At 41.3% G+C, this 129,408-nt stretch overlaps 1 protein-coding gene across 1 annotated transcript; it reads left to right on the top strand.

Annotated features, from left to right (window-relative positions):
- Positions 1-14,322: 14,322 nt before the first annotated feature.
- On the top strand, positions 14,323-112,018 carry LOC134611598 (PML-RARA-regulated adapter molecule 1-like). Its single transcript, XM_063455643.1, has 16 exons — positions 14,323-14,404; positions 35,753-36,320; positions 49,199-49,271; positions 73,000-73,103; positions 81,773-81,833; positions 84,857-84,956; positions 90,858-91,020; positions 92,041-92,074; positions 96,726-96,760; positions 100,990-101,053; positions 101,230-101,283; positions 103,165-103,258; positions 104,664-104,826; positions 108,285-108,318; positions 109,879-109,913; positions 111,646-112,018. Exons 1-16 carry the CDS (start codon positions 14,402-14,404, stop codon positions 111,648-111,650), a joined length of 1,590 nt encoding a protein of 529 aa, XP_063311713.1. The 5' UTR covers positions 14,323-14,401; the 3' UTR covers positions 111,651-112,018.
- The last annotated feature ends 17,390 nt before the right edge of the window (positions 112,019-129,408 follow it).

Raw genomic sequence — 129,408 nt, 5'->3', positions numbered from 1 at the left:
GGGGAGCTAGAGGGGAGGGGGGAGTGAGGGGGGGGAAGTAAGAAGAGGGGAGGGGGAGTAAGAAGAGGGGAGGGGGAGTAAGAAGAAGGGGGGAGTAAGAAGAGGGGAGGGGAAGTAAGAAGAGGGGAGGGGGAGTAAGAGGGGAGGGGGAGTAAGAAGAGGGGAGGGGGGAGTAAGAGGGGAGGGGGGAGTAAGAAGAGGGGAGGGGGAGTAAGAGGGGAGGGGGGAGTAAGAAGAGGGGAGGGGGAGTAAGAAGAGGGGGGAGTAAGAAAAGGGGAGGGGGAGTAAGAAGAAGGGAGGGAGAGTAAGAAGAGGGGAGGGGGGAGTAAGAGGGGAGGGGGAGTAAGAGGGGAGGGGGGAGTAAGAGGGGAGGGGGAGTAAGAGGGGAGGGGGGAGTAAGAGGAGGGGAGGGGGAGTAAGAAGAGGGGAGGAGGAAGTAAGAGGGGAGGGGGAATAAGAAGATGGGGTGGGGAGTAAGAAGAGGGGAGGGGGAGTAAGAAGAGGGGAGGGGGAGTTAGAGGGGAGGGGGAGAGTGAGGGGGAAGTAAGAAGAGGGGAGGGGAGTAAGAGGAGGTGGGGAGTAAGAAGAGGGGGAGGGGAGTAAGAAGAAGGGGGGGAGTAAGAAGAGGGGAGGGGAAGTAAGAAGAAGGGGGGGAGTAAGAAAAGGGGAGGGGGAGTAAGAAGAAGGGGGGAGTAAGAAGAGGGGAGGGGGGAGTAAGAGCGGAGGGGGAGTAAGAAGAGGGGAGGGGGAGTAAGAGGGGAGGGGGAGTAAGAACAGGGGAGGGGGAGTAAGAAGAGGGGGAGGAGGAAGTAAGAGGGGAGGGGGGGAATAAGAAGATGGGGTGGGGAGTAAGAAGAGGGGAGGGGGAGTAAGAAGAGGGGAGGGGGAGAGTAAGAGTGGAGGTGGAGAGTAAGAGGGGAGGGGGGAGTTTGTGTGCAACCCTTACACACAAAGACAATGCATTCTTTGCACACATACACAGAAACAGACAATGCAAACACACACACACTGCTTTTCTTACATACACAAAGAAACACAATGCATCTCTTACACTCAATGCACACACATACAGACACACACCTTGCATCCCTTATGCATACAAACACAGATTCACACAATGCATCCCTTACACACAACCAGAAACACATAATACAGTATGTTGTGTTTCTGTGTGTGTAGGGATGCATTGTGTGTTTCTGTGTATGTAGAGGGATGCATTGTGTGTGTGTGTGTGCACGTAGTGTGAAAGAGCTCCCTGTCTTGCCCCCTGTCCTATAGAGCCGTCCCTACTGTCCCTTAGAGCTCTCCCCTGCCCCTTAGTGGTCTCTCCTCTCCCCCACCCTCCCCTAGCGGTCTCTTCTCACTCTCACCCACCCTCCATGTGTTCTTCTCACCTCCCCCTCCCTGTGTTCTCCTCACCTCCCCCCTCCCTGTGTTCTCCTCACCTTTCCCCTCCCTGTGTTCTCCTCACCTTCCCCCTCCCCCTGTGTCCTCCTCACCTCCTCCCTCCCTGTGTTCTCCTCAACACCCACCCTCCCTGTGTTCTTCTTACTCCCCCCTTGTTCTTCTTACTCCCCCCTTGTTCTTCTTACCCCCTTCTTCTTCTTACTCCCCCTCCTCCTCTTACTCCCCCCTCCTTCACTTACTCTCCCCCCTTCACCTACTCTCCCCCCTTCACTTACTCTCTCCCCCTTCACTTACTCTCTCCCCCCTCCACTTACTCTCTCCCCCTCCACTTACTCTCTCCCCCTTCACTTACTCCCCCATCATCACTTACTCCCCCTCCTTCACTTACTCTCTCCCCCTCCCCTCCTTCACTTACTCTCTCCCCCTCCTTCATTTACTCTCCCCCTCCCCCTCCACTTACTCTCCCCCCTCCTTCACTTACTCTCCCCCCTTCACTTACTCTCCCCCCTCCTTCACTTACTCTCCCCCCTTCACTTACTCTCCCCTTCACTTACTCTCTCCCCCTCCTTCACTTGCTCTCTCCCCCTTCACTTACTTTCCCCCTCCACCTCCTTCACTTACTCTCCCCCCTCCCCCTCCTTCACTTACTCTCCCCCTTCACTTACTCTCTCCCCTCTCCTTCACTTACTCTCTCCCCATCTTCACTTACTCTCCCCCTCCTTCACTTACTCTCCCCCTCCCCCTCCTTCACTTAGTCTCCCCCCCTCCTTCACTTAGTCTCCCCCCTCCTTCACTTAGTCTCCCCCCTCCTTCACTTAGTCTCCCCCCTCCCTCACTTAGTCTCCCCCCCTCCTTCACTTAGTCCCCCCTCCTTCACTTAGTCCTCCCCCCTCCTTCACTTAGTCCTCCCCCCTCCTTCACTTGGTAGTCCCCCTCCTTCACTTAGTCCTCCCCCCTCCTTCACTTAGTCCTCCCCCCCTCATTCACTTAGTCCTCCCCCCTCCTTCACTTAGTCCTCCCCCCTCCTTCACTTAGTCCTCCCCCTCCATCACTTAGTCCTCCCCCCTTCACTTAGTCCTCCCCCCCCCTCATTTACTCTCCTCCCCTCCACTGTAGAGTGCCCGAGCTGCTCTCCGGTCCGCGGTGCCCGGCCGGAGTGAAAGGAAGGTGCACGCTCACTGTGCACTTCCTGTCAGTCCAGCCGGTTACAGGAAAAAGAAACTCCTGCGGAACAGGAGTTTCTGTTTCCTGTACCCGGCCGGACTGACAGGAAGTGCACACTGAGTGTGCACCTTCCTATCACTCCGGCCGCGCACCGCGCACCGGAGAGCAGCTCGGCCACGCTACAGTGCAGGGGAGGGAAGAAGCTGTGCTGCAGCCGCCTGAGGCTCTTTACAGAGCGCTCAGGCCGCTGCAGCATTTAAAGGGCCAGCCCTGCAGCGGCCGGTCTTAAAATTATTTAGGGCGGCCTGGGGGGCAATTGCCTCCCTGCCCCCCAGCCCAGCCCGCCCCTGAGGTACTGTAAGGGTTACACCCGCTTCACAGTGACAGACCAAACTCCCCGTTTAACGCACCGCAAACAACCGCAAACAGTCCATTTGCACAACCGCAAACTCCCCATTTGCACAAGGTTGGATACCAAGCTAGCCATGTCCCGTTCCTTGTCCTCACTGATGTCATTGAAGGTCTCTTCCTCCACCCAGCCACGTACAACACCAAGGGTCCCCGAAAGGTGACAACAAGCCCCCAGGGACGCCTGCTGTGTTTGGTCTTCCACCTCCTCAAAGCCACCTTCCTCCTCTGACTTCTCTTCTTCAGACTCCTTTCTCTGCGTTGCCTCTCTCTGCATTATTATAAGGTGTGTTAAGTAGTACTATTCCTATCAGTTTAATCCCCGGTTACGTCCCCTATCAGGGGACATGTACATAAGGCATCGATTTTAGGAAGCGGGAGATGGAAAAACATGCTTGGTCGGTCCTCCTACTTCAAATTTGGGGCACTGCACGTGCAATCTAATGTGCCACCAGATAGGAGTGGTGTGTTAAGTAGTACTATTCCTATCAGTTTAATCCCTGTTACGTCCCCTATCAGGGGACGTGTATATAAGGCATCGATTTTAGGAAGCGGGAGATGGAAAAACATGCTTGGTCGATCCTCCTACTTCAAATTTGGGGCACTGCGCGTGCAATCTAATGTGCCACCAGATAGGAGTGGTGTGTTAAGTAGTACTATTCTTATCAGTTTAATCCCTGTTACGTCCCCCATCAGGGGACGTGTATATAAGGCATCGATTTTAGGAAGCGGGAGATGGAAAAACATGCTTGGTCTGGCCTCCTACTTCAAATTTGGGGCACTGCGCGTGCAATCTAATGTGCCACCAGATAGGAGTGGTGTGTTAAGTAGTCCCCCTCATCAGGCCTTTTTTAGTCGAATGTATCGCCCACTGTCAGTCCCTTCGGGATCCATCCCTCATTCATCTTAATAAAGGTGAGGTAATCTAGACCTTTTTGACCTAGGCGACTTCTCTTCTCAGTGACAATACCTCCTGCTGCACTGAAGGTCCTTTCTGACAGGACACTTGAAGCGGGGCAGGCCAGAAGTTCTATCGCAAATTGGGATAGCTCAGGCCACAGGTCAAGCCTGCACACCCAGTAGTCAAGGGGTTCATCGCTCCTCAGAGTGTCGATATCTGCAGTTAAGGCAAGGTAGTCTGCTACCTGTCGGTCGAGTCGTTCTCTGAGGGTGGACCCCAAAGGGCTGTGGTGATGCGTAGGACTTAAAAAGCTCTGCATGTCCTCCATCAACAACACGTCTGTAAAGCGTCCTGTCCTTGCCGGCGTGGTCGTGGGAGGAGGAGGATTACGTTCACCTCTTCCCCTGTTAGATTCCCGTTGTGCTGTGACATCACCCTTATACGCTGTGTAAAGCATACTTTTTAATTGATTTTGGAACTGCTGCATCCTTTCCGACTTGCCGTAATTCGGTAACATTTCAGGCACTTTCTGCTTATACCAGGGGTCTAGTAGCGTGGACACCCAGTGCAGGTGGTTCTCCTTCAGCCTTTTTATACAAGGATCCCTCAACAGGCACGACAGCATGAAAGACCCCATTTGCACAAGGTTGGATGCCGAGCTACTTATGTCCTGTTCCTCATCCTCAGTGATCTTTCTGAAGGTATGTTCTTCCCCCCAGCCACGTACAACACCACGGGTACCAGATAGGTGACAACGAGCACCCTGGGATGCCTGTTGTGGTTGGTCTTCCTCCTCCTCCTCAAAGCCACATTCCTCCTCTGACTCCTCTTCCTCACAATCCTCTTCCAGCGTTGCCGCAGGTCCAGCAAGCGATGCTGATAAGGCTGTTTCTGGTGGTGATGGTGACCACAACTCTTCCTCTTCATGCTCATCTACGGCCTGATCCAGCACTCTTCGCAGGGCACGCTCCAGGAAGAAAACAAATGGTATGATGTCGCTGATGGTGCCTTCGGTGCGACTGACTAGGTTTGTCACCTCCTCAAAAGGACGCATGAGCCTACAGGCATTGCGCATGAGCGTCCAGTAACGTGGCAAAAAAATTCCCAGCTCCGCAGAGGCTGTCCTAGCACCGCGGTCATACAAATACTCGTTAACGGCTTTTTCTTGTTGGAGCAGGCGGTCGAACATTAGGAGTGTTGAATTCCAACATGTCGGGCTGTCGCAAATCAAGCGCCTCACTGGCATGTTGTTTTGCCGCTGGATATCGGAAAAGTGCGCCATGGCCGTGTAGGAACGCCTGAAATGGCCACACACCTTCCTGGCCTGCTTCAGGACGTCCTGTAAGCCTGGGTACTTATGCACAAAGCGTTGTACGATCAGATTACACACATGTGCCATGCACGGCACATGTGTCAACTTGACCAAATGCAATGCCGCCAACAAATTTCTTCCGTTGTCACAAACCACTTTGCCGATCTCCAGTTGGTGCGGAGTCAGCCACTGATCCACCTGTGCGTTCAGGGCGGATAGGAGTGCTGGTCCGGTGTGACTCTCTTTCAGGCAAGTCAATCCCAAGACGGCGTGACACTGCCGTATCCGGGATGTGGAACAGTACCTGGGAGCTGGGGGGGTGCCGTTGATGTGGAGCAAGACGCAGCAGCAGAAGAGGACTCAGCCGAGGAGGTTATGGAAGAGGATGGAGTAGGAGGAGTAGAGGAGGTGGCAGCAGGCCTGCCTGCAAGTCGTGGCGGTGTCACCAACTCCTCTGCAGAGCCATGCATTCCATGCTTGGCAGCCGTCAGCAGGTTTACCCAATGCGCAGTGTAGGTGATATACCTGCCCTGACCATGCTTTGCAGACCAGGTATCAGTGGTCAGATGGACCTTTGCCCCAACACTGTGTGCCAGACATGCCATTACTTCCTTTTGCACAATCCAGTACAGGTTGGGGATTGCCTTTTGTGCAAAGAAATTTCGTCCGGGTACCTTCCACTGCGGTGTCCCAATAGCTACACATTTTTTGAACGCCTCAGACTCCACCAGCTTGTATGGTAAAAGCTGGCGGGCTAAGAGTTCAGTCAAGCCAGCTGTCAGACGCCGGGCAAGGGGGTGACTTTCTGACATTGGCTTCTTACGCTCAAACATGTCCTTGACAGACACCTGACTGTGGGCAGATGAGCAGGAACTGCTCAAGTCGAGAGACGGAGGGGTGGGTGGTTGAGAGGGGGCAAGGAAGACAGCAGTGGTTAACGTGGCTGAAAATGCTTGACCAGGAGGAGGATGGCGGCTTTGAGTTTGTGTGCTGCTTGTACTCATGTGTTAATCCCATAGGCGTTTGTGATGTGCGATCATGTGCCTTCGCAAAGCAGTTGTACCTAGGTGGGTGTTGGACTTCCCACGACTCAGTTTCTTTTAGCACAGGTTGCAAATGGCATCGCTGTTGTCAGAGGCAGACACACAAAAAAAATGCCACACTGCTAAGCTCTGCAATGACGGCATTCTGGTGGTGGCAACAGCAGGCGTTGATTGGCGTGCTGTCTGGATGACCCTGGGTGCCGATGCATGCTGTCTGACTGTGCCAGTAGCTCCTTGCGACGATCTCCCCCTGCTTCCAACTCGTCTCCTCTTCCTCCTTTCTGTCTCCCAATCTGAACTTTCCCCCTGTTCTTCTTCTCTTCTAGCAGGCACCCACGTGACATCCACGGACGCATCGTCATCATCAACCGTTTCACTTGTATCTGACAACTCAGCAAAGGAAGCAGCAGTGGGTACAACATCATCATCATCACACCGTACGTGTGTAATGCTGCCTGACTGAGACATATCCCTGTTATCTACATCCTCTGGCAATAATGATTGCGCATCACTCATTTCTTCCAACTGATGTGTGAATAACTCCTCTGACATACCAAGTGAAGCGGCTGTGGTGCTAGTGTTGGTGGTGGCGGCAGGCGGGCGAGTGGTAACTTGAGAGGTGCCCGAAGCTAAGCTGGAGGAGGATGGTGTGTCGAGGTTACGAGCGGAAGCTGTAGAAGATTGGATGTCCTGTGTTAGCCAGTCAACTATGTCCTCAGAACTTTTCAAGTTCAGGGTACGTGGCCTCTGAACACTGGGCATTATTCTAGGACCAAAGGGAATCACAGAACCACGACCACGACGGCCCCTGCGGGGTGGCCTGCCTCTGCCTGTCATTTTTTTTTCGATTAGTGGTACTATGCGTGCAAGCTACTGTGACAACAGATATGAGTGGCACTGGTGTGACACTGTGCCCTGGCAGGCCCTGAAACGCACACTCGTGAAGGAAACTGACTGCTATTATATTACAGTCCAAAAAGTTTAGTTTTTTTTAAATGCAAGCTATTGGGACACCAGTGAGTGAGTGGTGGCACTGGGCAAGTGGGCACAGTATACGCTGTGAGCCTGACACACACGCTGGCAGACAACTAACTGCTATTCAATCTATTACAGTCAAAATTGTATATTTTTTTTTAAAAATGTACACTACTGTTACACCAGATATGAGTTGCACTGGTGTGACACTGTGCCCTGGCAGGCCCTGAAACGCACACTAGTGAAGGAAACTGACTGCTATTATATTACAGTCCAAAAAGTTATTTTTTGTTAAATGCAAGCTATTGTGACACCAGTGAGTGAGTGGTGGCACTGGGCAAGTGGGCACAGTATATGTTGTGAGCCTGACACACAGGCTGGCTGGCAGGCAGGCAACTGCAATTACATTACACAGAAAAAAAAAAAAAAGCAGACTTATGTTCTAGCCGTAAAAAGGGCTTTTTGGGGTGCTGTCCTTACAGCAGAGATCAGATGAGTCCTTCAGGACTGTAGTGGACACTGAATACACTAGTCTAGCTATCAATTTCCCTATCAAATCAGCAGCAGCTACACTGTCCCTACTCTCATTAAGAATGCAGCTTCACAATGAATGTAAAATTGATGCTGTCCAGGAGGTGGGAGGGTCTGGGAGGGAGGGTCTGCTGCTGAATGGCTGGAATGTGTCTGCTGACTGTGAGGTACAAGCCAGGGTCAAAGTTTACTCAATGATGACGAATAGGGGGCGGACCGAACAGCGTATGTGTTCGCCATCCGTAGCGAACGCGAACAAGCGATGTTCGCCAGGAACTATTCGCCATCACTATTCCTGATATTTGTTACAAATTGAGCTCTGGTGGGTAAGGGTGAAGGCTTTTTTTTCTATTGGGAGGCAATAGCATTAGTTTAAGATCAGTCTCCCATTTAGTTAAAAAGGCAATTTTGTTGTAATTAAAGCTATAATTAGAGATTAGGTGTGGCATTGTACATGAATTGGCGCATACATGTTCGTAATAAGGGAGATTTTTTGGCTGGTGGTGTATGTGATTAATGGATAATTTAGATATCACAGAGAGAACTTGGGATTATGTATCAGTGGGTTTAAAAGAAACTCCAGGCACCATAACATCTTAATCAGAATTATGTTTTCATTGTGCCAAGAGGTCCATGGACTGGTTACCATTAGGTTAAATCATTCATGAACTGTTTAACCCCAAAGTCTTGAATCCAGCGCTGTTTAGCTATTCCCCTGTCCTTCTGCTCCTTTTCAATTCTTTAAAAAGGAAGCCTCGGACAGGGGTCAGCTTACGCTCTAGTCTAAGGCATTCAGTTGCTCCCTATTCACAAAACTGCACGAGAAAAGTGCATATTTTTCTCAAGCCAGTTTTATGAAAAAAAAAAAAGATATATATTTATATTTATTTATTTTTTAATACATTTATATATATAGCCAGTGGTAAAAGAAAAATTGTTGAAAAAGGGTTAACTTTTAAATTTCCATTATAAATAGTAAACATACACCATACCGAAGAGCAGCTCTACAATTAAAGTATCCCTTTCCTACACTACAGCACAACCTAACTCACTGATAATGAATGATGGCTGTCTGGGTAAGCTGTTGAGCATAGCTGAGCATGTGTAGCACTTAGGTTGTTTATGAAATTTGTCCAGTCTAAGAGCACCTCAGATATGCTCACTATGCCCCTATAGGTGATTTTTGAAATGCATTTATTCTGCAGTAGAAGACCTGAAGTGGACTTATTTCAAAAGTGTTACAATCTCTCATTCTAAGCTGCTACTTAGAAAGTAATGTAGTGTTAGAGAACTGATAATTGTAAGGCAAAGGTTCAATTAGTGAATAATTACGTTTTTTTTATCTTTCTCATTCTGGGCACATCAGATTCAGGAAATTCTGATTTCAATCCCTGCATTGTGATTTTTTGTTTTTTATTTCTGCACACTCTATAATTTCCCACAAGTGTTATGTAATTATCATATTTATATTCTATTGACATATAATGTATGTGACATCTCTAATCAAGTTATTATGATTTAGCAGTAAAACAAATACATGTTTTATGTCCATACGTGATTTGAACCCCTGGCAGCAAGAGTAAAAACAAAGATCGTAACTGTTAGGAATCGGATACAGGGGGAACACAGAAATGTAAGAAGTTTTAATTAATATAAGCTCTGTGTGTGCCTGCTCGGGAAGGGGTGGGGGCACGGGGGGGGGCAATTGGTCCACCCTTTAGTTTAAAAGCGCGGGTGGGGGCTCGGGAAGGGGGACCTTTTTTTTTTTTAACAGTGAGCAGCCGCAGGTATAGCGGTATAACGAGTAGGGGCATAATTTACTAAAAATAAGAGTTATCTACTTATTCATTCCTGTCATTACATTGACTGGCCAAGTAACTTACATTTTATATGAATGTAAGTTACTTGATTGTTGTAAGTGTTGCAAATGCTTACAGGTGAATCCTGGCTATGTTTGTGTACTTTTTATTTAAAATTGTATACAATGTAACATTCTTCTTCTTTCACTGGGTAAGTATATTAGTACTTAGGCAATACTGTGCTTCGGAACTTCGGCACTTTAACACTTCAGAACTTCGGCACTTCAGCACTTCGGAAATTCGGTAATTTCGGGACCTTGGCAATTCGGCACTTCGGCAATTCGGACATTTGGAAGTACCCGAATGTCCGAATTGCCCGAAATCCGTCCGAATTCATATTCGGACCGAAACGAATTGCACGTATTTATTTAATTTTAACCTGGCTTGGTTTACCGGGATTCTTGCTTGTCATTAAACCTTAACTGTGAGTATGTATTTAGCAGTGTATGTGTATGTCTGTGTGTGTGTATGTGAATTGGTGGATGTATTGGTCAGTTTATGTTTTTGTTTATGTATTAGGCAGTGTGTATGTATCTGTTAGGTAGGATGTGTGTGTATGTATTAGGCAGTGTGTAAGTGAGTGAATGTATGCATGTATTAGGCAGTTTGTGTGCATGTGTGTTTTTATATAGTAAGTAGTTTCTGTGTGTATGTGTGTGTTAGGCAGTGTGTGTGCGTATTTGTATTAGGCAGTTTGTTTGTGTGTAAGCAAAGGCAAAAAGAAGAGTGTACAGAGGGGAAGGTGTACCAGCAGCACCTTGTGGCAACTGTCTACTCTGCCAATATGCAGAGCACACACTGAAGGATCACTTCTCACTGCTTGTCCAGCTTCCTCACACACCATGTACTGATGCAAGGAGGTGGGATGTGATGTCACCCCGGCATCAGCATTGAGATGCAGGAAGATGTACAGATGTGCATCTAGCATTTAGTACACAACAAAATCCCAGTTGTTAATGCACATAACAAACCCCTTGAACTTTCTACAGTTGGGTTATACTGTTGCAACAGCGACAAACTTTGGCGTTTCACAAAAGGGAAATCCAGACAGCCGAAGAAGAAGCTTCACCTGCCATCGTTTGAATTTCTCTTTTTGAAACGCAGAAGTTTGTTGCTGTTGCAACAGTGGAGATTTCCTCCGTTGTTTGCAACTAGAGCAAGCACCAGTGCTCTTTGATTAACTCCCACAATGCTGTTTTTACTCTGATTTGTAAACTATAGATATGGCAGTTGTCGCCTCTGAATATGTTTGTGAGTATATTTATATATATTTACTTTTTTTAAGTGGCATGATTTAGGTCTGGAAGTTATTAGTATCTCCCTCCCCTTCTCCCTAGTATTAAATGTGGTCTCTTATTTGCCCTCGCTATATATTATTTCATAGAGTTGCCACTGCAAATACCCCATGATTAATGACCAAGAGGCCAACTTCAGAACTTGCTGTGCATAGTCAATTAGTGATGTAGTGCAACCATGTTTTCCTTTGTCCTCTGTATACCCACCATACCTTGGTCCTTGCGATGTGCAGTGGCAGAGTATTTTTACCAAATTTCCACTGGATTTATTGCCAGTCGAAATCTTAGTAACAAAACTTCAATGCTCGATAACTATCGTCTGATAAATTTGCTTTGAAAGCAAATGTATCTGCCTTTTTTAGATGGTTACTCAAACCACCATCATCACTTCAGTGATTTGAAGTGGTCATGGTGGTAGGAGATAGTATGTGAAGTGTTTCTGCTTGAAACACTGCACATACAGAGTCCATACACACACACACACACACACACAGACTGCTGAGTCCATACACACACACACACACATACACACTGCTGAGTCCATACACACACTGCTGAGTCCATACACACACATACACAGACTGCTGAGTCCGTACACACACACACACACACACACAGACTGCTGAGTCCATACACACACAGACTGCTGAGTCCATACACACACACACACACACACACAAACTGCTGAGTCCATACACACACACACACACACACACAGACTGCTGAGTCCATACACACACCGCTGAGTCCACACACACACACACACACACACACAGACTGCTGAGTCCATACACACACACACACAGACTGCTGAGTCCATACACACACACACACAGACTGCTGAGTTCATACACACACTGCTGAGTCCATACACACACATACAGACTGCTGAGTCCATACACACACAGACTGCTGAGTCCATACACACACACACACACACAGACTGCTGAGTCCATACACACACATACAGACTGCTGAGTCCATACACACACTGCTGAGTCCATACACACACACTGCTGAGTCCATACACACATACAGACTGCTGAGTCCATACCCACACACTGCTGAGTCCATACACACATACAGACTGCTGAGTCCACACACACACTGCTGAGTCCATACACACACACAGACTGCTGAGTCAATACACACACACACATACTGCTGAGTCCATACACAAACACACACTGCTGAGTCCATACACACTGCTGAGTCCATGCACACACTGCTGAGTCCATACACACACACACACAGACTGCTGAGTCCATACACACACACACACACACACACACACAGACTGCTGAGTCCATACACACACTGCTGAGTCCATACACACACAGACTGCTGAGTCAATACACACACACACATACTGCTGAGTCCATACACAAACACACACTGCTGAGTCCATACACACTGCTGAGTCCATACACACACACACACACACACAGACTGCTGAGTCCATACACACACACACACAGACTGCTGAGTCCATACACACACTGCTGAGTCCATACACAAACACACACGGCTGAGTCCATACACACTGCTGAGTCCATACACACACACACACAGACTGCTGAGTCCATACACACACACACACAGACTGCTGAGTCCATACACACACTGCTGAGTCCATACACACACACAGACTGCTGAGTCAATACACACACACACATACTGCTGAGTCCATACACAAACACACACTGCTGAGTCCATACACACTGCTGAGTCCATGCACACACACACACACACACACAGACTGCTGAGTCCATACACACACACACACACACATACACACTGCTGAGTCCATACACACAGTGCTGCGTCCATACACACACACACACACACACAAACTGCTGAGTCCATACACACACACACACACACACACAGACTGCAGAGTCCATACACACACACACACACAGACTGCTGAGTCCATACACACACTGCTGAGTCCATACACACACACACACAGACTGCTGAGTCCATACACACACTGCTGAGTCCATACACAGACTGCTGAATCAATACACACACACAAGCTTTCTCACTAGCAGACAGACAGACACACACACACACACACACACTCACACACACACACACACACAAGCAAATTAAGCCTACCTGTCACTGGAGTCTGTTGCTGGTGGTCAGGCAGCCATCTTCCATCCTTTCCAGCCGCATGGGATGCTGCTTAACGGCAGACGCGGGGCTTATGTACGGGAGGCGGGCTTCGTTTAGGGGCGGGGCCTGTTCCGGTAAAGCTGCTGGGTACTGAAAACACCCAGCACTGTTCCAGCTGCTCTGTCCTGCACTCCCTTGGGCTGTGACACACTGTTACAGCCCAAGGGAATATAATTTAAACACATAGCCAGCAAGTTGCTGGCATTTGGGGGGCCCAAGGGGGGGCACAACATGATGAAGGGGGGGCTATGGCCCCCTCTGACCACCCCTAGCGACGCCACTGATATAGCCCCACCCTCTGATAAAACTGATAAAAGGCATATCTGGAGCCGATAAATGTATCTAAATTATAATTGATGCCTTAGTATCAGAGGTGGCACAGGTAAGTTGTAAAAATGTTTTTAAACAATTTGACTACTTACTCTGGAAGAGCACCAGGGGATTCTTGACACATTAACCACTATAGCAGACACACAAACAACAAACACAGTGTTACCCCACACACACAGCTTTTTAAAGGAACACTCAATAACTGTATTTCACAGGTGAGGGATATGGACCAATAAGCAAAAAAAGGCAGTGTCAACAAAAGACTGTTGTCATTTTTAACACTCACCTGCTATTCAAGTGTGAGGGATATAGATGGACCATTCGTCTATTTTTAAATACTTGTCCCCCATTCCTACTAGTATCAATAAAAACAAAACCGGAAGATGTCAGAACAAAATTAAAACCAGTTTTTCTTGTTCTCTGAATTGACTTACCATTGCATTCCGACTACAATGTAATCTACGTAGAAATCCATGCTTTATATCTACAGTTATCATATGTTTAAATGTCATCACCAAAGAAAGACGAAAAAAATAAATAAAACATTATTATTAAACCTTATAATAAACAGTGCTACTGATCAGAATATTAAAACTATGTAACATTTCTACAGTCAATTCTCTCACATCTTAATTAATTTGGGGGGAAAAAACAAAACAAAAAATTATTTGTTCTCAGTCAATTTTTAAATTCAGGTCATAAAAGCAGAGACTATATATTAACCGCTCATACTTCCTGATATTGCATGCTGTTTTGAAATAGAGACACAATTTCCTTAAACTTCTTGAGTGCCAGGGAGGTGATTAACACATTGCTCAATAATGGGTTTCAAACTCATCATGCGCAGTTAGGGTTAACTTTGCAGCAACAGACCAGCCCACAAGTTAAATAAATATATTACAAAATGCCAGTTGCTTGCAGGGAGTCATTTCGTATTCCTCTTTTTCTACGGACGTTTGGCTCTCACAGGTTGCAAAGTGAATAGATTTCTTATTATGGTAAGTTTCCTCGATGATCACGAGTGTATTTAAAAATAATAAATGTATGGATTACTGCCAGATAATGTACTTGCTGCTGTTAAAACATGTATCGAAGTTGTTAAAACGTTTTTAAATCTGCTAGTTTCTTTAGCGTTTGTGGTTCACAATATTTCAGGCTATTATTTCCACGTTACACATTTTAACCCCTTAAGGACCAAACTTCTGGAATAAAAGGGAATCATGACATGTCACACATGTCATGTGTCCTTAAGGGTTTAAAGGGACATTAAAAATGATTTAAGAGCTTGCCTATAAACATAATATTAGCGCTTTCTGGGATACACCTGTATGATACTATTGAAGTTAACAGTATGACATGTGAGACACCTAAACACAAAAACATGACACATATATACATAAGCAATGCTTCTTCAACATATTTAGTTTTACTTTTAGAGATACAGAAATCCAGAGACGCAAAACGTGACTTTTTAATACAGAATGAAAGAAGCATATACATTTAAGACACCTATTTGTATATATATATATTTATTGACCGTGTATTATTCCCACACAGTGTTAATAATCTGATTTGTATGGTATTGTGATCAAATCTCTTGTTTGAACTTAGCATTCAGTTCCTTTTTTAAGATGTCTATTGTTTGTAGAGGCTTCAAATGGGAAGTGGAAGCTTGTAGATATTGATTCAGGCACAGAAATTAACATTAATATAATAACAGTTAATTAATGGTTTAGTTATATGATACCTTGTGTGACATCTACTAGTGACATGGATTGTGTGAAGTTGGTGGTTACCATTTGGAGTAAATATCTCTTTCTGTGTTGTGTGTAATTTTGCTGCACTGTACAGAGTTGTTATGTTTAAAAAAAATAAATTGTAAATGTACTGTAATAAGTGACTGAAATCTATACACATTAAAAAAATTACGAATGCACAAGTGTAATATATAACATAATGTATAATGATGGATATATGATCTACTAATTGTGTATGTATATATATATATACACACACACACACACACACACATATATATGCCTGGCAGAATTGTTAGAAAAATGATATAGCACTTATTTAAATAAAAAAAAAAGAAACACTATATGCCCCTAATTTAATAAATAAACAAATCAATGTATTTAGACTGTAGGGCCTCTCTATTTAATACATAAAAAAAAAAATAATACAATTAAATGGACACTATTGTCACCAGAACAACTACAGCTTATTGAATTTGTTCTGGTGAGTAGAATCATTACCGTCAGGCTTTTTGCTGTAAGCACTGTCTTTTCAGAGAAAATGCAGTGTTTACATTACAGCCTAGTGATAACTTCACTGGCCACTCCTCAGATAGCTGTTAAAGAGCCTTCCTGGGTCATGGCTGCCTAAAATGTACCCAAACATTCAGTATCTCCTCCCTCTGCATGCAGACACTGAGCTTTCCTCATAGAGATTCATTGATTCAGTTCAACTCTATGAGGATATGCTGATTGGCCAGGGCTGTTTTTGAATCATGCTGGCTCTGCCTCTTTGTCAGTCTCAGCCAATCCTATGGAGAAGCACTGTGATTGGTTCAGGCTACCACTTCTGATGATGTCAGCAGACTGCTTGTTTTTTTTTTTTTTTAGCAAACAGCATGCAGAGTTACAGCTTCTGGCTTGAATACAGTAAGATTTTCCTATATTTGTGGAGGTATGAGGGGCCCAGGGGGGCTAGATGGTGGTTTTAACCCTATGGGGTCAGGAATACATGTTTGTGTTCCTGACCCTAAAGTGATCCTTTAAATAAAAAAACATTTAAAATAACGCCTTACTTTCCTGGAATCCAGCGTTGAGGCAGCATACAATAATATGGCTCTGCTCGCACACAAATAATCTCAAAGCTCTTTTTAAACAGCGGACTTATTTTGAAAATATGGGGATTTAGTTACACCATATGGCCAAACCGTGTTTAAGTCCCCATTTCTTTACAGAGTACCCCAATATTGTTTAGTCCTAACCTACAATTGAAAATTGGGAGAAATATATGCTGCAAGCTGCTACACTTACTTGCATCACTACATAGCTACTCCAAGCAACTCTACTACAATTCAAACATGTATAACTAACACTATAATCATGGAGTACCGTTTTAGGTCCCCCCCCCCCCCCCCCCTTCCACTCAGAATGGAGTTAAAATGAGCTCTGCTCTCAGTCCTGATGATCTCAGTCAATACAATGCTTTCCCATAGGAAAGCTTTGGAAGGCTATTGCGCATGCGCTGTAAAACGCAGCACAGCTCCAACTAGCATTTCCAGTCAATGCATCTCTATGGGGATCATTTAGCATCTCAATGCAGCAGTGCGTGGAGACACTAAACGTAAGTGCTACACACAGTGCAGCACTGAAATAAGAAGCATCTTGTCTGAATGACTGCCACTAGAAAGCAACCTTTGTATTGCTCTGCCTGCAGGGACATGCTGTACACACCAGAACCGGTACATTGAGCTGTCCCTTTAAGTCCTTTTCATGACACTTAACATGGAGCACTGGTGTGGATGCTAGGGTTATCCTCAAAACCTGGTTGGAGTTTGCATACTCACCAAAACATTGTTTTGGGGGCAATCACCGCACTCAGCCAATCATTAAATCCAATGCTTTTCTATGAGAAGCATCAGAAGACATTCAACAATAAAGATCTTAGTCTGACTTGGTTGTGGATCCTGAAGCACCATCCAGTGGCTGTTCAGGGAGACAGTCACTATAGGTGTTTTCAATGCTACAATATAAACATTGAGGTATCTCTGAAAAGACAATGTTTTGCACTGTGGCAGGCATAGGCAACTCTGTCAATTTAACCCCTTAGTGACAGACCGTTTTTCAATTTTCTTACCGTTAAGGACCAGGGCTGTTTTACATTTCTGCCGTGTTTGTGTTTAGCTGTAATTTTCCTCTTACTCATTTAATGTATACCGTTTTTCTCGCCAATAAATGGTCTTTCTAAAGATACCATTAATTTCATCATATCATATAATTTAATAAAATATGATGAAACAATTTCAAAAAACACACCTTTTCTAACTTTGACCCCCAAAATCCGTTACGCATCTACAGCCGCCAAAAAACACCCATACTAAATAGTTTATAAATTTTGTCCTAGGTTAACATGTTCTTAGCTTTTTTTGCAAGTTATAGGACTATAAGTACAAGTAGGACAAAAATATATATTTTTAAAATGTATCAATAGTGACATTGTAACACTGTTATCTGTCATACATCTCTGAATCACACCTCACATGTACATATTTTTTTAAAGTAGATAACCCAGGGTATTCAATATGGGGTATGTCCAGTCTTTTTTAGTAGCCACTTACTCACAAACACTGGCCAAAGTTAGCATTTATATTTGTTTGTGTGCTAAAAATGCAAAAAACTATTATGAACACTAACTTTGGCCAGTGTTTGGCTACTAAAAAAGACTGAACATACCCCATTTGCAATAACTTGGGTTGTCTTCTTTTGCAAATGGTATGCCATCATGGGGGTAATTCTCATTCCTGGACTACCACACGCTCTCAAAGGCAACATAACCAATCTGTCAAATTTCAATCTGAAAAACAGAATATCAAGCCTTATATTTGACCCTGTAACTTTCAAAAACACTATAAAACCTGTGTATGGGGGTACTATTATACTCAGGAGACTTCGCTGAACACATATATTAGTGTTTCAAAACAGTAAAACGTATCACAACAATGATATCATCAGTGAAAGTGGCGTTTGTGTGTGGAAAAATTCAAAAAATTTCACTTTCACTGACAATGTCATTGCTGTGATATGTTTTACTGTTTTGAAACACTAATATTTGTGTTCAGCGAAGTCTCCCGAGTAAAACAGTACCCACCATGTACAAGTTTTAGGTTGTCTTGGAAAGTTACAGGGTTAAATATAGTGGTAGCAAATTAAATTCTCTGGACTTTCGGCCTGGGTTGTCAGGCGGGTCCACCAAATTGCAATTAATAAAATTAATTATCTAAAAATATTACATAAATATGCACATAGAATTAAAATATAGATATATCTTTATATATTATATAAGTCTACATGTATATTTATGAAATTATTTAGATAATTATGTATATTTCGTATTATTTTTATTTATTTATTTTTCTACGTGTGTTTTGATATAAATATATATATTAATATCAAACTACAGTTAGAATAAAATTACATTTATATTTAATTTTTTTAAGATTTTTTTATTATTTTTAAATTTTTCATTTAATTTTTAATAAATTATTATTTATTTTGTATAATATATATATATATATATATATATATATATATAGTTATTATATATAATGCATATATATATATAATTTTACTCTAAGTGTATTTTTATATTAATATATGTATATATTAATAAAAAATACACTTAGTATGACATTATATATAATATATATATCTATATATATATATATATATATATATATATATACATATTATATATAGATATAATATATAAACATATATATATAATAATTTTTTTAAATTTAATAACTTGGATTTTTTTATTTTACAACTTTTTAAAAAAAAAATTCACCAGCAGGGGGACTGCCTATCAGTTCAGACAGTCCCCATGCAGGCAACACTATGGACGCCTGTTGCGGCCATGTGACCGCTCTTTCAGAGAGATCACATGGCCCTTGGGGTCCTATTTTGCAGAGGGGAGACTGTCTAGGCTGTCAGTGGAGAAGAAAACTGATCGCCGGCAGGGGAACGGCGGCAATCGGGTAAGTGAATGGGAATGGAGAGAGAGGGAGGGAGGGAAGGGGGGGGGTTAATATTTGTTTTTTAAAATTAATTTATTTACATTTTTTTATTTTATTTTATTCTTCACTGGGTGCCTCGACCCAGTGAAGAATAATGATGTAATGAGAAAAATGACTGGGGTATAGCAATACAAGGGTATTCTTTATATAGAAAAGACAAGGAAGGCAAGAAAGGGGGAGGGTGGCCCTGTATGTGAAGGATAGCATACAATCTAGCCTAATAAAAGTTAGTGAGGGGAACATAGAGTCCGTTTGGGTTACGCTAGAATTTGGTAATCACACAGTAACTCGTTTAGGTGTGATTTATAGGCCCCCAGGACAAATAGTAGAGTTAGATAATCTACTAGTTGAGGAAATAGCTAAAATGTCAATGAAGGGGGAAGTTATCATCATCGGTGACTTTAATCTTCCTGATGTGAACTGGAAAACCAAAATAGCTGCTTGTGCCAGGAGCACACATATTCTAAACTCCCTAATGGGATTGTCTCTAAAACAAGTAATTGAGGAGCCAACATGTAAAGAGGCCATGCTAGATTTAGTGCTAACAAATGGGAATTTGGTATCAGATATTACTGTAGGTGAAAGTTTAGGATCCAGTGATCATCAGTCAAAAGTGGTTTAATATAAGAACAGTGACTGAGTCACACCACAGAAAAACAAAAGTTTTAGACTTTTGAAAAAGAGATTTTTCTAAAATTAGAATATGTGTAAAGGAGTCATTATCAGACTGGAGCAATTTAAATTAAGTCCAAGAAAAATGGGATTATTTACAAGTTTCACTGCTGAAGGCAACAGAATATTGCATTAGGCTTGTCAGTAAAAGCAAAAAAGTTAAGAAACCATTGTGGTACTGCACAGATGTGGCCAAAATAGTAAAAAAAAAAAAACAGTTAGCATTTAGTAATTATAAATAACCCAGAGTGAGGAAGATAGACAGATCTATAAGATTAGGCAGAAAGAGGCTAAGAAAGTTATAAGAGCTTTCAAATCACACACAAAAGAGAAAATAGCACAGTCAGTAAAAAAGGGGACAAAAATGCAAAATTAGAAAAAAAAAGTAAAACAAGGATTAATTAGATTAAAAACAAAAGAAGGAAGGTATGTAGATAAAGGTCTAGCTGACTGCCTCAATTCATATTTTTGTTCATTATTTACAGATGAAAATAAAGGAAAAGAGCCTCAGTTAGGAAAAAGGACAAATTAGTCATTTGTTACATGTGAGTTTACAGAGGAAGAGGTTCTATTTCAACTGTCAAAAGTAAAGACAAATAAGTCAATGGGACCTGATGGAATACACCCACAGTTATTAAAAGAGCTTAGTGGTGTACTAGCAAAACCATTAACAGATTTATTTAACCAATCAGTGATAACAGGAGTAGTCCCAGAAGATTGGAAGTTAGCGAATGTTGTGCCCATTCATAAGAAAGGTAATAGGGAGTAGTCGGGTAACTATTGGCCAGTAAGCCTTACTTCAGTAGTGGGGAAAGTAATGGAAACCATGTTAAAGGATAGTATTGTTGAACATCTAAAATCACATGGATTTCAAGATCAGAGACAACATGGGTTTACTTCAGGGAGATCATGCTAAACTAATCTTTTTGATTTTTTTGATTGGGTAACTAAAATAATAGATTAGGGTGGTGCAGTAGACATTGCTTACCTAGATTTCAGTAAGGCTTTTGACACTGTTGCACAGAGAAGGCTTATCAATAAACTGCAATCTTTAAGTTTGGATTCCAATATTGCTGAATGGGTAAGGCAGTGGCTGAGTGACAGGCAACAGAGGGTTGTAGTCAATGGAGTATATTCGAAGCATGATCTTGTCACCAGTGGGGTACCTCAGGGATCTGTACTTGGACCCATTATCTTTAATATTTTTATTAATGATATTGCAGAAGGTCTTGATGGTAAGGTATGTTTTTTTTGCTGATGATACCAAGATATGTAAATAGGTAAACTAGAGAAATGAGTTGCATCTTGCTCGTAAGGGCAGAGTACAGAATAGTTGATTGAGTCCTAACCTCAACATCTGAGGAAAAGGCTCTCAATCATATAGCTGGTGGGACTGGGGTAAGGAGTGAGCATGACAGCTTGAGTAACACCCACACATCCTGCTGCATGGCAATCACAATAGCTCTTTAGAAATAACACACAGGGAGATTGTCTCAATTCAGTGGTATTGGGAAACCTTTGATGAAAATGGCTTAAAAACTGAAGCAACTGGACCCATTGCCTCTTCGCACCAATAACCTGTAGTTTAGAAATGGAAATTAGATCATTTCCTGTGAATGTGAATGTGATTTTAAAAATACATTTACAGAAACATTGTTACATTCTTATCCATAATAGAAAGTTTATTTTAACTTTTTAAACCAAGTATATATTACTGTAAGATAAAAATAATCATAATAATCTTAGAAAAAATCTTACCAAAAATAATACTTTTCATTCTCAGGAGTTTTCACTTAAGATCTGAAGCTAGAGACGCGTTAATCATTACAAATATGTCAAGTATGTTTAAAGCAAATAGTGACTGCTATTATTTTAAACTCTTCATTGCCAAGTACTTTTCATTTAAAATAAAATATTTGACACAAGTAATGTGTAGCTAGCGCGTCCATATGGAGTAAAATATTTGTTTTGTGGATAAATTGCTAATGTGTAAATTTACTACATTTTAATTATTCACTGGTTTATTTATCTTTTACAGAAATAATAGGGAAAATAAAAAGTTTTATCTTCCAATATTTCAAAAGGTCATGGTCTGTGATCTATATAATAGTAGAAATACCATTGTCACACCAGACGAGACAAAAAGAGATGAATAAAATGGTCATGTCATGCTTTAGGCATTTGCCTAGAGCCTGGTGGCATTTCCTGAAGTCAAACTTGCTTAAAAAAATGACACTAGATATAAACTGGTGAAAAAAATGTTTTATATAAAAACACGAGGATTGTCTCCTTTTTAAAAAATAACAGTTACGATTACTTGGGATGGATGTCATTATTTTTTAATTCTTTATTTTGGTACAATCACAAATCACGTGAAATAACATGCATAACCAGTCACGGGTAAAGGTAAATCACCTCCAACAATAGGAATAGAGAAAAAATAAAGAAGAGAGACGGGAGAGACTAGAAGAGAATGGGGAGAAAAAAGGGCGGGGGGGAGGAGTCCGTGAGGTATATGCAGGGCTGGCCCGTCTATTAATGGGACCAGGGTTCCAGGCGGCACTATCACGTTTTGCCGCACCCATCCACTTCATACAACACACAATCACACACTCTGCATCCACTGATACACACATACAATACACACACACACACACATAAGGCTTTCACTGCACAAATTGCATACAATACACACACTGAATCCACTTCACAAACACACACTTTGCATCCACTATACAGTCACTGCATTCACCACACACACTGCATAACATAATGAATGTGGGCGTGGTTTGATGGCCGTAGTTTAGGATTTGGTGAGGGGGGGCAGCATTTCACCCTTGGGTCCAGGCAGCACAATGTCTTGGGCCGGCCCTAGGGATATGCAATCGGATCTGCTCTATTGCATGCAAACATACAGTCTGTTAGATCTCACCCAGGACAATTCCATGTGCCTCATAATATAGTAATGCCAGAGGATGTCCATGCCCTCCAACCCTTCTAATAATATTATAAAACTAAAAGGTACTTAATCCACCTGACCCCTATGATAAAAACAGGATGTGGAAAGGCTTCTCCACTGTTATAGCTCCACACCAAGTAACTAACCACACCCAAGTCATAATAATAACCTTCCTATGACCTCTCTCTCAGGTAACTAGTTAGGAGGGTGGTATATGCTAAAATAATGTAAGTCAAAGACTTCTTACTTACCTGTCAAAGTCAACCTTGAAGATATTTATTCTTGAGTCTTATTTCTTCTGTCTTCTTTATTCGGTCATAAAAAAAAGTCTCCCGCAGGGTGGCGGAGCCTGACCACGGAGGTGAACGGACGCAAAAGCCTGTAGCTCCGTGCTCACAGCAGCCAAAACGCCTAAAACTTGAAACCCTTACCTCCAAAAACTGACCATAAGAACTCCCCGGGTAGACCTGGACAACATGGGATGCAAATCTAAGCGTCCAACGACTGACAAACCCACACCCGGACTCACTATTGGGGACATGTGGAGGCAGGCGCATGGCGCCGGCGGGCCCAAAATGGCCACGCTTTCCAGTGGCTGCTCAAACTTCTCGGATGGGCTGTCTGACGACGCTGATGAAGATTACCTACCTATGCCTGCACCGGCTCCCTCACAAGCACCGAAACACACCAAAGCAGGGTCTGACTCCTCACCTGTGACCACAGAGGTCCTCAAGACACTGCTGGCAGACCTACAAAGAAACATCTTGGCGGACATAGCGGCGGTACGCACCGACCTGCAGGGGCTGACGGGCCGCATAGGGGCCCTTGAGGGAACTTCCCAAACCAGCGCCCAACAAATGGCCGAACTCCACCTAACCGTACAAGACCTGCAGCAGCAGACCCTGTTACAAGAATGCCGCCTTGCGGCCCTAGAGGACTCACGGAGACAAAACAACCTCAAACTCAGAGGGGTCTCCGACGACATCTCTGTGCAAGAAATGCCACACTTCTTAAGGCGCATGCTGGCAGCCCTGCTGCCACAGAGGCAGGGGAAAGCCATCATACTGGACAGATTCTTCCGACTCCCTAAATCCAACAAAGCGCCAGCCACAGCCCCCAGGGATTTAATAATTACCTTTCAAACCGGGAATGACAAAACAGCGGTCCTCACAGCACTGCGGGACAAGTCCCCCCTCCGCTTTGAAAATATGGCGATATCATTTTACGCCGACCTGTCGAGTGGCACACTAGCATGGAGGCGATCGCTCCGACCGCTCACCTCCCTACTCCAACAACGGGGGACTCAATACCGCTGGCAACAATCCCACAAGCTAATGGTCACGCAAGGAAGCGAAACGTACTACATCCAAGACCTCCAGAGCTCAGCGACGCTACTGCGGGAGATGGGCCTGTCCATGGACTCGCTGACACAACAGGGAGTGCGCAACACCCCCCCCTCGACCCACACCTGGGATCCGGCAAGAACCACCATTTTTATCCCCCAAGGAAGAACAACCGACTCATATGCAGCTGTCACCACGTGAAGAGCGACACAAACGGCCCACAGGCCGAGACTGTATGTTTAATGTTTGAGGGACACTATCCATGGTTTTAATGATCCCTGTTATTGACGGATATGATGACCTCAGTCTACTGTTACAAAGGTTGTACCCCGTTCTTTCCCCCTACGATACCCTACCTAGCAAGCGAACACACCACAGACACGTCAGTCGACACATGGCAAAACATACCACCAGACATAGTAACACTTACACACACACGCAGGAGGACCGACATACACTACACTCATTCCACTGTCACCTTACCGCCCCTGCAATCACTCACACACCATATACTCAGTAACAACACTTTCCACATCCACATTTTATATGCACTGCTAAGTTGTTCGATGATCCACGGAAGGCGACCTTATTCTGCAGCATTAAAAGGGGCAAATGCAGCAACCACGCACCTCACTCCAGTGCTCCGGTAGTTTGTGGCAACGACCTCCGAGAGGGATACTTAACTTGATTATATCGCAGCTGCAGCAAGGCTATGGCCTCCCTCAGAGGGGCATAGGATGAGGATGGACAGAACCTCCAGATGCTGGTCGTACCCCAGTCCAGACACTTTCATATTCGTAGTTATTAAGTTTTTTACCTGAATGACTGTTTTTTTTTTTTCGCAATATCGGTTCTAGTCTTTTACCCAAGCTGTCTGGGGTCCCTGCTCGCCTATAGTTAGGGCTTCACGAGTGCACTCGCACTCTTAGAGAAAACTTATAATGGTAATTTTGCACTATCGTTAACTATGTCAGCATCCAGTGCAAACACTACTGTTTTATTTAGTTAAAACTAGCATGTTTATTTACGCTGCCACTGAAAGGCATAGGCTGACAATGTTCAAATTGCACCTGGATAGCCGGGACCCCCCTAAGGGGATTAACCTATTGTCTCACCTTACCGTAATCAGACTGTAATGGTTACTCACTTGAGTATAATGAATACCATAGCTAGACTGCGTACCCACACTACGTTCCTGTTACATAGGATTTCACAGTTGATCCTGTACAACTAAGCGACCTGATCCCCTAAGCTGAGCGCACTCATACATGTTTGAATGTCTACTCATACGTATACAAGACTAACCATAGGCTTGATGTCTCCTAACGTGACCTACCACATTAGACGTAACCTTCTAGCTTGTATTCAGCTTGCAATATAACTACTAAAAAACTGTGCCTAGTTCACGAATGCCATGCAAATGTTTAACTATGTTTATATTCAATTGCCTGTAACTGCCGTGGTGGCACTGCAAGCATACTTGTTACTTCTTGCACAGCAAAAAATAAAGAATTAAAAAAAATAAATAAAAATCTCCCGCAAATCCTGCCTGGTAATGTTCAAAATGGAGATGGGGCATTTGTCTATATTACATATGCATCTTTGTATATGTGACAAAGCTCAGGGAATTGTATGTAATGGAATCTATTTCCCCCAAAAATTCTGGAATGTTTCTGGGTATTTTAAAAAAGTTTATTATGAGCCAGTAATTCACTCTACCCTTTAAGTGTGGCAGACAGTGATGTCCACAGACACAATTTAAATCAAAAGAATTACAATAATTAGAGGAGTGGCAATTGCCCCTTATTGCCCTACGCAGCAGACACACATAGTAACAGAGATTATGATGGGAAGAATCAGTGTAAGGATTCCCATCAGTCTATACCTGCAGCCCAAACTCACAGATGTGAAATTATTTGGTTAGTGTTTGTCAAAGGACTACTATTCTCTATTTGTTTCCTTTCAAAACTTGATGAAAGGTTTATTATAGTAAACAAACCGTTTTCAGTGCTGGGTTAGAGTCATGTTAAAGGTAAGCTGTCTATAAATTGTAGATGAATTATTGCTAAGTTCATTTAGTGTTTTAGGTAAATTATGCTATTTCTCTTTGAGTTAGCAGTAGGTAAGTAGGCCAACCATCCAAATTATGTAACCTCTGCTTAATATACTTATAATATACTTAGTAAGCAACGTGGAGCAAGGTTTTGTTTTGATGTCTTCATATTTATTGCTGCCCATTATTTAAAAAAATAAACAAGCCAAGGAATCTGAATCGGCATGTGACGTACATTTCTGATGTGTGTTTTATGTGGATCCCAGGACAAGTTGCCAATGCAAAGAGTATTTTGTTAAAAAAAACAACAGGTAAAAAAAAAAATGACCACAATGACCAGATGAGTTTCATCCTTGACAGACAGTTATTCGAAAACACCAAAAGGGTGCTGAACTTGGGGTGGAGGTAAGGCCTCCTTGTTTCTTTTGCTAGATACAGAGAAGGCATTTGACTGAGTGGAGTGGCCATTTATGTTTAGCCTCTTAATGCACTGGGGATTATCTCCTACCTTTACTGGAGCTGTACAAGCCCTATATAGTGTAACGGCTTACCTTGGTTGGGAGTCTCTAGCGCAGATATATGCTCACCCTTGCAATTAAACACAGGCCACGGTGGTCAGGGAAGAACTCACCTGGCCTGTGAGTCTGTGCACAGGGGCTGTGCAGGATGATGCTCCAAGTCGCAGTACAGATACGGACATAAACAGGAGAATCGTCATGGGTAAGCCAAAGGTCAGTGGGTCCAGAAATCAGCATAAGCGAGTAGAGAGCCGAGGTCAGAGGATGCCAGAAGTCAGGATACACGAAATAACAAGCCAAGGTCAGGAATCAACAGAAGAACACTGGAACACGAAACAGAAATACAGGAATCAGAGTCAATGAACTGACCCTGCCCTCAGGGAGAGGCAGTGTCTTATACCTGTCTAATCAGTGATCAGCCATAGGTGAACCATGAGTGACAGGAGTAGTCTCAGGTAAATTCCAACCCCCAGTGCTGGATACAAGGCAAGATCCAAACTTCAGGCTATTACTTGAGCTGTATGGTGGCTCAGAGGAGAAACAGCAGGCCCAGAACCGCAAAGTACACAGCTTCAAATCCCTTATTGGGCACTTCTGGGGCGACCTCGTCTGGCAGTCTGGATGTCACGGTGAGAACCGTGACATATAGATCTCAGAGCCCAGCTCCTAGTACCTGGTGTGATGAGACAGGGTTGCCCCCTCTCTCCCAAGCTATTTGTGCTTTTCCTAGAACGGTTGTTTCATCTCATCTGCACTAGCCCTGCAATACAAGAAATTGAGGTAACTGGTGACAGCCATAAACTTGTATCATATGCTAATGATGTGATTTTGACTGTACCCCATCCGCTAACCTCCCTACCTATCTGTTCACGTTACCTGAAGAATACGGAGTGATAGCTGGGTTTATAACTAAATATAAAAAACCTAGTTGCCCACAGACTCAGGGCTGGTGCTGTCTTGCTGTCTTGCTATGTATTGAAGATGGTATCATTTTGATATCTAGGTGTACAGGTCACTTCATCTCATGATACTCTGTTTAGAGCCAACAACTCCTCTATGTTTAATACCTAAGAGGAACATCAAAAATTAGGCGGGGAAACCTCAAATCTCATGGATTTGGAGACTGCATTGTGTAAAAATTAACATTTGGCAAGGATCCTGTTCTATTGCAGGCACCTATTCTCCTGCTGTCTAGAAGAGACCTCTACAGAGAGCTATCGACTCTTATATGGCAAAATAAGAGACATTGTTTAGCCAAAAATATGCTATATAGACATAAAACAGATGGAGGATGGGGCATTCCCAATTTCTTGATTTATTATTACGCGGCCCAGTTGACCCAAAGAGATATGTGGCATGCGCCACAGAAGGAGAGGAGGTTGGTTTACCTGGAGTGCAGCCTAATGAGATCAGAAATGCCTCCCTTTTAGATGTGGGTAGAGAAGGCTCATAGAATCCTTCCACGACCACTGTGCCCTTCTGTGGCCATCTCGTTGCACCTATGGGATAAACGTAGAACATGGTTTGCTTTGGCCTTTTACACCTGTTAGATTGATTATTGCCACCAGGACTGATGTCTTGGGACTCTGGGGGACTGGAGAAGGTGGGGATCTAACTAAACTTGCATTTGTGGATGAAGGGAAGAATACCCATATTGCAAGAATTAAAGTCTGAGTTGCCTCTTACTACTATCTACTATCTACAAGTTCGTAACTTTGACCAATCTGAAGGGATTGAGAAAGTAGCAGAAAATTAACTCACGTTCTTTGAGGGGCTGTGCTTACTAGAATAACATTAGGGCCTATTTACAATTCTATATAACCATATCTGTTCCTACTCCAAATAATTGGGGTGTCTAAGATATCTTATCCCGTCGGAGGTGGATCTGGAGGAGGAATTGGAGGGCACTGCATGGGAAGATATGTGGGAGGCAGTTGCTAAGGTTTCAGTATGCATAGTGTCTCAAGAACAACTGTATAAAATCTTATTTTGCTTGTACACAACCCCAACAGACCATTCAAACAAAATCCACGGTTAATGTTGCTCTTGCGCTCGGTGGAGGGAATTTTTGTCTCACTTGCAAAGATATATATAAAATATATAATTGGATAACGTTGGCAGTTCAAAGATTATTAGCAGCTAAATGTATGGGTAATTGGAGGGAGATTGGATTTAAAGTCAAAGTCAAAGAAAACAATGTTATGGATCAGATAATGGCCATAGTTCAGAATACTCTCCCTTTCTTCCATAAGACCTGGGACACGTGATTGAAATATGAACCAAATTAACCAACGTGCACTTTAATTTTTTAAAGGCTTAACCTTAGCATCCATAGTAGGTAACAATTTCTACTTTCTTTTTTCCCCTACTTTTTTCAGGTTATGTTGAATTCTGAATAATGTCACAATATAAGGGGGAGGAGTAAGCTACATGTATGACTTGACTCAATGTCTACTGCTGCTCTCTGCACCAGTACCTTTGATGATCTGAAATCTTTTTTCATATTTATGTTTTTAATAAATAGTAGAGAACCAAAGTTGTCACTTGAAAAGAAAGTGACCACAAGGTTACATTTCCAATCCACTCCACTAAGATTCTAAAGGAGAAAATAATAATAAATAACAAAATAACTTTATTAGCAACTCTAAAAAGTACTAAGACAAATTAAACTGTGTAACCGGATAGGAGGGGGAACAGCCCTGAGTGAGATCCTCAATAATAGATAGTCAATAATAAAGCATACCACACTAGTTCCAAACGGGTATGGATTGGCAGAACGAGAACTAACTGAAGAGGTAGCAATCTCCCCCTTTATGTGTTTAAGCCTTCATGGAAGTATATACAGCACTGGTTACGACAGAGCCTAGTGTGATCTTCCAGAAGCAAAAACTAAAACGTAAAAGGAATAGTGAGAGATATGCTAATTGGTGAAAATGGTGACTGCTCCCCTTCTTTTCTTTTATGTTTTTAAACTAACACAAATTGTGTTCTGTAACAAAATGCTTTTGGAAAGGATGCAACATAGGTATGTTGGTATCCATTTCATAAGCATTTCGTTACAGAATGCAACATATAAAATGGGACTCCTGGGTTCTATGGACAGAGGGTTGCAGGAAATGGGTTAGTTATCTTGCTCAGAGCCTTGGAACATGCATAGAAGTGCTTGAACATACCACTGTTTTGCAGTAATATCTTCCTTTTATACCTTTTTGTTTGGGTTGTTACCCCTTCCTTTTTGTAATTGAAAATATGCTTCCACATTAAAGGAACATGTAACGTTAGGAATACAAAAGTGTATTACTAACGCTATTGTGTCCCTATGGCCCCCCTCTCCCAATGGGTCACACTCTGCCTCCTTCAATGTCACCCAACAGGGGAGGCTAATGCTCATGCGCATTGGGGAACCGAGAGTGCATTAGGCCCTCCTCATAGGAAAGTATTGCTTTCCTGTGAAGATTTAACTGATGCTGGAAGACCTCATGCAGTGAGGATGTCCAACGTCAGTTAGGTGACCAAAAGTCACCTAGCAAGCAGGAAGTGCCTATAGTGGCTGTTTGATTGACAGCTACTAGAGGCAGTCTTAACCCTGCAAAGTAATTATTGCAGTTTCTGAGAACATTCAAAGGTTAAGGGGACAGGGGCATGGCACTCAGACTATTTTAACGAGCTGACGTGGTATGGGTGCCTATTGTGTCCCTTTAATTGTACATTGTCTATGAGCCTGTATTTATTGTTTAGTGTTCAATAAAATGATTTATTTTTTTGAAGTAGCTAAATATCCTAAAAAGGCAGCCATGTCACTTTAAAATAGAGTCTAAAACACAAACACACAGAAAGAAGGAAAAAAAAAACAAGAGAACTTGGCTAATCTATATACTCTGTATCTTTTATAAAAACATGTTCTGAGCAATCTGTAGTGATTATGTTACTTGGAGTGTTCCTTTAAGGTGAAGGTAATTCAATGTGTAATTCTGTAAGGTTATAGAACACTTGTGATTATCAAGGACATTTTGTAGTGTCACAATCACACCTTTGCCAGGTAAAGTTACACTAATCTTGCTTTTCACAATCAATTTAAAAATTATACTTCTGAAGCTATAGAAATAGGATTGATGGGATCAGAGCTTAAATGAATATGTGCATATAATACAGCAATCATTAATAATAAGAGGGGCTAAATGCTTACCTTGGAATTCTAAAGCATTACTCTCCGCAGAAACTCTCAGATGAACAACTATAAGCAGAAAAAGTAAACGCATTATGAAAAAAAATACAAATACAACTCCCCTGTTGTTGGTTTTTATTTTTAGAATGCAGATGTCCATCTGTCTTGTTCTCTCTATCACTCAAAAACATAATTGTATTTCTCCTCATCTAAAACAAGGATGCAGCTCCTCTCAACCTGAGCTGCCTCCTCCTCCGTTTGCTTCTTTCCATTTTCATAATTTCGTAATAAAAAAAGTTAATTTGATAATCTAGTGGTCATATATTAATTTGTTGTAAATTTTACATTAATCAACCACTTCCTCACTTGAGTTGAGATGTGACTATGTAAAGGTTTTACATCAGCTACATCTGCACCTGTGTTAGTAGATAACTCCCAAGATAATTAGCCAGATCAATGATAGAAAAGCATCTTGGTTGTTGAAGATCTCAAGAGATGCAATTATAGCTGTGAATTCACCTGGAAACATACATAATGTAAATCCACTTTCTAACAGTGGAGTTCCCCTTTCCTCTGGCTTCAGACATCTATTTAGGTTTCTAAAGCTTGCCTTGCCAACTCTCAGTTTATCACTGCTGCTTGAGAAAATGCTTCTCCACTTGTAAGCTGAAGAGGTAACTATGACTGAGTTGCACCTCAAAAACTTTACTTTAGTGTTAAACTGTTTAAAAACAGTTTAGAATGTATAGGGAAGAAGGTGCAAGGGTAGAAGGTCCATCACCATGAAACATATTTCACTCCTCTCTGGCCCAAGGTATATACAGTGAGGGGAAAAGTATTTGATCCCCTGCTGATGTTGAACGTTTGCCCACTGACAAAGAAATGACCAGTCTATAATTTTAATGGTAGCAGTATTTAAACAGGAGACAGAATAAAATAAAATAAAAAAATCCAGAAAAACGAATGTCAAAAAGCTATAAATTGATTTGCATGTTAATGAGTGAAATAAGTATTTGACCCCTTCGACTTAGTACTTGGTGGCAAAACCCTTGTTGGCAATCACAGAGATCAGATGTTTATTGTTGTTGGCATCCAGGTTTGCACACATCTCAGGAGGGATTTTGTCCCACTCCTCTTTGCAGATCCTCTCCAAGTCATTAAGGTTTCAAAACTGATGTTTGGCAACTCGAACCTTCAGCTCCCTCAACAGATTTTCTATGGGATTAAGGTCTAGAAACTGGCTAGGCCAATCCAGGACCTTAATGTGCTTCTTCTTGAGCCACTCCTTTGTTGTCTTGGCTGTGTGTGTTTGGGTCATTGTCATGCTGGAATACCCATCCACGACCCATATTTAATACCCTAGCTGAGGCAAGGAGGTCCTCACCCAAGATTTGACGACACATGGCCTGTCTATCGTCCCTTTGATGCGGTGCAGTTGTCCTGTCCCCTTAGCAGAAAAACACCCCCAAAGCATAATTTTTCCACCTCCATGTTTAATGGTGGGGATGGTGTTCTTGGGGTCATAGGCATACCTATGCATACCTCCTCCTCCAAACACAGCGAGTTGAGTTGATGCCAAAGAGCTCGATTTTGGTCTCATCTGACCACAACACTTTCATCCAGTTTTCCTCTGAATCATTCAGATGTTCATTGGCAATCTTCAGACGGGCCTGTACATGTCCTTTCTTAAGCAGGTGCGCTGCAGGATATCAGTCCTTCACGGTGTAGTGTGTTACCAATCATTTACTTGGTGACTATGGTCTCAGCTGCCTTGAGATCATTAACAAGATCCTCCCGTGTAGTTCTGGGCTGATTCCTCACTGTTCTCATGATCATTGAAACTCCACGAGGTGATACCTTGCATGGAGCACCAGAGTGAGGGAAACTGACAGTTATTTTGTGTTTCTTCCCTTTGCGAATAATCGCAACAACTGTTGCCACCTTCTCACCAAGCTGCTTGGCGATGGTCTTGTAGCCCATTCCAGCCTTGTGTAGGTCTACAATCTTGTCCCTGACATCCTTGGACAGCTCTTTGGTGTTGGCCATGGTGGAGAGTTTGTAATCTGATTGATTGCTTCTGTGGACAGGTGTCTTTTATACAGGTAATGGGCTCTTTAATGAGCTCCTAGCCTCAGCTCGTTACCTGTATAAAAGACATCTGGGAGCCAGAAATCTTGCTGATTGATAGGGAACACTTATTTCACACATTGACATGCAAATCAGTTTGCAGCTTTTTTTACATGCTTTTTTTCTGGATTTTTTTCTGGACTGGGAACCGGACTTTGAGTAGGTTTATAGCAGTCGTGGCATGGTTTTTATAAGCTAATTTAGCTGTTCCACTTATCCTGTGTGATTTTCAATAAAAATTGTGGATCATTCTACAGACATGCCGAAAAAAAACATCTTAAAGATGATGGAACACATAATTTTGGTGAAGCTACCCACAAAGGCAGGGTTTTGGTTTTGGTAGTACACTTTCTTATGCTCAAAGCTCTAATTCACTTTGACGGTTTTCGTGCGATCTTTGTTTTTAAACATCTACAGATATTTACTTTTAACCAGATGTTTCAAATGGTTTTCTCCACTTCATCTACATACTTTTCAATTTTGAAGGATGTGTAATGGAACAGAGGGAGGGAAGGGAGGGCATATCTTGTGAAGAAGTAAGGCAGATCTAATGGAGAGAAAAGGTGAATATGCACAGCCTGCCTGATCTGGAAGGTAAAGGATTAGAGGATTTCCCAGGGAGCAAGTGGTCTGTACCTTTCCAATCTGGTCAGCCCAATCTCACATGCAGATAGCCTGATGTATTCTAGCTAGGCAAATGTAAGGGAGGTATATATGCTGGTCAGCCACAACATTAAAACCACAACAGTTTTTTTTTTCTTCTTCTTCTTCTTCTTTTCTCAAAAAGAAAAAAACAAACTGACAGGTGAAGTAAATAACGTTGAATATATAATTACAATAGCACCTGTCAATGGGAGGGATATATTAGGCAGCAAGTGAGCAGTCAGTTCTTCAATTTCATATGTTGGAAGCAGGAAAAATGGGCAAGCGAGAAAGAGTGACTTTGACAAGGGCCAAATAATGATGGTTAGACGTTACTCTTGTGCTCCTGGTATGCAGGGGTTAGTCGCTACCAAAAGTGGGGCAAGGAAGGACAACCGGTGAACCAGCATCATGGTATTGGAGTCCGGAGTGTTCCTTTAACCATCTCACCCTTTATGTCAGCAAGTCCTTTCTTTTTTGTTTAATGGGAGTCTGATTGTTTTATTTATTAATTTTTTTTTTTTTTTTTTTTTTTTACTATTTGTCTGCTGGTTGTTTGTAATAGCATTTAGCTATTACAAAAGTAAATTATTTTGCTTGTAGGTAGCAACCTTTAACCTCTCCTGCTTTTCACCAGACCAGGTAATAAAATCCACATTTAATACAAGTCTGTTGTTTTTAATAAACATTATCTCAAGCAATTGGGTAGTGTGATTAACAGAGGAAAAATAAATGTCATGTATTAATCAACGCATGCAATAAACTATTATTACAATAGCAACAGAACAGTAAAACAGTCACAATGTTATCTTTTCATCTCTTTTATCACACCTTGCAACATAAAGAATGGAACCCTAGATTACTTATTCTTATTCTGACTGAAATATTTAAATAAATAAAGGGAACTAGGAAGACAAGTGGCAGATCATATTCAATGTAAACACATGTAATAATGTGAATTTTTGAATGATCACTAAACATATATTCTAAATGAGGTTGTGCTGTGATATGAAAATATAATTTTGCCTCTTTATGAATCAATGGTAAGACTCTAGTTTGAATATGCAATGTATTTTTGGGTTCCATTTTTAAAGAATTATATTACGGAAAAATGCAGAGGTGTTCCGCTGTATTTATTTTATTTGTATTCTTAAAGGACCACTATAGGCAACCAGACCACTTCAGCTTACTGAAGTGGTCTGGGTGCCTGATCGAGCTAGGGTTAACCCTTTTTTTTTATAAACATAGCAGTTTCAGAGAAACTGCTATGTTTACACTGAGGGTTAATCCAGCCTCTAGAGCCTCTAGTAGCTGTCTCATTGACAGCCGCTAGAGGCGCTTGCATGCTTCTCACTGTGAAAATCATAGTGAGAAGACGCCAGCATCCATAGGAAAGCATTGTAAATGCTTTCCTATGAACTGGCTGAATGCGTGCGCGGCTCCTGCCGCGCATGCGCATTCAGGCGATGACGTCGCTAGGAAGGAGGAGAGGAGGAGGAAAGCTCCCCGCCCGGCGCTGGAAAAAGGTAAGATTTTAACCCCTTCCTCTCTCCAGAGCCCGGCGGGAGGGGGACCCTGAGGATGATGGCACCCTCAGGGCACTATAGTACCAGGAAAACGAGTATGTTTTCCTGGCACTATAGTGGTCCTTTAATGCAGTGTTTCCCAACCCAGTCCTCAAGGCACACCTACCAGTCCAGGATTTAGGGATTACATAGCAGTGGCTAAGGTGTTTTTAGAAAAAAAAAGAAAAAACACCTTAGACACAACTGGGTCACCCCTAAATCCTGGACTGGTAGGTGTGCCTTGAGGACTGGGTTGGGAAACACTGCTTTAATGTATGATAGTGATGTAACATGGTAAGCAATCATAAGTTTTGTTTGCATAGGTCTGTGACTCCTTGAGTTCTAATATGCTAATACCACCCATGACACAAACCTCCGATTTCAATATGAGTCATAGAATAATATAGTTAATTAAAATATCACTTTTATATTGTATTTGTCTCATTAACGTACATTAAGCTCAATATTCATTAATACATTTTAATATTCACAGGCAGAAACTGAAGGATTTAAAAACATACGTTCAAGATTTGAAGCAGTAACTGAAAACCAAAAATTAACAAAACCATTACCTGGACTGAAGCCTGCTGTACCAGTCAAACCAAATATTCAGCCTTCAGGTGACCGATACTTTAAAAGACCAATCCCTAAAGCCTTATCTTCTTCAAATTTGCCAGTGTTACCATACCGAGAACATTTGAAAAATGCAGGGAGCCAAAGAGCTATATCACGAACTACCTCCACAATACGTCACAGAACACCGGGGGAAAATCTTCAGGAAAATGTTGTAAACAAACCTTCTTTACCCATTAAACCGTTGGTTAAAAAACCTTCTACCGATGTTTTGAAGACAAACTTCCAACTTCCAACTCAACTTCCAAAAAATCATAACCAACCCGAACTTGATAAATGCAAAATTGTACCAAAGCTAAAACTTTTGCCAAGTAAAGCTGTACTTGGGACAAGACCAGAAAAACCTGCACGTCCTCCTTATGTGGATCTGGAAATATTCAATGACTCTAGCGATTCAGACACATATGTGGTGATGAAGAGTAACCCAGGTATTTATTACTTACTTTACCTTTGTTTAGCATTATTTGTACAAATGTGTACTCCCCGTAACTCTATGTTTATCTGCCCCTATGTTTTTCCACTTGTGACCGCTACTGGGTCTCTCAGCTGCCTTTCCTATATTTCCCATATAGCTGTGTTGCTTAGCTCACCTTTACAGCCACATTCCTACCCAATTAAATGTCTATTTTCAACTCTCCATAGTACCTAATTTTCCCTAATTGTCAAGTTTCTTTCTTTTAAGTTACTCAACCTCGCCAAAATGCTCTTTTTCCAAAACTGCTGTAAAGGCACATTAACATTAACACATTGACACTAAATTACCGTAACTATTCTAACTGCACAATAATTATGTAAAAAAACAGATACATTTGTAACTTGTGATACCCTTTGTACTGGACTAACAGAATTTTTTAATGACAAGCTTTCAGGAGAACCTTCCCTTTCTCAAGTCTGAAGCACTTCTGAGCAAGGCGACACATAGAATTCAAAGTTGAGTTGTGATACAGGGGTTAAAGCGTCATGAGTGCAGATAAGACAGGTTTGATAGAAAATAAACACCATGACTTGTGAAGATCACAGAGTAAGGGGGGAGAGAAAATAAAAAAAATAAAAAAACAACAACCAAGCAAGCAAAGTATATAATTACTTATATAAAAATGCATTAATTCCCATCCAAGAGTTACAGGATATGCATGAAGGCCTATATCCAGCATTCACACACACACTCACGCACATGTACAAGTATACACAAGTACATACAAAATATATGCAAGTAAATACAACAATAAACATATAAATACAACAAAATGCCCAAATATATGTACATGCACACCTACACATACATCCACACACAAGCACCAATACATGTACCTACACATATACAAATTTGCCTACACATACATAGACCGATATATATATATATATATATATTCGTACACATACACCCATTCACATATACATACATGTATGCACGTATATACGTAGTTACATAGCTGAAAAGAGACTTGCATCCATCAAGTTCAGCCTTCCTCACATGTGTTTTTGCTGTTGATCCTAAAGAAGGCAAAAAACCTTGTCCGAAGCGCTTTATAGATACACACACACACACACAAATATATATATGTATACACATAAACACATGAACACATGCATATACATACACACAAACACATGTACATGCATGCACATGAACTCATACACAAATATAAATGGACAGTCACATATATAAGCATACATGCATAAGAGTATGGGAAAGCATAGGTCTATACATAGTACTTTGTATATTGATAGAATAAACATATAATTGGAAGGCATTTTAATGTTGATACATATGACAGAACAGTAAGATAATGCTGGGGAGGTGTTAATATAAAGTGTTGATAGTGGGATAGTAAACCCAGATCAATATTTAGTGCTCTATTCTTGCTGTTAAATAATTGGATCATTCTGGCTTCAAAAATGTTTATTTCTTGGGTATTTTTAAAAACCCCTCTCAGTACTTTGATTTTAGGTCCTACATTGAGTGGACAGGCTGGGTAAAGTGGTGTCCCACAGGAGTGCAGTTGGATTCTTCTTTGTGGTGTTTAATGGAGTGTCTGTGCATATTCATTCTGCCATTTAATTAATGGATGGTTTCCCCAATGTAGCATCCTAGGTGGCATTTGGTGCATTGAATCATGTATACCACATTGCTGGATATGCAGGAGTATGATCCTTTAATGCTGTAAGTTTTATTGTTGTGTGTGACTGCGAGGTTTTTTGCATTGACTGGTCCCGTTTTCTTTATTCTTCCCATCAGTGGGTAGCTTCCTGTTGATTAATTTTTGTTGGAGGTTTGGTGGTTGTCTGAATGCCAAAATGGGTGTTTTCAGAGAAAATGTTTTTCAGAGTCTCATCTTCTGTTAACCCTGGTTGTAGGTCTTTAATAATTTTCCGTATTTCCTCAAGAGCTGGGTTGTAGGTGACCACAAGTGTTACTCGCGTAGATATTTTTTTCTCTCTGTACTGTAGCAGGCGCGTGCATGGAGTTTTTACAGCTGATTTGATTTGTTTGGTAGAAGTCTTTGGTTTGTAGCCTTTCTGTCTCACAGATTGGGAGAGTACATTTAGATGGGAATTACGGTCATTAGGATCAGAGCATATGCGATGGTGCCTAGTGGCTTGGCTGTCGATTATGCCCCGTGTAGTATGGGAGGGGTGGAAGCTGGAGCTGTGAAGGTAACTGCACCTGCCTGTGGGTCTTCTGTAAACCGAGGTGTGGATTGTGCCATTGATGCATGTCACAGTGGTGTCCAGAAAATTCACAGATCTAGTGGAAAATGCCATTTTTAGTTTGATTGATGGATGAAATGAGTTAAAAGAGTCATGGAATTGTATCAGTTTTTCTTCGCTTCTAGTCCAAATTATGAAGATATCATCGATATAGCGATAATATTTGTATGGTTTGGTGTGCTGTATTTCTAGGAATCTCTGTTCAAGATCTGCCATAAACAGATTAGCATATTGGGTTGCCATCTTAGTGCCCATTGTAGTGCCCATGGTTTCTAAGTAAGCCTCATTGTTAAATCTGAAATAATTATGTGTGAGGATGAATAGGGCCAGTTCTGCAATAATTCGGGGCTGTATTTTTTGTTATCGGCATAAGAGAGGAAATGGAACCAAGCATTAATGCCATCTATATGTGGAATGTTGCTGTACAGAGATTCCACATCCATGGTTACAAGGATGGTGTTAGTAGGGAGATTGGTGATTTGGCTGAGTTTGTTAAGGAAGTCATTTGTGTCTTTTATGAAGCTGTTGGTGTTGGTGACTAGAGGTTTTTTCTACCAGGACTGAGATCTGTTCTGTGAGAGTTCCCATTCCTGTAATTATGGGTCTTCCAGCATTACCTGCTTTGTGGATTTTAGGAAGCATATATAGTGCCCATGCAGGGACTAGTTGATATGAGTGATTACACTTCTAGATGAAAATTCTCGTGGAAGGTTGTAATGTATATTCATTGGTGGGGTCTTCATTTAGTTTTCTATAGTATTTGTCATCTGACAATTGCCTGTCCCCCTCTTTTATGTAGTCCTGGGTGTTCATTATCACTTGTCATTAAAAAATTATGTTAGTCCAATAAAAAAGGTATTACAACATACCAATTTGATCTGTTTTTTACATCTACATCACTGGACTAATACGACTACAATCTCTACTTGAGCACGATAATTAGAAATCCGTAAATAGTTACAGTTTTGTACACATAATATTTCAAACCCCCTTTACTATGTACATGATTGTGTGTACCTACACATCATACATAAATGTGGTACAGTTAGAAACATGTACTTGTGAAAACAAAACACAGAAAACAAAAAATCTAATTCTCTGTGTATTAATTTGAAACATTGATTATAACTTATGTGGCATTTTACTCCTATCATATTGATATTGATCACAATGGCACTACTCACCTTTATCCATTCAATACATGTAAACCAAACCACAGCGTGCTACCTTTTATTATCAAAAATAAGTAAAAGGGTACGTGAAATCGTAGTAAACCTAGATGGGTACAATAGTCAAATCCAACATTTGGTTATGCCATCTCTCTCTCTCACCCTCATTCATTCTTTTGCCAGGAGGCATACAGAGAGTCATTATTAAATTATAATATCTGTTTCTTTTTTTTGTACCGTATATACTCGAGTATAAGCCGACCCGAATATAAGCCGAGGCCCCTAATTTTACCCCAAAAAACTGGGAAAACTTATTGACTCGAGTATAAGACTAGGGTGAGAAATGCAGCAGCTACTGGTAAATTTCTAAATAAAATTAGATCCTAAAAAAAATATATTAATTGAATATTTATTTACAGTGTGTGTATAATGAATGCAGTGTGTGTGTGTGTATGAGTGCAGTGTGTGTGTATGAGTGCAGTGTGTGTGTATGAGTGCAGTGTGTGTATGAGTGCAGTGTGTGTGTATGAGTGCAGTGTGTGTGTATGAGTGCAGTGTGTGTGTATGAGTGCAGTGTGTGTATGAGTGCAGTGTGTGTATGAGTGCAGTGTGTGTATGAGTGCAGTGTGCTTATGAGTGCAGTGTGCTTATGAGTGCAGTGTGTGTGTATGAATGCAGTGTGTGTGTGTGTGTGTGTTGCAGAGCCTTGGTGGGGGTTGGGCAATGTTTTTTTAATTTTTTTTATTATTTAAAATTTTTTTATTATTATTTATTATTATTTTTTATTTAATTTTATTATTATTATTTTATTATTCTTATTTATTATTTTTTTATTTAATTTAATTATTATTATTTTAGTATTATTATTTATTATTTAATTATTATTATTAATTTTTTTTTTTTCGTCCCCCCTCCCTGCTTGATACATAGCAGGGAGGGGGGCTCCTTCCCTGGTGGTCCAGCATTGGCAGTTCAGTGGGGGGAGAGGGGGGCTGGCAGAGCTGTAACTTACCTTTCCTGCAGCTCCTGTCAGCTCTCTCCTCCTCCGCGCCGTCCGTGCAGCTCCCTCTGTCAGCTCCCAGTGTAAGTCTCGCGAGAGCCGCGGCTCTCGCGAGACTTACACTGGGAGCTGACCGAGGTGCTGACGGACGGCGCGGAGGAGGAGAGAGCTGACAGGAGCTGCAGGAAAGGTAAGTACAGCTCTGCCAGCCCCCCTCTCCCCCGGTCTGTATTATGGCAATGCAAATTGCCATAATACAGACTCTGACTCGAGTATAAGCCGAGTTGGGTTTTTTTAGCACAAAAAATGTGCTAAAAAACTTGGCTTATACTCGAGTATATACGGTAATTCACAGTTTATTGATAGATATGTCGTATGTCATGAATAACCCCAGCATGAAAAGGCTAGCGTGACGGAAAATTTCCATTATGTGTTCTTAAAGGACCACTATAGTGCCATACTCGTTTTCCTGGCACTATAGTGCCCTGAGGGTGCCCCCACCCTCAGGGTCACCCTCCCGACGGGCTCTTGGGGGAGGAAGGGGTTAAACTTACCTCTTTCTCCAGTGCCGGGCGGGAGACTCTCCTCCTCCTCTCCGCCTCCTCTCCTCCTCCTCGGCTCCTCCTCCTCTCTGAAACTGCTATGTTTATAAAAAAAAAGGGTTAATCCTAGCTGGACCAGGCACCCAGACCACTTAATTAAGCTGAAGGGGTCTGGGTGCCTATAGTGGTCCTTTAAGTAGATGACAGTAATATAGATAGCAGGGGGATAACAGAAATGTCATGTACATATAAAATATTACAACAATACGATATATTATGGTTTAAAGAGAGAACTATAGTATTGGAAAATAGTAGTAGTACGAGAAAGCCCCTATTCTCTACGTCACTAAGTTATATGACGTATCCATTAACACTCCACTGAATCATGGCTTGGGTTTAAAAAAGATGGCTTAAAAATAAGGCACGTAGATATACTTCCAGTAGGGAGACCTTAGGCGTTGCCATATTAAAGTGATTATAAAATATTGTGCTTTGTATTTGTGTTTTCATGAAAGCAAGATAGTTATAAGGAGGATTGACCAGTTTAGAAAAAAAAAATCCCAGTTAGGCATCGATTACAATCCAGTCGATAACATTTATCTAAGGTTTATTGACTCCCAGCAAGCCTTTTATCTGTTCAAAACTATATCATTCCGGCGGTTGAAAGCTTATTGGGAGCCAATAAGTCCGCTGCGAAAGATATCAAGAATCAGTATTCTACTTAGCATAGTAATGATAAAATTTGGCAATTCAATGCCATTTATCAAAGACATAATCCTTAATAAATGGCCTTCAAAATATTGACAGCAAAAAGCCCACTGGCGCCAATAGCAGCCCGCAGGAAAATAGTTTTAAAAAACCTGTGGAGTTCAATATAACCCTTCACATTAGTACAAGGGAGGTTGAACATGTTTCCCATGCCTCCACTTACCATGCCATGAGTGGGGGCATGTCCACTAAACTACGAGCATCTAGTGCAGGGGTAGGCAACCTACGGCACTAGTGCCATGCACGGCACTCGAGGTGTCTTTGCACGGCACTCAAGGCTGCTAGAGTCAAACAGGCTATGGCCTGTCAGGAGTCCCAGTAAAACTTTAGATATCGGCTAATCCGAAAAGGTGATGAAGGACAATCCTCAATTTATGCATTGCAGCACGTAGAGGTAGTGATCTCAGATCACTTCCTCCCAGCACTTGTGAATAGGAAGCCACACTGTAGTAGAGCAGCTCGCAGTTGCTGTTGCAGCTCCTGTCCTTGACATGTACCTGGCCGGACTAGTCCCCACTGGAACCCAGGGAAGTCACCCACACTGCTAGATATACACAGAAATGCAGAATAACCCTCCCCTCATACAAATAATACGGACAGCCCACACACAAACATACACACAATCCGCACAAACGAAACACCACTAACAATCCACATACATGCACACAAACCCACATGCAATACCCCAAACAGCCCCCACACACTACCAAACACACACTGTGACATATCCATCCACACACACACAATTCCACAAGCAGCACCCATACACAGCTTACATTCATATGTATCATACACAATACCATAAACTACTCATGAACATAAACAATATAATAGCTCATATACGCAGGGCCTTCTTTAACGCGGGGCAAACTGGGCAGCTGCACCGTGAGCCCTGCTGGCCTCAACTATTTCTAACCCTCTGGCTGGTAATCTGCACACTAAGGAGGCCCACCGGGTGGCCCATGCACAAAGGACCACCCGCTGGGCTTCTGTCAGCAGGGACCCGGTCACACGCTGAGGTTCTTTAACAGCGCGAGCGGTCCCCTTGCTTTTCGGCAGCAGGCTGGGAGGAAGTGACTGCCACGCATCACTTCCTCCCACAAAGAGAGGAGCGCGCAGGAAAGAAGAGTAGGCAGATTGGAGGGGGGCTGGCCAAGAGCTCTAGACCCCAACTCCCAACTCCCAACGCCTTCAGCCACCAGCAGGAAAGGTAGGAAACTGGAGGGTGAGTTTTAAAGTGTATGTCTGTGTCAGTATGTCAGTGTGTGTGTGTGTGTCAGTATGTTTGTGTGTGTGTCATATCTGTGTGTGTCAGTATGTTTGTGTGTCAGTATGTCTTTGTGTGTCAGCATGTCTGTGTGTCAGTATGTGTCAGTATGTCTGTGTGTGTGTCAGTATATCTGTGACAGTATATCTGTGTGTGTGTCAGTATGTTTGTATGGCAGCATGTCTGTGTGTATGTCAGTATGTCTCTGTGTGTGTCAGTATATCTGTGTGTGTGTGTGTGTGTGTGTGCTTGCAATCATGCCAACACCACATACAAACATATTCCACAAAAACAAATCAATGCATTTTTGGAGTTGCATGACAGATGGGGATCTACCTTTTAATCACCCGTGCAACAGGGAGACCGCCAAGAATTCTTGCACCTCTCTACTTTAGGTCCGCCACTGTGTTGAGGTGGAGGACGTGATTGCATGCCTGGGAAGGGGGGACAGGGTCCAGGGGGCGCTAAGCAAATGCTTTGCCCAGGGTCCAGTCATTATTAAAGACAGCCCTGCATATATACGTACAAATACAATGATACAAAGCAATTACAGTAAAAATAACACAAGCAGAATACGGCAGCATACACACCTCGATTTATAAAAAAATAGGACTGGCACGCTACAGGACATCACAATCCTATATCGGCACAGTGCTGCTAAAAGGTTGCCTACCCCTGATCTAGTGGCTGTTCTCAGAAGACTAGTGACTGGGCAGCTACCGTCTTGACCTCAAGCCTCGAGATAAGTGGGACTAGAGCTCTGTAATTGAAATTGCATATCGTGGGAAAGCCCTTACTTATGAGTCACATTTATGATTCACATTTTTTTCATAGTTTGTTTGACATCCAGTCCTTTTTTTGCTTAAATGTGACTTAATGTTTCTATGAATTTTTTTTACTTGGCCTGTTTTGGGGGTCAAGAAAAAAAGTTTTAGGAAGAAAGAGGACAAATATAAAAATATATATATATATTTGCTGCTGTTCCCTATTATCAGGGAGAAGTGGTTTAGACAGGGTTTTATTTTATTGGGAGGTGGCTAAGGGCTTGGGAACTCCTAGCCGCCCAGGGGTTGTACATATGTTTTTTTGGTAGTAGACAATGGCACCTCTACCACCCTTTTTATATTTAGTTGTAGCTGCCACTCACCGCCAATAAGACATTAGGTCCCCCTATTTATTATTAATATTAGAGCTGCCACCCAACGGTAAGACTTGGAAAAGGGGAATAGGCCCCTTAATTATTATTATTCCCTTAAGATAAAATAATTCCTCTTGGGAATGATTGTGATTGCTGTATCTCGCGTGTTTAAAGGTATAGGGTCCTTTCTCTGTTCCTGTGTGTCCAACTTGTCTGGTTACAACTACATGTCTGTTTGTCCACCCACTGTAAAGCGCTACGGAATTTGTCGGCGCTATATAAATAATAACATAATTATAATAATAATAATCTGATAGTGGTAAAAATGCAGGGAAAAACTATTGGAGAAATGGAATCGTGATTCAACATACATAACAGTTCATTGTCTACCATTAATATTTTGATAAATTTCAAGACATGAGATTGTAATTTTCTCCTAAGTTCTATATTGAGTTTTGCCAACTGGGATAATACGAAATCACATATTTATAAAATGCACATATTATTAGTGATCTTGCTAGCATAAGTAATTCATACTCTTACTGTGATTTTTGTTTATACTATACTCTGATAATAAGTAGACCTTTCTCTATCACAGAGGTTACATACATACTTTGTATAATTCTATCAAAAACGTACACTTTCATTTCAACTAATTAGTCATTTGGCCCTTAGTTTCCTCTATCATAGAACACATTTTTTTTCCCTTTATTATTGACTTGCCCTTCCTCTATTTCACAGTTATCTGCTTATTTTAATGAATCTCTATCTATTAAAATAATTGCAGTTTCAAGGAGCAGTCTAGGCACCATAAACACTGCAGACATATGTAGCCCCCATACTTAGTCAAACTGTTTTTGAGTGGTTTGGCCAAAACATGGGGGCTGCGTATTACCCACAGCTCTGCTACAACTTTCCAGAGTTGCTAATCTACTGTCTGTTGTTTATTGCACAATCTGAGTAAATGTAAAACGTTTTACATCATGTGTTTGTCTACTTGTCCATTGTGTATTCATATTGGAGTTACCTGGACTAGTGCAAATTAATATTAATGTGTGAATTAAAATGTATGTGTAATTCAATGATTTCTGACATTGTATGGAGATAAACCAACAAAGGAAAATGAAACAAAGAGAAGACTGAATGCTGCAGTATTATTATTATTATTATTATTATTATTATTGCCATTATATAGCGCCAACAGATTCCGTAGCGCTTTACAATATTATGAGAGGGGATTTAACTATAAATAGGACAATTACAAATAAACTTACAGGAACAATAGGTTGAAGAGGACCCTGCTCAATCAAGCTTACATTCTATAGGAGGTGGGGTGTAAACCACATTAGGACAGGAATTTGCAATCAAATAAGGTGGGCTGCCCTTTAGGACAGGGCAAGAGACAGGTATGTGAGGTAGGGGTTAGTCTTGGAGGCCATAAGCTTTCCTAAAGAGATGGGTTTTAAGGCACTTCTTAAAAGATGCGAGACTATGGGAGAGTCTGATGGCGGTATGCAGGCTATTCCATAGGAAGGGAGCCGCCCACGAGAAGTCCTGCAAGCGCGAGTTGGTCATACGGGTGCGGACAACGGACAGGAGGTGGTCACGGGCAGAGCGGAGAGACAGAGAAGGTACATACTTATGGATCTGTGAGGAGATATAAGAGGGGCTAGAGTGGTTCAGTGCTTTATAGGTGTGAGTTAGTACCTTGAATTGACTCCTATAGCATACAGGAAGCCAATGTAAGGGCTGGCAGAGGGGTGAGGTGTGAGAGAAACGACTAGAGACGAAAATCAGTCTAGCAGCAGCGTTCATTACGGACTGTAGGGGTGCAGTATGGCTTTTGGGAAGACCAATCAGGAGAGGGTTACAATAATCCATGCGGGAAATTACTAGAGCATGGACAAGCTCCTTGGTAGTATCTGGTGCAAGAAAAGGGCGGATGCGGGCTATGTTTTTAAGATGGAATCTACAGGATTTGGCAACATGCTGGATGTGAGGCTCAAAGGTGAGACCAGAGTCAAGTATGGCGCCAAGACAGCGCGCTTGCAAGGATGGACTGATGTTGGTACCACAAACTTGAAGGGAGAGCGAAAGAGGAGGATCAGTATTAGGAGGAGGAAAGACAAGGAGCTCAGTTTTTGAGAGATTGAGTTTCAGAAAGCGGGAGGACATCCAGTCAGAGATGGAAGAAAGGCAAGCAGTGACACGTTGCAGGATGGCAGGGGAGGTAATACGTTTGCCAAGAGAGGCAGTATAAAGAGAAAATAGAAGGGGACCAAGGACGGAGCCTTGGGGGACTCCAACCAAGACAGGGCGAGGGGAGGAGGTATCATTAGAAAAAGAGACACTGAATGAGCGTTGGGAGAGATAAGAGGAAAACCACGAGAGGACAGAGTCACAGAGACCAAGCGATTGAAGAGTTTGAAGAAGGAGAGCAAGATCAACGGTGTCAAAGGCCGCTGAGAGGTCAAGAAGAATTATGGAGTAGTGGCCTTTGTATTTAGCTGCGATTAGGTCGTTAGTAACTTTGATAAGGGCAGTGTCTGTAGAGTGGAGAGGGCGGAAGCCAGATTGAAGGGGGTCAAGTAGAGAGTTGGAATTTAGGAAATGAGACACACGGGTAAAGACAAGTCTTTCCAGAAGCTTTGAGGAAAAAGGGAGCAGGGATATGGGACGGTAGTTAGAGAGGGTGGATGGCTCGAGGGATGGTTTTTTTAGTATAGGTACTACAGTGGCATGTTTAAGGTCAGCAGGGACGATGCCAGAAGAGAGCGAGCAGTTGAAGATGTGTGTTAGAGAAGGCACGAGACAAGTGGAGAAAGATCTGATAAGGTGAGATGGGACAGGATTGAGTGGGCAAGTGGTGGGGCGAGAGGAGCAAAGAAGAGCAGCCACCTCTTGGTCAGTAGCTGGGGAGAATGTCTGAAGGGTAGGAAAGGCATGATCTATGTGTGATTGAGAAACAGAAAGGCAAGGAGGGGAGAATTCTTTCCTTAGCTGTTCAATCTTGTCAGTGAAGTAACATGCAAAGTTATCAGCAGTAAGGTTAGTTTTGGGGGTGGCCACAGCAGGGCGAAGAAGAGAATTAAAGGTGTCAAAGAGACGCCTGGGGTTGCGGGAACATGAACTAATTAGAGAGGAAAAATAGGACTGTTTGGCAAGGGCAAGGGCTGCACTGTATGAACACAATATGAATCTATAATGGAGAAAGTCTGGGTACGAGACTTCCTCCAGGAGCGTTCAGCACAACGGGAGCATCTTTGCAGGTAGCGCATTGATTTAGTATGCCATGGTTGGGGGCGGGTCCTCCTTGAGGTGCTTGTGTGGAGTGGCGCTGCAGTGTTCAAGGCAGATGTAAGAGTAGAGTTATATATGGAGATGGCCAGTGAAGGACAGGAGAGGGAAGGGATGGAGTTGTGAATCAATGTCAGCTGACAACTGTTGGAGATCAAGAGAATTAAGGTCCCTCCTGAGTTGAGGGGGGTTAGGCTGAGTATGCATTGACCTCGTAAAACACACAATATGTTTTTGTTTATACTTTACTGTGTGGAACAGTTGAGCAAATAGATGTCAAAATATTTGACATTTGTAAGAATAAAAGCCACAAAAACAGACCAGTCTAATATTGAGTGATGTGACATATACGACCAATCAGGGTGAATCAAGGTCACAGGAAATGAAGCAGAAGAAGTTAGAAAACTGATAGGAGAGAAGAAGATGAAAAAGGCTCTCCTCTCTCTGCATATCAGGTGGGATGTGTTGTGGATGTGGACTGAATATTGTCTGGAGAATGTTGAGCTGAGCTGAATATTCTGAAGTATTTTCTGGGCGATTCATCATCAAAGATATATGCATTGAGTAAGATGCTCTGAAAAGGCAGTGGGAAGGAACAAGACCTATCCAACTGTTTCTCCTAAATTCGCAACTAGTAACCCAGGAAAGTGTGTTAAAGTGATTAGTGATCTCTGATTGTGTTGCAATTAGAAACTCTCTGCTTGTGTTGCACAAGGTCCACTGGTAAGTCTTGGACGTATTAATTCGTTCAGGTATGGTTTAAAAAAAATGATTAGGATGAACCAGCTGAAAGCAATTTTTTGAAAAAAGTCTAGTTGCAATGGAAAATTTTTTAGGTGGTAGATGGTCTGTCTATTTATTTTTGTATCTGTGGTGATCGTTCACATAGGAAAGAAAGGGGAGAAGAGAACAGAGAGATGGATCAAGTAGCAGCTGCTTCTATTATAATTAAATGCATGTAAAAGGGATATTCTAAGTTCCAAAATGACTTTAGCTCAATGAAGTTGGTTTGTGCAGCACTGCACTAGGAAGCATCTCTAGTGGCCATCTGAGAAGTGGTGACTGTAGACTGTAGGCAACCTGTGATTTTGTTTTCGTAATATATAGATTTTAATATTTTTATTTTTGAAACTGCTTCCTCTAACAAAAAAGTGAACAATACAACAGATGTACTGGGTAAGGTTTATTTAAAAAAACGTATGTCAGCATGCATGCATAGAACCATCAATATCTTTAACAATAATAATAATAATATAATAATAATTTTGAGGTGTTAGTCTCAATTTTTAAGTGGAGCCAAACTATTAAACATATATTTGCACACATTTTCATTACAGTAGGTGCCTTGCAACAAAAGATGGGCTAATCAAAGTGCATATTTATTAATCTTTTATATTTCCCTTTTCTTGTTAGATTTAAGATTGTCTGCATCCCAACCTAATCTTGCGACAGGCTCTCCAAAGCGCAACATTTGGACGCCAACAGAGTGAGTACCAGAAACCAGCAATGTGCTAGATGTAATTGAACCTTCTGGCAGTTAGGAGGATAATAAACACCTGTCATAAAATCTAAAATCACTCACATGATAAGATATAATATTATTAACCATAGATGCCATAAAAATAAACCCATGAAGCCCTGTCTTGGTAACAAGCAATAAAGATGTGATATTAAAAATACAGTATTATTTCTCTACTATCCGAGTGCGTGGATACAATTTTTAACTGTTTCTCCAAAACATCTAAATGCTCACTGGATAGTAGCATCCTGTAAGTCTTAAATGCTCTAAGTCCAAATACCTCAGAAAATGTATATATTCTCTACCAGAGGTCTAGAAGTCTGAGGTTTTTGTGCAGTATCTTAGCTGTTCCCACAATTGCACTCTTCTGGACAGCAATCTCAGATGAATAACCTGGAATCTGCTGAAGCCACTCCCCAAGCCCAGCAATGTGTTGGATTGTTTCAGAGGCTTCTTTACACAGTCTGCACCTTGGGTCCTGTCTGGTGTGGTAGACCCCTGCTGTTCCTGTGCTGTTAGGATTGGTGCATCAGTGCTGCCTTTCAGTCCTGCATTTTACAATCACTGGTAGGAATTCGTAATGTGAGCTACATCCACTATCTGCCACATGAAGAGGTTTGTCTTGCCAAGAAACCTTCTCCTTTTCTGCGTCTTCTATCTGTTGTTGTCTCAGGCATTCCCTTAGCAGTTCATCTTTGTGAGCCATCTTCATGATTTACTTGAGGATGCTCTGTGTTTTCATTAAGGACTGTGGCCTTGACACTCATCAGGCCTCAACCTCCTTCCGGGTGGTGTACAGTTTCTGGGTCTGAACTCCTTCTGAACTTCTTCTGTCCTGATTACCTTCCCTCTTTTTGTTATGATACGCCCACTCTTATCTAGTCCAAAATACATTGTTATGTCCTTGCTGTATATCCTAATTTGGTAGGTCAGTGAGTCAATGTTCCTTATCTTGGCATACAGCTTGATGTAATCCATGTTAAGTAGGTGGCTGATACTCTTGAACCTATGTCCGTATCCACTCTTCATGGTGATCTGTCTGAGAGAGTTGAGGTCTATGCAGAACAGCATTGGGGATAATGCATCACCTAGCTATATGACACATTTGATGTTTACTTGTGTTATTGTCCTGGAATTCTCTTCTAGAGTTGTTTTCCATTTGCCCATCAAGTTCTTCATGTAGGCTTTTAGTGTCTTGCTGGCCTTGTATAGGGCCAAGCATTCCAGTATCTATATGTCTGGCATTGTGTCAAAGACTTTCTTGTAGTCAAACCAGGCTGTGCACATGGTCTTAATCCAGTGTGCCTGCTTGGTCTACCAGCAGTTGGTGTTTTGATCAGTTGGTGTTTTGATCCTCTGGTGTTGTTTCCTATCCCCTTTTGAGTATTGTGCATGTACTGACTCATATGCACATTGATCATGGAGGCTATGATGCCTGACAGTTGTGAGACAGCAGGTGATTGGTCAGTAATTAGATATTGTTGTTCCCTTGTGAGGGTCCTTCATGACCAGTATTGTTCTGCCTTGTGTTAGCCAGAAAGGGTAGGAGCCTGTTGCTAGTAGTAGGTTTGTTGGTGATGCTAGGTGTTCATGCAGCATTGTTAGTTTCTCAAGCCCTGGGTCCGACCAATGGTACATGTAGGCTAGTCGTTGCTGGATATCTCCCACTGTTCTGGGAACATGCAGTGGTCTGTTTTCAGATGTAGTAGCCACCGGGCCTTGGTGTTATGTGATGCTTCTATCTCCCAGATATTCTTCCAGTGTGGTTCAGTCTCTGCTCTGGGTCATCTTGGGTGGATATGTGGTTCTCTGCAGCTATGCATATACCTTGGATGGTTCTTTGGTAATCTTGACATTTTTACTCTTCATCCCTGCTCTCTGGTGTTACTGGACAATTTGGTTGCCAGTGCTGCCAGCCTTTGCTTAGCTGTTTCCAGTGCCTCTAGTATGGGCATAGTCATGTATTACCTTAGTAACCAGATTATTTTCTTGATCTTTCCACCTCTGTGAAGTTGATCCAGCTTACTAACTTCCTTATGTGTTGGCTTCCAGTCTTTAAAGAACACTATTGTGTCAGGAAGATAAACATATATTCAACACAGTAAAGGAGGAGACTATATTTAAAAGAAGAAAAACTACCACAACAAGAGGACATAGTCTTAAATTAGAGGGACAAAGGTTTAAAAATATCAGGAAGTATTACTTTACTGAGAGGGTAGTGGATGCATGGAATAGCCTTCCAGCTGAAGTGGTAGAGGTTAACACAGTAAAGGAGTTTAAGCATGCGTGGGATAGGCATAAGGCTATCCTAACTATAAGATAAGGCCAGGGACTAATGAAAGTATTTAGAAAATTGGGCAGACTAAATGGGCCGAATGGTTCTTATCTGCCATCACATTCTATGTTTCTATGTTTCTATAGTGCTGAAGTGGCTGTTTAGGTGACAGACTCCCTTTTTGTGTAGTAAAAATAATTTCATCACCTTTTCTTGGATGCTGCATCCGTCTCACCATGGCTGGCCCTGCCAGGCTCTGGCTCCATGGTTGAGATCATCAATCTTGATGATTTCAGCCAATCCAATGCTTTTCCATAGGCTACAGCACACACACGGCAAAAACATCACGCTGCCCCAATCAGCAATTAATGAAACAATGCATCTCTACGGTTAGCGTTTCCATGCAGAGCATGGCAACACTGAACATAGGTGCTGCATATTGTGCAGCACTAGAATAGGAAAAAACTCTAGAGGCCGTCTGAGTGACAGCCACTAGAGGTTCTACTAGCCAACAATGTAAACATTGCCTTTTCATAGAAAAGGCAGTATTTACAGTGCTAACACTGCAGGGACAGGCTATAGACACCATAACAACTACATTAAGCTGTAGTGGTTCTGGTGACTGTAGTGTTCCTTTAATCTTTATGGTGGGCATTGTTTCTTCCTCAGCCTGATCCTATAGTCAAGCAGTTGGAGAACCTCTAATGCTGTGGCATATATGAGCTTGTTGGTCTCTGTGATGGTGTTGGTTGGGATTGTGGACAGTGCCTCATTAACCGCTACTAGCATACTGTCTGGTGGCAGTTACAGTGATCTTTGGTCATCTTGTCTGGTGTCAAGGACTGCTAGCTTTTCTATGATCATCTTACTTATACCTGCTGTTATGCCATGTTGGGGCAGAGATTAAGGTTGGCAACCTTCTATAAGTATCAGTGTATGTATGGTAATTTCCTACTCCTTATGGCTCATACATGATGTTTTGTGTAGTCCATGATTCCAATTGTGACACTAGCTTCCTCTTGACAATGTTCAAACGTTGTGCAACTAGCTGTTTTGATGTAAGTGTAGATGAAGGTCTCTTATTCTTCCACAGCTCCCACACACGTTTCAGGTAGCCTCTCATTTGGTCTGCTTTTGCAGTAGCAGTAATGCAGGTCAAGGTTTTCACTTCATGAATGGTTTGTTCCAATAGCCCACTTGTCATCATATTGCCCTGGATCCTTAGCATCTGACGCGAATCTTGTTAATCCGGGCAACGTCTGATCCAGCATGACTCTCTTTGTTCGTGTTGTTCGAGTTAGTTTCTGTTACTCTCTTATTATTGAGGTGGACGGGTAATATTACCACTGTGCTAACCAGAATATATATATATATATATATATATATATATATACACACACAAGGGCAAACCTAGAGCATGTGGCACCCGGGACAGGTCCTGTGTTTGGAACCTGCTCCCTGCTTCCCCCCCCCCCCCACAAAAAACAAACAAACAAAAAAATAAATTGTTAAAATGTGTTCCCCTCTCAGCCCCCTTCTACAAAACCCCTGTCCTGCCCCTCTCCTACAAAACCCCTGTCCTGCCCTCTTTCTACGAACCCCTGTACTGCCCCCTTCTACAAAACCCCTGCACATTCCCTTCCAAAAATCCCCTGCTCAGCCCCCCTTGTACAAAACCCCTGTCCCAATACAAAACCCCTGCCCCCTTCTACAAAATCCCTACACCCCCTCACACACAGTTACAGGCAGACAGTGACACGCAGTTACAAGCAGTTACAAGTCACACATATTGTCACAGGCAGTCATACACACAGTTACAGGCGGAGAGTTACACACACACACACACACAGAGTCAGTTACAAGGAGTAACACACAGATAGTCACACGCATGTTACAGGCAACATTACACAGTCACAGGCAGTCAGTCCCACACACATAGTTACATGCCGACAGTCACAAACACAGGCAGGCTGTCACACACAGTCACATGCAGACAGGTAAACACACCCAGTTACAGGCATGCAGTCGCACACACACATTCACACAGTTACAGGCAGACAGTTACACACACACACTTACAGGCATGCAGTCACACAGACACACATACACACAGTTATAGGCAGACACACACACACAGTTACAGGCATGCAGTCACACACACACACGGTTACAGGAAGTCAGTTACACACACACACACACATACACATGGTTACAGGAAGACAGTTACACACACATACACACACACACATAGTTACGGGCAGACAGTTACACACACACATACACACAGTTACAGGCAGACAGTTGCACACACACACACACACACACACAGTTACAGGCAGACCGTTACACACACACACACACACACACACAGTTACAGGCAGACCGTTACACACACATACATACATACACACCGTTACACACACACACATACCAACAGTTACAGGCAGGCAGACAGTCACACACACACACACGCTCTTACTTACAGACAGTGTGGACTGGAGGAGGAGTGGAATCACTGAAGTCCTTCCCTGGAGCCTGTTAGTTGGAGAAGCAGGGATTCCATCTTGCTGCACCTCCATGTGCAGCAGTAACAGCAGCGGGTAAGGGTTGTGTTAAGCCTCGCCCCGCTGGTGGTTTGGCTCCGTTCCCGAATTTTAGTAGCTCCGCCCCCTCTTTCCTTCCGTGCGGCAAGTTCAGCTGGTAATTACTGGTCTCTGCGAGTGAGCTGTGCCGGCCGTCCGGCACCCTAGCTGCCATGGGGCACAGCTCACACATCCCCCTCCAGCCCCCAGACCAGGCCATGGCACCCCCTTACCTGGTGCCAACATTAAGAGTTTTTCTGAGGATTTATCGTAAATGGATTTTGAGTTTGAATATGTTTTGTGACTGGTTCACCATGAGGTTACTCAATTTACTTATATCAGCTGTGTGGTAATGGGATATGTTGTAAATGTGTACGGAATGTTCATTGTCAATACTTGGTAATCCACTGCATGGCTTTCTCTAAACTGTATTGCTCAATCACGTCAGGAAATTCTGTTTACTTGAAATCACTTCAAAATAGTGGAATCACTCAGATTTCATTACGTTTTTATACTTGCTATTATAAAGTGGCTTTTCCTTTAAATGCATATGAACAGATTATCCAAATTCTATCTGTGAAATTTTAGATGGGATACGTTTAAGGCTATGCTTGGGAAACCTTTATCCCTTTTTAAACCCCCAGGTTTTAACATTTTCCCTGATATCAATTACGTTTGTGACTTATTCGCTCATATAAGAGGTTTGTCTTTCTTAAGCTCTGGGGAAACTGATCAGAATTTCCCAGCTTTTCTCGGGTTATGATAGACAGAGTACTCTTTGTTTTCTTGGAAATATGGATTAAAAGATCAGTTAGGGGAAAAGTTGCCTGTGAGTTTCCTTAAATTGAGCAACTTCAGTAAAGGGAAGGATTAATACATTTTTATGATATATTGACCACATCACAGTAGGATCTCATGTTCTTCTGGTAGATACTAGTGTCCTTTCTTGTGTGATAAAACCAGCTGAATTACAGGAAAAACTTTTCTTTAGTTACTTCTTGCCGCTACTACAGTTTCACAGGGGAATTAAAGGGACACTGTAGTCACCAGAACAACTACAGTAGTTAGTAGGTGAGTATAGACAGTCCCTGCAGGCATTTTCATGCAAACACTGTCTTATCAGAGAAAAAGCAGTGTTTACATTAAAGCCTAGGTACACCTCCAGTGACCACTCCTCTGATGGCTACTTGAGGTGCTTCCTGGGGCAGTGTTACACAGGAGATCCTTAAAACCCCTTTACACTTACCTTTCTCCAGCGCCGGCCTCCCTCGGCGCTGGTGACCTCTCCTCCCTCTGCCGACGTCAGATCCGAATGAGCATGCACGCGCATTCAAACCGCCCATAGAAAAGCATTACTCAATGCTTTCCTATGGATGTCCAGCGTCTTCTCACTGTGATTTTCACAGTGAGAATCGCGGAAGTGCTTCTAGCGGCTGTCAGTGAGACAGCCACTAGAGGCTGGATTAACCCTCAGTTAAACATAGCAGTTTATCTAAAACTGCTATGTTTTCAGCTGCAGGGTTAAAACTAGAGGGACCTGGCACCCTGACCACTTCATTGAGCTGAAGTGGTCTGGGTGCCAATAGTGGTCCTTTAAGTAGAAATGCAAAGTATCAGGATTAATAGGATTGCCAGATCTTTTCGAAGCTTGGCAGAGTGTCTTAGGGAATGATCTAGGTACTCCAAATGTTTATTAGTGGTCCTTACCTGTCATGATAGGGATACTAGGTCCCGAACAGTCTCTTGCAATTGACAGTTTAATATTTAACATTGCATTGCTGTTGAAGTTCATTTTTCACACCAATGAGATATTCATTTGAGGTAAGGACACCTGAATATGCCACCAGAATATGTCCCCTCTAGATTGCATTTTCTGAAGTATGAGGGAAGATATTTTCTCAAAATGTTGGTGTAAGATATACATGGTAGAGGAACATTTGTCAAGCTTCATAGTAGATTGTACACTACAATAAGTTAATCCAGAGCTTGTTGAAAGCTCCACCAATTGTAAGTGGAATTCCACACATTCCTTTTGTACGTCCTGCTTATATCATGAACATACCACACAATTTTTAATTTTTTTTTAAATATACCCATGATATATTCAAGTACGAAGTGCAACCATCTGTGAACTGTGGAAACCCTGGACTGCGTTTATTGGGTTTTTTGTTTGCATAATAGTTTTTTGGTGCACCCTGTATTTGTTATATTCTTTTTGACTGACTACAATGGATTAAACCTGAGATATTTGTGAACTCTTATGTAAACTATTCTTTTGCCAACGTCAGCACTATGAGATATAGATTCAGAAACTTCCCTAGATATTTTATGCTAGATTTTAAGCACGAGTAAAGAGAGAGTGTGAGGAGCCAGATCTATGGAGGAAGTAGCCAGACTGGAGCCAGAAATAATGAAAATGTTTACGTGAGCTATCAAAACTTTTATATAAAAACGTTGACTATATATTTTTTTCCATGCAGGCTATATCAGTCACAGCCCAACTCCTAAATGGTAGAGAATTGAGCAGTGAAAGTGCAGAGGCATTGCCTATACACCAAAATTGCTTAATTAAGCTTAAGTTCCAAGGATTCCTATAGTGTTCCTTAAAGTCATATTTTATGCATTTGTACATGCACTTCAGATACATGGAGGCTATGTGCTAAGTATTGTTGCACAGGTATATCCCAAGATATTTATTATGGTTTTCTTTCCTAAACAAAAACATTTCTCTTTACAGGGTAAACTAATACAAAAAAACCTATAGTTTCAAATGTTAGAGGAGTTCTAAAATTCGCCTTTCTCAAAATATATGGCAATTTAGACACGTACCATGTCAACCCAATAATGCTTACAGAGTCCTCCCGGTGGTTTCTACTGTACTTTCAACATAAGATAAACATGCAGGATGAAAAACATGCACAGCAGGGTTTAATAGTAGTGCTAAAAGACATAAATTTATACAAAAAGTGCGTCCGTCAGTAGATGCAGTTTTGGTGTGACCCCAAATTCCTTTTTTTAGACTCCTTCTGTTAAGCACTACGCAGCCGCAGAGGTTTACAGTTAGACTTAACCACATTGGAATACAAAACCAAGCTGGACCTATAGAAGAAGTTTGAAAAGATTTGTAGGTAGCAAGTGTATGTCTTTTGTTAAAATAAGGGCATGAGGTACCAATATTGATACTCTCTTGTCATGTGGAATGAATAAATCTCTCTAATTCTTGTTAAAAGGCAGCTGATTTTTAGTAACCTTGCAAAAATTTGACACTGTGCATTTTATGTGTACGCCGTTCCCTTGTTATGCACTTTCAATACGTTTATGCCCTAACAGCAGCAGCACCACTGCTAAGAAATTTATGAGTATGCACTCAAATTCCTTTTCTTTTCTAGGGTAAATTAAAACACATAGCTTAAGATTTGTAATAGTTTACTTTGTGATAAGATATCTCTCTACTTCCTGAAAGAAGTTAATGCAAATCTATAATCAAGGTCACGGGGACAGAGGAGTAGCAAAATATCTGACATACAGAAGTGGAAGTATTTTGTTTTTCATTGAAAAATTGTATTTGCCTTCCATGGGTTCCACGCTACCTATTATCCACACAGTGATCTCTTGTTTTAGTGCAAATGTCTGTCCCTACAGAAATAAGGTAGACATTATATTCAAATTCTAAAACTGAGACACAAGCAGAATTAGTGTATTCTTACTAGTAAAATAAAATGTTGCATGCAAGTTGTGAAAGTATCTTAATCACAGCTAGAGTCAAGATGTAAATGTAATGTAAAGTCTGCAAAACATTGGTGTGAATGACACAAAACACATGTACATATAGAAAAGATTTGAGTCATTCAGCTGGTTATTTTTCTTCCCTCCTCAGTTCTAGGTTCCTGTTTGAGGATATTAGTGGTCACTTGCTCGGAATAGTTGTTTACTTCCACCTTCTAGTCGCGGCAGGAGTTGAGTATCAAGCTTGGCAGGAGACTGGATATTCAATAGGTTAACTTTGTAGCATGTAGTCTCTCGTTGGTCCTAACAGTCTTTTGGCTGAGGGATCGTTTCCTTAGTGGTGTGGCAACAACCACAACCTGGAGTTTGCTCCGATTATTGAGTTTATTAAGGAATACAGGAGTAGGGGCTTAGCTGCTGGCTTTCATGGCCCAGGAGGTCAGGAGAGGGGAGGTGCAATGGCCATTTTCCACTGGCCAGAGGCTGGTGTAGCATTTGGCCCTCTAGAAGATGGCACCTCAACCAGTTTGGATGGGTAGTCAGGCAGGTAGAGAGTAGCCTCTTTTTGGGTTAGATACAGTTATTGGGTTCCCTTTACCCTTTAGTGGGGTAACTTGAGAAGAGACTTTGCCAGCCTATAATTATTACTATTATATAAATTAATTTATAAATACATATTACCCCTTTACCCACATTAGGTTAAGAGGTATTCATACTTCCAAGCTCAGTGTCAGCTCCATTTCTTAATTGTATGTTTATAATGTTTCAAAGAATAAATTTGCAATTAAAACATTTATGTCTAGTGAAAATAGTTTGGCTATCAAGTAGTTAATGGCTTACTTAGATTGTTGCTTCCTTAAATTGAGGTTAATTGTGAAGTTCATAAATTGACTCATTTGTGAGCAAGTGCTTTTATTTAGGAATTAAATTGTTTGATAGTATTATTGGAACCTTTTATTAGCTCAGTTACATTGCTGCCGACACACTGTGTGAGCAGAAATCTAAAATTGTGTTTTAACGTTTGTAAACAGTAATAAACTGTACGAGAAGCAGTAACCTTGATTTGATCCACTGTCTAATGATTTTATGAAGAAAAATTATGCTATTTCTCATTGCTCCTGATGAGAGAAAATAGGGAAATCGGGGTACACCCAAAATACTGCTGTAAATACCAGAATTTATACAAAATACAGATTATCTGGACCGGTGGGGGTTATCCCGGTCTCTATTGGTAACACTATCTACACTGCAGTAGCCACTTTACTCCTGGCGGCTGTGCCTGAAACCGCATGGTGAACCAAGATGGCCGCCGCACCGAAACTTCAACTGAGTACAGAAGGCCCAGAGACCCTTCGAGATAAGATTTGACAAGCTCTGCCAAAATTTCTGGGCTCGTATAGCCTGCCGATCAAGCCTTACTGCCTCACGTGTTTGAAGCCGCGACAACTGCGGAGCACTAATGGCTTCACCCCATCCGGACACACCGCAAAGCAGAGCTGACCTGCGACCAGCTGGGCGAGACCCTGACACAGTACCAAAGGTTGGAAAATGGAGGCAGGTGCTTCGAAAACAACGGCAATGCCGTCAACATGGTGCTGACACCCTCATGCTTGCCTCTCATACCCAGTGGGTATAGTGACCCGAGATCAAGTCCTGATGGCGGTCCGACAGGAGACTTGATAGACCAGTGTTTCAGCTTAGGGCTAGAAGGGCACAGATCAGGGGAGCCCCTGTGATCACCCACATCAGGCCACTGTTCACCTTTTGACGGGCACAGGCTGAAATCCCCACAATCTAGATGAAACCCCTACTAAACAGAGGTGTTGGCTACATGTTCATATTCTCATGCCCAGAAGTATCTATTAGGAAGCTACTTGACAACCAATAAGCCTAATTTACCTTATGTCTTCTGAACAAGTTTAGTAGTTCTGATTGTTTATAGCTTAGACATATCTGCCTAGCTTGTTTTCCTATGTTTTTAATATGTCTCATGTCTTGGAAAAAAAAGGTGTCTCTCTTGACATTACCTATATCTATAATAACTGTCTACATGCCTATATTTTGTCAATTCCAACGCATGTATTTCTAAATTCACTACAAAAATAAAGAATAAAAAAAAATATATATGCGAATCCCATAGTTCTATATATATTGTCAGTTTTATTCTGTCGGCCATTTATATTAGAGAAAACTGTTACGTAGGCATCTGTGTTTCATTATAGAATGTAGCAAAGCAAGCCATTTTATGTTGCTCGTTTCTATATGGGGGCTAATCAAAATTACATTTTTATGTCTAACTGTTCCTACAGACAGTGTCCTCCTTCATGCCCCCATACATGACCCTCCCTATCAACACTGCCTTTCATATAGACCACATTCATATAGGCCACATTCACAAACCTAGTTTATACAGTGATTTAGGCAATGTAGAATTACAAGTTAAGCAACCTTACTGACACAGACAGCCATACTGAAACACACATACAAAAAGACATACTGAACCACACAGACATACAGATACACTGACAGACATACTGGCACATATACACACAGACAGATGGACATACTGAAACACACATACACTGACAGACATATTGACAAACACAGACATACAGAACCACACGGACACTGACAGACTCACACATAGACATACAGACATTCTGGCACACATACACACAGACAGACAGACATACTGAAACACACATACAGACATACTGACAGACACACACACACACACACACACACACAGACATACTGACACACTGACAGACTCACACACACCCACACACACACACAGACATACTGACACACTGACAGACTCTCACACACACACACACACAGACATACTGACACACTGACAGACATACACACATACACTGACAGACATGCCCACATACATACATACATACTGAACCACACAGACACTGACAGACTCACACACACAGACATACAGATACACTGACAGACATACTGGCACACTAACACATACACACATACATATATACTGACACACACACACACACACTCAGACACTCATGCAAAATGTGATAACCACCCTCCAGTTTCTTACCTTTTCCTGGAGGGTGGATTCCCTGGGGTCCAGTGGGCTGGCTGGGGTGGCTGGGAGTTAAGCTCTCCCGGCCTGGCCCCCTCGGGTACAGCTTCTTCCTCCCGCGCGGCTCCTGTTTCTGTGGGAGGAAGTGACGCGCGGCTGTCACTTCCTCCCAGCCGGCTGCCGAAAAGCAAGGGCCCGGTCGCGCTGTTAAAGCGCCACAGCGCCCGACCGGGCCCCTGCTGACACAGGCCCACCGGGTGGCCCTAAGTGCATGGGCCACCCGATGGGCCCCCATAGTTTGCTGGCAGAGGGCAAACGGAGCAGCTGTCTTGGGCCCCCCAGCAGGGACAGGGCCCGGGGCAGCTGCCCCGTTTGCCCCGCGTTAAAGACGGCCCTGAACACTCTATGAAGATGGTGGTCAATCCTGACCCTCATATTGTTTTGACTGCTAAACACATACCCTAAATCCCTCACCATCAGATGTTCATGGGTTATGATGTTCAGCACTTTACATTAGTTTCATTCATAAACAATGTGAAGGAAACTGTACAAGGAAATGCCAATGAATGGCTCTTATGTTTTATTTTATGAAATGGAGCTCAATGTAGCCATGACATCGGCTCCTTCATAGAAATCTAAGGATTCCGTAAGAGATAGTGAGAATTAGTATGACATGTGCACTCCAGTTTAGCTTATGCCACACAAGCTTCCTTAGTGATGTATTTCAACAGGAAATGTTTGCAAATCTTTGCAGTTGCAACTAATTAAATTCAACAAGGCAGCTCCTATTTACCTATTCAAATTGTTTTCCTCTAATTGTCACCTAGTATTCTTCCTATCAACAAGTGTATCTCCCTAACATCAAGTATCTCCCCTTCATCCACTGTCTAGTTATCATTCTATGTCACTCACTTCACTCCATAAATCTCCCTCATTCCTTTTCCTATAATTCTCTTGTTATCCAATCTTTCCATCCTTTATTTATCCTACTGCTAATACCCCTTTCCATTTGTCACCTTATTCACTTCCCTCTCTTTCTTAATCAATGTTCCTCTTCCCATGTACTATCATTTTATTTACACCATCTCTCCAGTACTCTTGCTCTGTCTCGATTATCACCCCCCAAAACTTAAATTTGCTGAACCAGCATTACTGATAGTTATGTTGGTGTATCTCGATATGCATTTATACGACATGTTGCTGTTACTTCTTGGAAGTCGGTTTATGGCACAGATATGATCACATACCTTTTTGTTTCCCTTGAAATAAGGTCTACATTATGTGTAAGGGTAGTATAATACCAGGATCATTTGATGCTTCCTTCCAAAGCCAGTCCTTTTACCACTTTATAGATAGTATAGATATGTTACCATTAATAATGACTCCACAGACCACAAGAAATTGAGTTAGGGTAGAAGGTTGCGTTGCATTTCCTGTCTCATGACCCATACCATGAAACCAAAAAAACAACAACTTTTGTTTTTTAAATTTGTTGTCATGTTTGCCACTGAGAAAAATTATAGCTCATGTAATTGTTTTGTATTGATCACAACTTCAATTGTCTTTTGAAAAATCCCACTGTTGGGGGGCGGAGCCAGCTGCAGATCAGAGCAGACACATCTTGTTGAGCTCTGAGCTAAATCCTGCAAGCTACTCAATTTATAAACAGAATTTGGGCACTCACCCTACTGAACACCCGACTACTACCCTGAGGAGACACCATGGGCTGGAAAACAAAAAATCACAGCCTGAAAAGAACCCAATCAGTTGCGACATGGGCGATCTCCTGTGGAGTTCGCAGAGAGCTGCATGGGAGAAGATAGCGCTGAAGGACGAAGGCTTACTCTTCTAATGACGCCTCCATTTATCTCAGAGAAGGGGCATCATCAGGCCTTCCACCCATACACAAGAACAAGTCAACGCCAGCTGGAGAGACAGTCAGGGTAGAGCTGTTGAAAAGTATGCTGGTCGAACTCTGTCAAAACATAGCAGCAGATATGACGTACTATAAAGACGCCATTGCAGGCGCCACCACAAGGCTCACTCAATTGGAGGCCTCTACAGGCACACACGAAACCCATCTCTTCTCAGTGGAACAGAAAATCGTGAACCTCCAAAGACAACAATACAGCTGAAAACGTATGTGGATTTAATGTGGATAAGTGCAAGATAATGCATCTTGGACGTAAAAACCCAAGGGTAGAGTACAAAATATTTGATAGAGTCCTAACCTCAACATCTGAGGAAAGGGATTTAGGGGTGATTATTTCTGATGACTTAAAGGTAGGCAGACAATGTAATAGAGCAGCAGGAAATGCTAGCAGAATGCTTGGTTGTATAGGGAGAGGTATTAGCAGTAGAAAGAGGGAAGTGCTCATGCCATTGTACAGAACACTGGTGAGACCTCACTTGGAGTACTGTACACAGTACTGGAGACCCTATCTTCAGAAGGATATTGATACCTTAGAGAGAGTTCAAAGAAGGGCTACTAAACTGGTTCATGGATTGCAGGATAAAACTTACCAGGAAAGGTTAAAGGATCTTAACATGTATAGCTTGGAGGAAAGACGAGACAGGGGGGATATGATAGAAACATTTAAATACATAAAGGGAATCAACACAGTAAAGGAGGAGACTATATTTAAAAGAAGAAAAACTACCACAACAAGAGGACATAGTCTTAAATTAGAGGGACAAAGGTTTAAAAATAATATCAGGAAGTATTACTTTACTGAGAGGGTTGTGGATGCATGGAATAGCCTTCCAGCTGAAGTGGTAGAGGTTAACACAGTAAAGGAGTTTAAGCATGCGTGGGATAGGCATAAGGCTATCCTAACTATAAGATAAGGCCAGGGACTAATGAAAGTATTTAGAAAACTGGGCAGACTAGATGGGCCGAATGGTTCTTATCTGCCGTCACATTCTATGTTTCTATGTTTCTATGTAACGTCAAGGCAATCAAAGACCAGAGACAGAGTTATAATAGTGGTATACTTGTTTGTGTTACCTACGTTTCTGGAAGGAGCAGACCCCATAGAGCACATAGACCTCAACTACAGTATCTCTGTTTGGTAAAATATTATTATGCCCTGGGGCAGGCACAGGCAACCTTCGTCACTCCATATGGTTTGAACTACACCTCCCATGATGCTTTGCCAGCATTATAGGTATAAAAGCATTATGGGGGATGTAGTCCACAACATCTGGAGTGCCGAAGGTTGCCTATCCCCTCCATAGGGGGATTAATAATTTGTTCTCACCTTTCTATTTCCATGTGTGGTTTTATTTCTTTATAACAAAAATTGATTCCACATGTCCCGATAATATTACCATTGTACCTACATTATTGATGTATTTTGCTTATTTTGTGGCATAGTACTACTTATTGTGTTATTCTCATGTGGGGGGTTACTTTTGTGTCCTGTTTCTGCCCTATTAGGCTTGTGAAAACTTTTGGTAATTATCATTGATTTTTTTAATTTTTTTTTTGTGCCTAATTTTGTCACTTTAATTATAATTGTTTGTTTTTGCCTGTATCTGATATTGGCTTATTAAACCAGGTTAAGTGACTATTGTGGCTTGTTAGATTACTATTTATATGGGTATTTGAGGGAATACCAGTGAGGATTAGCACCCAGATGGTTATGCTTTCTGTTAATTAGTCTCTCCATACTTTGTTTATTGTATTCTCATGTGGAATGCTATAAATGAAGAATTAAAAAAAAAAAAATCCCACTGTCACTGAAACCATGCTAGACGTAGCAGTAAATGTATTCAGTCAAAATCTGCATGTTTGTGCTAAATAATCAACCATTACAAAGTTTACGCTTACCACACAGGATGCAGATGAAATTTGTGAAATTTAGAGATTGTGCAATATAAGTTACCGGATTTGTGGACATAGCACCACGTGTTGTTCCTCATTCTTTGGATGTGTCCTGCCATTATAGAAAAAAACAAAAACTATTTCTAAAACTTGTATTTATATTTTGATTTAAAAAAAAAAAAAGATTATTTAAAAATTAATATTAGGGCGCCAAGCAACAAAGTTGCATGAAAAGCTTTCCTGGCCAATCACAACAGCATCTCTAATGGGTTAAATTCCTCTACTGGGAATGCAGGACAGGACGTGTATAGTATTTCATTTCAATAAATACTCTCCCCGGGTTAGTCTTTTTCTTCCTGTCCACTCCAGCTGAAGGCTTTTTACTTTTAGAGCAAATATTATTATTATTTTTTTTGTTCGTGGCTTACCTACCATAATATATCATGGCAATCACAGGGGTTTCTCTCTCCCCTGAAGAATTTAGTAAATAACCCGTTATATTGGACTACCTAAACCAAAACAGATGAACTGAAAACATTTCTCTAAATCTGCTCAGCTTTCACTTTGACTACTCTGGCCTTCAATTCACTTAGTAAATAGCCCTTGTCTGATAATGTGGGAAACAGAGACACATAAATAGACAAAATTAAACAAAGACTGAACGAAACAACATGAAAAAAAAAAAGTCACGCACCTGGACAACTAAAGAAGTATGGGATTTATTCACTAAACGTTACTTTGTGTATTGAAAGCCAAATTAAGAAATTACAAATTAGGTGAGAAGGGAAAAATGTAAAAAAAAAAAAAAAAAAAAAAAGAAAGAAAGAAAAATGTAAAAAAAAAAAAAAAAGAAGTAAAATTGATGAATTGCGGTGCTGCAATGTGACTGTAGTGATGCTATCAGCTCTAAAATATATACACTAAAGGGAAAGACACATTTATTGCTGGTAAGAGTCTCTAATTCTGGAATTGTCACAGCGTTGCTATTTCAGTCTGAATTTTGCAATCAATTTTTAATTCATATAAATTCACTGTTTATCCTTCTGCGGTGATGAGATGCTGAAAAGACTGTTTTGTTTCATTTCTTTCTCTTTTCGATTTTTTTGTATCTTTTTTTTCCAATTATATCTCTAACTGTTTCTCATTTATTTTTATAATCTCTGTGTCTCAAAAAGATATACAATGGAAAACAGACAGACACAAATCAGATTAGTAAGAGACAGAGGAATGCCCTTGATGGAGCAACAAAATGTGGGAGTTACACCAGCTCTTTTTTCATTCTCTGTATTATCCTATTGGGTGATTATACATTATGTCCCCCTTAACGAAAAAATAAGTCTTAAATAAAGTTAATACTTTCCACAACTCTTTTTGGTGTCAGAACAGCTGTGTGAGGTCCAATGACAGGTTTCTCCTGGACAAGCCTGTGAATGGACAGTTTTTCCAGCTCAGAGCGCACGCATGTATTCTGAACCGTGAAGGAGGGATTGGGAAGGAGGGAAGGAGGATTTAAAAAAAAAAAGTGGATGGGTGGGAGAGAGGGAGTAAGGGGAAAGCAATTTTCCCATTGCAGGCGATCTGGCTGGAAAGGAAGTAGATTATCTTCTCTGTGCAGTGTGCACTGATGACAGATGTAAAATATGCACAGAATTGACATTAAATAACCTGGAACCTGGAGTTCCTACCTACCTAACTCATGTATGCTAAGGATGTAACTAGCCCCTGGCACACAAGTGCAGATTACACTGCACTGCTAAGACACTGCACATGCATAATCGTACCACCATGACCACTTCAAATCACTGAGGTGGTCATGGTAGTTAGAGTAACCTTTTAATGGCATGAGAGGTGTGTTTATATTGGCCCTCCATTTCAACTTTCATGTGAAGTTAGCCTCTCCACAGCAATTTAGAGTTTAATTCTAGCTGTTTCTTATAAATGCAGTGTGAACACTTAGATTATCTTCCTTTGTTTCTCAAGGTCAATAATATGTAACAAAACTCTGTTTTCCACAATGAAACGGGATTACGTTGCTGTGAGCAAACTGAATCAGGCACTCATTTCTGTCTTTAAAGCTTAACTTTTTATAAGAATTTTAATAAAAACTCAGTCACACATACAACAAAATTACAATAACGATACATATTAAATGCTGTATTTACATGTTTGGCACTTGAAAATGTGAGAAGTGAAAGGAAATAAATTAAGAACTGAAAATAAAATAATTACCATAGAAAAACAGAGTAAGACTATCTATATGCAAGAATACTAATATGGGGGATCTAAATTCACAATCAGTCTGTTTCTTTATGAAGCATCTTTTAAAGGGACACTATAGTCACCAGAACAACTACAGCTTATTGTATTTGTTCTGGTGACTATAACCAGCCCTTTAGGCTTTTTGCAATAAACACTGTGTTTTCAGATAAAATTCAGTGTTTACATTACAGCCTAGGGATACCTCCACTGGCCACTCCTCGGATGGCTGCTAGAGGTGCTTCCTAGGGCAGTTCTGCAAATTGTGCAGCATTACCATCCAGTGTCTCTACCCTCTGCATGGAAACACTGAACTTTCCTCATAGAGATGCATTGATTCAATGTATTTCTATGAGGAGATACTGATTGGCCAGGGCTGTGTTTGGTTTGTGATGGTTCTGCCCCTGACCTGTCTCCTTGACAGTCTAAGCCAATCCAATGCTTTACTAAGTAAATCACCATGATTGGTATTGAGCAACACTTCTGATGATGTCAGCCAAGCAGGCAAATCAGGGGCAGAGCCAGCACCAGCAGACTGGAATTAAGGTAATATTATACTATATTTAGGGAGGGAAACGGGGGCAGGAAGGCTAGATGGTGTTTTTAATACGTTAGAGTCAGGAATACATGTTTGTGTTCCTGATCCTATCGTGTTCCTTTAATATGGCTCAATCTTGGCTACCCAATAGTAATTATATATAATCAGAAATATTGTGTAGTTAGCAATACTAGGAAAACTACAACAACTACTGTTGTTATTGACAATATTGTAACAGTACAACCCTATCCTTTCATAAATATTTGCTGAAAGCCTTAAAATAGGAATAAAAAAAACTTGATGACAGGCAGGCCAATATAAAATAAAGTTAATGGAAGAATTGCATGTGCTACAAGACTCCAATTTATCTATGCATTACAGTCAATAAGACCCCTATTAGAAAATATATTATCCTGTAAGGAGTCTTTTGCTGTATTTTAAACACATGGTGCATGATGGTGCTTCTCACCTAGTGCCTACCTTAGCCATAACAGGGTTACTGTATTGACAGAAAAAGACATGATGGAGTAAAATGGTGAAAGTCACTTATAGATCTAAACTACACTTTAAAGAAAAGGCACAATTGGGGGGGCGTGTCCTGACCGCGATAAGATGGCCGCTTGAGCTCTGAGCTCCGCAACACGAGCCAGGCAATCCGACCCAAACCAGCACACAGCTCGGACTGATAGCCACACAAGCCGTCATGCCACACTCCAAGACACAGAGACACACCGACAAGATCGACAAAATGAATTTTTTCACCCAAAAAAAGCCGCCAGCCTCACAGCAAGCCGAACCAGGCCTTCAAGATGGCGCCGGGTACTCCGGCGGGAGCAGCCCCCGCTCAAATCTGGACACACAGTCCGAAATGGGGCTCACAGACTCACTACTACAAGCAGCCCTGGACAAACAATCAACTTAGCTGATCGCCACCTGGCAAGAAAGTGTGGCCGAGATCAAGCGAGATCTACACGATCTGGGGTCACGAATGGGGCACATGGAGACAAAGATGGACAACATTGTGGATGCTCACAACCAGTCTGTTGACAGGATCAAAGCCCTTGAATCCCAACTTGCTAAATATGAGGTGAAGCTCATGAACCTAGAAGATAGGTCACGCCGAAGCAATCTGCGACTCCGCGGCATCCTGGAAGAGGTGCTGGAAGCAGACCTACCAGCCTTTGTAAATGGCTTCTTCAAGGCCCTATTACAGGACATCCCGGTCGATATGCTGCTGCTGGACTGCCTACACAGGGTCCCGAAGCCCAAACACATTGCTGCCTCCTTACCAAGAGACACTCTACTTAAAGCTCATTATTTTTATGTGAAGGAGCTGATCCTCCGCAGTAGCCGCACAGCGAAGGACTTACCGCCAGAATTCTCCAAAGCGCTCGCCCTTTTACAAGCCATGAACTGAACGTCAACCAATAGCATACTCCTCTCATTAGACGCCGAAAAGGCTTTTGCACTGATCATTCCTCCAGGCGGTCCTCGAAAAATTTAATTCCCCCCCGCCCCCCAATTCCTGGCGGTGGTTAAGGCGCTCTATAATAAACCCACGGCTAGAGTATTCAATGCAGGCTTTAGGTAAACCACCTTTTGTATAACAAACGGGACCAGGCAGGGGTGCCCCCTGTCGCCCATATTGTATATCCTGGCACTGGAGCCGCTTGCGGCTCTGATCAGGGACGACAATCGTATACATGGGGTGCGCATAGACGGCAGGGAAATGAAATTAAACCTTTTCGCTGATGACATACTCCTCACATCACAGATCCCAAGACGTCGCTACCAGCATTTCACGACATACTGCATTCCTACAGCAGGTGTTCGTATTATAAGCTTAATCTCACAAAAACACAGGTCATGGGGGTGAGGATGGAGGGCACCTACAAGTCAGACCTTGAGAAGGAGTTTGCATATGACTGTAGGACAGACTACCTCACCTTTTTAGGTGTTAGACTTCCCCACCATCTCCCAAAACTTTACGATCTCAACTATGTCAAACTGAGCAAAGAAATAGCAGAAAGCCTCCAACAATGGAGAAATAAATACATCTCCTGGTCAGGACGCATAGCTGCTGTAAAAATGGTAATACTGCCTAAGATGCAATACCTATTTAGGACAGTCCCACTGATAGCCCCCACACGTTACTTCCAAGCTCTGCAAAAATAAATCAATATGTTCATATGGAACGGCAAAAGAATAGGCATGAAAACCCTCTATAGGACCACACATGCAGGAGGCATGGGCCTACCTAACCTTGATGGGTACAATAGAGCGTCAATCCTGACCAGCCTAGTGACAGCCCACCATCACACAGACCCACCGCAGTGGGTATCTATCAAGAGCTTTTGGGCAAAGCGGCTCAACATATCCACCCTGATGTGGCTAAAAGGCCCCCCCCAAAGGCCAGACTTGGCGCAAGCGCTCCCGGCCACAACCGCTACCCTGAAGATATGGGACACCTCCCGCATGCGTCTGTGCGGTTGTCGCCCTATTTCAATGGCCATGACCCTCAGAGCTCTGGCGGAGTTGATCCCTGAGTTCAATTTCAAGATATGGAACAGATGTGGAGTTACACACTTGCATGACCTGCAAAATAAGGGAACACTGCTGCCATTTCACAACCTTAGTACTAGACACACTATCCCATACATAGCACACTTCTCCTATAGACAACTGAGATCCTGGTGGCTCACGCATGTGAAGATCCCAGAGCCAGACCCCCAAACACACCTCCTTACACACTTTGAGAAACGCTTAATCGCAGGAGCACCTGCCAAGGGGCCCATATCCGCTATCTACACGCTCCTGAACACTGACACAGAACTCTGCCACCTCCCGTGGGCCAAAGCTTGGGACGCAGATATAGGCCGCCAAATCCCCGAGAACACCTGGCTCAAAGCCATCAACAGTTATAAAGGCAGGTCAGCCTGCGCAGCTCACATGGAACTCATGCACAAAACTGCCTACAGGTGGTACATGGTTCCCACACGCCTGGCTAAGATATTGACATCACAACCAAACACTTGTTGGTGCTGTCATAGAGACACAGGCACATTCCTACACATTTGGTGGGGCTGCGACATCATACAGAGCTACTGGAAAGAGGTTCTTTCCCTCATCCACTCACATACAAACATTGTAGTCCCCAACTCCCTAGCCTCCCTCCTACTGTTTATGTACGAAGACCAATACTCCCCAGCCGATAAATATTTGATATACCACATCCAAATTGCTGCCTTGACACACATCGCCAGAAATTGGCTTTCCACATCCACAGCGACTATGCAAGAACTGATTAAGTATGTCTCAACAGTGGGAAGCTACGAAACGCACACTGCCCCCATAACAAAACGTCAGTCCTGGAAACGGGAGGTTTGGGAGTACTGGGCCAAGAGAGCCACAGACTAGACGACAGAGGAGAGTACACACGAACATACAGAGACATAGATATAAAGACGATAGCTAAGAGACACGAGACAGAAACGGGCACTACGGGGATGAATCTGATGGACCCTACTGACTTTGGTTCAACATATAACGGAGCAACCCCCCCTCCCCCTCCCCCTACTCTCTTACCCCTCCCCCAATATGCTCATACCCCCTTTTGACCCCATTCCAAAATATGACAAACGGAACCACACCAGTGGCATTGGATAGACAACACACCTGACATCACCCCCAGGTTATGCAGTGATACCTTAACCGAAGGGGCTCTATGCAAAACTCTGTGATACATTGCAATATGCCTTATACCTATGCCTGTAATCCTCCTTTGCTTTTTACGCATGGAAAATAAAAATTGTCAAATTGAAAAAAAAAAAGGCACAATTGTGATACCTTGGGCTGACTTGTATGTATTTAACTTCAGTGTGATGTTAGTTTAATGGCAATCTGTTTTACTATCTATGAGTTGCATAATTTGGGACATGTAGTCAGACTATTTTAGAATGGGTATGCTCCCCTAACATGCAATACCAAGGTTAAAGTGTAAGAAAGTAGAATATATTACTGGACTTTAGAGTGGCCTGGTTTAATGTGGACAGTGAGAAAGTTTGTAAATGGTTAGACAAGCCGAGATCAGGATAACAGAGATATAGCACAACGAGAAAACATAGCCAGGTCAGGATTACAGAGATAGACAGGGTCAGAAAGCAAGTCAAAGTCAAAACCAAGAGTCAAAATAGCAATTCAAAATCACTGATCGGGAACCAAAGGGAAGCCATGACAGGGCAATGACTGTGGAACAGGATGCTGATTGGTCTACATTATCCCTGTGGCCTCAAAATGTGCGAGAACGAGTTTCCAGGGATGATGTGGATGGACACGAACTGGAAGTGATACTTTGCAATGGTCAGTCCGGGCCTGTTGGTATGTAACTCTAGTAGATATGTCCATGGCTGAACTGTAAATGCTGCCTCTGAAATATGCTCCTTCTCGGCTTATCATGTATACATTAGATTTTCTGTTCCTATCCTGGAAGTTTTCTATCATGTTTGTTCATTTTTCAGGACCCTGTTTGGGTAAAAAGAGTTTGGCTATCACTCTTGCTACTCTTGATCCAAAAGGTTTATGCCCTTGTGAACAAGTCTCCCCTAGGCAGAGTCACTGTTCATTCCATTTGGGCAGTGGTTATTTAGTGGCATTTTCCCAAGAGATTTCTATGTACCAAATCTGCAAAATCCTGTTGGTTGTCCTTGCACACATTTCCAAATGTTATCGTTTTATGTTTTTTTTGTCCATTATTGCTAATTGTGGCAGGAAAATACTCCAGGCGGTTATTCCACTAACACTAAACATTTGAAGTGACTTTGTGTCCTGCTCTGCATTAGAAGAAGATCTCACATGCCACAACTCATTGACTCTCATCATCCAAAGAAAAAAAACCAATATGTGTGCCTTACCTGACAAATTAATTTATTTCTGGATAGTGAGAGTTCAAGGGCAGGGACGGATTTCTATCACAAGCACATGTAGGCATAGCATTTTTATGCACATATAGTGTGTGTTTATGTGTGAATGTATACATATGTTTAAATATGTCTCTGTGTGTGTGTCAGTGTTTTTATGTTTTGTTTTTGTTGTAATGTGCTCAGCTATTTGGGCTTTTAAAGGCAGCAGGTGGCTGGACAGCACAGTGTGCTCTGAGAAAGCAAGTGTGTGATAAATAAAAGCACCGAGAGGGCTGTTTTTACTGGGAACTCTGGCCCTGCCCATGAGGTTCCACACTTCATTGAGTGTTGGTGCCCAGGCTTGTGCTTCAAGTAGAAAAAAATAATCATATATAAATCTAAATTTTTGTTTGCTGAATTTGCTCCAAATCCATTTTGTTTGACAATCTCACGTTACTCCCATCTAAACTAGAATCATTTATATGTCTAAGAAATGAACTAAAGACTCTTAATGCATTTTATTTTATTGATCTTTTTAGGGAAAACGAGGACATTTATGAAAATATACAGCAATATCATGGCAACATCAAAGAAAAGTCTGTATCATTATATAATTTCGTAATAACAGAAACACCTGGACCAGGTACATACAACAGTATATTGAAATGCAACTTGTAGAAGTGGTAAACCTCATATGAAAGTTTTCAAGCAAATGAATGTACTTTTATGGCTGCTAGTATGAAGATACTCAATTGTAATTTTTACTCAATTAAATTAATTTTGCGAGAGTGGTGCTGTTAAATACTAATCTCTATATCATAAACCTGTCGTGTAAAAAAACATAGCTAAAAGTGCATTCTTAAACTGGACGTGTAAAACCTTGCTCCAGCGAAGTGGCACAAAATCTCCAGCAATCCCGATAATCACAAGCCCATCCACACGGGGAAAATAATTATGTCTCACCAGAGAGGCAAGAAGGCTGCGGCGAAACAAGAAAAACTCGCTTTCTTTAACCAGAAACAGAACACTGCAACGACGATGATGCAGGCCGCAAGCCCTAATGGAAGTCTGGAAACAAATGGCGGCGTGGCCATAAACACACTGCCGCTCTCAGAAGATCAGACCCAAATTACGAAAGCGGATCTAATATCGGCTTTAGAAACTCTTTCCACTAAATTAACAGCAACATGGCAGCATATGTTAGATTCTACGAGGAAAGACATACAAGATCTGGGAAGACGGACATCCCACATGGAGGGCAAGTATGACGAATTTACTACAGCCCATAACGATTTAGCCACAAATGTGGAGAATATGGCGGCAAAAATCGAAACTCTGGAGGGGAAACTAGTGGACCTCGAGGATCGATCCCGCCGAAACAATCTAAGGCTGAGAGGTGTTCCGGAGACAGTCACCAACGCAGAATTACCTGCATATATACGAAGCCTCCTGAATGCGTATGCCCCTGAGATACCAGCGGACATGCTGTTGGTGGACCGAGCTCACCGTATCCCCAAACCAAGGCACTTGCCACAAACAACACCCAGGGATGTGGTACTGAGAGCTCATTACTATCATGTTAAAGAGCATATCCTTCGAGGCAGCAGACTAAGATCTACACCGCCAGAAGACTTCCCAAATGTCAAGATCTTCGCAGACCTGTCAGCAGCAACCCTGAAACAACGGAAAGAATTTCAAGCAGTAACTGCCACTCTGAGGAAAAATAGTATTCGCTATAAATGGGGATACCCCACCAAACTAATCGCTACCAAAGATGGTGTTACTATACTTATGGGCTCCCCAGATGAAGGATTACAATACCTGCGGAAATGGGACCTTCCAGTAGATAAGCTCCCGCCACAGGTACCACCAGCGAAACCGCTAAAAGCAGAATGGAATATCACCCAGGAGAAACATTAAAGCCAGACGAACCTGGTAAGCACAAACTTGTATTGTTAGACAGATGAAGACAAGAAGCTCTCTCCGGGGCGTTGCGCCTTTTCCCCTGCACACACTGGATGATACGGACTTCCCACCTTGTGGAGTACAAGAGAACGCCGGTGGTCTGGACTGGGCCTGGGCCGAGGTCTCCCGCTGCTCCCGTGACGAGGCGCGAGCAGAGCGGGCGAGGCTGCGGGGGGCCTGGGCCCGGCCTGGACGGAGGCATGGGACCAAGAAGGAAGACCGGGACGTGGATCGGATGCTCATCCGGACCTCTGGTAACCGTTTACGAATGATTTGATTTATAAAGAAACTATCTGCTGAGGCCGAAGAGCCCATGTAGACTTTGTCCCAATTGACATCACAAGCCACTTAAGGTATAAGCGGGTCAGAACAAAGACATGTAATATAAATGGGAGCCTAATGGGGATCCCGGTGGGGTGCGGGGGGGGGCGGGCGTCACTGGGGAGAGCAAACGTACAAGTTTTATGGTTATAGATTACGTTATTCTATTGTACAGATTTTAATAAGTTAAGGCTGGTAAACATATGGGCATCTATATGGCACATCAATTTAGGCGATAGAGAATATCATCACTAACAGGTTATTGACACGACACATTAACGAGGCCAGGAAAGTAGGCATATCTATGAAACAAATAAGCCCATAAGCAGATTATAGAGTACAATCGGGACTTAAAACAAACCCGAATCGTGTACCGAACCTACTGAACCAGTTATTTAGAGAGCTGATCAAAGGGATACATGATCAGAGGAATATGACTCTACGCAAATGTGCCCCAAGCCACGTTAAATGGAAGGATTCGCTTCCTTCACTCCCCACGATGTGGGAAAACCACATGAAGTCTCGATGAGACAATTTGTACATAGTTATACACCCTTCCCTAGTTCTCCTCTTACAATTCCCGAATCGGTCACACCAACTCAAAAAATAAATCATCTGTCTTTCATGCCTCAGATATTATGCCCAAGTAGTGGAATATATAGAACAATTAACCAACACTATGTGCTAGTATATAATCGAAATATGCTCCCAGACACAGGAGTAAACCAGTTCGAAATAAACCCAAGCGCAAACACTTATACACTCAATTAAAGTATGAAAATATACTCTATTAATGCACGGGGATTAAATACCCCACATAAACGGAGACTTTTGATAGAAGAAGCGAAAAAGGTGAAAGCAGATATCTTATGCATACAAGAAACACATTTTATCCACAATAGAGTGCCTACCTTTGCTATGGGAGACTACCCCACACAATACCATTCAACCTACACGTCTAAATCACGGGGGGTCTCCTTCCTCATACACGCCTCCATATCATTTGAACTTCTGCATATTAAAAAAGATGCACAGGGCAGATACATTATACTGCAATGTAAACTCAACAATGAGTTGTATAATTTGGTGGGAATATATAGCCCAAATGAAAATCAAAGGTTGCACCTACAAAAAGTATTGTCAAAACTCCCTACTGAATACCAGACTTCCACAATACTATGTGGAGATTTAAACCACACGCTTCAAACTGGACTAGATACTACCTTGACAGAGGCCTCACCTAGATTTAAACTCCTGGGTAAGCAGGCAATGCCCCTCATGAAACTTTTATCTGAACACAACTTATATGACGCTTGGCGACTGCATCATCCAAGCGACAGAGAGTTTACTTTCTACTCCCCTGTACATAAAACATATACCAGAATTGATTACATATTTGTAACCGGGGATTTAGTGCCGAACTCTCAAAATAGCGAAATTGGGAATATAGTATGGTCGGACCATGCCCCTGTAATGCTAACATTGACAGATAGATTCATAACACGAGGACAGACACCTTGGCGACTAAATGACAGTCTCCTACTTAACCCAGAAATATTCAATAAACTAAAGGAAGACTTATCCTCTTTCTACCATATAAATGATACCTCGGATATATCAGCGGACACACTATGGCAAACGCATAAAGCGGTTATGCGAGGTGCCATGATTAGTCATGCTTCTTACCTGAATAAGCAAACAAAACAACAATACCTTACGCTATTGAAGGCACTTAGAGACGAAACGAATACACAAACGCAGGCCCCAAACCCTACCACACAACAAACTATAGATAAGATCAGAAGACAACTGAATGACATACAAGTGAAAGTAACAGCTACAATAGCACATAAACTAAAAGTAACGCATTACACTCAAGGGAATAAAGCGGGGAAAACTCTAGCAAGGACACTAAGGCAAAAAAGGCAAAACGCAAAAATACCGTTTCTCATTGACACGAAAGGGCAAAAAATATATAACCCCCAAACAATTAATGATATGATGGCGGACTATTATACCGGGCTATACAACTTGAAAGATGATAAACATATACACCAGCCCACACAGGAAGAAATAGAGAAATTTCTAGAGAAAGCCCAATTACCACAACTCACAAACTTGGACCAATCCTTGCTAACAGACCCCATCACACAACCAGAAATAGCAGCCACAATTAAAGCACTACCCAAGGGGAAATCCCCAGGGCCAGATGGGTTCACAAATTTATATTATAAGACCTTCTCCACCATATTAACACCATACCTAGAAAGACTATACAAACATATAACAACCACAGGAGCAATACCGCAAGAAATGTTACTCGCCCATATCACAACCCTACCAAAGCCGGGAAAACCACCTAACAAATGCCAGAACCTGCGCCCCATCTCATTACTTAATACAGATTTAAAAATCCTTACTAAAATTTATGCTAATAGACTTGGAAACCTTATGCCAAAGCTGATAAAGGATGACCAAGTAGGGTTCGTTCGGGGTCGACAAGGCTCTGATGGAACCAGGAAACTGCTCAACATTTTTCATGAGATACAAAAAACAGGAGAACCCAGTGTGGCTATGTCGTTAGATGCAGAAAAAGCATTTGACAGGCTACACTGGGACTACTTAAAAGCAACACTCCGACACTATGCATTCCCTGAACAATTCATTACTCTGATTTCCGCAGTATATAGTAATCCAACAGCAAAAATTTTGAATGGGGGGTTCACATCAAAAACATTGAGTATCTCCAATGGTTCTAGACAAGGATGCCCAATGTCCCCGTTACTTTATATACTGGCACTGGAACCATTGGCCCAGTGTATCAGAACGTCTCAAGAGGTACATGGGATAAACATAGGCGGTGACTCACACAAAATTACCCTTTTTGCTGACGACGTCATGCTCACTGTCTCCAAACCGGAGATCTCTCTCCCAACACTCCAAGATATACTAACAGACTTTGGTAAATGCTCATACTATAAGCTCAACACCACTAAGACGCAAGTTATGGGCTTAAACATCAGTAATAAGCAAATTAAACTTCTCCAAACTAAACACCAATACGACTGGAGACTCAATCACTTAACTTTTTTAGGTATAGACATTACACCTCAACTACACCAACTGTATAAAGCCAATCATATAAAACTACTTAGCTCAATTAAACAACAATTACAAAGTTGGAAAAATAAATATGTCTCATGGATGGGACGAATAGCAGCAGTCAAGATGTTGGTATTACCTCGAATGCAGTACCTTTTCAGAACACTACAAATTAAAATACCCAAGCAGTTTCTCAGAGAATCTCAACAATGTATAAACCTCTTTGTATGGGGTGGGAGACGCCCGAAAGTAGCGGCGGATGTCATGTATAAGAACTTTAAAGACGGAGGGATGGGGATGCCAAATGTAGCTAAATACTATAAAGCAGCTATGTTGAGCACATTAGTGCATTCCCATCACCACACCAACCCACCATCATGGGGGAAAATAGAAACCACATTAGCGGGAGGACTCCCACTACCAATGCTAGCCTGGCTGCCTCATGAACATAGACCCAAGAAGACCTCCATTAGCCCTATCACAGCAGCGACACTTCAAACATGGGATGAACTCATAGGGAAAGATCGACTTACCTCACACATCCCACCAGTACTACCCCTTCAGATATTTAAAACTCTTATCCCAGGGTTTGACTGTGGCTTGTGGACTAAACATGGAATTAAATATCTATCCCAAATAACGATTGATGGGCGCATGGTAGATTTCACCTCTCTTATCCAACAATTTAACTTATCAGGGACAGCCCTTTTCTCATATATGCAATTAAAATCATGGGTAGGGAAACACTTGAATACCAATAAACCACAGCACTGTAATAAAGTAATACAAGAAATAGGGAAACTATGTGCAACCTCCAAATCTCCCCCCAGAATATTATCACAGTTATACCAATTGATTACAAAATATGACAAAGCAGTGGAACCTAAATTCAAAAAGGCATGGGAAAGAGACCTTAACACAACAATACCTGAAGAAACATGGTCACAAATATATATGGCACATAAAAACCTAACACTAAATACTATGCATATTGAAGTTAGCAGGAAAGTCCTATATCGGACATATCTAGTGCCAACTAAACTACACAAAATAGACACAAAAAGATCTAAGACATGCTGGAGATGCCAAGCAGAACTAGGAACCATGCTCCATATGTGGTGGTCCTGTCCACAACTTAAAACATTTTGGGAGGAGGTCTCTAGTATGATTACATCAATCATAGGAACAACGTTGCCACATACTCCAGACACATATCTTTTATTGGTACTACCGAGGGACCTATCAAAGATTGACCGTTACCTAACTTACCATTCAATAATAGAAGCCTTAACCGCAATAGGAAGATCATGGTTAAAAACTTGCCCACCAACCTTTCAAAAATGCCTTGAGAACATAGACATAACTAAAGTATATGAACTAGAAACGCGAAAGAAAAGAACTAGAAATATGATGTGGTCCACAGCATGGGACAAATGGGAATTATGGAAACAAAATAAAAACCTTCCTACCAATGACCTGCGGATTATTTCCGGTTAAGCAAAACCGAGTAAAGTAAAATAATGACCGATTTCCTCCCCCCCTTTCCCCTCCTTTCTCCCCCCTTTTTTTCTCTTTATTTTTTTTTTTTTTTTTTTTTTTCTTCCTTGAATGTTTGATCCATCCCAGTTCACCCCAGTTACCACCCCTCTTATATTGCTAGAGAGAGAAAGGAATGAGGTTAAAATCGAACAACCAACAAACAAGTAATAGAACACTTAGGAGACAGACAACACCTAAGATGTTGGAATACAAACACAGGTAAAGACATTAAAGGAATACTAAAATAAAAGTATGGTAAAATCCTCTAATACTACTACACTTACGAACACCCTACGACACTATATCATACCATAATCTAGAGAACACTACAAGGTCGTAAAGGACAACATAAGCTGACTACATGCTATAAGTTTCAGGAATACAACTCAGGATTTATTAAATTAAGTCAAAATAGATATACGATATTGATATATGCTTTATTACTGTACTGACGTTATCTTGCATGTGGAAATTTCATTGTAAACAACACCTTTGATGAAATGTATTGCCCTTACCCCCTCTTCCTTTCTGTATCCCTTTATGCTACTGAAAACCAATAAAATATTAAAAAAAAAAAAAAAATTGTAGCCACTATAAATATACTGAATGTTATCATGTTAAGATAGATTCATTTCCAGTCCGATAAAAACAATTGTTACTGTTTATTATTATTGTTACTGATCTCAGAGTAAAAAGAGTCATTAAAGGAACACTATAGCTTTTCGGATGTTAGTAAATGTATTACTAACGCTATGGTGTCCCTCTGACTCTACGGCCCCCCCCCCCCCCCCCCACCAAAAGTGAAACACCAGAGAACAATCCCATGATGGTGGGAGAGAACCCTAAAATAAGGACAGTTGGGAGACATGCATTTTTTTTTATTAAGTAGTGCATTATTGGGCTGTAATATCTTTAATAAACCTTATGACATGGAATATGTTCCTTGCCTATTAATTGACAACAAAATTCTATCCCTGCTGGCACTGGGAAGATTGCAATATTAATGGATACTTTGCTTCCCAATCAAGTTCCTCAAGGCACACAAAGGTCCAAGTTTTGTTCATCGCTATTAGAGCAGAAATATTGTTACCCACCACCCCAGGCCTCCCAACAGTCCCGCTCTTGGCAGAGTCCCAATTTAGGGGTCACATAGTTACATAGTTACAGGTCATGCAATGCCAAAGCCCTGTTAAAAATGATCCTTTACCTCTCTGCAGATTAGTTGTAGAAGGATATCTTCTGGAACTGGTAATCTGATGATTAATGGAGCTCAACCTACAGCACAAATGCTGTTGCTTCTTCATGAAATTTCTTTGCTTTTTTATATCTTGTTATACTGTCTGTGGCTTTCCTTCATTCCACTTTGACTCCTTGAGTTTAAATAATTATTTCAATGTTAAATTATGTTATTTAGACTTTAGATCATGCCATTTGCCAACCCCATCTCTCCGCTGCACCAATTATTTTCAGATGTGCTTTATTTGGGCCTTGCAATAATTTAAAGGAACACTGTAGTAACCAAAACAACTTTAGCTTAATGAAGCAGTTTTGGTGTATAGATCATGCCTCTGAAGTTTCACTACTCAATTCACTGCCATTTAGAAGTTAAATCACTTTTGTTTCTGTCCATGCAGCCCTAGCCACTCATCCCTGGCTGTGACTCACACAGCACGGATGAAAAAAACTTTCAATCAGATGTAACTTACTTTGAAAGTTTTTATCTCCTGCTCCCTAAATTGAACTTTAATCACACACAGGAGGCTTTTGCAGGGACTAGCAAGCTATTAACCGTGCAGTGGATAAGAATGTTTAAATTAAACATAATTTGCAATAAAGGAAGTATAAACATTACATGACTCTTTACAGGAAGTGTTTATGGAAGGCTGTGCAAGTCACATGCAGGGAGGTGTGACTATGGTGCATAAACAAAGGGATTTAACTCCTAAACTGCAGAGAATTGAGCAGTAAGACTGCAGGTGCATGATCTATACACCAAAACGGCTTCATTAAGCTACAGTTGTTTTGGTGACTATAGTGTCCCTTTAATACTTCATACTGATCTGATGTATCGATTTAATTGCTTTTTCTACCGGCACATGGTGAATCTTACCAATTAAAATTTCATTCTCTGAAACGTCTCTCACTCCACTGCCTCGAACCTTTTGTTAAGGTTAATTGTGTATTTTAATTCTGGTTTTAAAGTTCAGTTGTTTCAGAGAGTAATTTCATTTAATCTGTTGATTAAAACAAAGCTTTTCAGTCCGCTAGTGTTTTTACATTTAGGAAAATCGTGTAAATAATACAGGCATTTGAATAATTATTGTGTGTCTCATTTACAACAAATAAAAAAAAAAGCTAATTTTGTTTTCTAATTATTTCCTACAGAGGAAATATATGATGACATAGACTCAATATCGGAGCAAAGAAAATTGTCACTTCAAAGCAGGTAATGGTAACTATAATCATAATGAAAATCTAATCTGAGATGAGATAAGAATAAGGCAGTGGGTAGAACTGAATGCAATTCTCCTTCCTGACAGTTAGGTTGGAAAAACAGTCCGACAGCGTTATTCGCTAAAGTGAGAATTTTAAAGTGAATTTCAAATTTAACAGGACTCTATAGGCACCATGCAGGGTTTAAATGCTACTGGTGGCTGTCACTCAGACAGCTCCTAGAGGTGCTTCCTCAGAAATAGCCAAGTAAAACTTTCTATGAGATCATCTGATTGGAGCAGCTCAGCGTTTGCCATACATGCAAATAGCCTCCAAATGCTTTCCTACGGAAAAACATTGCATTGGTTAAGATTATCAAAATTGATGATCTCAGCCAAGGAGGCAGGGCCAGTTGTAGAGAGTAGTGCAGTGTGGGAGAAACTAAGAGTGAAAGTACTTTTGAACCCTTGTGTTGGGAGGAGGGAGGTCACCTAAATGGCGACTAGGAAATGAAAGCTTTTAGAATACACATTTGTATTCTTGCATCAGTCCATTCTTGCAAGCCTGTTGTCTTGGTATTATCTTTGATCCTGGCCTGACCTTTGTGTCACATATTCAGTATGTTGCTAAAACCTGTCGATTCCACCTTAAATATATCGCCCGCATCCGCCTCTTTCTCAGGCAAGATGCAGCCAAGGAGCTTGTTCATGCTCTGGTAATCTCTCGCATGGATTACTGTAATTCTCTCCTAGTTGGTCTCCCCAAAAGCCGAACTGCCCCGCTACAATTGGTAGTGAATGCTGCCGCCAGGCCGTCGCTCCTCCCATACCTCGCCCATCCTTACATCCGTACACTGACTTCCTGTATCCTTTAGGTGTCAATTCAAAATACTAACCCTTACCGATAAAGCTCTGATCAACTCCTGCCCTTCTTACATTTCTTCTCTTATTCATAGATATGCCCCCTCTTGGTCTCTCCACTCTGTCGGTGACCTTCTCCTGTCCGCTGTTCGCACCCTTATTGCTAACTAGCGCTTGCAGGACTTCTCGCGGGTGGCTCCCTTCTTTTGGAACAGCCTGCCTACTCCCATCAGGCTCTCCCCTAGTCTTCAATTATTTAAGAAGTCCCTCAAAACACATAAACGCTTATGTACTCCCAGAGTAACTTATCTATACTTATCCAAATTTGTCTCTCGCTCTCCTAAAAGAGCCATACTTCACTCTCACCTCCAGCTCTGCTACTTTTCCACCTTGTTCGGCGGCTGTCACCCTTGCTGCCCTGTTGTGTATTTGTACCCCACCTCCTCTAGGCTGTAAGCTCGTTTGAGCAGGACTCATCAACCTATTGTTCCTGTGTCACTGTCTAATTTATTGTAAATATACCCCTTTCATAAAATTGTAATGCACTGCGGTATTAGTTGGCGCTATATAAATACTACTACTACTACTAATAATAATAATAATCCTAACAGTATATTGTTCTTTTGAGGCCAAATTAGTGAAACTGGAAGCTATAATTAGGCTATTGTTACTTTGAATTTGAAAATCACTTTGAATTCTCATGTTAGTAAATAACCCTGTTAGTCTGTGCCCCCAATGCACTGCAAAATTGTGATTGCTCCCAGTACTTCCTAGTAGACATTGCTTCTTAGAAGTTACTTTTGGAGTACTGTCAGCCAAGGAACTATGCCCTGCACCACTGGGCTTAGCTCTGTCAGGAGTAGTGGAGGCAGGGCATTGCACCTGGCAGACCCCAGGTAAGAAGTCAAACCACTGTAAAACACTTTGACCAATAATAAATCAAGGAGTGGGAGGGAGGACGGGGGGCACTACTGGCTTTGAGTGTTGCTTTAATTATTTGCCTTTAAGAGGTTTTACAATAATGCAGTGGCTATGGCTGGACGGGGCACTGTTGTGCGTTGCCACCCTTTAACAACCCCGCTGGGCTCCTCTAACATTGGCAGCCGGTGCTGGGAGGAAGTGAGTGTAGGTAAATTCCTCCCAGCTAACATGCATGGAGCCACATAGGAAGGAGAGGAAGGGGAGGCAAACTCCCTACAGGCCCATCCAGCAGAAGCCATCCTCCTTCTAATATGTAGGAAACATGGTGACTAAAAACTGACCAAAATGTGTATCTCGTTGTCATTGTGTGTGTTTGTATGTGTGTCAGTGTCTATATCTGCATGTGTGTCAGTGTGTGTACCTGTGTATCTGCATGGGTGTCATTGATGTTATACAGGGTTTGGAGTCCAGCAGCCAGGTCAGCAAGGTTGAGCCCCTGACCCTAGAGTGACCGTCTGGTCTTAAGCAGAGATGAGAGACTGGGACAGAAACATGGTAACCTAGTAAGGCAAGCCAAGGTCAGTAGGATGGAGAAGTAGGAAAGTCAGACACTCCAAATTCAGCAATGGGTTTAACAAACAGGAACAAGCTTGATTTTACAGTCACAGGAACCACAATAATCTGGCAAAGAAACAGAGACAGGAAGTGGATTACATAAAGTCAGACACCCTACCAGATATATCAAATCATATCATGGCATGTAAAGTCAAAGTTATGGAAGTTCAGGTAAATGTGCAGGCTGGCAAACTGGTTAGGAATATGGAGCATGGAAATCAGGAATTGAAATCCCACAGAGTCAGTTCCTCACACTATGTGTCTGTGTATCTGCATGTGTTTGTATTTGTGTGTATCTGTATGTATGTCAGTGTTGTATATGTGCAGAGATCTCAGCATTCACATGCCAACACTGCACACAAACACACCTATGTATTAAAACTCCAGCATTATATATAAACACACACCTCAATAAAAATTTTTTTTTAAATACACTACACACAAACTCACACCTGCATTCAAAACACCCCTACATTCAAAAGCAAACACTACACACAAGTACACCACTGTTTTATTAAATGGTAACAGTACATAAAAACACCCAGATGGCATAGCTGGCCCACTCTATATTGGTTCCGCCACTACAATAATGTAAATGTTATTTAAATTGTTCATTCATCAATTTGTTTTATATTTAAAGCTCATCGACAGAAACAAATGTTTTAATAACCAACTGGCGAAATGACACAAACCTGAAAAAAATGGAAAAATTTGAAATGGAGTTTAGAAGAAAATTTCAGGTAAGAATAATTTGCACTATGAAAAACCCAGATAAAATAACCCAAATAAAATAAATGCTAATAATTACGTATGTCAAACATAATCCCACCGTAATGTAATCTTGAAGCATGTGAAAAAGTGAAGTAAGTATTAACTATGAGTTTCTTAAAACTGACCAGGGAATTTCATAGTTAGGCCACAATAATTGAAATGGAAAATTCGACAGTGCCATGTTAAGCATTTTGGCCTATAATAGGAAAGCACCTAATCAGTTACCAATAACCCAGAATTTAGTGAGTGTGCTTGAAGTGATTATGGCGTGTGGAATGTTACTGTGAGTTTATTCACAGTAGAAGTTCTGTTAACGTTTTTTCACTTTGAAAATGAATAACCCTATAACAGAGACTTTCCTGTAACCTCTTAATATTTAAAGATGCCATACTTGTAACCACGGCCCAAACATGTGTGAACAGACAGGGTTAGTTTCTCCCTGGACAACTTGGGAAGGGGGAGCATGACTGCTGCACATGAATAAGGGGCTGGATTATAAAATTATACAAGGTTGCAAAGTGGTCAGTTTGGTAGGAGGCTGGGGGAGGAGACTCACCAGTCAGCAAAGACAAGGGAGAGGAGAATACTGACTTTTAAATTTGTCCAGTTTTGTCCTGAATATTTCTGCAAGCAAAAGGAAGAAAAATAAGTTGTTAGGCTGACCAGAGGCCTCTGAGACCCTGTGTAACACCCCTTCCAGGATGACTACCACAACACTGATGGCTGAATCCGACCTGGTAAGGTTCCTGGAGGCCTAACATGCATCCCACAGGCCGGGGGCGCTGGAGGCCCTGGTATCAGGCGTGGGAACAACCTTGGGGACCACAGGGACAACGGATGACGATGCGGTGGCTGGCGAACGGAGGGCCGGGCGGTCCTGGCCTCCGTCGCGTTTATCCCCCAGTCCGGTGAGGAGAGGTGATCGGTGTCGACAAGGGAGCCAGGGGGTCGCTGGCAGTGGTGAGAGGACATTGCCAGCGGTAGCCGCGGGGCGCAGGTGACGGTCCATACGAGGAGGAGCAGGTGAGGCCCAAGATGGCGGCCCCAGCAATGACGGCAAGCCCGCCAGAAGATCGCGCAGTCCGCGTGAGTCTTTTCCGGCCGGAGCCGACGTCACGCACGCGACGTGGCCTGCACCGGAAGTCGGCGCAGGAATGCCAGGCGAGTACGGGACTGCGGCACAGAGGGGAGAGCGCAGGTCCCAGGCCTGGGCGCAGCAACATCTACATGACAGGAGCAGCAGGTACAGACAGTGGCCCCGGGTACAGGCGGCCGTGGGTCCACTGTTCCAGCGCTGATTCCTGCAACGGGTACTGGTGAGTATTGCGCTAGCGCATGGGAAGCGCTGGCGACAAGCAAGGGATCCAGTGAGCAGGGTCTTAGGGAATAGTGTTCTCTCATTGCTTAGGGCTGTACTAGCCAGGCTGCCAGAGGGTGCTGCTCAGGCCAAGGTGCTGGTTAGTGTCCCTATGCTGGCATTAGCGTCTGGCCATCCCCCTATGCCCGGTTGCCAGATGGCACCACTAGGGATGCATATTCCCCTGGAAGTCAGGGATAAAATAATCAGGGGTGAGTTTATAGATGTGTTAACCCTGGTTCCCCCCGACCGGGAATCTGTGGACAGACCGCGGCGCGGGGAGTCGGCGGAGGGTGAATAAGGTAAGATTTCACGCACCTTTGGAAACTGGCTCCAAGGGTTCATGGTATATGCGAGTATAGTGTCTAGGAGCTTCCCAGGGAAGGCCCCGGCACTGTTCGGTTATGTGGATCCTTTTTGGGGGCGTACAAAGTTTATGGGGGGCCAATGTTGGTGTCGCTACGACCAGCAATTTTCCCTTTTCCCGGTGCATCGGCAGGGGCACGCAAGGGCGTGTGCTGACTCTTTAGAGAGAGCCACTGCAAGTGGTTCGGAGCTTGCAGGTTTAAACATGAGTGTTCCCATGGCAGAGGGTCTCACCCAGCATTGCGTTGCTTCAAGAAAGGTAAACAGGGCCAGCGTTCGTCAAGAGATGACGCGCCCTTGCCGGGGAGCGTGGTAAGGATGCGGCCATGGCTCGACCGGTAACCTAACTGGCGGGCAGCTGAGATTTGTTGGACGGGTTTGCCGTGGGATTCGGGATTCCGTTTGTACATTCAGATTCCCCTTCCCTCTCCAGTAATTTGAAGTCTGTGCTGGGAAAAGAAGACATTTTAGCGGAGAAGTTGGACAAGGAAGTGCGAAGGGGGCGCATGGCTGGCCCGTTCACGGTTCTGCCCTTTCACAATTTATGAGTCTCTCCATTGGGCTTGGTGCCCAAAAAGGATTCCGTGGCTATTTGGCTCATTCACTACCTGTCGTACCTGGGGCGGGTCGGTGAATGATGATATTGATAAAGAGGTGTCCCGCGTTAGGTACGCATCGTTTGACAGGGCTCTTGAACTGCTTAGGGAGGCCGGAAGCTGGGGCTTTGCTAGCGAAGTCTGATATTGAATCCGCTTTCTGGTTCCTTCCGGTGCATCCGGAATGTTTTCATTTACTAGGTTGCCAGTTTAAGGGTTCGTTCTTTTTGAACGTGTTTGCCTATGGGCTGTGCTATTTCATGTTCATACTTTGAGATGTTCGCCTCATTTCTCGAATGGGTGGCTGGCTGTTCGTCCATTATGCTCTATTTGGAAAAAAAAATGTTCGTGGGAGCTCGGGGGTCGGTCACATGCGTCCGTCTAGGGGAGTCATTTAGGTGGACTTTGGGGTTCCCCTGGCAGAGATCAAGACAGTGGGGCCAGTGGAGGTCCTCTCCTATCAGGGCATAGAGAGTGATAGCTCGCTCATGGTCTTTCGGCTGCCGAAAGGGAAGCTGGAGCAATTACTTAGGTTGGTAGATATGGTGAAGGGTGCGCAAAAAAAAAAGGCAGCTGAGGCAAATCCAGGTGCTTTTGGGTCACCTCATGTGCTCTCTATGGGACGGGCGTTCTGTAGGAGTCAGCTCTTTCACATAGGTCGGGTTACCAGTCAGCTGCGGGATGATCTGCAGACGTGGAGTTCCTTCCTCGGTACGTATAATGGTCAGTCGTGTTGGTTGCGTCCTGCTACGTCAAATACGGATCTCAAGCTGTTCACGGACGCCTCAGGGTCTGTGGGGTTTGGCGCGTACTTCCACGGTCGTTGGTGCATAGACGCATGGCTGCTTGCGTGGAAGGAAAGTAAGCTAAAGGGCAACCTTACGTTTCTGGAGCTCTTCCCCATAGTGGTGGCAGTGGAGCTGTGGGAAGAAGGGCTCTCGAATAGGAAGGTGGTGGTGCACACGGACAACAAGGGTGTTGTCCATGTAATTAATCGGTCTACCTCTGCGTCGCATCTGCTTAGGCGGTTAGTGCTCTTGAGCCTGCGTCATAATGTGGGGATTTTAGAGTGTCATGTTCCAGATGTGCTGAATGTCATCGCCGACCCCCTTTCTCAGTCAGTGGGACCGGTTTCGGGAGACGGCCCCAGAGGCGGCGCAGACGGGGGAGCAATGTCCTCGAGAGTTAGGGGACCTGATGTCTGACATTTGAGGAGGTTGGCTAGGGGATCCCTATCAGAGTCAACCTGTAGGTCCTATACAGAGATATGGCGGCGTTGGTTTGTCATCGGGTCGGGAAAGGGCTTGTCGACAGCGGCGGGTAGGCTGCGTGTGATGCTGGAACTCTTGGAGACGCTAAGCGCGGCTGGTAAGTCTGTAGCGGTTGCGAGTCGCAACTTGTCTGCTCTCTCCTATTGTGTCAATGGTTCGGGTGGGAGGATGTCTCCAAGGTATTTGGCTTTTCTCGGGTGGTGGAAGGATGGATGCAATGTCGACGACCGGACTCTCGTAGGCCAATCTCATTTGAGATACTGGGGAAGCTGTTGTCCTTCCTTCCTCAGGTGTGCTCGCCTGCATATGAGGTTTACTGTGCTTTGTCGGAGCGCTGCGGATTTGAGAATTGGTAGCACCCAGGGCCTCGACGCACTCGCTGTTGTGGCTCAGGGATTTGGAGCTGTCAGCATCAGGCATAGTGCCCCGTATACGATGGTCAAAGACAGATCAGGCAGGCAAAGGGGCCCAGGTTCGTATCGGAGTTACGGGGGGTGTATACTGCCTAGTTTTGCTAGTGAGGGAGTTCCTCCGGTTTCTGGGTCAAAGGGAGGGGTCCCCCTTTTGGTTCACCAGGAGGGTACGTCGCTGAGTCGATTACAGTTCTCTTGGATTCTGTAGGTATGCAGACCCTACCCAGTACACGTCACATTCCTTACGTATAGGTGCGGCGACGCAGGGGAGTCGGTCAGGTCTCCCTGCAGAGGCATTAAAACGGCTAGGAGATGGAAGTCGGGCCGGTATCAGCTATATGTATGCCCGCATATGTTATGATGGTTTAGCAATTTCCCCTGGGACCAAATGTACTCTGAATGTCTTCAATTGAGCCGCAGCTTCTCCAGTCCAGTCATCCTGGTATTGCACGCAGGTGGGAATGACATTGGCCGCCGGCAGTCGGTCGATCTCATCCAGGCCATGAAGCAAGATGTTGCCGCACTGCTTTGCTCTTTTTAAGGACTTGATTGTAGTTTGGTCAGAAATCATCCCTCACCCAGTATGGCGGGCGAGCGCACATGGCAGAGGCTTGGAGAGATCTAGGAGGAAGGTCAACATGACGGTCTCTAGATTTATTCGGCGCACGGGGGGAGTTGTAGTACGCCACTTTGAGCTGGAAGGAGATAATGCTAATTTGATGCAGGGGGATGGCGTACATTTGTTACCGGTAGACTTGGGCATATTTGATGTGGGACTCCAGTCAGGACTTGAAATTGCGCTGTCGGCGGGGGCGTGATGCCGGCGCGGAGTAAGGCACGCGAGGAGGGCATCGCGGTGGCGGTATCCTGGACAGCGCAAAGAAAAGGTTAAGACGAAGAGTCACTTTGGGGAGATGGCAGCCCGCACGGGAGCTGATGGCGGAGTGCCGGCTGTTTAGTCTCATGGAAAAATGTTGGGGGAACTGTCTGTTGGGCAACCGCTCAACAGCTGACAGATTGGATAATGTTAAAAGTTATACATTTAATAAAGCTGTGGCCGTTGCCCTTATCCACTAAGAAGGTATCTGGTGTGTTATTGGGGGGCAACGGTGGGGACATGGATTATGGGTCAGCAGTCAAGTTTCCCCCTGGACAACTTGGGAAGGGGGAGCATGACTGCTGCACATGAATAAGGGGCTGGATTATAAAATTATACAAGGTTGCAAAGTGGTCAGTTTGGTAGGAGGCTGGGGGAGGAGACTCACTAGTCAGCAGAGACAAGGGAGAGGAGAATACTGACTTTCCCTCCCACCCACCCTGTTGGTTGTTTGGTGTCTGGCTTTGCTTTTCTGTTTTGTCACAGCTTGGCGGTATCCTGGACAGCGCAAAGAAAAGGTTAAGACGAAGAGTCACTTTGGGGAGATGACAGCCCGCACGGGAGCTGATGGCGGAGTGCCGGCTGTTTAGTCTCATGGAAAAATGTTGGGGGAACTGTCTGTTGGGCAACCGCTCAACAGCTGACAGATTGGATAATGTTAAAAGTTATACATTTAATAAAGCTGTGGCCGTTGCCCTTATCCACTAAGAAGGTGTCTGGTGTGTTATTGGGGGGCAACGGTGGGGACATGGATTATGGGTCAGCAGTCATGTAAATCAAAGAGACTTACCTCTCCTTCTACAAATCCAGTCATTGCTTTCTACATATTTTTATCCTGGTACAATTAATTAATTTATCAATTATCTATTGATTTAGCAGCTATCATTCAAATATATTCTTTGCATTGATATTCTAATTGTATCCGCAATCAATAATTGTTTCCCTTTAAGTTAATAAATATAACTTTACTCATTTATTTTAATCCAACAGTTTGCCGGACCCATTAAAGTGATAACTCGAATGATGGTTGATCCCAATGCCATAATTCGGAAACCTGGAGATAGAGACCTTCCATACACACGAGGAGAAATCATAGATGTTATCCAACTTACAAATGCAGAAAAAATATTATGCCGCAACTTTGAAGGAAGATGTAAGTAAAATATTATACTAGGTCAAATAGATTATCTTGCTGTGAAAGGGATTTTTTTTATTTTGCTTATCTAAACTGAATTAATTTCAATGTGCAATGTAGACTATAACTGCTGTAATGAAGCAACAATTGTCCTTCAAATAACCAAAATCAGATTTGAACAATACCAAAACAAAAACAAAAAACCCAATCAAACAAACCACAAAGAATATTGTAAAATATATTACGCACTGAATACAAACCATTTTTTTCTATTAACATAGGTATCACTGCTGCCTTTTCAACCGTTCCAACACTAGTGCTAGTCATCTCCTGACTGTCCATCAAAGTTCCGTGGACATTCCTGTTTTCTCCTTTCCTTATAGTGGGTCTGAATGGGGTTGAGCTCTGTAAAGATAGCATCTCCACCTTATTATAGATAAACGCAAAAGAAAGAAAAAACTTCCAGCTTGGCCCCTTTTAAATTAAGCCTACACTAATTTTACCTAATGTAGGTTCCTACCTAAAGCAAATAACGTGAGAGTAATGGTGAGAGCAAATAAAATACTAGATAACAATAAATGAGAGGCAATATTACCTAAACCCTTTCTTGAAACACTCATAAATCACTTTGCTTCAGCTAATTTGCTCGGGAGACTGTGGCTCTTGCTTTTAATGGATGTCAGTATTATTGATGAGTATTGATTACGTCTATTCATGCCAGTGACTTGGTGAGCCATTTCTATGAAAGATTTAAACTGTCTGACAAGTACAAAAGCACTGCCGATTGTGGACAAAATTGAGAAGGTTAATGTGAAAACTATCCCTAAATATGTAGAATGCAGGTGATTAAAAGCCATGACTATGTAAGAAAGGTATACTTTATAGATCTAGATATCGTCTAATAAGTCATTTGCTGCAAAATGTTGGTTTAACTTATCTCTATATCGAACTTTGTTTAATTCTTAGACTTTTTATAATTGATAAGGATAACATCTTGCCGTTGATAAGCTGACTGTAAAAATAACGTGTTTCTTTCAGTTGGCTACCTACCCAGAAATGCAGTGCTTAAAATGTAAGTATTATCTGCTGATGTGTGTTTGTTATGAAGATCCGTGCCTATCTATCTGCATTATGAAACACACTTTTCAATTATTGTTATATTATTAATCTGCTATAAGTAACATTTATTTAAAGTTGCATTTATTTAAAGTTGCATTTATTTAAAGAAATCATCAGTTAGTGAAGTACCGGTATTTTTTTTTTATCATTAACCAATTTGGATGGACTCTTGATGACAAGTACTGGACACTCCACTCTCCTAAAGCACCCCAGCAGTACTTGGTGGGCATGCGCCATGTGTCTCAATGTTCTCTGTGAGCAGCATCTGATTTTATACAAGTCATCAGTAATAATGACCTCACAGGAGGCGGATTCAGCTGTAGCTAGGAGACTGTCCTGGGCTTTAGAATTAAGGTCTATTAGCAATTTTAACCCTTTAATAATAAAAAATAGTTTTGATTTTAATAGCGATTTTAACCCTTTATTTTTTTTTAGCCCTTTTATAATGAGCAGTAATCTAAACATAAAAAACCCACAATAGAAAAAAATGTTTGTGTCCCTCAAGGAAAGAAATACATTTTGCTTGATTGACCCATTGAGCTACAGCTGAGCTGAACTGCAGTGGTGCCACCTCCTCTGCCTTTTCGAGGGGTATAAGTGCCTCCAGATGCCAGTCTGATTCCTCTCCTCTTGTTGTCAGGCTAATGCGGAAGCATTAACTCAAGCAGCAAAGGTGTGACAGCAACAGACTGAGAGCATCAGTTGACACTCTAGGCCTATCAATAAAGGCCAATAATGAGTAAAGGTTAAGAAATTATATTTGTTTACATATGACAGTGATAGGTTGAGAGCATCAGCTAGTGCTCTTGGCGTAACACTGTCACTTCTATGCTGCTCAAGCACCAGAGGAGAGGCAACTGACACACATGGGTACTCTACTTCTGTGTTAAACCATTTACAAATGGTTTATTACTAGAGGGTTAAGACGGTGCCAGGAGACTTCAGGCCCTATAACTACTTCATTGACGTGTTCCTTTTAACTGATTGGCTGAAGTGGATTGGTGTGTCAATATGTTTTTTTATGTGTAGTTGAGCAGTCATGGGAGAGTTATTGTTATATGGTCTTTTCCGTGGAGTTGTTGTAACATGAACCAATGAACCATGATGAGGTCTTTTTTATTAGCTGTTCTCTGTGGAGGATGTTAACAAGGAGATTATGTACCACCCGATTGGCCCTTGGAAAGGTCATTCACATACACACACAAAAAAATTAAATAATAATATATTTCATTGTTTAGAAAAGCCTAAAGCATCCTTAATCACTTTTGTTAATAAAAGCTGTCTACAACTCTGACACAGAAACCGTCACTTAATATTTTTGGAGCTTTTCAAATAAAAGCCAATCATGGCGAACAGCTGGCTGAAAGTGAACCATGCAGAGAGCTCTGTTACATTGTTCTCCACCTGGTCTTTGTGATCATATCGTAGGGCAGAGGTAGGCAACCTTTGGTGCTCAAGATGTTTTGGACTACATCTCCCATGAAGCTTTGTCAGTATTATGGTTAAAAGAACATTATGGGAGATACAGTCAGGGGCTGGCTGGGCTGGGGGGCAGGGAGGCAATTGCCCCCCCAGGCCACCCTAAATAATTAGGAGGGGAGGAGGGGGATGCCGCGTGGAGCAGGCTGATGGCCTGTCACAGGGAGCCCAGCAGGTGGCCAACTGGCCACCTAGGGCGCCCCGGTAGCAAGGCAGAGTAGGCACCTGCTTGTCCCAGATGGAAGGTGCCTACTCTGCAGCAATATACTGGCCGCAAGAGGAGGGAGGCAGGCGGCGAGGGAGCACTGCCTCTGCTGATGATCTTCCTGCTCCCTCGCGCGCCCTCTTTGGTGATGCCGGGAGCCGGAATATGACGTCATTCCGGCCCTAGCATCACTAAACTGCGCGAGGAAGCAGAGAGGAGCAGGAAGATCATGGAAGTCACTGGACCCCAGGGAGAGACCCCAGAGGACTTCTAAAGGTAGGAGCAACAAGAAATAAAATGAATTTGTGAGTGTGTGTCTGGAAGTGAGTATGTGTGTCTGGAAGTGAGTGAGTGAGTGTGTGTGTGTGTGTGTGTCTGGAAGAGCGTGTGTGTGTGTGTGTCTGGAAGTGTGTGTGTCTGGAAGTGTGTGTGTGTGTATCTGTCTGCCAGTGAGTGTGTGTATCTGTCTTCAGTGTGTGTGTCTGGAAGTGTGTGTATCTGTCTGTCAGTGTGTGTATGTGTGTCTGGAAGTGAGTGTGTGTGTCTGGAAGGGAGTATGTGTATCTGAAAGTAAGTGTGTCTGTTAGTAAGTGTGTGTGTGTGTGTCTGGAAGTGAGTGTGTGTGTCTGTCAGGGCCGTCTTTCCGCTTGGGCACGCTGGGCAGTTGCCCGTGGGGCCCACAGGCATGGGGACCCTACCGCGCTGCCCAGCATGCCCGGCCAATCCTTTGATCTCCCCTGCCGGCCAATGGAGAGGTGGCAATGTTTTCTGGTCTTGGGCTGGTGAGGGAGATCTCCCTTCAATCTCGGAGAGAGGTAGTTAGGACCGAGGGCACCAGGACAGGCCGACCTGTAAGGCAGGTCGCTCCTCCCGCAAGCAGGCTGTGTGGAGCGTTGCCGTGCATTACCATGGCAATGCTCCACACAGCATTCTGCGCGCAGGAGGACAGGAGACAGCCTGCAGCCAGACATGCTGCAGGCTGTACAGAATTCACAACTGGACCACCAGAGCTGGCTAAGGTAAGAAGAAGGGTGGGGGGGACATATAGATTTTATTTAATGTATAGTAGTATTAAAAAAACAAAAAACATTTGCTACCTGCACCTCTCAAACACAGCACCCAAAACGCATATAGCACTCCACACTCACGCAGAATGTATTCAGCAGTCGTCGTGTGCATGTATTCAGCAGTCTGTGTGTATGTATTGTATGTATGCATTGCATTTGTTGGAGGTACTTCTAAATATAATCTTCGTTGTATCTATAATTTACGTTTTTATTCCTGTTGTGTAGGCAGGGCCCCAGTGCACTGCTTTGCCCGGGGTCCCATAATGTTGTTAAGATGGCACTGGTGTCTGTCAGTGTGTGTGTGTGTATGTGTCTGCCTGTCAGTGAGTGTTTGTCTGTCAGGGTTTGTGTGTGTGTGTTATTGAGAGTGAGTGCCAGTGTGTCTGTCAGCAGGGCCAGCCTTTGAGGTGTGCAAGCTGTGGGGTCACGTAGGGTGCCATGACAACGCGTCCATGATAGGTGCCCGACGGCCAACACAGCTCACAAGTTTGGGACACCAGCATATTTAATTGAAACGATTCCCTTGTCGTCCATTGGTGCGCACCAGCAGTAGGTGCAGTCAGATCATATCCTCTCCCTTGTGGTTCCGGTGCTCAGTTAGTGAGTCAGAGCACAGGCTCAGAGATTCTCAGCCTGCGCTCTAACAACATTGAAAGTCGGAGCCGCAAAGGAGAGGGTATGGCAAAAGAGCTACTGATTAGCATAACATCAATTTCCTTTATAAGACCAGGAAAAGGTGGGCATGGATGGTGAGCTTATTCGGGGGTGCAATGGGCCACTCAACTGGATTTGCCTCCCAGGCCTGAGGCTGCCAGCCCTCCCCTGGATATAGTCCACAACATCTGGAGTGCCGAAGGCTGACTACACCTGGAGTAGGGTACTTGTGCAATGCTTTATGAGGACAGTTCCAGACCAGGGAACATAGAACAGGACCCTGAAATAGTGCCTATTCTGTCAAAATCGACGACCTGCTATTGCTTTACCACACACTCACCTTTTAATCTCATCCTCCATGTTGCTTTTTCTTGTGTTTTTATACCTCACATCATCTAGAACCTATGTCATGATTCTCTGAGCTGGGTCCTCAATAATCTATTGTTTCCTGTTGACATTAGTTATAGTTTGTTTCTAAATTTTTGTTATAACTCCAAATAAAAATTCCAAATGCTATCTAATTAGTTTAAATGCATGTTAGCTAAGCTAGATTATGCAAATAAATGTCACTGTTTTAATGTCTCCATCATTCCTTCCTCGAAAGCTAAGTAATTATACATTGACTCTCAAAATAAAAGCAAGCACACACTATAAAATAATAGATTAAATTATATTACTTTTCTTTATTTTAATTCAGTGTTAATTTTGTCAACTAACAATTTTAGTCAAATTTAGTCAACTACAATTTTTGAGACTTAGTCGACTAAAACTAAAACAATTCAGATGACTAAAATAGGACTAAAACTAAAATGGCTTTTTAGTCTAAAGACTAAAACTAAATTGAAATTTGCCGCCAACATTAACACTGCACAGAGGGGCAACATAGAAAGACCAGACCTGGGGAGAGAGACACTTAGAGGGGCATGGAGGACAAAAGGAGACACAAATTAGCTGGGGAAGAGGCAAAAGAGACAGATGGAGGCTTTAACGAAATCCATTAGATTTTAGTCGTGTTGACTAAAATCTACTCGAGATTTAGGCAACTAAAACTAGACGAAAACTAAAAAAATATAGATGACTAAAATACAACTAAAACTAAATGACTTTTTAGTCAAAAGACTATGACTAAAACTTAATTGAAATTTGCCGCCAAAATGAATGCTGTTTTAACTCCTATATATTTCTTTTTACATTTTTAGAGAGAAACGTTTACGTGAAAGCCTTAGCAAGTCTGGTATGTATAAAATATTTTAAACTTGTTTTTTCTTACTGACTATTATGGTGCATTGAGTATTCCTTTAAATGTTAGTGTGAATTAAAAAATTGTGACATTTTAAAAAGTTATTAGACATCTGTGTAAATTCGAATTCATGATTGCGCGTGATATTTATTATATTGAATTTAATTAATTACGATTATTATTGCTTCCATGAATATAATTTTCTCAGTCTTAACAATCGTTTACACATTTTTGATAACCAAGCAAAAATCTACAGATTTAGACTTTCCAATACATTATTGACCTAATTGTAGAGATTAAAAACATTGAGGTTTATTCAGAAGTGATTTTTTAAGAGTTGAAAACCAGACAGCAAAATTCAAACGAAATGAGCTAAGCTGCAAATATAGCTGAGTTGGATTTTTTTTTCAACTCAGTAATTCTGGCCTATATTTTGAAAACCGGTTGTCTACCACGCTGTTTCATTAGTGTAATTAGTGATTATTTATACAAAACGTGCATTTTGAACTTCCTAAAACTTATTTTAATCATGCATGAATCTTGCAGAAAATATCCACTATAGAGCATCTCAAACACATTGTAGACCTAATTAGAACATGCCTACATGGCATCTAAAGAGGCGTAACATGTATGTGGTTCGGCTTAGTTTATCATTGTATAGCCTTTATTTGTTTGTGGTTACTTAGTTACATGAAAAGAGAAAAAGAGACATGTGTCCATCAAGTTCCACCTTCGTCACATCTGATTGGTCTTCCCAAAAGCCGTACTGCACCCCTACAGTCCGTAATGAACGCTGCTGCTAGACTGATTTTCCTCTCTAGTCGTTTCTCTCACACCTCTCCCCTCTGCCAGTCCTTACATTGGCTTCCTGTATGCTATAGGAGTCAATTCAAGGTACTAACTCACACCTATAAAGCACTGAACAACTCTAGCCCCTCTTATATCTCCTCACAGATCCATAGGTATGTCCCTTCTCGGTCTCTCCGCTCTGCCCGTGACCACCTCCTGTCCGTTGTCCGCACTCGTACGGCCAACTCGCGCTTGCAGGACTTCTCGCGGGCGGCTCCCTTCCTATGGAATAGCCTGCCTACCGCCATCAGACTCTCCCCTAGTCTTGCATCTTTTAAGAAGTGCCTCTTTAGGAAAGCATATGGCCTCCAAGACTAACCCTTACCTCACATACCTGTCTCTTGCCCTCTCCTAAAGGGCAGTCCACCCTATTTGATTGCAAATTCCTGTCCTAATGTGTTTTACACCCACCTCCTATAGAATGTAAGCTCGATCGAGCAGGGTCCTCTTCAACCTATTGTTCCTGTAAGTTTATTTGTAATTGTCCTATTTATAGTTAAATCCCTTCTCATAATATTGTAAAGCGCTACGGAATCTGTTGGCGCTATATAAATTGCAATAATAATAATAATAATAATCTGTTTTTTGCATAAAATATAAAGGAATTTCAATGTACTGCAATAGTGCAGTTAACCCCTTAAGGACGCAAGACGGTTCAGGACCGTCATCGGCATTTTTCCCTTGCCGACCGACGACGGTCCTGAACCGTCCTAAATTTAAAATGTACTTACCCGATCGCCGTCGTTCCCCCGGCGGCGATCGGCGTTGCTCCCGTTGTGGGGAGACTGCCTGCAGCCCAGACAGTCTCCCCATGGCGGATTAGGACCCCTGGGGCCATGTGATCGCCCAACAGGGCGACCACATGGTCACAATAGGTGTCCTAGTCTCTGCCTGCAGGGGGACTGTCTGTGCTGACAGGCAGTCTCCCTGCAACTGTAAAATCCAAAAAAAATTAAAGTGAAAGTTAATAAAAAAAAATATTATTATATATGTGTATATATATATGATATATAGACATATATTATACCTATATAATATATGTCTATATATCATATATATAATGTCATGCTAAGTGTATTTTTATATTAATATGTACATATATTAATATAAAAATACACTTATAATTAATTTACACACGTATATATATAATATATATAATAACTATATATATATTGTATATATATATTATTATAAAATACGAATAATAAATAATTTAAATTAAATTAAAAAAATTAAAAATAATAATAAAAATTAAAAAAACATTATATATCTATACGAAATGTTATTCTAACTGTATTTTGATATTAATATATATATATTTATATCAAAATACACTTAGAATGAAATTGTATATATATCTATGTATATATAAATAAATAAAAAGAATACGAACTATTCATATGTCCATATACAAAATGACATAAATAATTATATAAATATACACGTAGACTTCAAATATATAAATATGCATATATATTTAAATTCTACGTGCGTATTTATGTAATATTTTTACATAATTAAGTTATTTTATTGATTGCAATTTAAGGGACCTGCCTGCCAACCCAGGCCAAAAGTCTAGAGAATTTAATTTGCTAGCACTGTATTTTACCCTGTAACGTTCTACGACACCCTAAAACCTGTACATGGGGGGTACTGTTTTACTCGGGAGACTTTGCTGAACACAAATATTAGTGATTCAAAACAGTAAAACATATCACAGCGATGATATTGTCAGTGAAAGTGACTTTTTTTGCATTTTTCACACATAAACAGCACGTTTACTGATGATATAATTGTTGTGATACATTTTCCAGTTTTGAAACACTAATATTTGTGTTCAGCAAAGTCTCCTGAGTATAACAGTACCCCCCATGTACAGGTTTTATAGCGTTTTTGAAAGTTACAGGGTCAAATATATGGGTCAAATATTTTTACATTGAAAATGGCCAGGTTGGTTACGTTGCCTTTGAGAGCGTATGGTAGCCCAGGAATGAGAATTACCCCCATGATGGCATACCATTTGCGAAAGAAGACAACCCAAGGTATTGCAAATGGGGTATGACCAGTCTTTTTTAGTAACCACTTGGTCACAAACACTGGCCAAAATTAGCGTTCAATTTAGTTTTTTACTTTTTTCACACACAAACAAATATGAACGCTAACTTTGGCCAGTGTTTGCGACTAAGTGGCTACTAAAAAAGTCTGGACATACCCCATATTGAATACCCTGGGTTGTCTACTTTAAAAAAAATATGTACATGTGGGGTGTTATTCAGCGATTTATGACAGATAATAGTGTTACAATGTCACTATTGATACATTTTAAAAATATATGTTTTGAAACCGCAATATCCTACTTGTACTTATAGCCCTATAACATGCAAAAAAATAGCAAAAAGCATGTAAACACTGGGTATTTTTAAACTCAGGACAAAATTTTGAATCTATTTAGCAGTTTTTTTCATTCGCTTTTGTAGATGAATAAAAGATTTTTCACATAAAAGTCAAAAAACATGTATTTTTTTCAATTTTTCATCATATTTTTTCATTTTTTTAAAATTAAATTACATGAGATTATATAAATAATGGTATGTAAAGAAAGCCCCTTTTGTCCTGAAAAAAACAATATATAATTTGTATATGAACAGTAAATGAGAGAGCGGAAAATTACAGCTAAACACAAACACCACAAAAGTGTAAAAAGATGCCTGGTCGCAAATGTACAACATCGCAAAAAAAGTCCAGTCCTTAAGGGGTTAAATACAATATAGACAAAAAAACCTCACTAAATTATCAAATGAATCAAAACACTGTCCTGTTTTCATTTTAGAAAACCAGCAGATTGTTTACAATTTAAAAGTTTTCCAGTTTCACGATACAAAATAAAGTTATATAATTGATAATCTATATTTAACTAGGTCACAAAGGTTTAGTGCAAAAATTAAGCAAATTCACTTGTTAAAAGCAGGTCTAAGGAAAAGTGTTTTAAAAACTGTAGTAGCCTTGCCTGCTTTGGGTATAAAGTTTCACTAAAACGAGAAGGCTTTTTTACATATTATGCTGCACATTGTTTTTTTTCAAATAATACTAATAAAAAGTAAATTGTTTTCTGCTCTACAGGAAACGTGTTTAATCCAATCTGGATATAAATATATATGTGTGTGCAAAATAAATATATATAGATATATATATTTATTCTGCACTTCCACTTTTCTTTTAAATGCACTAGAATCTTTTATTAATTTAAATATAAATATAAAATATAAATATAAAATATCATGCTTCTGCTTGTGCACATTATTTTGCATATTGACTAAGTGGAACTCATCACAAGTAATATACAAATATGTGAAATTATGTTTTTCATTTTACAGATGATATTTATGATGATACTGAGTTGATATCCAGTTCATTCCCTGCCATACCTTCAAAACCACGGTAAAACATTTTCTTAATGCAATTATAGATTATTATTAAAAATATTTAGGGGTAATCTTTTGTTTTCATGATTGACCCTAGTGATCACCATACCGTCATATGTGTCATGATAAAGTGTTGACATCTAAAATATTGTTTCTTTACCATTTTTTTTTTCTCTAAATAAATGGGTGAAGATTTCAGCATAGTTACGTAACAAGAATGTTCCAAAGGAAGCCCTCTCAACCAAGGTAATTGGAGTTTTGCTAATCTAAAATATTATATACATTAATTCAATGTGTATTTTTTATTTAATTTAGCTTGTATGTGTCTGCTTATTCTTAAATTCAAAAATACAAAATTCTTATTCATCATAGCCTTGATAGAAAAATATTTAATTTTTTTTTGGGAAGGGAAATTGGACATATCTCAGGTTTAATTTAGGTACATGGTCTCATAGTGTCACACTAATTCCCACCTAAATTCCTTCTCCTCCCCCCAATGTGCTCGTTACCTTTAGTCCCGCCTTCTGCAGGCCTTTTCCTCTTCAAACCTCTGTACAAAACCATTCTTCATTCTCTACTTATCCAATATCCATCTATCCCTCTTGTCTCTTCTGGCCTCTCTGTGCTCTGCCTGTGAACATACCATATGCCCATCACTCATTCATATTCAGTACCCCAGTCATTTTCCTTGCACAAATTCCCTCACTCACACTGTTTAACTATAAAAAACAAATGTTTATTAAAAATATATTTTTTTTAAAAAAAAAGACATATGCATGTGGTGCCTTTATGGTATTTTGCAGTTACAGTGGCATTTAATTATTGTTACAAGATAACATAATAACCGGAGATTGAGAACAGAGATTGATAACAGGAATTAACAAAAATGTATAAAAATGACTATCTATTCGGTCTTTGCTGTGCAAATGGTTTCCGTACAAGACGGAGGTAATCTGTACATAATGTTGATCGTTACGCATATACGTTTAGGTTGTATAGAGGTGTGTAGAAGACCTGTATATATAATGGTGTGAAATAGACGTAATGAGCATGACAAGCACATGTATTATAAGTGTCTGTTACTCTTTATATGTGAAAATGTGGGTCATATGTTTATATTAGGCGATATTCTCCTCGAATACCCTCTACTGTACCTTCATAGTGTGTATATAACTTACCTTGATTATTATAACTAATTTTAAGTTATTTATGTGGATTTCACTTGATTAGTGAAATTTAAGCAACGTGAATATTGAAGACCTAGGCTAACAATTGCACTTGATCTAAAATATATTTATGAATTATGAGCGTAATTCATTCTATGAGCTTGAGATATTTAACAGCGACTTCTAAATTAAACACATTATGTTAAACTCACCTTGCATTCTTAATATTTTCTTTACATTAGCAGATAGCCCACCTAATTTATTTTACATTAGGCAGCAAACAAAATATCTATATTTGTGTACGGCACATTTCGAGGACGTATGGAACTATAATAAAAGAAGCAGAAGTAGTAAGAGCAAAGTCAGTTGAGGTGTGCCGTAACTGACGTGAGGTTAGACCTGTAAAAGAGGGCCCACCTAGGTGATATGAGAATAAATAGAGGGTGCGGTGGGAGGGTCACTTCCGGGATCGTCGACGACAGGTAAGCAAGGGATCACTGGGTTTAAATAGGGTTCATAGTGCCTCCCACAATTACAGGCCAAGCCTTCTATATATCAGTACTTTTGCAATGATGATTAGTCTTATGTTTTGTTGAAATTATTAGGAATTCTAAGTGAATTTCAAATTTAAGTTCAAAGTAGCAGAACTGGAAAAGTTCACCAAGTTGGCAATGCTTCCAGTCCAGCTACTTTGACCATAAATTAGAAATTGATTTTGAGTTCGCTTTGCATTCCTGATTATTCTCACTTTAGAGAATAATCACAGAAGAAAGACAAAGATCTAGGCACTCCAAGGCATAGATAGGCAAATTTACTGAAACTACAGTGTCCAGCAACAACGTTTCGACTAAAAGGTCTTTTTCAAGCTTTGGCACTTAACACCATGGAAACAGTAAACAGTTTTTTTCTTTCAAAGAATTATGTAATATGTTTCTGTTCATTTACACATTTGTTTTTACAGACCTCAAACAGCAGCAGAAATCCAACAAAAGGAGAATTTAAAAAGACTAAAAAATGAAGCAAAGGAAATGAAAGAGTTAAAGAAGAAATTCAAGGTACAAACATGAAATATTACTCAATATTAAAATGATAACTGATATAACTATGAGCATAGACACATCAAACTGGAGCTGTTTCTCATATTGAAAGGCAAACTTTAGAATACACAACATCTGGGCACACCCGTGGTTTCCTCACATGCACAGAAAACAGACAACGTTTTGGCACTCTTATGTGCCTTTGTCAAGTATCCTTTTTAACCCCTTAAGGACCAAACTTCTGGAATAAAAGGGAATCATGACATGTCACACACGTCATGTGTCCTTAAGGGGTTAAAGGAACATTCCAAGCGCCACATTCATACACACCATAACCACTACACAACTTTAAAATCATTTTAGTATGGTATGACAACTTCTCTGGGTCATCTCGAACTCCAGTATTACATCTGCTATATCTGGTCTTCTTGTGTAAGAGAAGCTGGATGCCTCTGTAGAGGAGTAGAAGAGGTTCCAAAAAATTACCAGGCTTACTGGCTGAGAGCACTCAGCTAATGCTATCAGCCAATGAGCGTGGTCCTGCATGGTGCTGAGCAATCCAAATTATTTTGCTGGAGAAGACCGAATGCATGGAATGCAGCCATGAGCATCCAGTGGGATGCAGGTAAGTTGGCAAACCATACTAAATTACTTTGACATCTTAGTGTGGGATGGCACAAGGGGGCTGTAGTGGCTATGGTGTGTTCTTTTAATATAGTATTTATACAATGTTAAAAAAACAATGATAGAAATTTCTGAGTTCTGAAGTCTCACATTTCCTATAAGTCCCGAGTGATTTGAAGCGAGTGTTGGTTGACTCTATAACATGAGACAGATCCAGACATGAGTTCTTTCAATTCACTTATAAATCGAAAAGAAAATACACTACATGCCAATTAAATACAGTATACCATATTCACAGTGTTCTCGCCCATCCCATGTGTTCCCTATTGAGGGTTAACAAGTATATAGGGGTGTATATAAAAAATACCCCTTTCTGTCTCATTAGAGATATTTTTGCCAGAATCTCAAGGAAGCAAGATAAAGGTTCAGAGTAGGACCCGTCTAGCCTCCAGTGGCCATTGGAGTAACTAAATGACCTCCATTTGTTTAAATATACATAGGGATTAAGGAGAGAGTGCAGGTAACTTTTTTTTTTTGTTTTTTTCTATCTGTTATTTATCTATGACTTTACATAGCCCATAACTATCTTAAAAGTAAAGACATTTTGCTGGGAAAATGATGGTATTGTAACGCAAGTTTTAGTGTGCACAGGAGAAATAGTGATGGTAATATAAGTCTTAGGACCCATACTTTAATATGTGCATTTTAATTTTTTTAGTGATATGATTTTTTTTTTTTTTTTTTTTAATAATGGCGATCTATGTGCATTTTTTAACAGTCCAATATTCTTCCGTTGTAGATTGAAGGAGAAATAAAAGTTCTGACTCGTATGATGGTTGTTCCAAGTGCTGGGAATAAAAGAGGAGGAGGAAAAGATTTGCCTATCAGCAAGGGAGAGATCCTCGAAGTTATTCAGTACACAAATCAAGAAAAAATATTGTGCCGAAACAGTAAAGGAAAATGTACGAAAAACATACTTTTGTTAATATTTATTAAATGTTTGCAGAAACAAATGCTTTGCCACTATTTAGGAACAATTTGAACTGTCAGTGTATTGGCTTACATTAGCTCTTTTGTATTTTGTATTTTGTAAGCACAGTTTCCATTTATTTATATAATCATATTTTATTGTATTATCAATAGTACATTTTACTGCTCTCTGTATGTAGATCAATAATATAGAATCGACTATACAATTCAATGAACACTATAGCTTTATGAAAACAAACATGTATTTCTAATGCTATAGTGTCAACTTACCTATTTAGGTGTCTGCCCTCCTCCCCTGCTGGTGATAGGTTAAAAGGTAGTTGTTAATTACCTTTGCTCCCTTGTCAGAATTGTCTTTCCACCTCACTAGCTGAGCTCAAGATTGATCTCAGCAAATCCAATGGTACCCTATAGAGAATAATTAGACAGTAGTGTACATACACAGCAAATCGCCATGCTGTGCAAATCAAATGTCATATGAGCAGCATGTAACTGAATAACCATAACTAGTTTTTCAACAGTAGCGGCTCTAGCGGCTGTCAGGAAGACAACCACTAGAGACGTGTTTAACATTGCAATTAAACCATTGCAATTTCTTCGAAACGGCAATATTTTATTGTTAAACTGCACCCAAACCATTTCATTGAGTTGAAGTGGTCTGGATGCCTTTAGTGTCCATTTAACAATGATCTTGCTCACAAATTTGGCCATTTTCATTCAGCTCATATATTTTCAAATGACTGATAACGAAAATTCAACAGATTTGAGAAAAATAGGTTTTTGCTATTTTCCAATGGATTTAATTTCAGCGTTGATAAAATTTGAAATACCGTATTTTTCGCTCCATAAGACGCACTTTTTTTCCCCTCAAAAGTGAGGGGAAATGTGTGTGCGTCTTATGGAGCGAATATGAAGTTTTACTTACCTGTCTTGTAGCGTTTCTCGGCAGCACAGGGCGCACCGCGGTACTGGAACTTGAATTTCATGTTCCGGTTTCCGGCGGGACTGAAAGGAAGTGCGCACTCAGCGCGCACTTCCTTTCAGTCCCGCCGGAAACCGGAACATGAAATTCAAGTTCCAGTACCGCGGTGCGCCCTGTGCTGCCGAGAAACGCTACAAGACAGGTAAGTAATTATGGGACAAGGGGAGGGGGACAGTACAGGAGAGAAGAGAAGACTATGGGGAGGGGAGGGGGGATGAAGAATATGGGGAGGGGAGGGGAGGGGGGATGAAGACTATGGGGAGGGCAGGGGGGATGAAGACTATGGGGAGGGGAGGGGGGATGAAGACTATGGGGAGGGGAGGGGGGATGAAGACTATGGGGAGGGGAGGGGGGATGAAGACTATGGGGAGGGGAGGGGGGATGAAGACTATGGGGAGGGGAGGGGGGATGAAGACTATGGGGAGGGGAGGGGGGATGAAGACTATGGGGAGGGGAGGGGAGGGGGGGATGAAGACTATGGGGAGGGGAGGGGGGATGAAGACTGAGGGGAGGGGGGATGAAGACTATGGGGAGGGGGTGGGAGAAGACTATGGGGAGGGGGGGGGAGAAGACTATGGGAGGGGGGACACTATGGGACAGGGGAGAAAAAAAATATTCTGAACAAACTGTCCCATAGTAAGAAACACTATGGGACAGTTTGTTCAGAATATATTGTTTTCTGGGTTTCTTCCTCTAAAAACTAGGTGCGTCTTATGGTGAGGTGCGTCTTATGGAGCGAAAAATACGGTAGCTAAAACTAGCTCCCTCTGAATTGCAACTATCCTGTAACCATATTTTAACCAAACCGCAATTGAATAGCTCTGTTATAAGAAATCAAATATTCTTCAGAATAGAACTTGGAGGACGAGGAAGAGTGAGTAGGAATTCATTAACAATTTTTTTACATAATGTGAATATTCAAGACCCCAAACAGAACATATCTGTGAGGAGGTTAAATATTGACTTTATCAGTGAGCCATGTTATTAACTTGCATACAATTAATTTATGAATAATAAGTGCTATTCATTGCATGAGCTTAAAGATTTTTACAGCAACTTATAAATCAACTCAATTTGTTAAACTCACGCTGCATAATCATGTATTACTTCTATAATTCTAAGGTTTTATTTCCTCTTTGAAATATTACAATTAAAGTAAGCTTCAACTCAATCATCTTCTATGAGAATCCAGCCCTACTGCATGTTGCTCATGAAATCTTACAATGGGAGGGGGGTTGTCTCACTGATATTCATGTGTATAAAGAAATAGTATTTATGATGCATAGCCAGTGATGTTTGTGCCTCATTGAAATTAAATTTATTGACTCACAGACATCATATCTTGTCCATAGATGATAAACCTTTACAGACAGGATCCTTTGGTCAGGTCTTTTTGGTCTATCTTTGCCATTCTGAGTGATGTTAACTAGTGAATTATGTATACTTATTGTCCTTACTGTAAAGAACACTTTCCTTTGCTGTAGGGGAAATTTCCTTTCTTCAAGCCTCAACAGACAATCTCTTGACCTTTGTGCAGTCCTGTTAAAGGACCACTATAGTGCCAGGAAAACATACTCGTTTTCCTGGCACTATAGTGCCCTGAGGGTGCCCCCACCCTCAGGGTCCCACTCCCGTGGTGCTGAGGGGGGAGGAAGGGGTTAATCCCTTACCTCGGCGCTGGGACTCTCCTCCCTCTTCTGACGTCCCTGGCTGAATGTGCATGCGCTGCAAGAGCCGCGCGCGCATTCAGCCAGTCCATAGGAAAGCATTCTCAATGCTTTTCTATGGACGCTGGCGTCTTCTCACTGTGAAAATCAATGAGACAGCCACTAGAGGCTGGATTAACCCATAGGTAAACATAGCAGTTTTTCTGAAACTGCTATGTTTACAGCAAAAAGGGTTAAACCTAGCTGGACCTGGCACCCAGACCACTTCATTAAGCTGAAGTAGTCTGGGTGCCTATAGTGGTCCTTTAATAGATAGGCCACGAGAGAGCAATTTGTATATATTGTTATAATATCCCCTCTGTAACATGTACTTTTTTAATCATATACATATGTAACTTTTTTAGACTATCTTTCTTAGCAAGATCTGCAATCCCCTATAACAATGTTTTAGACCTTGTACAGCACTTTTTATAACTCCATAATTTAACTTTTTAAACTGTTTCCCAAATGCGGCACACTTTCAAGGTGGGATTAACTATTACAAAGAAGCAAAATTCTATTTTCAGCATCATTTTATAATTGTATTTTTTTCTTTTATATCTGTGCTGTATAAAACTATGTTTGCTTTTACTTTTTTGTTTATTTTCATGTTTCCTGGAAAACGAAAAAATGACTGTATAAATGTATTTAGATTATCTATGACCTATCCAGTTTAATTGATCTAAAGTTGAGTCTAAATTTCACTAACACTATCTAAAGGATTTGTTTTTAATTATTGCAGATGGTTATGTTAAACGAAGATATGTTTTACAAGCGTAAGTATATTATTTATATAATTGTATTACTTGGTAATGCCACATTTGAAACAACATTTTAACACAAAATATTAAACATATATAAAAATAACACTATAAAACTATACTAGCAGGGTTTTTACTGAATTTAAGGTGAATTCATAACGAATTTTAAAATTAAGGCCAGAGTTAAAGGTAAACCATAGCTGACTAAGATATTTTTTTCATTTTGGCTATTTTGACCTTAAAATTCAAATTCACCTTGAATTCTCACTTTAGTAAATAAGCATGTATCTAAACTTATAATACTTCAGCATTGTCTGTGCCATCATGATTCCAGGATTGTAGTTGTTTTAACCATCTTCTGGTTCCATTTTGTCTCCTGCTTTTCTCATAAATGATTGGTTGGGGAATCATTTAGGATTAGAATATGGGGAATTGTCTTCAAGCATAGCACATCTACCCCCTGAAGTCAATGTCCTGGCTTTATTGCCATTGCATTGGCATGTTAATAGAGTGATCTAGTTGTTCTGATAGAGACGAGGAAAACGCCTGGGCTAAGGTTTTCCTACTCACCTTTCTCACTCAATCCTTGGCATTGGCCTCTATGCTAAGAATTGATAGACAACTGAGGAGAATATTTTGCAATACACACATTTTATAGCAATTCTGATAGCACAATGTATAGATAAGAATTTATCTTCCAAATTTTAAAGTAATGATGTATTTACCATCTGGTATTAAAGGGACACTATAGCCACCAAAAGCACTACAGTTTAATGTAGTGGTTATGGTGTCTATAGCCTGTCCTTGGCGGCTGAGCAGAGAAAAGGCAGTTTTCACATTTTACATTGCTGCCTAATACCACCTCTAGTGACAGTCACTCAGACGGCCACTAGAGGTATTGTTTAGCATCTCCATGTTCTGCATGGAGGCGCTGAACGTTCCCCATAGATATATTCATTCAATGCATGTCTATGAGGAGATGCTGATTGGCGCAGCATGGCGCTTTGCCACTGATGCGCAATAGCCTCCCAACGCCTTCCTGTGGTAATGCATTGGATTGGCTGACATCATCAAGAATGGTGATCTTAGGCATGGAGGCTGAGCCAGTCACAGCGAGACCGGCGCAACGTGGAACGAAAAGGGGAGTAAAACACTTTTCCTAAACAATCTAAATGGGGCTGGTGACCTAAATAGTTAGGTAAACACTGTAGATTCAGGAATGCATGTTTGTACTCCTTACACTACAGTGATCCTTTAAGATAAGATTTTCAAATGTTGAGTATTTATATGTTTAAATAATGTGCAAATAGATGTTTGAATATCTATTTCTACCATGGATGTAAATCAGTTTGACAAAATGCAGAAGACATGCTAACAAAATGCGATTTTAAGAGTGTCTGCCTATACCATACATTTTGGGTTTCTGTCTCAATCCAAACTGGTTGACTGTGACAGATACAACTTCACAAATATTACATGGGATTTTTTTAATATAAGTATGTATTTAATAAATATGTATTCTATTAAATAATGTATATTATTTAACATGTATACATTTTTAATTTTTATTTGCAGGGAAAGGGAGATATATGATGATGTCGCTGTAAGAAGTACGTGTTCAAATCATTTTGTTTCAATAAAATATTTTTGAAGCTTGTTCTTTATATTGTTTATTTAATATTTTAATAATAAGGGAGTTTGAGTTTGCCAAACAAAATTAATATTTCAGTTAAAGGACCAGTGGGATGACCACAACTTCTATTCATTTGTATGTGGAAATAGAGTTTCAAATTAAAAAACAAAACAGAAAAAGACACCCATTGTAACTGAAATGACTTTTGATTGCGTTGGACTTTTAATGACATTCCAATATAGTCAATATGAGTATTTTATTCTATCTTTTCTAAATTGACAGAGCCACTATAATGAAGTTGTGATCATTTGCGAGGGCCACAAATCTTGTTTAAAATTTTCTTGATGATGATCTCAAATGACTCACTTTCATTGTAAATAAAATGAAGCTGAGGTAGAGCTAAGGGAGGGCACTCTTTATGTTTTTTTTTTTGACAATCTATATGTATTTATGTCATTTATTTTCTCTGACTCCTTTTTGTCTTTTTCCTCCTTGACCCATTCCAAAAATCCTAAACTGTCACTGCTCCCCAATTTGTCCCATCTTGTTCTTCCCCAACCCACAGCAAATCCCAAGCCAGTCTGTGCTCTTCCAGCCTATCAATATCCAACAGTAAACTTGGCCTCCTAATGCACCCTCTGTTCATCTCATAACAAGGCTAAGCTTGTCCTAAAAATACACAGATGGGTCAGCGCTTAGTAACACAAAGAGGCAAACAACAAGGCAGCAACCTTAAAAAGGGGATCCCTCTCAACCCTTTAGGATAACACAAGTAAAAAAGACATGATAGGGCTGCGCCACATATAATAAGATAAAATAAAATAAGAACAAAATTACTATGAGTCTTGTTCCAGCTGTACAAATAGTCACATATGAAAGTGTCTCTTATTAAAAGAGTAGGTTCAACTGTAGTTCCTAGGTTATTTGTGCTTGGGGGATGTGGAAGGTCTGGGTGTCTTTGGTTTCCATATGTGGGTAAAGAAGAGTCAAAGATAACCTGATGCAATAGGTCAAGACTTAGTAAGCCATACATAGGTAATAATGATATTGCACTCACATATAAGGGAGCTATGACCAGCTCTAGTGTGGATCGCCTAGAGTGGTAAAATCCCTACTATTGGGATAAAGCTTGTCCTAAGCCCATAGCCACATCATTCAGTCCTTCCTCCATTCAGCCGTGACTACACCATGCACTTCACCCCCAAAGCCACATGACATGTTCACAAACATTACCACCTAACAACCAGATATTGTTTCCCAAAATCTGTTATATATCTTTGAAATACTTGTGTTTATTGTGCTCCAAATAATGTTGGAACTGTATAACTGTACATAGTAACACTTCTTTCCTAAAACATAATTCTATTTATCATATTGAGGGGTACTGAAACATCATTCTGTTCATTTTTTTCAATCTTTTTCTGATATTCTCTATCCTGTCTGTGGTCAAGCAGGAAACAAGTTCTTTTGTTTTACGAATAACACTGTTCGTTATTATTATTATTATTGTATTATTATTATTATTATTATTATTATTATTATCATTATTATTTATATAGCGCCAGCAAATTCCGTAGCTCTGTACAATGTGAGTAAAGTTCATTTTAAATCAGATGCTAATATAGCTGTTCTATTTATTATATTTCCAGTAGAGTTTAGGGGTATTCGGTATGATACTATGATTAATGTTTGGGTTTTTTCTCTTGCAGTGTGAAAAATATGTGTAAGGATATTTATCAAACTGCTTCAAAGAACATGCTCAGTATTCCAACAGAGACATTATAAATAGCTTCATTTATCTATGGAAATTTTTTATACCACAAAAATAACCTTTTTAAAGTGACGTATGGACATTGCCAGATATGTTGGATGTGACACCAGGGCTTCTACAACCAAGTCTTTTTTGTTTTACTTTTATTTCACTTTTTTTTTTGCTACTAATGAAGAGCAAAAGAGAAAAATAAGCATTATATTTACCTTTTGTTTTTTAATGCAATGTAGACTTTCCTTCACAATATTTGTTAAGGAAATATCCAGCTGTCTTTGCTAATAAAGATTTTTTTTGATAGTAGTATTATGTAACCTCTGTCTGAACAATTATTTTGCTTTCCAAAACAGGATCCCTGCAATGACCGGACACACGTGTCTTCATTCCTACAGTTTAGGTCCAGAGAAAGCATAGGATATATACCCCAAGTCACTAATGCAGGATTTCTATAATATAATAAAACCTTTATAATCAAAAATAAAAATTAAATATGCTAACCCCTACTGGTATAATTTAATAAATTGTATTGCATATTCAAAAATAGAAAAGATTTCAGCAAGAGTTCAACTATTTTATAAATTCCATACAACCTAAATTTTAAAGTCAAAATACAAATTAGAAATAATTTAAATAATCAATCGCGCTTAGGGTAAATAAAAAGATACATGTATCAGATATAGGTAGCCTTTGAGCTGATTGCCTAAGGTGTTCAAATTATGAGTACTATAAAAACCACTTACTAGTTGTATCTTTCTGAATAATATAGGTAGTGGTATAGTTGCTAGTATCCCAATGCAGCTCTTATTGGGAAATATCCTCGTTATTTCCTATATATACAATATTGCTACGAAGAAACAGAAAAGAGAAACGTATAGCTTTAAGTAAACAATCCTTCTGAATAGAAGAAAAAAAAGTAAAAAATCCTCTAGAAAAAATGCAAATTAGATGCTTCTAAAGGCTAAGTTAAAAAATATTGTAACAAGTGGATTAATGTCTAGCTCACAATGAGCATATGTCTATCATCTCGAAGTGGGTGTAAATTCAGAAATGTAATCCAACCCGTATTGTCGTACAGTATTTTCAATCTATGGGATCCCTTAAGATACTATAAAATAAGCTGGAAAATTAAAACAGTCTCAGGAATCCTCGTGTGTAGCGTGATTGCTAACTGGACTGTACTGGGAACAGATCCTGTACAGTGTGCCAGTCTCTCTGCTTCACCGTCTCTCCGGTTTGTGTATTGTGTATCAGGGAATGATTTTTTTTTCTGAGGTTTTCAGTATGCCTTTTCTTCCGCATCTGGTGTAGTTTGTAGTTCTAAGTCCTTTAAGACGCGGTAGGGAAACCCTTAGAACTACGATCTACACCAGATATGGAAGAAAAGGCATACTGAAAACCTCTGAAAAAAACATTCCCTGATACACAATATTTGAGCTTGATTGCCACTACTACTAATAGTTGACAAACCCCATCCACATCCTCTTTATCTGTACCATCTTTTTTAGAACAGGAGTGGCCTCTCTCTCAGAGAGGAAAACTCAGGGACAGGAAGAGATGGGGATACAAAACCAACAAAGAAGGGTAAAAAAACTAATAAGCAAGAAAAACACAGAAGAAAATTTGATCATAAATCTTTCAACTTTCTCCCTCAAAAACAAACACATTTCCCTATTAAGCAAAGGTCTATCGTTCGTTCCCTCTCAAAACACCAACAAATTCGATTGGGTTAAAGATACAAACTTATTTGGACAAAAATTTGCCTTAAGTGCAATACACAAAAGGAAAGACTATAAACTAGCCAAGGAACAAGGTCTGACGTACGAGGACCACAAACTTCTACAAACTATGGTGTCACTCCTAAGCAAGCAAGACACAGACCCACCTCTAACTGACTGCAAACCTGAAAGCTGGTACACCCCTAATTTCAATGAAATATCTAGCATTGATCTCTTCGTACAGATGACCACCAAATCCATAGAATCACTTCCATTACCAGACAATTCCAAGGATAATCTAACAAGGGTTGAAAGGAGAGCACTAATGGACTTAGGAAAAAATAAAGACTTAGCAATTAAACCCTCAGACAAAGGAGGTAATATCATGGATCAAGAAAAATATATAAAAATGTGCATGAAGACACGACTCAATACAAAAGGCTAACTCAGGACCCTACTAAACTATTCTTGACAGAACTTAGATCACTGTTAATCACAGCAGTAAAGAGAGGACTAATAAAAAAAGAATATCAATTCATAATTCCAAACATTAATCCTACTATTGCCACGTTCTACTGCCTTCCTAAGGTCTATAAATGTCTCACCGATCCCCTTGTGAGACAAATTATTTTGGGCAATAACTCGTTAATGGAGAGATCGAGCAAATTCCTAGAAAAACTGCTTCACCATTTTGTGATTAACCTGGATTCATATGTCCAGGACACCAAGCAAGTACTTCTGACATTAGAAAATGTATCCGTCCCACCATATACACTACTAGCAAGTCTTGATGTAGTATCTCTGTACAACAATATCCCCCATGACAAGGGCTTAAGAGCTACATCTTATTTTCTAAACAAATCCACAAAATTCTATCCTGAACAAATCAAACTCATACTACAACTCCTGGAATTTATTCTCACTCACAATTTCTTTGTTTTTGATGGGAAACATTACCTCCTGTGCCCCGAGCTACGCCAACCTCTATCTTGGTTGGTGGGAAGAAACGATACTGAAAGAAACGATAAAAAAAATATGATCAAATCATCCACAAATGGCTAAGATAAATTGACGATGTCCTATTATTTTGTACTGGATCATGCACGGACTTTAACAACATTTTCCGAGATCTAAATAAAAAACAAATTGGACTACAATTAACCCATGTGATCCATGAAAAACAATTAGAATTCCTAGACCTTATTCAATATGGATGGATCAGAAGAGACTTTAGAAAAAGTACAGCATCAAACAGTCTCTTACATTGGCAAAGCTTTCACCCATATCGACTAAAATCAGGCATACCTTACGCACAGTAACTTGGAGCCAGAAGGAATTGCTCAAAAGATAAATCTTTCCTAGTGGTGGCAAAAAAAAAAAACAAGAACGAGATTCAAGGACAAAGGATATCCAAACAGAATCCTAAAAAGAGCATTTCAAATAGCTCTGACACAAGATAGAGGTACAAGCTTACGGTCAACTAGTCCTATACCTACAAACCATATGATTAGATGCATTGGAACATTTGACCAACACTGGGAACCTATTAAAAATAATTTCTCCCAACGCTGGCCGATCCTACAATATGACACAGACATCGACCCAAAAACAATATCTTATCCCAACATCTCAGCCCGTAGATCTAGAAATCTTAGGGATATGCTTGTATATAGCCATTTAGAAAGGAAACCTTCCCCTCAAAGCTGGCTCACTAGAACAACGGGTATGTATAGATATGGCCATTGTAAAGCCTGTAATTTTGTTATACCATCAAAAACTGTAAGTAAAAATCACAAGAAAGGAGTTCAGAATCAACCACTTTATCAATTGCAGTTCCACACAGGTTATTTATGTAACCACTTGCTCGTGTGGTCTGCAATATATAGGCAAAACCAACCAGGAATTTAGGAGACGAATTTTACAACATGTAAATTCTGTTAACCTCTTAAGGACACAGCTTCAGAAAATAAAAGGCCAGTATGATGGACACTTTCTGTCATGTGTCCTTAAGGGGTTAAAAACCTTAATCTTACCACTCCTATAACAAACCACATTAGAAACTTTCATGATGGAAATCCAAACCATCTAATATTTCAAGCTCTAGAACAAGTTATCCTTAACTCTAGAAAGGGTAACTATAATCGGATGCTATTACGAAAAGAGTCCAAATGGATTTATGAATTCCAGACACAAACACCTGGAGGCCTCAACGAGGAATTTAATTTTACTCCTTTTATATATAATTAAATCTAGTACGGATTTACAAGAATTGCTTAAAAGCAAAAAGTATTCTCCATTCCAGTCGGGACAAAACTCCTCCTAATCTCTGGATAAGGATATAGTACTTTACAATTAACTTATGATACCACAACAGAATCGAAACACTTTTGCAACCAGTTCACTATGCTACATAAAAATGTATATTATGACATTATTGATATCGTGAATACAGAGCTATCCTTAACTCTGCTCAATTCTAAGATTACTGAAATCAAATTTACAACTCAGGATCAGAATATTGAAAAAACGTAACACACCGTGATTATGGTCCGTTCTCTTCATTCAATTCTTGGATCATCTAATCCCAATTTACTACATTGCAAAAACTGGAACACATAGTGATTATGGTCACTTTTATTTTCTCTTCTAAGAAAATGGTTTTCTTTAGCATATCGCAATACCATGTATTATTTTTGGACCAACATCCAAATATTTCAAGCTATGCACAAAGCCATAGTTTATAGAAAACGTTCATTACTAAGTAAGCATAAGCAACCAATATAGAAAATCCAGCATCATGATTTGGGACAACAATCCCAATAAGTAATGAAATTGCAGATTTCTCACTATTAATAAAAACACTATTGTCTGAACTTTTGACCTTTTTAAATCTTTTTACACATTTCAGATAATAGAAACATAACCCTGAAAGGCATTACAAATATATTAATGTAAACAAGGAATTATAGATTCCGCAAGTACTGATCCTAATAGAATCTAACAAGTTATGACAAAGTAATTTTAATTAACTTGATTTTAGCATTATTAAGACACAATATTTGGTATCATAAACCTTTTTCATCTATTGATACAATTACGAGAATTCAAACTTAATAATTCAATTGAGACATTTTATCTACGTCAGTCTCCTCTACTAACATGATTGGTTAAGACATCAATGACCATTTTCGAATTCCACCAATCAGAACTTACGTTCCCCTTTTAAGCATCGGTTATTTCCGCACATCGGTTCCCCTCTGATGAGCGGTGATCCTGGTAGACAGTTAATGCGCGATAACCATTATTAGATCAGGAACATTTGGTTCATCAAACCAGGATCCCGAGCTACGATACATTTGTTTTACCGAATATTGATCTGTGCTGTAGTGATTTAGGAGATAGTTATTAAGTAGCCAGACCGGGTCACAATCCAGGATAGGTGCCCACAAAAGGCACAGAAGCAGTTTAATCTTGGTTGCAGCAGAACACAAGGTAGCACGTTTGCTGAACCAGGTTCACTAGATTCCAGTCAATTTCGGGCTCACTCTTTATCTTTCTCCTTAAATCCTTCACTCTACATCAAATGTCTTTAATGTGATTTTAAAAAAATCTATCATTTATTAGAAATTAGAAAATACTTATAAGACAATAGACAGCAGACCTTACCAATCGAGAACAGATCTAAATGTATCATTAAACAACCTAGGCATGATTTTGTATTACGAATAATAATAATTGTGTTATCACAACCTAGGTGACCTTACTTATTGCATATCGATACATTGTTTCTAACTGACTTTCCAGCTATACTTAGATTCCTTTGTGTAAATATAAATATAAATTCTTCCGTCCGTGTAAATGTGTACACTATTGTGGTTCTGTTTGTTTATCTCCACATATACACGGATGGAAGAATTTATATTTACAAATTTATCCTTGAGTGGGGATCATACCACTTCAAGCGCTATCAGAGGAGCCAGGTTTTACAGCTCTATTACACGTGAGTGTACATTTTATAGTTTTTACCTACCCTTGCTTCATAGCTCTATATACACACCATATACGATTTTTATTTGTTTATTTTTTATGAGAATACCCCCTACAACACCTATCATTCGAAGAATTACCTCTGCACTTGATCCATAGGCGGGGATTATTCCATCCAGGTGCATACACTGGAGCTGTATTGAAGCTCCAGGAAAGTGTGAGTGCACATCTTTTATCTTACCTATCACTACAGTTTTAAAATACTACACTAGTATTTCTTCTCTGGTTCTCTCCACATATACCTTGTCAAGGATCACTGAAGCGCTGCACCTACCCCCATGTTTTAAGTAGTATTTTAAAGATTTGTATAAGTCAAAGTCTCAATCCTCAAGATCAAATATTATACATTTTTTAGAAAATATTCCATGCCCATCAGTGAGTAAGGAAGATAGAGAATGGCTGAACTTACCAATAACTATAGATGAAATTATATTGGCTATAGAGAGTATGCAATCACAAAAATTACCAGGCCCTGATGGATTTCCAATTGATTGTTATAAACGCCATAAAGATACAGTCAGGTCCATAAATATTGGGATCTCAACACAATTCTAATCTTTTTTACTCTATACACCACCACAATGGATTTGAAATGAAATGATGTGCTTTAACTGCAGACTTTAAGCTTTAATTTGAGGGTATTTACATCCAAATCAGGTGAACGGTGTAGGAATTACAACAGTTTGTATATGTGCCTCCCACTTTTCAAGAGACCAAAAGTAACGGGACAATTGGCTGCTCAGCTGTTCCATGGCCAGGTGTGTGTTATTCCCTCATTATCCCATTTACAAGGAGCAGATAAAAGGTCCCGAGTTCATTTCAAGTGTGCTGTTTGCATTTGGAATCTGTTGCTGTCAACTCTCAATATGAGATCCAAAGAGCTGTCACTATCAGTGAAGCAAGCCATCATTAGGCTGAAAAAACAAAACAAACCCATCAGAGAGATAGCAAAAACATTCGGTGTGGCCAAATCAACAGTTTGGAACATCCTTAAAAAGAAAGAACGCACCGGTGAGCTCAGCAACACCAAAAGACCCGGAAGACCACGGAAAACAACTGTGGTGGATGACCAAAGAATTCTTTCCCTGGTGAAGAAAACATCATTCACAACAGTTGACCAGATCAAGAACACTCTCCAGGAGGTAGGTGTATGTGTGTCAAAGTCAACAATCAAGAGAAAACTTCACCAGAGTGAATACAGAGGGTTCACCATTGGTGAGCCTCAAAACAGGAAGGCCAGATTAGAGTTTGCCAAACAATATCTAAAAAAGCCTTCACAGTTCTGGAACAAAATCCTATGAACAGATGAGACCAAGATCAACTTGTACCAGAGTGATGGGAAGAGAAGAGTATGGAGAAGGAAAGGAACTGCTCATGATCCAAAGCATACCACCATCAGTTACCTGCCGCCAAGCTCACATAGTCACAGGCTCCCTCCCCTCCTAGCAGCCCTCTGCTGCCTTTCAACAGGATCCAGCATGGGCTAGCCTTCAACAATCACAACAGGCACCCCTTTAACATAACTTAACAACATTTCTCTCTACCCAGCCAGCTCCTTCCCTGTGCGTCTGAATGATTTTAAGACAGGCACCGCCTCCCATCTCCCAGACACTGCAAATAGCGTTGCCAACAGCACACATTTCTTCCCACCCACATAGGTACAGGCACCACTCGAATACCTTCACTCCCCGACTGACTCACTCCCATGTTCCACAGGTGGGCACCGCTGGCTCCACTTGATAAGCTATGCCACAATGGGTGCCTGACACTACAGCAGCTAAGTTATTCTTCTTTTATTTTAGTTGTAAAAGAATCTATTCAGGAGAATATTTTGTAACTAAAAATGTGAAGGCAGGATGTATATGTAAACCAGAGTAATCTGAATGTACCTGTCTTGGTTAAATACTTTGTTATACATTTAATGTCGCCCTGTAGCAAGTAGGCTTTAATGCCGAAGGGGGGCATAGCGCTCCAGAGGGCCATGTCGTTGTGATGTAATAACGATCACATGGACCCAATAGCCATCCATGCAGATGCCTGTAGGGGGACTGCCTGTGTTGTCGGGCAGTCACTTAGCTGCTGAAATAAAGTGAAAATAAATAATTATACATTATATACATAATAAATGTTTAGCTCTTTTTCAGTTGAATACATTTCTAATTAATTTTACTGGAAAAAAATGTTTTAAATGAAAAGTAATCCTTTAGCGGCATCTAGTGGCTAAACATTGTATTACACTTGGAATTTAAGTTTAGCCTCAAAATAGCTTATTTTTATATCTATAATACAGCTTTTCCTCTGGATTAACAAGAGTTAATTACCATATTGCAATTCTTTCAATGTATTAATTTCAGGTTTTGGTGGTACCTAGTGGGTGTGTGACTTTTTCGGTTACTCTCAGTGCGTCTACAGATTCGGTTGCTGATTCTAAATCAGCCCACCTTTGCCAGTTATGGTGTGCGATACCTGAAATGTCTAATTATCTAATTCTGTATGTGTTTGTTGAACCACTGGAAAAAACGGGATATGCCCTAAACTCTCTTACCTATACATGTTTAACCCTTCCCTACCCCCTCTTTGTTTCTGTGTCCCTGAAACCCAAACATTTTCAATAAAATACAAATTGAAAGAAAAAAAATAGCTTATTTATTTTGTCAGGGAAATTCTGACTTATTTATAAAATATTTTACCAGGAAAGATACATTGAGATTTCTCTCGTTTTTAAGTATGTCCTGGGTCCACAAAACATTGCATTAATACATTATGGTACAATATTAATACACAATATATACAAAATTTAACATAGAACAGGTAGGAAATATATAATCAATCATGACACGTGCATTCTGTTTTGAGGTATGTAGAGAGGGATCTCTTAAAAGACTTTGGGCTTATGATTTACAGTTCCAGATTAGCATGCAATGGTTACGGGCCCAGAGAAAGCATTTAACACACAGACAGCAAGTCAGTATAAAGATGTTCTGTGTCTTTATTGGGAGAGTAAGGTTATTTATGCAGTTTTGACAAAAAAAAAGGCTTTATGCCAAAAAAGCATTGGTAACTATTTTTTTTTTTTTTTTATATTTAATCTTTATTGAGAGGTTTTTTTTTTGTTTTTTTTTTCACCTTAGACTTTTACATTAAAAAGAAGGTTTTCACATAAAATAATACACGAAGGGAAAGGTTACACCATACATAAAATATATAATAAAGCATTTATCATTCATTATAGTTCATTAAAATGTATCAATTTGTATAGCAAAAAGGGGGAATGAAGAGTTTTAAAGAGGGGGGAATGAAGAGTTTTGAAGAGTTTATATTAACTTGGTAACTAGTTTTATATACAGTTAGTTCCCGACTTTACGAACTAATTGGTTCCGAAGCCTAGTTCATAAAGTGAGAGTTCATAAAGTGAGAAATATGGGTTTCGTTCCTGACCAAAAAGTTTTACCACTGAAAACCTAAATTATTAAAGGATCACTATAGTGTCTGGAAAACAAAGCGGTTTTCCTAACACTATAGTGCCCTGAGGGTGCCCCCACCCTCAGGTTCCCCCTTCCGTGGCGCTGAAGGGGTTTGCCACAAGCTAACTCATTCCCCCCACCACCCGCAGCCCCCTTGGCTAAGGGCACTTACTACCTGTACATACTAATTGTAGCTTGCACACAACCTAGGTCCCGGCGCATGCTTAGACACCTTTGTTAGATTGGCATAAAGCTCATAATAACTGGTGCCACAAAGAACCCGGTATGACCGAAAAGAACCCTCTTGACACACTCGGGCCACACCAAGCACCATAATTTAAGCCTCATGTTATGTATTACCACCCTTACACGTATGCTCACACGAACACAACACCGACATGATACTGTCTGTTATGATTGTTAAAAAAAAAAAAAAAAAAAAAGAGTACGATGTTCTCAAAAGCCAAGTATCTGATACCCAATGTTCTACAATAATTTTTCTGTATACCTCTGCGTGGTCAAAATGCCTTTACTGTTATTGAATGCACTGCAAAAATAAAGAAAAAAAAAACTCTTTCAGCAGCTTACCTTTATCCAGCGCCGGGCTCCCTCGGCGCTGGTGACCTCTCCTCCCCGTCCGACGTCAGCTCCCTAGTGGAGCGGAATGCGCAAGTGCCGCGCGCGCATTCAAAGAGTCCATAGGAAAGCATTTCTCAATGCTTTCCTATGGTCGCTCTGCGCGATGGATGCAAAATTTGCATCCAGCGTTACAGATGTGCCTCTAGTGTCTGTCCGGAAGACCGCCACTAGAGGCTGGATTAACCCCAAATGTAAACTGCTATGTTTGCATCTGAAGGGTTTAAACCTGAGGGACCCTACCAAGTCTCTGGTGTAGGGCCTGGACATAGACGGCATATTACTGTGCTGTAACTGCAGTACCTGAGGGAAGTACAGACCAGTTTTTGGGGCATATCCAAACAAAATCTCAAAGGGTGATACCCCTGTTCTAGGATGGGGTGTGAATCTCATAGAAAACAATACTAGAGGCAGACACTCGGTCCAGGGTTTACCTGTCTCTTGCATAGCTTTAGCTATTTTATTTTTCATTTCCCTTTCTACCTTACCACTACTTTGGAGGTGGTATGGGGTCGTAAAAGGTCTGACTAATTCATAGGGCTTGCATAATCTCTTGCATAATTTCACCAGTAAAATAGTTACCTCTGTCACTTTCAATTACTTCAGGTACCCCGGTATCTACATACCAATTACTTCAGGTACCCCAGTATCTACATACCAATTACTTCAGGTTCCCCGGTATCTACATACCAATTACTTCAGAATCGTACTTGCCGTGACCTTCGCTGTGGCCTTCGATACTGGGTATGCTTTGGGTCAACCTTAAAAGAGATCAATGCACACCAACACATATTCATACACTCCTATCCTAGGCAGTTGAATATAGTCTATCTGCAGTATCTGAAATGGATAAAGTGGCCTTGGTATATGCTTAGATGCAGTCTTGGTTACTGGCCTATGTTGTTTCTTGCACAAATCATGCAGCTTTGGGTATCTGTTGTAGCAGCTACAGTGAAACCTGGAGCAAACTAATATGCACTTACCAAGCTTATTATATTTATTTTTGATTGAGGTGTGTGCCCATGGGCCACCTGGGCCATCATTGGGTATAAAGTCTTAGGCAAACACCTTTTTCCCATGTATTGGTAGTGTCCTTGTACACTGCTCCCAACTTCTTCCATTGTTCCTGTTCTTTCTTGTTGGCCTGCATCTGGAGGCTTTGCTGTATGTCATATAATAAAGGTTCTGTCACAGTCAGAGTTTGTAAAGAAAGTTTACCTGCGATGGTTGTTTAGCTGCTTCAACAGCTCTGTTGTTTCCACAGGAAACATCGTCCGTTAACTTCATGTGAGCTGCCATTTTGATAATTCCCACTTGCTTAGGTAACAGGATCCATTAGGGCACTTACGGCTTCTGAATTCTTGATGGGTGTACCTGCAGAAGTGAGAAAGTCTCTTGCCCTCCAAATGGGCCCATAGTCGTGGGCAATGCCAAAGGCATAGCGGGAATCGGTATAAACATTAGCGGTCTTATCTGAGGCCAATTTACACGCTTCAGTGAGAGCCTTCAATTGAGGAGCGAGTGGTTCTGCTTTAATTACCTTGTGTGCAGAGACTACAGCATATCCAGTATGGAAGTTACCCTTCTCAACAGCAAACCAAGACCCATCTACAAAATACTAAAAATCTGGATTAGATAATGGCATATCAACAACCTGTGAAAAAACAGCAGTTTCTTGTGCCATCAAGGCAGCACAGTCATGGGGCACCTGAGCATCTGCTCAATCCACAGGGGAGAGAGAATTTTTAAATAAATCTGTACTACCTACACTACTCCCCTCTGGAGGGACACAGGGGCGCCTATTCTTCACAATTTCACTCAGTAACAGGAATATAAGGAATAAATGGTTTATTCCGTATATATGAGATTGTGGTAATTCCATATAGTCATATTCCTATTCATAATTAAAACATTTAAGGATAGAGACATCTTCATGTGTCTAGTCTGGCTCCCCACTAACTTGAAAAGTCACCATTATACACTGCTCTTGAGTTTAGGAAGTAACAGCAACTGTTGTCTGCTTGAAACCTGGACGGGGTGTAACAAGATAATTAATAAAAGTGCCAAATTATATTAAAATCTGCACTTTTTGTAAATGCATAGAGCATTTCAGCAAGCTTGCTTGCTTTCAAGCAAATCCCCCTGTCCCTCTTTCCTAGATGATCACTGGCGTACATACCACGGTCGCAGGGGTCGCAGCTGCGACCGGGCCCGTCACTCAAGGGGACATGGATCAGTTTCGCACCGGGACCCCATGAGTTATGTGTACGCTACTGTAGATGATCCATATTGTTGGCGTGTCTGAGTGTATAACAGAGCTCCACAGTAATAAGCCTTATAGTAATGTGTCTTTAAATTACTGCCAACTTACCTTTCCCCAATCGCTTCCTCTTCTCTCCCTCTCTCAGGATCTGTTCTCTGTTTCTTCCTATCTAATCTAGTTTTCTTTAAAACATAATACAAAGTAGGGACTACTTTGTCTTATGTATTTTTCTATGCTTGACCCGCTTTGACCCACTTCCTGTGGGTCAAAGACATTTTCCCACAATACTCACCCTTTCCTCTGTGATCTCGCGATGCCTGCTTTTACTATTCCCGAACGTCCTGTCATTTAGACAGGACGCCGGCGAAACTTCAGAATTTCGTTCTAACAGAATGAGAACAGTTTCTTCATTCATGTTAGGACGACATTAGGTAGTATTAGTTTGGTTCGAAATTCCAATCTGTGCTGCGGGTGCATCTTCCCACGGTATTAGGGAGCTATCCACCATCTTTACTTTACTAATTTTAAGTAAAATGTACTTAGTATTAGTAAATAATGGAGACTGCCCCTACTGGCTATGCCGCGAAAACCCTTTTCCAATAAATGCCCCCGAGGTTGGGAATCTATTAACTAGCGGAAATGGGGGACATAGTGTCCACCCCTATTGTCGTCGTCCCCCACCTGGGGGCCCTAAATGAAAATACATGACAGCGGGTGGGAGCCCTAAAAGACAATGGGGGGGAGGACCTTTTTTTTTATTATTATTATTTACAGGTAGCTCGTTTTATTGTCCCCCCTCACTATTTTTAGGGAGAGGGGGTTAGGTAGGGCGTTATTTTATTTTTTTGGGGGGGTGAGTGACTAGAGGCTTGGGGACAATATATATGCACCTTGCATATATGTAATTTACAAAATTTACATTTAAGGAACTAGATTTTAATTCAAATATTGAATTTGATGCTAGGGATTTCTTTTACTATGAGTGCAGCTTGCTAGATTGTTGGTTAGAAGCAGGGCTGGTGCAAGAGCGTTTGAGTACCCAGGCGTAGATGCATTTTGCCCCCCCCCCCCCCCCAAAAAAAAAACAATTGCATCCTCACCTGCTTGTCTTTTACACCCCCAACCTCTGTGTGTCTTTCTTCCCCTCAGCCACTTCACGTGTCTTCCACCCCCCACAGTCCCTCTGCGTCTCTCCCAGCACCTTGTATTTCTCCTCCTAGAACCTCTGTGTGTCTTTCTTTTCCTCGGCCCCTTAAAGGGAAACTCCAGTGCCAGGAAAACAATCCGTTTTCCTGGCACTGGAGGGTCCCTCTCCCTCCCACCCACCAATCCCCAGTTACTGAAGGGGTGAATACCTTCCTCAGTGTTGCACACTTTGTACAATTCTATTACAAAGCAGGTTAGAAGAGAACTTGTTGAACTGTCTGTGTATATATTTGTATATTATCTTAAATGCATTGGTTTTCTAAAGTAAACATGACATTTTTGTAACCTCTTTTTATAAGTCTGTTCCTCTTATTAAAGGATCTCTCTCACCAAATATAAACTTTATCTAATCTGCTTCTACGTAGCTCTGTGTCTGAACCCCATTGCACAGCGCTGCAGAATGTGATGGCGCTATATAAATAATAAAATAATAATAATAATCTTTCTTTTTTTTCCTAAACACTCCTTTTCATAAAATACATGAAGATAAATAGGGACTGCTTTTCCCCGTTTACAGTAGTCAGATTGAGAATGGCCAGATTTTAAAACAAGGTTCTCTTTTGGTTGCCAGAACTTTGGAGAACTTGGGACGTCTGGGCACGATAACAACTTCATGATAATTAAGTTATAGTGCCCGAAGGTCCCTGGAGTTGACTTTCCTTTAGGAGTTAAAAAGTCTGTGCTTCGGCACTATTCTGTTCAGCCCCCCTCCTTCCGCTTACTGAAATTCTTCATAACAGTTGGGGAGCATCAGGCCGGGGTGAAACTGATTGGCTTAGAGCATCAGGTGAAAAGTTTGTAAAACCTAAATAAAAGTTTAAAAAATAAATAAAAGAACGTAGATCATATATATATATACATATATATGAATATATATATATATATATATATATATATATATATATATATATATATATGATCTAAATACTACACTGACCGCAGTCCACTCATTTAAATACTTGGGATATGTTGTTAGACTCAAATCTATATTTTGGCATCCACATCTAAACTTTATCCAAAATTAGGTGCCCTGTACAGAAACATTAGAAAGATCTAATGAGAAATGTCAGATACAACTTCAAAGTACTGATACATAATTTCTTTCCGTCGCATCCACGATCACGCCGGCCTGGAAATGGAACGAAACAGAAAGACGCCAGTTGAACCGCATGCTGGAACGCAAGGACAGGAAATGACATAACCAGCATACGAACACGGAAGTACCTTGAGGCTTGAAATGCCGGGCGTCACCGTTACTATGGTGATAGCCCGCGAAAATTTAAAGCCTGAAATTAAACATCCACCCCTAAGAGGGGTATATATAGCAGGAACCATCCCAAGGAGGATCCACAAAGACTTTTTTCATCCAGCTGAGGAAGCCTATATGGACAAACGTGTCCTGGAGAATTGTGAGACATAGACTCTAAATACTGGACTTATGCCTAGTGTTGTTTTTTTTATCATATATATTTTTTTAAAAAAAAAATTTATACTTACACAATAAAGTTTATTATATATATATCTTAACTCACTATTGGCATCTTTTCCTGCAATTTAAAGAAGGAGTGTCGTCCTTGACCACATACGCTATTTCATTTGAGCCTATTTGGAGGGCTCTGGGTTTGTATGTACCCCCTTTACTTTACATCTTATATAAAATAAGACCCACGTTATTGCACCATATGCGTTCTCTTCCAATCTGCCATATAGGATAAGAAGGAAAAAGAACACCATCCGCCTCTACGGACCCTAAGAGCGCACTAACTGAGCTTAATCTTTTAGCTCTTAAAATTGTGAGTGGGATATTTTACGTTACCATTTGCAATACTATACTTTACGGTTTACATGATTGATGATTTGTTTTTTGTCTTTGTATTTTTAAGGAACACCATACCTACCATTAGGATCCAAACATAGGATAAAACTTAAGGTATATCTACTATTATATCCACTGAGAAATCACTGATACAAAATAAAAGCGCTTCACCATCACACTGGTTCAGAAACAAATCCTGCCCATGCCCTACAGTAAAGGAAAAGATTATACAGCAAATGCTGATGCCAATCATTGATTATGGGGCTGTAGTATATGCACATGCACTGCAAACTCATGTAAATAAGCTTAAAGGGAAACTCCAGTGCCAGGAAAACAATCAGTTTTCCTGGCACTGCAGGTCCCCTCTCCCTGAAGGGGTGAAAACCCCTTCAGTAACTTACCTGAGGCAGTGACGATGTCCCACGTCGCTGATTCTTCCTCCGCGCCCCTCCTCCCTCTGATTGCATCGGCCGGTGGGCGAGACTGATCCCACCCACCGGCCGGGGAGACCACATGCATTTCAATGCTTTCCTATGGGGAAATGAGCGAAGCTCGAGGTCCTCACAGCGTGAGGATGTCCAGCGACGCTCTAGCACAGGTTTCCTGTGCTATGATCCAGGAAGTGCCCTCTAGTGGGTGTCTAGTAGACAGGCACTAGAGGTGGAGTTAACCCTGCAAGGTAATTATTGCAGTTTATAAAAAACTGCAATAATTACAGTTGCAGGGTTAAGAGTAGTGGGAGTTGGCACCCAGACCACTCCAAAGGGCAGAAGTGGATCTCAAAGTAGAATGCACCTGTCATGGTTGATTATATGTTTCTTACTTGTTCTATGTTAAATTTGGTATATTTTGTATTTATATATTTTTTTTTTCTGTGCAAAGCATAGCATCACGCTTGTTAAAGCCACGACAGCTGTGACAAGCCAGATAGTAACAGTGTTAAACATCATTGTGGCATACATTTGACAGCACAATTTTATAGTAAAATAATAATAACATGCTTCAACATTTTAGTAATATAGGCTAGCTTACGTGTAACATGAATTGCATCTCCCTATTGCTCACTGCCAGCAGTGCAGCAGTCTATGCCTCAAAGGTCATGTGTATACAAGGAGGCTAGGCTAGTCATGTCTACAACATCAGAAATAAGATGGGCCAACGTTCGGAATTCAATGCTGCTGCTATGCTTCCGTTAAATGAGAAATATATGGTGATACACTACTAGCAAGGTCAGAGAAACATGCAAAATGCAGGTAGCTTAAGCTAGTGGCCGAGAAATTAAACGACCAGGCTAATTGTAAGAGATTATTAAAGAGTCGTAAGCTTAGGTTACAGGGTTTTGTTGCCACTGGGTTCCCCCATCGGGAATAGGGAGCAGGCTTTATCTGTGGTATATGGCTGGGTGCCTGGCTAGAGGCAGTATGAGACCACTATATATAAGGGCTCCGTAACCCCGGAGTCCGGGGGGGGGGGGGAGAGAGGATTGTGGATTGTGTCGGGTCAGAGGACCTGTATGGTCGGAGCAGAATGCGGGTCGTGTGTTCGCATTTTAGGTGTGAGCCGTCCGCCGACTAGGGCAAGACTAAAGAAGAAAAATGAATGGTTAGCAAACATATTATATATATTATATACACAATTATGTAAAATTCCACAGAATCGGTGGAGGACATTGCACTTGACAGTGTAAAATAAACAGCAATAATTTCAAACAAGGATAGAACCATCCGGCACATCCATTAGTTCCTTGTGACGGAGGGCTTTCCCCCATTAAGTACTGGGTGGGTGCGTGGTGCTGCTGCCTACAGGGGCCGCCGGTTCCGACGGGGTGAAAGGTGTTATGTTGGTGACATCCCATCGGTGTGTCGTAGTCCTCTTGGCGCCTGCCACCGGGCGGATGCCCAGAGCTTGAACAAATTGGGGTGCGTCCTCTGGCGTTGTCAATTTGTGGTCTTGCCCGTCTTGTGAGGCAATTAGCGTGCGGGGATAGCCCCATTTATATGGAATGTCCGCCGCCCTTAGCTGCGCAGTGGTTTCTTTCAGCGTTGCCCGCCACTGCAGTGTCTGGCGGCTCAGGTCCTGGAAGAATTGTAAGACATACGGGGTCTGGCCCCTGACAGCACGGAGGAATCCGTCTTTGTCTGAGCGGGATTTGAAGCCCATTATGACATCCCTTGCGGAGGCTGGGGCGTTGTTTGGGCGCCCTGGTATGCGGAATAGGCAATCCAGGGTTAGTCCTTTGGCCTGTTTGGCGGCTTGTAACAGTCTCTTTATGAGGGATGGGAGTTTGTCTGCCATCACGTTGTCAGGGATTCCCCTCACCTTAATATTTCTTTGTCGCACCATATCTTCTAGTTGCCCTACTGGGGCGCCTAGCTGAGAGCATGTGGTTGTGAGCCCAAGCATTTGCTTTGTCGTGGTATTTTGTCGGACTTTCAGGTCCTGGACCGTGTCTTCCGTGGCTCTCATGCGGCCTGTGAGCGTGCTCAGCTCCGTCCTGAGGCCCGCCAGTTCTGCCGTGAAGAATGCCTTTAAGTCAGTCACCATGCCTGTTAGATCG

This window comes from Pelobates fuscus, chromosome 5 (genome assembly GCF_036172605.1).
Source record: "Pelobates fuscus isolate aPelFus1 chromosome 5, aPelFus1.pri, whole genome shotgun sequence".
NCBI classification, from domain to species: Eukaryota; Metazoa; Chordata; class Amphibia; order Anura; family Pelobatidae; genus Pelobates; species Pelobates fuscus.
Note: the sequence above shows the minus strand (reverse complement) of the source record. Positions and strands in the feature narration are given on the sequence as shown.

Excerpts from the sequence above, each read along its gene's own strand:
- LOC134611598 (XM_063455643.1), top strand. Across the intron at positions 73,104-81,772 it reads AACAGAAACACCTGGACCAG|AGGAAATATATGATGACATA; the intron begins GTACATACAACA and ends TATTTCCTACAG. Across the intron at positions 104,827-108,284 it reads CCGAAACAGTAAAGGAAAAT|ATGGTTATGTTAAACGAAGA; the intron begins GTACGAAAAACA and ends TAATTATTGCAG.